This window comes from Notamacropus eugenii, chromosome 1 (assembly GCF_028372415.1).
Source record: "Notamacropus eugenii isolate mMacEug1 chromosome 1, mMacEug1.pri_v2, whole genome shotgun sequence".
Taxonomy (NCBI): domain Eukaryota; kingdom Metazoa; phylum Chordata; class Mammalia; order Diprotodontia; family Macropodidae; genus Notamacropus; species Notamacropus eugenii.
The window spans coordinates 650,291,773-650,435,951 of NC_092872.1; the positions used below are offsets into that span (position 1 = coordinate 650,291,773).

Sequence of the window (144,179 nt, forward strand, 5' to 3'; positions counted from 1 at the left end):
ACACTGGCTTCCTTCATTGTTATAATTGCCTTTCCATTTAACATGTACTTTTTTATACTCATATTTTATTTTCTTTTAAGAAAATTGCGCTTTCTGGTTTAAAGTTACTTTATAGGTTGGTTTATTACGTTTGTTCTTTGTCCTTTAATCACAACTTCTACTTTTGTATTTATTACCTTTTTTCTCCTTTCCCTTATTCCCTACTTACGCCACCCATATATGTTTGGGAATAATTTATAATTTTTCATTCATATCTTTTTTTTCTTCATGGAAAAAAAATATTACCACTTCCTGAAAATTTTTCTCATCAGTCATTCTCTGCTCACAGGGTCTTCTCACTATGGTAATCATTCAGTCTTAACTGTTGGCTGATCTTGGTTGGCAGTTGGAATAAAGCTAGAATTGAATGTGGATAGAAGAACTTCAAAAGGCCTGTCATTCAGTACATGAAACTAGCCATCTGGCATAGATTCCCCAGAAGAGTCCAGTTTAGGAGTTCATTAAATCTTCCTTCCAAGGAGACCAGGCACAGATGTTAACTTTCCAGGGAAGCCAGTTAAGTCCCATAGCACCACTTGGATTCTACCTCCAAAGAGATGTTTAGTCCATTTTGATTCATTTTCCAGATTTGTATAACTTTTATCTCATGAAGAAAGGCCTTTTATGCAATTTACATAGTTTCCCCTTTCCTAGTAACAAGTTACCCCAGAATCCTGTCAGACTCTGTACCACAAAGAAAATTTAAAAAGGAAATAATGGCCCACAAAGCTCTTACTGTACCAACTACACACAAAACATTATACTGGGGGAAATAAGAGATAGAAGAAAAGTGGAAGACAGTTGTCACCATTAAAAATTTGCAGTCTCATGGAGAGGTAAATATATATACAAAACAACTGATGGACTCATGTAAAGCCCATTAAATGAGTGGTCTCCTTGAATTTTTCAGCACTTGAAAGAGAATGGTGGCAAGTTCTACTCATAAGGTTATTCAAGAAATCCCTGAGGCATCAGCTATTAGAATTAACCACATACACAACCATTCCTATAAGACAAGGGCAGGGAGGGCAGAGGAAGACTAACCTCTTTAAAAATTATCTCAGCCTTGTGTCAATTTTTAAAATGAAATACAATCTATAGAAGTAAAAATGATAATATGCAGTTCAAATCAATATACATTTATTAAATGCTTCCTACATATAAGGCACTCAGCTAGAATGAGAAATATGAAGTATACCAAAAAAATTATAATATTTGGTAGAATGTAATAAAGATAAAGGAAATATCTAGATGAAATACATGACAAATTTGAGAGATAAAATGATCTTTTTCAACAAGGGCAGATATTCTTAATCTGGGGTCCATAGATACTCAAGTGGACTATAGATAAATTTCAGAGGGTCTGAGAACCTGGATGAAAAAAACATCTTTATTTCAATAGAAGTGGTTTCCTTTACCAGGATATTTTATTTTGTTCATTTAAAAACAGTGCAGAGAAGAGGTCTATAAGTTTCACCAGACAGTCAAAGAAGTCCATGACACCAAACCAAATCACAATTTCTACTTTTGTATTTATTACCTTTTTCTCCTTTCCCTAATTACCTACCTACCCTACCCATATGTATTTGGGAATAATGTATAATTTTTCATTCATATCTTTTTTTCTTCTTGGGAAAAAATATTACCACTTCCTGAAAATTAATCTCATCAGTCATTCTTTGCTCACTGGGTCCTCTCACTATGATAATCATTCAGTCTTAACTGCTGGCTGATCTTGGTCATAAAAAGAAAACCTGAACTCAGACCATGTGTTGGTGCCCAACGTGGGTCCTGTAGAAACAGAATTTCAATAGACATGTGGAGAAAGTGTGTTCCAAGTGTAAGCATTGGTGTTAGTGTTGGTGTTGTTTGGTCATTTCAGCCATATCCAACTCTTTGTGACCTCATTTGGGGCTTTCTCAACAGAGACTCTAGAGTGGTTTGCCACTTCCTTCTCCAGCTCATTTTACAGATAAGGAACTGAGGCAAACAGGGTTAAGTAACTTATCCAGGGTCACACAGCTAGTAACAGTCTGAGACCAGATTTGAATTCACGAAGATGAGTCTTCCTGATTCTAAGCCCAGTGCTCTTTCTATTGCACCACTGTAGCACCAATGCAATATTCACAGAGCCAACGGCAGCCATGAATATCCCAGCACAATTCTGAATCACAAAGTACAACAGATTCTCCACATGGAAGGCAGAACCAAAACATTTATTCAGACACCAGAGAGCCAAATCCATCATAGTAACAAAAATCTATACATAATAACAATGTAGAGGACAATGCCATCCCCAAACCTTCCCCCGTCTTGGGCCTTCACACAAATAAATAAATACTCAGGAGCCTACCTTTCTTCCTCCTCTCTCTCCCTCAGTTCTGACTGCTCTGACCAATTTCCTCTCAGCTCTTCTCTATCCTTCCTGCTCCATGTGTTGAGCAAACTCCTCCCACAACAGGCTCCAAGTGACTCAGGCTTATCCTGAATCACCTATGTACTTAGCATTATGTTAATGTTCGTTTCCTAGCTTCATCTGATTGGTTTGCAGCCAAAGATTTCATTGTGCAGAAAGGAACAAGAAGCAGAAGCAAAGCAACAAGATATAAGACAGCATGGTGAGCACAGAGCCAGCCCAACGTTACCACTCAGCCTTTACCTTTATTAAGATTTCAATGATTGGGCTCTATATTCTTTGGCAAACAAGTCAGATCTAGATGGAAATGGTGAATGCAGTGAGGGCAAGTGAGGAGTACAAAAAGCTTCCTAAAAGTGGCATTTTAGCTGAATCTTAAAGAAAGTCAGGAATTTTGTAAGGGAGAGGAGAGGAAATTTAACATTCTAAGCATGGAAGATAGCCAATGTAGAAGTAAAAGATGAAGAACAAGACTTATGTATGAATTACAGCAAGTAGGACAATATGGCTGGATAGAAGAGTGCCTGGAGGGGAATAATGTGCTTAAAAAAAAAACACTGGTAAGAAAGGATGGGCTAAATTGGGAAAAGATTTAACTAACAAATGGCAACATTATCATCTGATTGTTAAGAAAATAGGGAGCTTATTGAGTATGGGAATGATATGCTCAAACTTACCCTTTAGAAAGATCTCTTTGGTAAAGTGAAGAATGGATTGCAGCAGGAAAGACTTGAAACAGGAAATTCTATTGGAAGGTTAATGCAATATCCAGGTAAAAGATAAGGAGAGGGTGAATTGGGGTACTGGCTATGTGAATGGAAAGAAATATACACAAAAGATGTTGTAGAGAAAAAAATTCCAATTCCAACTGATTGGAAATATGGAGTAAGTAAGAGAGAAGAGTTGGGAATGACATCAAAATTGCCAACATGTATGAGTAGAAGGATGGTACAGTAACAGGTAAGTTTTTAATAGTGGTAGGTTTGAGAGAAAAGATAATGAGAGATTGTGGGGGGAGAGGAGGATATTTTGACCTTAAGATACCTACAGAACATCCATTTAGAGATGTCTAATAGACATATAGGATGGGAACTCAGAAAAGAGGGTAGTGCTACACAAATAGGTCTGAGCATTGCATCATCTGAATAAAGATGGTAATTAAACCAAAGGGAACTGATTAGCTCATATAATGAGAGAGTATAGAGAAAAAAGAGAGGAAAGCCTATGATAATCTTGGAACACCAACAGTTAGTGAGCATGACGTGGATAAAGATCCAGCAAAAGAGACTGAGAAGCTGACAAATGTAGGAGAAGCAAGAGAGAGAAGAATCATGAAAACCAAAAGATGAGAGAGAATCTAGGAGATGGTAGTCAACAGTGTCAAGTTCTGCAAAGAAGTTACAAAGAATGAGGACTGGGAGGGGAAAAAGACCATTTGACTTGTTAACTGAGAGAGCATTTTTAACTTTGGAGGTAGGCATTTCAATTGAATGACAAAACTGAAAGTCAAATTGCACAATTTTTTTTTTAAAGTGAGAGCAAAGGAAATAGAAAAAAACAAATGTAAATTGTGTTCTCAAGGAATTCATCTGAGGAGAACAGGGTTATAAGATGATAGTTGATGGCCATGGTAGAACCTAGTTAGAGTTTTTTCAAGGATGGGTAAATGGACAAGTTAATGCTAACCATTATTGATATTTCTGGTTTTATATTTGGTTAGTTTGATTAGGCATTTATACTCACTGCATGGAAGTTGTGTAATTAAGAAACATCAGAAGGAGACAAAGGGGAAAGCTTTCCTCAGATAGGCAAAGCCAAGATCCAATTGGATAATCCATATGTAACACCAGTCCTAGACTAAGGAGAAGAGGAATATTACCTGCAAGGGGACAGAGCTGAGGGGAGAGAGAAAACTAGCACCTCTAGGTTTAGAGGGAGCTTGTTATGAAGTATGTAGAACAGACTTGATTGATTGTGTTGGGTTCCTGCTCCTGCATAGAATCAGACATTGGTCTGAGTGTCTGGTTGCTGGAAGTATAAGCATAAGGGATAATCTGTGCACGTGTATGGAGACAGAAGACAGGATGGGATCAGAAAACAGTAGGTGGTCCATTTAGGTAGGAACATAGAGTGTGAGACTGGAAAAGAATCTAAAAATAGGTTGGAGTCATACTGGCCTTAAATGTCAGATTAAGAAGTTCCTATTTCTGTCTCACTCAATAATGACTAGAGAAATACAAATTAAAATAACTCACCTCACACCTATAAGATCAGCTAATGTGACAGAAAAGGAAAATGATAAATGTTGGAGGGAATGTGGGGGAAATGAGACACTAATGCACTGTTGGTGGAGTTGTGAATTAATCCAGCCATTCTGGAGAGCAATTTGGAACTATGCTCAAAGGACTATATATATAACTTTGCATACCCCTTGACCCAACAATATCACTACTAAGTTTGTATCCCAAAGAAATAAAAAAGAAAAGAAAGGAAAAGAATATATGTGTACAAAAATATTTATAGCAGCTCTTTTTGTAGTGGCAAAGAATTGGAAGTTTGAGGGGATGTCCATCAACTGGGGAATGGCTGAACAAGTTGTGGTATACATCAACTGATGCAAAGTGAAGAACCAGGAGAGCATTTACACAGCAATAGCTATACTATAGAATGATCAACTGTGAATGACTTAGATATTCTCAGCAATACAGTGATCTAAGACAATTCCAAAGGTCTTATGATGAAAAATGCTATTCACTTCCAGAGAAAAAACTGATGGAGTCTGAATGCAAATAGAAACATACCTTTTCTATTTTATTTTTCTTAGGGTTTGGGGGGGAGCTCTATGTTTTCTTTTTGCAACATGGCTAATGCGAAAAAATGTTTTGTATGACTGTACATGTATAATCTATATCAAATTCCTTGTATTCTCAAAACAGGACCAGGGGAAAGAGGGAAGGAGAGAATTTGAAACTCAACATTTTAAAGAAAAATGTTAAAAATTGTTTTTACATTGAACTGGAAAAAATAAAATTTTAAATTTAAAACAAAAAAAAGAAGGTCCTATCTCATCCTAGAAGCAATAGGACAGAGCTACTAAAGTGTTTTAGCTTTTCCTGAAGAAAGGTAATGACATTGATATCTATTCATCAGAAAGATTGCTTTGGTAACCATGTGAAAAATGCACAGGGGTTGGAGACAAAGGGACCAATTAGAAAGTTATTAAAATCGAACAGTTGAAAGACAGTGATGTGCTGAAGTAGGTTACAGTAGTTGCAGTATAAATAATCAAGAGGAAATGGATGTGACTGATTATTAGTACTATAGAATCAACAATGTCAAATGTTACATAAAGGTCATCACAGACACAGAGTTTTTGAAAAGGTCATAGAATTTAGCAATTAGTAGGTGTTTGGTGACAAAGAGAATGTCGTTCAAAACAAAGACAGCACAGGGCAGAACAGATCTGAGTTAGATGCCTGACTTTAAAAGATAATAATTCTGGTTATCAATATGGTGAAGATAAACCTCACACTGAATATTTTCATACTACGTGGAAATATGAAGTTAAAGTGTTTAACTTTTAACCCTTTCTACCCAGAGCTGTCTGAACTCTGAAACATTTTTATATATTCACCATTTTCTTATTGGGTTTGTTTGAGGGGGCAGGACACTTGTTTTATTATTTTTCCCTACTCCACTCCTTGCCCCAAACACACATCTTACCTAGTGTTGAGGAATGGGGTGCATTTTTTAAAATTATTTTAAATATGTGGTTGAAATTCAACAGAAAAGATTCTATATTGCAATTCTAAAAAAAAATTAACCATCGATAAAATTCTACTCTCCAAAATTTTCCCCCATCATCTTGTTTCTTCAAGACAGCATTTTCCTAAGGCAAAAGAAAACATTCTGAGATTCCCTTAACTTTCATATGCACTTTTTGAACATTTTAATTGAAAATTGAATTGTAGTTTTTAAAGTCATATTCTAGTATACCTTTGTTCTTTTCTGCCATTCGTTTATTATCAAGTAAACCCCTAAACTTGGCCAAATTTGGCAAATATATGCCAAAGGTCACAAAGGGAACCACAGAAAAGAGGATGAATGGACAAGGACAAAGCTATTCCAACTCTTGGAAATAACTCAAAATTTGCGCCTGACAATGAGAACATTGCAGAACCTTCATATAACAAGAACTCAATCAAAAGCATTTGCAGAGTTTCTACAATTACTATTCAACAGCACATTAAATACTGCTCTCTCCAGGAACAGTTTATGCAGATCCATTTTTCATAAAGATTATTTACTCTTTAAAAACTAATCTTTATAAAGTTTAGTCTGATTCACCTATAATTTGGTCATGTGAAACCAAACCAAATATAGGAAGCATGATTGTATAGAAAAAAAAAAAATACTGGACTGGAATTCAAACGAGAGTGTACCAAAGACCACCTGTACCAGCTCAGGACGGACAATTGTTAAGCTTTCAGTGTTAGCATTTATGCCTCAGATATCAGAAAATGGTACAAATTATTGTCTTGTTCATTGTCTAGACAAGAAGATGATGGAGAAAATGTTGATAATGCAGATTAAACTTTAAAATGAGTTATACATAGCTTTTTTCCCTTTAGAGTCAATTGTAAAACATTTACCAACACATCCCTAAAGGCAGGAGACAAATTCTGTTCTCAGCTCTAACACTAACTAGTTGTATGTGACCTTGGACAAATTGCTAAGCATCTCTCTGTGTGTCTGTCTCTGTCTTTCTCTGTCTGTCTCTGTGTATTTCTTCCTTTGTCTCTGTCTCTGTCTCTCTCTCTCTCCTCCTCCTCCTTTTGTTTTTTCATCTGTAAAATGAAGAGGTTAATTTATAAGATCTCTAAGGTCCCTTCCAGCTGTGACATTCAATATTGATAGTAACTTTAATGTGACAGAATTTCAAAAAATTACACAATCTCCTTTTTTCTTTATTTTTTCTTCCAATCTCCATTCTTTCCTTCCTTTTTTTCCCTAATCATACAAAATCTTTATCAGACATGTGGAGAGGAAAAAAGAATGTGAAATAATTTCTTATCTCTATTTGGGAAAACAGGAACCTAGTACCTTGCATGTGGCCCTTTAAAAAACATAATTTTCTTCAGATTAACTCTACCCTTTTCAGTCAGATTCAGGGTAATATGCCAATTTCAGAGAATTGTGTAGCGGTGGAAAGGGACAAAGCATACCTTCATTCCACATGGGCCCTGTTTTTTTGCCACATAAAAGTACTGTTTCACAAACTAGTGCCTTTTTTTGTAGAAATGAATGCTTTCCTTAGCAACTAAGTAGAAAAATAACTGAGAAAGCAAACAGACTCCACTGGAGAAACATGAAAGGAGCAAATGTGACTGTGAAAGTCAAGAAAGGGACAAAACTCTATAAAAAACAAAGCATCTTAAAGAAAAAACAAAAGGCCTTCTAACTTGCTTTTAAAAAAAACTAGCAAATACTTTAATATTCCTAACTCTGTGGGAAAGCCTCGGCTCTCATATTCCTTATGGGATTGACTGCTGGTTTCAAACATTTGAATTCAATTCAACCCTGTCATTGTACATATAAAGAAAATGAGGTCCAAAGAGGTTAAGTGACTTGGCCAAGGTCACCTAGGCAGTAAGTTAAGGATTTTAATTTAGGTGCTTTGGCTCCAGATTCAGCACTCTTTCCACTGAAATGCTCTGCTTGGCCCCAGAAAGCAGAAATAAGATCAGTTGGTAGATTTCAGCCCAATATTAGGGCTGACATTCAATCCAATATTCATCCAAAATTAGAAAGGGCTTCTTTAGGAGTTGATGAGTTCCCAATCACAGGAATTCTTCAAAGAGAAGCCAAATACAATATTTGATCATTTGGCAGAAATTAGACTTAAGCTCCTCTGTCCAAAGATTTTATGATGACAAAAAATTCTTTTATTGATAGATTGCTATTCAAAGGGTCTTTACATTATTCCTTGAATGGAAATCATCCCTAATAATCATCTTCAGTCTACTTAAATCTATGATGATGTGTCTTTTCTCATTCTCTCACTTATCTTCAATCTCTCTCTGCCTATTGATTCTTTCCCTATTGCCCACAAACATGCCCATGTCTCCCTCATTATTTGATTTGATCCTTTCATCCCCAATATCATCCCTTATTTCTTCTGCCTTTTATGGCTAAACTCCTAGAGAGGGCCATGTACAATAGGTGCCCCTACATCCCCTCCTTTCACTCTCTTTTTAACTATCTCCAATCTGGCTTTCTAATTCATCATTCAACTGAAAGTGTTTTCTCCAAAGTTACCAGTGATCTCTTAATTGTCAAATCCTAGTTCAGCCCACTATGGCCTGAATGAATGTCCCACAGGGCTCTGTCCTGGGCCCTCTTCTCATCTTCCTTTATACTATTTCGCTTGGTGACCTTATCAGCTCCCATAGATCCAATTATCATCTCCACACTGATGATTCTCAAATCTACTTATCCAACCCTAATCTGTCTGCTAACCTCCAGTCTTGCATCTCTAACTGCCTATTAGAAATCTTAAACTAGATGTCCTATAGGCATCTTAAACTCAACGTGTCCAAAACTGATCTCCTTGTCTTTCCTCAAAAAAAAATCCCTTCTTACCTTCCCTAGTACTGTTGAAGATACCTTCTTCCTCCCAATCCTCCAGGCTCACAACTTAGTTGTCATCCTTCACTCCTAACTTTCTCTCTCTCTCTCTCTCTCTCTCTCTCTCTCTCTCTCTCTCTCTCTCTCTCTCTCTCTCTCTCTCTCTCTCCCTCTCTCTCTCTCCCTCTCTCTCTCTCTCTCTCTCTCTGTCTCTCTGTCTCTGTCTCTGTCTCTCTCTCTCTGTCTCTCTCTGTCTCTCTCTGTCTCTCTCTCTCTGTCTCTCTCTCTCTCTCTCTCACACACACACACACACACACACACACACACACACACACACACACACACATATTCAATCGATTGACAAGGACTACCCATTTCATCTCTGCAACATTTCTCAAATGCCCTCTCTAGTTTCCTTTGCCCCTGCCATTACCCTGGTACAGACCCTCATCACCTCAGGCCTAAACTTCTGCAGTAGCCTGCTGATGGATCTGCCTACCTCAAGTCTCCTCCCACTCTGATCCATCCTCCATTCAGTCATCAAAGTGATTTTCCTAAAGTACAGGTCCAACCATGTCACCTCCCTCCACCCTCACTCAATGAACTCCACTTACTCCCTATTGCCTCCAGGCTCAAATACAAAACTACTTGGCATTCATATTAACCAGTGAGGAGAGAGTCCCATACCAATGGGCTATGGGTCCAGGGTTATACCAGGAAACCTTTCTCAACCCCACTTTATTCTAGTGCCTTCTCTCTAATGGTTATTTCCTACTTACTGTATATGTAGCTTTTCAAACATAGTTATCTCTCCAATTAGACTGATGGCTCCTCAAGAGCAGGGGCTCTTTTACCTTTCTTTGCATCCCCAGCACTTAGCACAGTGCCTGACATACAGTAAACATATAGTAAATCTTTACTGACTGACTGACTTTGGGCCAGTCACAGTTCTGATTCTTTGAAAAATGTGTTATTCTATGATATGCAATCATGGGAAGAATATTGGTGCTTTTTTCTTTTAATGGAGTTTTGTTTCAGAGAATAGCTGGTGATCTATACGAGTAGATTACAATATTACAGATTACACAATATCCCAAATGCAATCCAATTAAATTTCTTCCTCCTATTCAACTATGGGCTCATAGCAGTGCTTTACTTGAAAGCTAACAAAGAAGAAAGGGGCACATGAAAGGGATGACAAAGGGGTAGAGCAATCATTTTGTATGGGAACTCAGTTCTAGCTCTGCTCATGTCAGAAGGCTCCTTAAAGTTCTACTCTGTCAGATTGGAACCTGGAAGCGAATAGTGTGCATGCTTTAAAGGCAAGGCTCTCATGGGTCAGTTCCCCATTACACCAGTAAAATAAAGAATATTTACTGAAAACATAAAGGAAAGTAAATAACAAAGGATTAAATCAAGCAGTCTCCACTTAGATTCCTAATTTCCCAAACTACTGCCTCCCAAACCACCAGGACTGAAGCCTGCAAACAAACTCATGTCTGCTTTTTACATTGATTTATCACCCCATTGATGTAAACTGAAGGAAACATGTGAAACCACTCCCTAAGCACTGCCCCTCTGTATCTTCAACACAAGAGGAGAGAAAAATCTCATGTGACAAACAGGAAGATGCTAGAAAGTCAGATGATGCTTCCTTTTTTCAAAGGATTACTTGCTATTGCAATTAGTGGGGTATCATGGAGATTTTTGTTGACTCTGCTCAAAACAGCAGCATCATTCCTTGGATGGAAGCTTCTTGCTCATAACCTAGAGGGAAAATCTAATGTTTCATTTTGCAGCCCTAGCACCACTGCTGCTTCTACTGCTATAGAACTGGCCAGAGTTAGACACAGCTAAGGGGCATCCTCATAAGATCATAGACAAATCTGGAAGAGACCTTAGAAGTGATCTAGCCCAATTTCTTAAGTTTGCAGACATAGAAACAGTCCCAGAGAACTCAAATGACTTTCCCAGAATCATACAGCTCAGAAGTGTCAGAGGTGGGCTTTGAAGACAGTTCTTCCTGGATCTGAGTACCATACACTGGCTACTACTACTCGTGGCTCTCTAAGGCTTTGCATCCATTCTCCTTCTCCGGTTCTGACTTTTCTACATCACACTCTATTAATTCCCATCTCCCTTAGGCGATCTTTTCGAGTTTCCACTGGACATACTATTACTGCCTACCTTCAGTCAGAATTCATGCTATCTGGTTGACACTGTCTTCAAATGCAGGTGACATGCAACTTGGAACTTGTGTGCAAGTCAGAAATTTGATGGAAGGATCCATAGATGGCAGAAGTGATTTCTGCTCTCTCCTATTACACACATATTAATATCATACAAGATTCTTTGATACATGTCACCTCAAAAATTATTTTGTTCAGTAATTGCTTGATTCTCAATATTGAGCGAGGAAAAAAAGAGCTAAATGTATGCTTGCTAAGATTGTTTGCCACTGTCATGAAGGATGACTCTAATATTAAAGGGTCTCCTCTGTGAGATCCATAGCCTATCAAAAGATATCATTATCATATCCCACATATTAAAACCCAAAAGCATGAAGAATGTCTATCATTTAGACTACACATATAAATCATTGAGGGACCTGCTGACTTAACCTAGTGGTATGTATACCTCAGATAGACATTTATAGATTGATAACGAGCTGAGCCCGTAACTGAATAAGATGAAGAAATTTAATTGGATTGCATTTGGGATATTTAAGATTGAACTCACCTTCCCCTGAGTATCTCAGTAGGTACCAAAGGGAGAGTGCACCTCTGATTTTGGGAGTGTTTTTATAACTTCTGTCCTTGCTATACCTTCTCAGAAAATATCCCTTTGTAAAAGTTAATTGATATAAAAGTTAATTTATATTAGAGGAGCAAAGCAGATGAAGGCTCATGAGTGATAATGTCAGAAATACCAGCCCCCTTGGAGTTATCTCAAGAAATCCAAGGAAAGGAATAGTGAGTCACCCTTTAGAAATCCAACCTGCCTGTGCAAATTGGGGTTAAAAGAGTAAGGTTAGAGGGGACACTACACTATGGTATTATGTGCTAAATTGTGGTCTTTATTGGAAAGGTTCAGTGAAAATGGACATTTATGGGCATGAATGTGAGAAGAAAATAGACCCAAAACAGACTGCAGGAATCTAAATTAGCCTGCATAAGATACATTCCTTATTAGAGGAAAATCTTTAAGGCTGTAAATTTAAAAATATATATAAACAGCAAACAATAAGCAATGGGATTTTATATTCTCCATAATTTTCAATCAAGTTCTATAGCTATAGAAATGTGTTCTACCTTAAAAAATCATTTGTGCAAGCCTACCTGTTCCCACTTGTATTTTTATCAAGGCTACATTCCAATCATTCTCATAGAAATTTTATAATGATGAAAAGGTTGGCATACAAGTCAGTAGTTGTTGACGTCCAATTAATTACTTTTTGGGAGTCATAATGGCATTTGTAATTTTAAATATTTGGGTGTCATTCCTTCTTTTAGATGACTTGAAAATCAGTCTCACAATACTTTCAAAACTGCTTCACCTCTAACACACTACATATGTGTATGTATATGTATATATGTATACAGCATATAGAACATATAAATAGTATGTAGTGTACATACACATACACACTATATACATATACATACATATATGTGTGTATATATATCTACATATATAAGTGTATACATATATCTATATATAAGATAGATAGATAGACAGACAGATAGATAGATAGACAGACAGATAGATATACACATACACACACTCAGGAGGCAGACTAGGGCAGAGAAGAGTAACAAACTTGGAACTGTAGAACCCAAGTTAGAATTTGAGTACTGCTTTCTATTGCCTTTACAACTATGGGCAAGTCACTAACTCTCTCCAGACCTCATCTTCTTTATCTGGAAGGATGAGCTGGTTGAAGTAGATGAAACTAGAATAGAAATGACAATTTTACTTGATTTGTTCCAGTTATCTGTTCCACTTTCTTCTTCCTCAGGGTTACTTCCTCATATAGTACTGAAAAATTTGCTCTATTTTTGATCTGTTTCTGGCCCACCTTACAATTTCATCTATAAAATGTATGGTCAGAAAAGGGCAGATGCCAGTCATGTTATAAGGATGAAGAGACTGATAATGTCAGAGTAGACAGAAAATGAAAGAAGCAACACAATGTTTAGAAAAGAACATTCATAAGAAATACTAAAAACTCCCTTCTAGTCTTGAGTTTCTATTCTTTTAAGGTGCTTCTTCAGAATAAAATAAACAATGGATAACTTTAATGTCTAACAGATTCTTGCCTAAGCAAATACTATAAGCCAGTCACTTTGCCAGGTGCTCTGTTCAACCTCCACTGGGTGTAGGGGTTACAAAAGCAAAACTAAATAGTCTCTGACTACTGTATTGGGATGAAATAATATGTATACATATAAGTAAATGCTGAATATATACAAAGTGAATTCTGCAGGTATAGGGCATGGGTCTAATATTAAGGACAATTTGTAAATAACAGACCAAGAATTCCAGAGGGCACAATGGTAGGTAGGGAAGAGTGGGATAGGGACAGTAGAGAATTGGGGCTGATATGGGAGGGTATGAGGGAGCAGTGAACTTTGACTTAGAAAGCATTTAATAACTGGAAAGTGTAAGGATAGATCCATAGGACAGTAAATTGTTACCTCTTTCACAGTAGCAAAAGTAATATTGATTTAACCATCAGTCCCAATGAAAGAGTTAGAGAGGTAGACAGGGCTGGTAGAGTAGTTATCCAGTCCTTGGTCCTGCCTAATGGTGCAGGTTGAAATTGGTGTAATCCCAAGGCCATTTTTTAAAATTTAGAGTGGTGAAGCATGTTTGGAATACTCACCCTCAGATAGGTGAATTCATCTGTGCATCAGGACTTAAACTGATGTTGAGTAAATTTAGATTATTTCTCCATTGGGTAGAATGAGGAAACAGGAGGGCCTTTGTTCTTAGACTGGCATTCAATGTGGAATACGAGGAGAAGCAGAACATATGGTCTATCGCTGATGAAACTTGGGCCTAGAAAAGTTAAGAAAGGGATTTGCCCAACATTAAACAGTTAGTGGAAGATCCCCTAGGAATATAACACAGGTTTCCTAGTTCTCAGTCCAAGAGCCACTGTACTTGACTATCCTGCTTTTTTGTATGCTGGACTACTTATATAACTCCCTTTTGCCTTAACTCATTTACAATTCATCCTCCTTTATTTACCAAAGTTCCTAGTGCAGATTAAGTGAGATATTTGGAGGAATTGTAAGGGCAAGAAATGATATAGTTTCTATTCACAAGTTGTCTGTTCAAATAGAAGAAAAAGAAAACATTGCCCCCAAATATCTTAAATTAGAAGAAAAAATAAAAATTACTGAATTTCTGAATTAATAAGATAGCTGGTCCTTGAAACTGACCCATTTTATGGATAACTGGAAATTCTTTAGTCTACTCCATATGGTATAGTCTTGGCCTAAACAAGAGTACCCAGCAAAGTGACTGGCTTATAGTATTTGCTTAATAAATATGGAATTGAATTCATTCAGTAAGCATTAAGGGTTTACTATGTGCCAGGTCCTGGAGGTAAAAAGGCAAAAACAAAACAGTCCCTTCCTTCAAGGATTTTACATCATAGTATATTGTACAAGGAATACAGGGCTGGGGAAAAGGAAGGAATAAATAGCATATGTGATCTACACAGAGATAAAAAATATATCTTGATACATATAAATATATTATATAATGTGTTTGTAATAAATGTGTCTAAAGTTAAAATACAAAATATATCTAGAGTTAAAACTTAAGGGAAAGTATTAACAAACGGGACTTCCAGGAGAGGCCTTGAGTAGGATATAGCACATGAGCTAAGCCCTGAAGGAAGTTAAGGATTCTTTGAGGCTGAGGGGAGGGTGGAACATATTCCAGGTATGGATGATAGCCTATGCAGAGGCACAGAGGTGGGAGATGACATGCTATCTATGGAGAAACAGCAAGTAGAACAACTTAGTTAGAACTGATCAAGGGCATGAAGTGGAGTGGTACGTCTGGAAGACAGACTGGAGGCAGACTGTAAAGGAATTTCAATGCAAAACAGAGGAGTTTGTAATTTATGCCAGAGGGAATGACAAGTCACTGAGGGTTTTCAAGGATGGGAGTAATATGGTCAGTCCATTATTGCTTTAGGAATAGCAATTTGGTGGTCATATGGAAGATAGTTTGGATATGGGAGAGGCAAGGAGACCAAAAAGAGGCTATTGCAGGGGAATAGGTAACAAGGGCCTGAAAAAGAGTGGTGGCCAGGTAAGTGAAGACAAAAGGATAGATATAAAAAATAAAATGGAGATAGAAAAGATGAGACAAGACTTAGCACTTTATTAGATATAACTGGATATAAATAACAGGGATACAGAAGAGTTGGGGATGATTCAATAGAATACAAGCAAGGATTCTTTTGGTTTTTTTATAATTTGTAACCCTAGAACTTGAACCATATCTGGCACATAGTACATGATAACAAATACTTGTTGAGTGATTAAATGCTTGTTGGTGACTTAAAATTTTGAATCTAGATTCATGGAAGGAATGAGGAATATGGAATATGGGATTTAGGCTAACTTGTCTCTAAGGTTCCTTCTAGCTCTATCATTCTATTTTCTCCCCTATTCTTCCATTTTCTCATGAAGTGAATTCAAATGTTGTCAACAATTTTTTTAAATTAAATTAAAATTGAAAATTAAATTGAAGCAGTTCCTTCTGTCCCTAAAATCCTCCCAACTGAATTCAGCTATTTTGTATACTATGCCTTTAAAAATATATAATTATAGCTTAAGTATCTTTAAAAATTTACATTTAAAAACTCAAATATAAGCAATATTTATCCAAGTGAAATATTCTAAGGATAAACTTTCAACCTCTTACCTTACGTAAAATTTCCTTGTTTGTCCTTTTTAATCAGTAATAAAAGTCAAAGATATAATTTCTTATAATTTATCCTTTACCAGCATACTACAAATTCCAAATTGAAAGACTTTTTTTCAGTTTTTCTATGTTCTATAACGAAAGTAAAATCAGTCAAAACTACTTTATCAAAATAATTTATGCTCTAAAATTCCTCTAAGTGCAGAGACAAAAAATAATAATTTCCATTCCATTTTAGGGCTTAGTTTCAGTAATTCCACTGCTATATGACATAAATTACTCTTGTGAATATCATATCACGATGTTTAAAAGTTAGATTTAAACATGCATACAGAATCATATTGTTCTGTTTCTTCTTTGACACCCAACACTTAAGTATCTGCAAAACATCTTTAACATTTTTATGATTTGAGGGTGGGGATTCCATATCTGGGATTTCATTGGTATTAGGAAGTGATGAGGAAACTACCAGTGAAGTCTGGAAACTGTCCTCCAACTTAGTCTTAGTCTTCTGAGCCACTAAAAAGTGAAATCGCTTGTCCAATCCCCCAGCCAGCGTGTATCACAGGCAGAACTTGAGTCTTCCTGACTCTGTTTGATTCTAGCAATTACACATCTTCTTCATGTTCAATATCAAAATGTAGGTCCAAATACTCACAGAGTGAGTATTTTTGTTGCAACTGACCCCTCATAAAATGAAGGAAGAAAATAATTAGGAAGAGATTCAAGATATTTTGAGAGCCATATGCAACAAATTATAACAGTGTTGAGGAAAAGGGGCAAAAATAAAACTTAATGATACATTTCCAAACCACAAGGATATGTGAGAGGCAGCAAGGCAGACTGGGGTATAACCTGGATTTGGAGACAGGAAAATTAGAGTTTTGCTCCCATGCTTGACACATTGATGGGTGATATGCTCAAATCACTTAATATCTCTGAATCTCAGTTTCCTCATCTGTAAAGTGCAGATGATAATATTAATTGTAGTACCTACTTCACAGAATGGTTAGGACACTCAAGTAAAATGATATAAGTAACATGTTTTGCAAACTTAAAAGTGTTACCAGTGAATTATCCTTTGTTTTCATTAGTATTAGCCACTAATATCAGGAGTGTTCCCTCACTAATTAGCCATCCTGACTAGAAACCATTCCTTTTTTTTTCTTTGAGGGGTAGGCAAAGCAATTGGGGTTAAGTGACTTGCCCAAGGTCACAGGGCTAGTAAGTGTCAAGTACCTGAGGTGGAATTTGAACTCAGATCCTCCTGGCTCCAGGGCCAATGCTCTATTCACTGCACCACCTACTTACCCCTGTGAGTCTCTCTTTCCTGAATTTTACTGGGCTGTACTTAGTATGACAGACAACCTACACCAGGCCAGTTTTTGAAATTTTTTAACTGGCAGCCTTTGTGATTTACTACTTTGATCTTTGATCACTTCAATCGCTGTGAAATGATAAAGTGAAGCAGGATTTTTTTAAATTATATTCTCAAATTACTTTAAATTAAATTTTAGGGGTAGTTAGGTGGTGCAGTGGTTGGAGCAAGAGCTTGGAGTCAGGAAGTCCTGAGCTCCAGTATGGTCTCAGACACTTATTAGCTGTGTGACCCTGGCCATACTTAACCCCGTTTGCCTCAGTTTCCTCATCTGTAAAATGATCTGGGGAAGGAAAAGGCAAACCATTCCAGTATCTTTACCAAGAAAACCCCAAATGGGATCACAAAGAGTCAGACATAACTGAAAAGGACTAAATAACAACAAAAATTTTGGAAATTCCTGCTATTCTCAGTCCGTGTTTAATCTATGATCTCAACCATTTAAAATACATGAGTTTTTATTAAGTAGATACAAAGAACTGTGGCAGAAGGCAAAACACAACATGTGTGTGACCACAACTTTGCCCACAGTGGAAGCTTTTTGAGTTAGCATCATGTTGAAGGGCACTGGGTTTTCTTCTGGTTGTTTTTTTTTTTTTTTTGGATTGTGGTAAATTTGTTAGATAACTTCATGTCTCTAGTGCTTCTAGTCATTCCTGATTAATTTCTTTTTTGATCATTCAAGATAGCGTCTGTTCTATGACGAAATCAAGCCTCCACTGGAATTCTAGGCATTTCAGAGTATTTTTTATGCTCAAAATGAAAGATTGCAAGTTTTTTCATGCCCATTTTGCAGACAAGAAACATCAAGCATATTTTAAAAGATAGGCTTGGTGTTCACAGCAATGAAAGACTTCAGGCAAATGAATTTTATGTAAATAGTACTCTGCTAGAATTCCTTAATCCTGATCTGCAGTTCCCCCTCCACATTCCCCATCTGAGACATTTCCAAAGCACAGACCACCCTAGTCATAGTTAATGGTTAATGTTCAGAATTCTCAAAGAAATCAAACAACTATCTGTAGAACAGAAGCTCTCACGACTTCTTATACAACAGATAATTTTCTGCAAGTTCATTTAAAACCTGCAAAGTAATTTTTCCTCTTCATTTAATCCTGGATTCAATCTAGGTCTCCCCTAGGGATGAAAGATTAAATCCATAGCATCACAGAATCTTAAAGTTTGAAGAGACCTTTATATACTTGCTTCCTTTTTACTTCCTCTCTGTCAAGTTTATTTTTGGGGTTGTTTTCACCTTACAACCACTGCAGACTACTGTGAAGACTAGCCTAATGAACATCCTCCTTCAGGATTTAAGGAGATGAAACCCTATGACTTCTATAACTTACAAAGGAGTTAGTGAAGTTAAAGCTGAGTATGAACCTTTTAAAACTTTATCCCTTGGAATTTATACTCAGTGAGTTAAAAGAAAAGAATGTGTTAAAGAAGACTTAAGAATGTAAGACTGCCTTTGTAAAACAGTACACTAATAGCTAACGGGGGAACCTGTTTAGAAACTGCTCACTGGCTCCTTCCTTAAATCACATGAAAGGAAGCCAAAGTCAGATTCCTGAAGGAGTCATACTTGTCATCATCAAGTGATTGTGAAAGCAAGAATTAGTGCCTTAAAACTTTGAAGATGTAGCTGTGTAAGGTCACAAAAATAACTCCATTTGGAGGCTGCTCCAACCAGAAAATAACTTCAGCACTCAACCTGCCTCAGAATAGAAAGGTCTTTAAAAGTCCCAACAACCTCTCTCTGGTTAAAAAAAGTTCAAGGTATCCCCAATGGCTGATACTCTGAGAAGAGAGTATGAAAAACTGTCCATAGGGCCCAGCTCACAAGTGTATATACTTGCATATGTGCGCACACACACACACACACACACACACACACACACACACACACACACACACAATCACCTCTCAGCTTCCCATAATTTATAATACTGAAGACTTGACTATCTACACAGCTGCGTATCATGTCTTCCTAAGTTCCTCAAGTCCCTTGAGTGAAGAAAGTTTTCAGAGTTTTCTTTAGGGGATTAGAGTGAAGCACATGCTCTAATAGGCAGCTAGGTATTGTAATAGATAAAGTATTGGACTTGGGAATCAGGAAGTCCTGAGTTCAAATTTAACCTCAGGCACTAGCCCTATGACCCTGGGCAAGTCACTTGACTACTGTGTGCCTGTTTAGTCATCTGAAAAAAAAAAAATAGGGATGATAATAACCACTACCTTCCAGAGCTGTTGTGAAGAGAAAGTAATATTTACTAAGCACTTTGCAAACCATAAAGCATTGTGTAAATCAGCTCTCACTGATGACTCAGGTCCCCAAAACATATCTACTACACCAACTCAGGTTTCTAGAGGTAGCTCTTAAAGATTGGTGGAAGTGTTTTCTAATGCATAGCTTAGGAGCCCCCACCAGTGTGCTTCTTGTCATAATTGTCAATTGATTGTCAATTACTTAGCCAGACTTCATTAACTTTCGGAAAGAGCTATTTACTGAGGTAAATAAATAATATAGTAGATAGAGCACTGGGCTTGGAATCAGGGAAGACTCATCTTGAGTTCAAATGTAGCCTCAGACACTAGGTATGTGACCCTGGGCAAGTCATTTAACACCTTCTGCCTCAGTTTTCTCCATGTAAAATGAGCTGGAGAAGGAAATGGCAAACCACTGCAGTATCTTTGCCAAGAAAACTTCAATAGGGTCACAAAATGTCAGACACAACTGAAAAAAATGACTGAAAACAGTAAGAACAATTTGGTACAAAGCATCCTATACCTAAAAAAAAAAAAATTCTGTTGACAATCTTTCACAAATACAAAGTCCAAGGGAGGGTGGACTGATGGTTAGAGAACATATGTGGCAAAAGTGAAATGCATAGTTCCTGATATTTCTCTTGCTAGAGCCCCCAGTACCCCCTAGTTATCGTGTTGCTTCTCTCATCAGCTCAATGCTGCTGATCTAGGGACACTGCCAGAACACCCATTGATAGATGGGAAGTTATCTGGACCTCTGAAGTACACAAGATCCTCTCCTAACCAAGGTAGTGGGGAGAGGGAGAGGACTCTGCTCTTTCCCCCAAGTTGACATCTTTCCAGAGACTTAGCTGGAGTGCTTTCAAGTCTCCTAGAGACTCTGGTTCTAAACTAACTTCCAGGTTTCATACAGGTCCCCCAAGGCTTTACCTTTCCTTAGCCAATCTAAACATTCTGGTTTTTTTTCCTACTTACTCTAAAGACTATAATTGATTGGCTGATTGATTGAGACCTATTCTCACCTAATTAAGTATTGGGGTATATCTTTTTAACTAGTACTTTAAATGTGGCGGAATGATTTTATTGATTTACTTACTCAACCACTACCTTTTTAACAAAATCAAGATATAGAAAGGATCTCAGAAGTCGTGTAGTCCAATACCTTCATTTTGCATATTAGGAAAAACATCCAGAAAAGTTAAGTGACTTGCCCAGTGGCAGCAAGTAGAAGAGTAGAAATTCAAACTCTGGTCTTACGGTTCCAAGTTCGATGGAAACCACAATGGAAACCACAATGGAAAATTTATGTCTTCTGTGTAATTACTCATGATTTCGCAGCTGAAAACATAACAATACTTTACATTTACATAATTCTGTTACACTTTTCAAAGCACCAAGTTAAACACAGGGAAAATTTTTATCCTCATTTTACCTGTACGAAAATTGTAGCTCAGAGAGGCAAAGGAACAGGAACTGAAAGATACAGGACGTGGAACCCAGGATGCTAGATAGCCAACTGCTCTTTCTGCAATTCTATGCTTCTGCAGTCTCTTATAGTTTTCTAAAATTATTATTATAAAGCTAAAATGTCAAGGACTAAAAACCATTTCTAAAAAAAGGATATAAATCTCTGAGAGAGCTGTCAGACTCAGAAAGATAAAGGGATTTTTTAAGGTTTGCACAGCCTATTTAAGCAATGTAGAATGTAACAAATTAACAAACAAACAAAAAAGACATTTGCACCCATTCAGCCAATGACTTTTATCTTCCTGCTTATAAATGTTGTTTGCAAAATTTATAGAACTCCCCCTGAAGTATCATATTTGTGCATCCTATATGCTATTACAGTAGAGATGTTAATCTTTCAGTGTCTTCCAGTAAAGAAAAAAAGATTCCTAAGAAAAAATAGATTATCAATACCATGCTGAGCAATCACCAGGAAGGAAAGTTATAAGAAGGGCAAACAAATAGAAAAGAAACAAAAAGGCTTAGTGCTGAATGTAAGTGTGGACCTTTTTTAAGTTAAAATGAAATTCAGAATTAGTAAAGAGCCTAGATATATTAAAAATTTCAGTATTCGATTCAATTCAACAAACATTTAACTATGTGCCTTCAGGCATTATACCAAGTGAGAGGGATACAGAGGCAGAAACAAAAAAAACTCTGGTCTAAAAGAGCTTATGTTCTATTGAGGGAAATAACTATATAGAGAGAAAACAAAATGCATAATAAATAAATATGAATAATTCTTGGTCGAATGAAGCACTAACAATTATGTCGGTGTCGGAAAACATTCATGTACAAAGTGGCACTTCAAGTGACCTTGAAGGGAATTAGGGTCTGTTAGAGATAACAATGTGGAGGATGTACCTTCCAAGAACAGGAGACAGATGTACAAGCAAGGGCTAGATGGTAAAGTGAATAGAGCACCAGACCTGGAGTCAGGAAGACTCATCTTCCTGAGTTCAAATCTGACCTCAGAATCTTGTTAGCTGTGCGACCCTGGGCAAGTCATTTGGTCCTATTTGCCTAGTTTTCTCATGTGTAAAATGAGCTGGAGAAGGAAATGGCAAACCATTCCATTATCTCTGCCAAAAAAAAAAGCAAAAAAACTAAATGGGGTCAAGAAGAGTCAGACACAACTGAAAAATGACTGAAGAACAAACACAAACTAGAGGGAATGGAACAGCATTACTACCAAAAATAGGCATCTGAGAAAATATTGGTAATTACTTACCAAAATGCCTACTTTTCCATCTCTACAAAATGTTTTTGAGAATAACCTATTTAGACACCAAATGCATCCTTCATGAAAGATTAAGAAGAGAACACAAAGGCAAAATATATTCCACAACAGACCATGCTTTTAGAGTCATATAAATGACTGAAATGCATAGAGTGCATAAGATGCCACCGTGGCTAATGCTTTTTAACTACTTTTAAAAGCATTTAATTCAGTACAGCTAAATGTCACCTTAAAGAATATACATCCCAACAATGTGTCTTCCAAATATATGTCAAAATCACACAAGATTGTTTGAAAGAAGAAACAGAGAGAACTTTAGGCAATATCACTCTGATTATTAGCAAGCATCAAGGAATACTAATGATACTATATATAAATATATATTATATATGTGTGTAACATACTTATGGATATGCAATTATAACTATGTATTATAATATCAATTTATAAATATACCATATTGAAATTTATCATAATTACATTACACATAATTGAATTTTATAATTATGATAGAATTGTATATTATTAATTGAACTATATGTTCTATATTCTCTAATAATATAATATATAGTATGAGATAATGCATATAATGCTATTTAAATATACAAAAATTTTAATGTTCTAAGACATATAATTATCTGTATTATGTTATACTGTTATTATATTATTATATATTATGTAATAATATATAGTTATTTACATAATTATAAAATATAACATTTCAATAATATAATTTCAATAACTATAGAATTTCCATAATAATTTCAATAGCTATAGAATATATACTTCTATAATATATTGTTGCATATAAATACAATATCCAATATAATAATATTATGCATATAAACATATATGCTTATATACTAATGATAGTATATAAGAAATACACAAGCTCATGCTCACCAGAGATGTTTGCCTTTGCCATACAGAATGTCCAATACGGAATTTAAATGGAAATGGGATCCCCTATAAATGGTGAGGACCTATTTTCAAATGATATTTTGCTGATATTTCAAACTGTGGAATACTGCAGAATTTCCTACATCAGATACATGCCTCAATCGATCGGTAAATATTTATCAAGTACTTACTATGTGCCAGGCACTTTGCTAAGCACCAGTGATGCAAAAAAGAGGCAGAATATAGTCCCTGCCCACAAGGATCTAATCTCTAACTCAAAAGAGTTCAACCTAACTACCTACAAAGGAAAAACTAAGTGGATAAAGAATGTTTATTATCCAGATCATGATATATAATTAGATGGAAAAGCCTTAGAGCTGGTCCATCCAATCTATTCCAATCTAGCAAGCATTCTTTAAATGTCTTCTATGTTCAGGCAAAGGACTTGAAATTAAAGCCCCCTTTATTAGAGACGGGATAACAAATTATGTTATACAAAACTAATAGAGAATTATTGTGCCCTAAGAAATAATGAAATGTATGCTTCAGAAAAACCTGCAAAGACAAATATGAACTAATCTAGAGTGGAGTGAGTAGAACTAAAACAATTTATACAATAATAATAAAATTGTAAAGAAAACAACTATTAAAGGCTTGAGAACTTTGACCAAGGCAATGACCAATGATGATTCCAGAGGAGTGACTATGAAGCTACTCATCGCTTGAGAAAGAGGTAATGAGCTTAAGAAGTAGAATAAGACATAGCCAATGTAGTACTTTGTTTTGCATATTTCTGTGAATCGTTTTTTCTTTCAATGTGAAGGATGAGGGAAAGTAGAATAAGAAAAAAAGGAAAAGGAAGAAAAGAAAAAGAGAGATGAAGGAAGGAAGAAAAAGAAGAGAGGAGAGAAAGGAGAGGAGAACAAGGAAAAAGAAAGGAGAGAAAAAGAAAGGAAAGGAGAGGAGAGGCAAGAAGAGGAGAGGTGAGGAGTAGGCGAGGAGAGGCAAGGAGAGGCGAGGAGAGGCGAGGAGAGGAGAGGAAAGGAGAGAAGAGAAGAGAGGAGAGGAGAGGAGAGGAGAGGAGAGGAGAGGAGAGGAGAGGAGAGGAGAGGAGAGGGGAGGGGAGGGGAGGGGAGGGGAGGGGAGGGGAGGGGAGGGAAGGGAAGGGAAGGGAAGGGAAGGGAAGGGAAGGGAAGGGAAGGAAAGGAAAGGAAAGGAAAGGAAAGGAAAGGAAAGGAAAGGAAAGGAAAGGAAAGGAAAGGAAAGGAAAGGAAAGGAAAGGAAAGGAAAGGAAAGGAAAGGAAAGGAAAGGAAAGGAAAGGAAAGGAAAGGAAAGGGACATTGAAGCATCTTTTTTAACCAATAAACATTTATTAGTCACTTATTATGCACCAAATATGCATAATCAAACAAAACAAGTTCCTACCTTGGTCATATCCAAAAATATACGTCTCATTCTGTATTTGGTGTCTATCACCTCTCTGTCAGAAGGTGGGTAACCCACTTCATCACTGGTCATCTGGAATGAAGGTGCTCATTGCAGTTCTTTTTTTTGCAGGGGGAGTGGGGGGAGGCAATCGGGATTGACTTGCCCAGGATCGCACAACTACTAGGTGTTTGAGGCTGGATTTGTACCCATAAAGATGAGTCTTTTTAACTCCAGGCCCAGTACTCTACACACTGTGCCACCCAGCTACTACTTACTAGTGCTGTAAAATGAATGGGTTGTTTGTACAAAAATACTTATGACGCTGTTTTTTGTGGTGGCAAAGAATGGTACCTGAATATGTATGGAGCATGAATATGTTGGAATACTTATGAATATGATGAAACATCATTGTGGCCATAAGAAATGAAAAGGGGATAGTTTCACAGAAACTTGGGAGTATTTATAGAAAAAGATACAGAATGAAGTGAGCAGAGCCAGGAGAACAATTTATGCAACATCAAAAGTGTAAAGACAAACAACTTCGAGCTCTTTTTAAGAATTCTGTGCAAGGGCAGTTAGATAATACGAGATCTAGAGCACCGGGCCCTAGAATCAGTAGGACATGAGTCATCTTTTTTAAAGAAAAAAAACAAGCAGGGCATCTTTGATAGTTACAGGTTGAATTATATACTTAAAAAATACAGCAAGCTGTACATAATAGCGATCTGCAGTTTCATACATAATCCTCTTTTATGCATTTCTACAGATACAGAATTGCCCAGGTTGTAAAGTTGAAAATAAAAATAAATATTATTAAAAAGAAATTTTGCAGAGTTTTTAATGACCCTGAAAGTCCCATCTCTTTAAGATCCCTATCTTTTGCTGACTGTGTATTGCTGCAAATCACAGAATACCAGCATACAAAAAATTAAATTTATGAATTACCCAAAAGAGAGGCTCATGAAGGGCCAAAGTAGACTACAGTTGATCAGCAATTAATTTTGCAGTGGTGTGATGTTATCAAAGAGAGGTATAGTCTGAAAACGAAGTATGATGGGTCCTGAGGTAAGAGTGAAAGATAGTGAATAGTCAATGTACCCCATCAGTAGCCCCCGAAGGACCAAAGGAAGGCCCTCTGCACCTAGGGTAAACCCTTGTGGAAATTTATGAGAGATGGGCATGAATAAGTAGGAAAAGGATGAGAAGGCGTAGTATAGTGGGTTGCTATCTGAAGATATGCGTACAAACTATTAGTCTGACTTTAACATGAAAACTTTAAGAACAGATGTTATGATTTGACAGACCTGGGAAGACTTCCCCTTCCCCAAAGGGTACTTCTTGCTAATGCCTGAAATTCTACATTAGGGAAGGGAAGACTGCAAGAGAGAGGGTTGTTGTGTTCATCCTTCTTTTGGAAGAGGACGGTGACATCAAGATGAAAACGTGACTTGCAGTTGACTTTGATCTGAGTGAGGGAGGGCTGTGGAAGATCACCAGCCTCACTTTCTCCTCCTGAGCCACCTGGGTCCAGTGATCAGATATTCATCAGGATGACTGGAGAAGGCCCAGGGAGACCTTGACCTTTTAGGCTAAGGCCTTTTCAGGTACTCACTAGAGAGAGGGAGAGAGAAGGGGAGGCCAGAAAGGGAAAGGAGTAACTTGTTCTTTAAAAAAAAAAAATTTTAAGAATAATCCTAATCACTGTAAAAAATTCTGTGTCCAGTGTATAACATGTTTTTAACTGAAGGACCGGAGAAAAATGAAGTCTTATTTCAAACCAGGAGAAAACATAGCCAAATGTGCCCCAGTCCAGCCTACATTTTATAGTTCCCCGAAAGGCAAAGCCCAGAGGGAGGGAGGGAAAGAGGGAAGAAGTTGAAGGTGGACTAGAAAGGGGGGTTGGGGGGGAAGGAGCTGAGGCGCCAGGAGCAGGGTGTGGGGAGGCGGGGCGGGCGGGTCTGGAGGAGGAGGAGGAGGAGGAGGAGGAGGGCGCGCGGAGAACAGAGCCGCGGTCTCCCGGAGGGGCTGCCTCACTTGCACCGGCCCTGCGCCTCCCTCAGTTCCCTCCCCCTTTCCCTCCCTCTCTCCTCTTCCTCCTCCTCCTGCCTCTGCTGCTGCTGCCAGACCTCACCAGCTCAGACTCATCTAGCTTCGCTCTGCATCGCACACACCTTTACGGCCCCGGGCTGGAGGGGAAAGCGCACCCTTGCAGGTAGGAGCCCTCCGGAGCGATCTTAGAGCTTTTAGAATTTAGTTAGCAACCGGCCGTGTATGCACAAGTTCATAGGTGGGTCCTGGTGAGAAAATGGAACTTGCACTGAGGGAATGTGGCAGCGACTCTGCTGGCACACAGGTCTGCTGGCACAGGTCTGCGTATCTCTGCACCAGTTAAGACTTTAGGTATCAGGTGTGTACACGCTGAGTGTGTGTGTTTAGAGGTAGCTGATATTACAGAATAGGAGTGTCCATACATTGGAATTGCATTGCATTTGCATCAATGTGCGTTTTCTTCGTTCCATATATGTGTGTGTAAATCAGCACGTTTGCGTGGATGTAAATATGATTTTGTATATTTCAGATTGCTTGCGTGTGGTGTGCTTTGTAGGTATGTATGGGTCTCAGCGTGAGTGTGCTCTAAGCCAAATCTGTAGTCCTTCAAAAACTGAGTTAATTAAAAGTAGGAGCGCTTAATTCTGCGGCTCTGTCCCCCGGAGTTAGGTAGGCTCCTCCAAAGAAGCTGGAAAACACCTCCATGCCCGCCCAGACCACAGCCAGCCGCGCCCCCAACCTTCCCAACCCCCAACCCTGGCCACCCTACAACGTCTTTCTCTGTGCCCTCTGCCTGGAGACTATGCAAACTCCTGGGTCTTATGGGGGGTAGGGGGGAAAGACGATGAAAAAGGGAGCCAGGCACTCCAGGTTACTTATCTTCTTTGCGTGAGACTTGTAAGGCTATATACACACTGTTAGCTGAGAACCTCTGTGGAAGATCCAATGGGAAAATTTGTGCGGGGGAGGGGAGAGCTGCCAAGAGAGGACTACCGAGATGGGTGGGTAACTAGTAGGGTGAGAGAAGAACATGATTAAGAGATCTCTACAAAAATCTCGAACTAAGGAAATGTGGGGGTGCCCCCCACCACGGACTTTGCAGGGCTTTGCTCTGGTTCTTAGAAAGACAGTGAAAATCTTTAAGAAATCTGAAGTTGTGTTAAAAATATCCCCCCAAACACACACATATACGCACACCTCCTCTCTCCAAAAGACTAGTAAGGAATGTACATTACCTCCTTTGAAACCTATGATGGTTAATTCTCTTTCTAAGTGTGATATCCAATGAGATGGCCATCTTTATTACTTTGGGACTTTGTATATGTAGCTCTGTCTTCCAGGTGAAGAGGGGTTTCTGCTGCTTTTTTTTTTTTTTTTTTTTTTTTTTTTTGCTACTTTTGGTGCCTAGTTTGGCGAAGAGGAAGGGTGGGGTAGAGTCAGATGAGAAAGTGAATTCTTAGTACAGTGTGGTAGACAGCCTCCCCTGCCCTCTATCTTCCTTTAGAGGTTACATTGTATCTCATGTCTTGTCCTTTCAATCAACAGATATTAAAAATCCATTTGTCTTGTGTTTCCTTTGAGATTCAGGATGTTGAAAATACTCTTCCTGACCACTTTGACTCTTGCTCTTGTAAGGTCACAGGAGACAGAGGAGACCATCACATACACGGTAAGGTTTGATGGAATTTAAGATAACTTCAGTTTATAGAGAGTCTATGACAGGAGAGAAATTACCTACCTCTGGAAGCAGATGTGGGATTACTCCCACAGGTCTTTACCACAATGTGTGTAATGAATTAAACAATGCTCCAGCATCGGAGCAGATCGTTCAAAAGTTTATTTACATCATAAACTGAGATAAGAACAAAAACTTAATATGTTAGCCAAGGCAAGAAAAAAACTGATTTATACACTGATGAAAGATATTTATACATTCTAGACATATTCATTAAGCCAGAAAAAGCTTGAAAGGGTAAGTAGGAAGTCATTCACTAACCGATAAAGCCAAAAACTTAGTCACAGGTCGCTCTCAATTAAAATCTAAGTAGATGGAACATTACAGAAGTACCTTAGATCATGTATACATTTAACTGGAGTTTCTCATATGAAGGGAAACTAGTTTATTAAATGTCTTATAGGCTATGTGTGTTTAATAATGTCAGCAGCAAAGTCAAATGTTTTGATGCATTTAGAGTCTCCCATTAGTGAGAGACTTTACTTGTGTGTTAGTCAAAACCTAGTGCTGGGTAAAAAATTGTCTTAAAATATACTTTGTGCAAGTAGGTTATATGAAATTTTTATTAGAATACATAAAATTTCCAATAGTTCTTTGAGAAAATAATTGTATAGCTGTGACCAATGGTTAATAAAATATTGGAAATATCTTCTCACTCCTCCCATTGCCGGGAATTGATGTGGTAAGAACAGAGGAGGGTCGGGACTGCCTCACTTCCGGTAAGTTTTTCACCCTGCTTGTGTTTTCTGCTTTCTAATAATCAATGTTATGAGGAGAATAATAACATTTGCCCTGGCTTAAAATGATCAAAACAACATTGATCCCAATTTGCAAATATAGTAAGTTCTCACCAATTATTGTGGAAATTTTTTTAAATTTTCTTAAAAGTGAGTAAGCATTTTACTGATAATAAACATCATCTCACTTTTTCAATATCATGTAATCCTCAAAATGCTAATTTTTATCTGGCACCATGTCTTTGTGTCATTCAGGCTAATTATAATGAAACAATTTATTATGAATGATTTATTAATTTAATGATCAGGTGATGATTTCTTCCTCTCCTGGGACTAAGCCAGGTCAGAGAAATACTAAATTAGTGCATCTCCTTTTTTTAATCTCTAGGCTTTAATAATGTTCACTTATTAATTCAGTCCAAAGTCACTCTTTCAGAAAGCTAAAATTAAATTTGCTTCCCCTTTATCCAATTATTTAATAAAAGACTGCTGCTTTGATAAATTAGTTAACATAAACTAAAGAATGAATTAATCTTGTAAGTGAATATTTATCATTCACTTATACTGTCTTATACCTCACTTTACTAATCACCTAAAACTTTTTCAACTTTAGCAGTCATATCTGTGGATTCTCTAAAAGAACATAATAATTTCAAGTCCTTGATTTGAATCCACTATTCATGCATAACAGAAGACTTCCTTAGTGTACCAACACCTTTGTTGTACTAAGCCTATGCTTGTTCTGACAATAATGTTTATGGCTCACATGAATACTAGATTTAGTTTAGTATATGCTTAATAGCAGCTCTATATAAAACATAATAGTGTTAAGTACCTAAAATTAACTGGGAAAGCATTTTCAATTCTTATACCAATTATTTGTATAAATCAGCTTTCTCTCATCAAGAGGATACTTAACAAAAGGATTTCTCTCTATCTGAAAAACATTCCTGTGCTACCCATCCTCACTATGACCACATTTTATTAAGCAGTTACGTTAGCCACTACTGGAGAAGGGTGGGGTGGGAGGAACAACCTTCATGTCCCTTGTATAGATAATGTAATACAGTATATATGGTAAAGCAAGGCAGTAATCAATCTCAGGTTAGTTAAGAGAAGATTGAAGATTGGTTTTAATCTGGTTCTTGATTGGAGTGAATGAAAGAAATTGGCAGAGTGGAGAAATGAGTTAATTTTAGGGAATAGCATGGGCAACAGCATGAAAAATGGGAAGATACAAAATGTACAAGAAATAATGAAGAAATCAGAATAGCTCATGTAAAATATTAAAGATAGCAAAGAAAAGAGATTGAACAGGATGGGATGGTTTAGACTAGAAGGGAAGGATTAAATGGTAATTTGATATGGCAGTTCACAAGTTTCTGGGCAGAGAGGTGATTTGGTGAAGAGTGTCTAAGAATTATTATAGTTATATACTGGGAAATGTATAAAACATTATTGTTTTTGAGTCATTTCAGTCTTGTCTGATTCTTTGTGATGCCACTTGGGGTTTTCTTGGCAAAGATACTAGAGCAGTTTGCCATTTCTTTCTCCAGCTCATTTTACAGGGTTAAGTGACTTGCCTAGGGTCACACATTGGGTAAGTGTCTGAGCCTGGATTTGAACTCATGAAGATGAGTCTTCCTGATTCCAAGCCCAGTGCTCTATCCAAAATGCCACCTAGCACCCAATATAAAGGATAATAATTTTAAATTTTTCTCAGTGCTTTCTGTGTTATCTCATTTGATGGGAAATAGGAGATAGGATTACAAGCTAGGAATCTGTTCACCCAACCTGGGGGTCCAGGTATGAAGACTCATGACTGATGTGATGATTACAGAAATGGAATGTATTTGAATAGGAGACAATGATGTAAAGAAATCAGCAGAATTTGGTGAGTGCTGAGGATTTTAGAGTTCAAGGAAAAGTCAGAACAACTCTAAGATGTCAGGAGAAAAATGAAGTCACTGACAATGTGGGGAAGAAAGATAGGTTTGGAAGGTCAGATGATGTGGTTAGTTTTCACATTATTAAGCTAATGGTATTAGCAGGATATTCATCTGTAGAATGGACTACAGATATGTAAATGGAGGGGTGATGAAAAGTTGAGTTTGTAGATACAGATTATAGAAGTTATTTACTAAAAGTGATCATTAAAGGCATAAGAGCTTTCCAAGAATATAAATCTAGAGGCAAAAAAAAAATGAACTTTGGGAGAATTTCCACAGTGGAAGGAAGAAAAATCAGCAAAAGAGTCAAAAAATTAGGAGGAGATCAAAGTCATCAGTGTCATAATGGTCAAGCGAAGAAAACTCTAAGAAAGTGGTCAGTAGAGCAGAAACAACAGAGAAATCGAGGATTGGAATCAAAAAGAGATAGTTAAATTTGACTAATAAAAGGTGTGCCCAGTTTGCATGCTTACCTGACTTCTTCCCAGAGATATTACTCAAAACACCCATCTCGCATTAGGTCCATGACAGAGAACACATAGATTGTCACTACAACATAAGAACGATGGTTCAGAATGTTTTAAGGGAAAATATGCATTAATTAACTATCTTATGGACTTACCTTTTGATGTCTTATACACAGCAATGTACAGATGGATATGAATGGGATCCTATAAGGCAACAATGCAAAGGTAAATAAATTCTAAAAGCTTTTTATTTTAACTTAACTGTCCATTTTCCATTTTGTGAGCAATTTATTTCATTTCTGTACATTTACTAGTGTGAAAAAGTATGATGTTCATCTGAGAAGTGCCCTACTTACAAGAAACATCTTTTCCCACTAAGAATATTTCTCTCTTGTATTATTACTGACTACAGATATTGATGAATGTGAAATTGTCCCAGATGCCTGCAAAGGAGGAATGAAATGTGTAAACCACTTTGGTGGATACCTCTGCTTGCCTAGAACAGCTCAAATTATTGTCAATAATGAGCCGTCACAGCCTGAAAGAGCCCCAGAAGCACCTACAGGTCGAAATAATTTTGTCATTCGAAGGACCCCAGCTGACCCACAACGCATAACTTCCCATCCTCCTCATCAGATTCAGTGTGTGGCAGGGTATGAACCAAGTGAGCAGAATGTGTGTCAAGGTAAGTGTGAATTCCTTTTTAAACATTAAAGTGCTTATTTTATCATCACTTTATGATGAGACTAGATCACACAGACACTTGTTTTCTTAATGGGTATCAGTTTATCCATTTGGAATTTGAAATAGTGTCATTCAACAGAGTGTCACCCTTATGTTTTTAAGATGTTTAGTTGTTTGGTTTTTTTTTCAAACTAGTCACTAACTTCTTTCCTTTCTGGAATTCAGGAACTACATTCCATGCTGCCATTGAATGATCTCCTCTTAGCTACATTTATCACTGTATTTTAAAACTTTGATTTGACCACATTTCACTTGCATCCCTTGCACAACTGGCACTGTCTTCCTGCCTTTTTGTTTGTTTTTATAAAGAGTGCTCATCTCTGTCACTGAGACAACTGTGTGACTGTGGCAACAACAGTAAAGTTAAACTTACAAAGTTGATAAGAATCTGGTGTTTTGAAGAGAGGTGAGCTCTTCACTAAATAGCAAGACTGTGGTTGTTTTGTGTGTGTGTGTGTGTGTGTGTGTGTGTGTGTGTGTGTGTGTGTGTGTGTGTGTGTCCACTTTTCCCTCTCCCTTCCTAAGCACAGCCCATTTAATTGTTGCCACAAACCAACTGTTGTCTGAGCAGTGCCTTGGAGGTAGGCTGTAACAATAGACCTTATCCCTAATTGTATAGACATGAGAGGAAAATGACTAAAGTCAGGGCAAGCTGGAGAGTATATAACTATAAGGATCATATCATCCATAGCAAGCTAGCTCTCTATATGTGGATCTACCAGTGATTTAGTGACACTGTATAATTCATTTCCCTTGACTACCAACATAGGAAGAGGAGGACAGTCATTCCTAGTAAGGGAAAGTATTGCCACCCTTAAGAGAGAGAGCACTGCTTTTCGTTGTCCTAAATGTGAAAGGGAGAATACAGCCATCGAATTAAGTACTCTCAACCCTCTCCCCCTGGAGCCATCTAAGAGATTGTTTCTTATTCAATAGTATTGGGTCATTATGACTATTTATTTGATGTATCTATCCTACTCAAAAGATACTGCAATTTGGAATGCCCCATTCAGTGAAGGATCAACATCTGTGAAATCTATCATAGTCTGCCTTTTTTTATTCTAAAGCACTCCCACATCATGTACTGACTAGGAACAGGATTGTGTCACTTTTCAGAAGATTCTTCATATTAGCATCTGTTTTTTGTTACTTCCATGAGTCAGTATTTAAATATTGATGATGAATTTTTAAACATCTGCATGATGTCCAGTATATTTAATTCAAAATTTATGTCACATGGGATGGAAATTAATCTGATGAGCTGATAATGTCCATTGTAGTGAAGTCTGACAAAGTATGTTGAGTTTATTGCAAACGTATCAACTTTCTATTCTATTATTTAAATACATAAATTGGTAAGGTTGATGTTAGTTTTTTTAGTGTAGAATTTTAGTAAAATTTTAGTAACTTTTTTCAAAGAGTATAATTCACTTTTAAAAGTGCTGAATTACTTTCAGTGCCTTGAGTTTTAGGTATGTTTGTACCACTGTGTCCACCATGGTCAAAAAAAAAAAAAAAGAGAGAGATAATTTCCCAGTGCTGTATATAATCACTTATTTCAACTGGTACCATTGGTAAGTGATCTACAGGGTACATAAAGACTAGAATAAGGCCTGGAATTGAAAAAGAAAGGAAAAGGACAGATAGGTAGTGATAATTAAGCTTTCCTGGTATTAAAACTAACTCAGATGCTTATTCATTGGTTATATTGTAAGGTCACCATTTTTCATTATTGATGAGAATACATGAAAATCATATTTTCTTTTCATTGAAAAATTTAAGAGTACTAAAAATTTATTCTCAACTATGTAAGAATACCAAAAAAAAAAAATCCCACAGTACTTGGTTTGGGGGAAAACTTAGTTTGTAAGTTGGAATCATTAAGTACTTCACATATAGCATGAACCCAATAAATAACTGTTGATTAACTGAGTGCACATTAGCATTTCCAATCAAAAAGATTCTCTCTCTAATCCATCTTATTAAAAAAATGTGATGGGTCTGTATAACTTTCAAGCAAAGTTAAAAGTCTTTTGGATGACTTAAGGCCTAAATTGGATTTCTTCCCACTTTGTAGTTTTGCAAAGCTCCTATAAATGTGGATTTACTTAATTGTTGTTAAAAAGGGGGTTATTTCATATGATAACAACTGGCTAATCTGTCAAGGGAATCTGACTAATTTAAGAAGAGTCACATTTAGGCTTGTCTTATTATTTAATCAAACCTGCAGGCCAGCTTCTTCTAATTGCCTACAGATGTATGACATTCTCATTCCAGTCCAGCAGCACTAAATAATATTTTATAACCAATGTGAATGTGTGGAGACCTCTGTTTAAAACAATAGTGCACTCTGAGGACCTATATAACTGACATCATATTGGAGTTTGAAGAGCCTTCTGCTTTAATAAAGATGCCCACTCCCTTTTAAGTATTGCCTGGTTGTGCCTGGTAATGCAAACACATTTACCATGAGCTGCTGCCTTCAAATAAATGAATGAATGAATGCATAATGATGAGTCACAATGGTACTAAAAGTATCTCTCATTTCCCCATAGATTTTTCAACAGGTGGAGTTCATTGGTACATAATGTTTTAAAACTGAGAATATTTTATAACTTATTTACAGATAAGTTCACACTAGCTTCCTACTTAAATAAATTTTCCATTATATTTTAGTTACCAATTTTAAAACAAAATTTTCATTAATGTAAAATAAAGTCATTTGCATGCTTTTTGATAAACTATCTTAGAGATGCTTTTGATTTAGTCATCCATGTTTTTACTGACAGTTATCAGTTGAATGAAAAAGTCTTGTAAAATCTGAATATATAGTTAAATAAACACTATATATTTCTACTACATTTTATTTTACCAATTTTTTTAGTTCTCATAGTTTTAGGAAAACAAAAGAATTTTAATACATATTTTAATATGAATAATAATTCTCAGTGACTTCTTGGGCAAACTTTCACTACAAGAGTGTATGGTAACAATCTACAAGAAGATTTTTCCAGTGAAAGAACTATGTATGTATAAAGTAGATAAACATAACCACATTACCACAAATTAGGCTTTTTAAGATGTAAATGACCTTTTACCAAATTAATTTCATATCATCATAACAATAACTAGCATATGTGTGTATGTATATGTGTGTACATGTATATCACTTGAAGGTTTGTCAAGCACTTGCCAAATATCTCCTTTTATCCTCACAATACTAAGAGATAGGTACTATTATTATCCCTGTTTTACAAATGAGGAAACTGAGGCAAACAAGTTAAATGACTTGCCTAGGATCATATAACTTCTAAGTGTCTAAGACTGGATTTGAATTCAGGTCTTCCTGATTCCAAGTCCAGGACTCTATCCGAAGTCCCATCTAGCTGCTTTATACCACCAAATGCATCAAAAAATAAAGGAAAACTACAGTTATACTGGTTTTGCTCTGTATCTAAGTTCTTATTTAGTTCTCAACATTTTTATAATATAGCTCAAGGTATGATCTCAATTCACTCCTTCAGTTTAACTGAAAATATCAGTTAAGACTAGGAAAAGACTTCTGTTCTCAGTCTCTTTTTTCTGTTACTCATAACTTTTTCAAAAGATAAAGACTTGATTGTGAAAAATGAAACAAAATTATCAAACCACTGGCCAGTGGGAGAAAAATAGATTCTGACCACTAGTGGATGAGGGGGAAGGGGGGGAAGTGGGGGGAATAAATATGTACACAGATAGATGTTAGATAGATAGAGCTACACATGTTTATATATTTCTTTCATCTAATGATTTAATTAAAAGAAACAAATGTTAATTAAGCCAATCCCAAATTTTGTTCCTATATACAAGCAGCTTTTGAAAAGAAAGACTGCTATTCTTAGATTCAGGAAACTAGGGTTGAGCCCTGGCGCTGTCACCTGGGAGGGCAAGCTGGGGTGGGGTACTGCTGCCAAGGGCCTTGGGCAGCATGAGGCCACCTGGAGGGTGAGAAATAAATGAACCCTGAAAGGGAAAGATGGAGAGGGCCAAAGACAAACTTTTCCCTTAGCCATCGTTTTGCCTAAGATTGGACTTATTGAAATCTCTTCTCAGGACTTAAAATGTTAGTCATCAATTGTCCCCAGCAATTTGAAGCCCCTCTGATCACCTAATAGCCTAGGGTGCTCCCAGGCTTACCCTCTCCAAATGTGATGCCATGTGGCTAGAGACTAGGAGCCCACATTGCCTCATTTGGGCACCAGCCAGCCCTGGACCTGAATAACTGGTGCCATTTACTGAGTTCTGGATTTCCCTAAATCCCAGAGCCCTGGGAATGCATAGACCACAGTAGTTTCTTCCCAATCTTAAACCCCACCCACATCTTTCCCTGCTTTTCCATAAGTAACATGCCAATTTCTTGAATGTCTCAAAGAGTACTTACTAGAAAGCACTATAGTGGAGACAGGCAACGAGCATTTATGAAGCACTTACTGTATTCCAGGCACTGTGTTAAGCACAGCAAACAGAAAGAAAGACTATCCTGGCCTTCAAAGAGTCTACATTTTAATGGGAGAAGACAACATGTAAAAGACAGCTGAAAGCCAACCTGGGGAGTGGTAGAAAGCTTGGAGTATAGTAAGTGCTTACCCAAAGAGAGAAGGGACTTCCTTTTTTCTTTTCTTTTTTTTTTTGAGGGACCACAATGCTACTTGATAGGGTGATGGATTCACCCTAGGGCAATTTCCTCTCACCTGTATTTCCCTAGTCAGACCTTTCATGGAATTCCTTATCCAGACACCTGGAGAGGACCCTCCTTGTCCCATTTCCCCCTTCCTCTGAGGATCTCCACCCTGGTGTAGCAGCTGTCATCTTGACATCCCACCCCTTTTCTCTCTCCTAATTGGCCTCTTAAAGCAAATTCAACAAGTTGGATCTTCCTCTAGTTCATCTAGTTCATCCCCTAATATATAGCTGTTACCACTTCAACCTATGACATTCAGTCTAAGACTACATGGTCCTGGCCCAGACCTGGCCCCTCTGAATGTGGTTGTCCTTGCCTGTATCTCATGGCTCTCTCCTATAGACACAATCTCTTGCCAGCTAGTTCATAGGATCCTTATATCGTAGAATTAAACCCAGAAGGATCTCTAGAGGACATCTGATTCAACCTCATTTTCCATATAAGGAAACTGAAACACAGAGAGATTAGTTGACTTCTAAATTCCTATTCTTAGGTGCCCCCACCTCTCTCGCACACAATATATTGACTGTGGCAAATAACTGCATAACTTTTCTTGTTCTCAGCTAAAATATTTGCTCTTTCTCACACCTGGATGATGAGTCATTAATTGTACTTGGATCCTTCCCCATTTCACACTAAATATTTTTATAGCCTGCATATGAAAATTGAATAATTAAAGAGCTATAACAATTTTTCTTATTCCCCAAACCCCCAGACCTCCCTTAACTGAGTGGTTGATTTTACCACACTACGCATATAGATCTAATGATATTAGAACTGTCCTGGAGTTCTATCTAGAAATTCTCAAAACTTTTCCGTAGACTTCTCTTATTCCTGGGACAGCATGGCACTGAGACTTGTTAGCTATGTTACTAGCTAGACCTGAACAAGTCCTTAACCTCTCTCTGCCTCAGTTTCCCCAACTGTAAAAGAATGGGGGTGAACTTGATGGATGTTCTAAATTTGTATTCCTGTGATCCTGAAAACAGTTGTACTTCTTAGCAGCCTAATCCATGGGAAAATCCACACTAAATGAACTTATTGCATGGTCCAGTCTGACAAGCAGATCAGAAAGCAAAATGAACATCTACTCAAAGCTTCTACCTTTGTCAAGGAATTGCTAATTATTTAAATACCAGATGGATCAGTTATTCTTGTGGACTGTCTACCCAGGGCTTCAGTGAAAAAAAAGGAAAGCAACAGAAGTCTTAGGATAAATTCTGGGTCTTCTAATTCAGTGTTTATCAACATGTGGTCCATTATGATCCCAGAGAGATTTCTTTGGACTAGTCTAACATTCAGGCCAATGAACCAGTAAATCAATAGGCATTTGTTAAGCACCTACTGTGTGCTCTGGTTGGTACTAGTTATATAAAGATAAAAATGAAAACCACACAAAAATATGTGGTTTCTTATTCTTTTCAATTTTGTTTTCCTTTTAAAAGAACAAAAACAAGCATTTAGGCACCAAAAAATTCTTTTGTTGTTGAGTAATTTCATTCACATCCAACTCTTTGTGACCCCATTTCTTGGCAAGGATAATGAAGGGGTTTGCCATTTCCTTCTCTAGCTCATTTTACAGATGAAGAAACTGAGATAAACAGGATTAAAGTGACTTGTCTTGGGTTACATAACTAGTGTCTGAGGCTGGATTTGAATTCAGGAAGATGCGTCTTCCTGACCCCAGGACTGGCATTCTATCCACTGTGCCATCTAGCTGCTCCAAAGGGGATGGTGGAGTGGAGCTTATCTAGGGAAATAAATGTGTATGTGCAGGTGAATATAAGAGGAAAACTTGGAGGAGGTCAGTAGTGTCAAACTCTAACAGAAACAGTGACCACTAAATCATTCCATTTGGAATCCATACTGGCTTCATATTGATTCAGAAAACTACATACTGATGTTTTCTTCGTTTTGGATTATTTTTATTTATTTTATTAAATATTTCCCAGTTATATTTTAATCTGATTCTGGCACTGTTAGCAGGGTTATGTGGCTCTCTGCAAGAGTAGGTGATCCAAGGGCCTTTAGTCTCATCAAAGTAACATGGAGACTGGTAAGTTAAAGGGTACAATAGCAAATAATACTCTCCATGTTATGCTGCCCTAAGAAAAAGTTATACCTTTTTCTAGGGGAGTAGTTCTTTGGATTCTCCAGGGGAAAAGGCAAAGATTGTGAAACTCCTGGTCTTAGGAATAAGCAGCATTCCTTCTCTGCTAACACATCCTATTCATTTTCAAAATTAGCACTTCTAATAAGAGTACTCATAACAGTTCCATGTCTCTGCCAGTGTCAGTAAAGCACACAGTCATTCATTATTATCAGGGAATATAATGGTAAAAAATTGAGGTCTTTTTTTAATTAGCATCTGTGATCTGAAATAGCCTTTTGATACAATAGTAATGAGAAGTTTTTCATTAAGATATGTCACAAATGAAAATAAACTCAATTCAGCATTTACTATGTGCCTAGTATATGCCAGGCACTCGGGATAAAAAAGACAAAAATAAAAAATCCCCATTCTTCTGGGGCACTAGAGCATTAGGGTACATATATAAGTAAATACAAAATAATTTGAGGAAGAGGGGAACGTGACAACCAGAAGGATTTGTAAACATTTCACAGAAGAGATGATCCAAGGGAAACTGACCTTCAGACAACTAAAAATTTATGGATTTTTGCCCCATGTTCATTTTATTTATTGGTTTACAAAACTGAACTATAATAGTAATGACTGAAAATATAGTACTTTGAAGTTCAGAGTACTTTCTATACCTTATCTTATTTGACCCTCACAACCATCCTTTGAACTGATGGTGTAAGTATTATTAGGAGGAATCAGTGGCTTGGGGAACTTAAGTGACTTGCCCAAAGTCACACAGCTATTGTGGTGTAAGAAGAGAGATTTTTAACCCTGGTCTTATCAGTTCCAAACCCAGCCCTCTATCCACTGCTACACTCTCTCCAGTCATCACGTTATCTCTCTGCTCATATCAATTCTCCCTTTCAATTCTCCATTGAAATAAGTTGCCAGATTAAATGATAAAGTTCTTTGTTGCCACTGTTTACTTTCTCTAACTACACTTTTATTTCCCTATGAACCTGCAATCCAAAAAAAATCTTCTTAAACTTAAATACTTAGATTCTTTTCCAAAACCAGAGAAGGGTGTGTCAAAACATGACAAATTCAGGGGAGGGGGGGCTTAATTTATACTAGTCTTTTGCATCAATCTGAGAACTCATGTTAACTATCTCCCTAGAGTATGGAACAGGGAAAAATTCCAAGCAAAAGACACAAGATGGCTATTCTGAACAATTTTCTCTCTCTTCCCAAGTTAGTTCTTCATGTTTGGCTGAAAGTGTTATAAATTCATAGAACATCAGAAGTACTGTTTATGAATCTACATAGAAGATATTCTGCGGCCAAAATAGAAGTGATTTTTAGCATCTATCACTTCTCATTATATTTGCCACTATGCTCCTTCTGTAGGTCATATAATCAAAACTGATTAAGGTTCTTTTTTAAAAGTATAAACAGAGTATGAGAGTACAAATAGAAAGTACCGCCAAGTTTTCAAATATAAAAGAAAACCAAGCTTATGAAAAGCTTGCCTGTTAATAAATGAGTCGATCTGCAAACTAATATATTATGTCCAGACCCAGGGAGACTTAAATCAAAGCTTTGATTCAAAGCTTTCTTTAATTAATGGCTTTTAAGTCTTAAATTCATTAAAATGAACAAAAACCCTCTTCATTATTTAAAAGTAAAATCTGACAATATATTAACGCTATTTTTGTTTAAATGAACTACATTGTTGGGGGGAAGGGGTTTGAGTACTGAATTAAATTTGTCTATACTTGGGCCATGCCAGATAGACCCTTTCATGCATACTAGATATCTAGACAGTAGAACCTCCTTACATACATGTAAAACATCAGTTAGCTCTGCCATTTCAGACTGGTATACATGAAAATTTTGCTACATCCCCAAAATGCACATTCTGATTCATTTATAAAATCCCCAATTAGATGAAAATTGTATTCCCCCAAATTCACACACAGTCTTCAGTTGGATATTCATTGATTGATGGATTTTTACCATCTGCGACTAAGGTGCAGTTTAAAGGCTCAAAAAGCCTAGCCTCTGGCAAAAGGTCTATGATGTTAAGCAGATTATTCCTCAGTGATTAAATATTTTATGCCCTCTGGGATCATCTATTATCTTTTGATATTTCCTTTACAGACATAAAGAAAGCTAAAATATTGTTTTGAAAAGGAAAGAAGATCTTAGCCAGCCTGCTACTCTTATAAAGAAAAACTTGAACTGACATGTATGGTGCTTCTTAGTGGCTGAAAAAATCCCACTTTGACTTCTTTAATTTGCAACTTAAGTCACCTAACAATACAGAAAAGATTTTTTAAATTATAGTGTAACCAAGTAGTTTAGCATACCTGAGGTTATCCTTTCCAAATAGCTTTCTACATTGCCTTGCTGTTGATCCACAATAATGTTGTTGTGGTCTAGTTAGCTCAATTCATTTTTTGTAGGGAAAATACCAAACTTTTGGTATGCGTAATTACATAGTGTAGCAAAGAGCTTTGAAATCAGGAACTGTGTACCAAGGGGAAGGGGGAAACTCTGTGCTACAATTGAGTAAATTGTAGTATTAACACCCCAAAAATACTGAAACATATAATATGATGAGTGTTTAGTCTACTAAGGCACCTCAATGCTTTTTGGTTGTTAATTAAGTCCTTCTGTATTTAAAAATTTATTAAAACCTTATGTATTACAGATTCATTTTTAAGATAATGCTATCAAACATGGAATGTTAAGTTAAAGTCACAAATGTCAGTTCTGAAGTTTTGATGTCATATTTTAAAAGTATCTTCAGAATTCTTTTTATTTATAATTTTCTTTCACTTTAAAATTGTCGTATTTATTTAGTGGTGAATTACTATATAATTATACATAGAAGCAAGTTTGGGAATTATCGCCAAAAAGTTGGACACCAGTGATGTAAGGAGAGAGGAGAAATAGGAAAGACATGAAGAAAATAGCTCTCATTTCTGCATAATTCTTTAAAAAAAAAAAACCTACCATTCTCCTTCTAGCAACCCAACCTTAACTTCAGGAAAGTTTAAACAATTCTAGAAAAAGGAGATCAGAGGCAAAACTGCTATCATCAGTTGGTTTAGGAAATAGGAGGAAAAGAATATTGGCAGCATCTGCATATTCATTCTGTTCCTTTGGCTCTGAACAGTCAATTAGCACTCCTGTTTGGTACTTTGACCTGGCTACTGAGCACTGGCTTTGATTGCCAATAGTCTGACTTCAAAATATGAACTATAACCCAGATATTCTGAGAATTTATTAGAAGCATTTAATTAACTCCCTAAATCACGGGAATGAGGTTTTTGGATGAAGGCCACAAAATGGGCATCTAAAAAACTACCAAGTTGCTGTCATCCTTCTGTAATCCATGAGCTTTTTTTTCATGTATCAGTGTAACACTACCTACTAACAGTAGGGTTTTCTCTTTTTAGTTGTTTTTCTAGTCATGCTGATGAGTTGTGCAATGGAATTTTTTTCAACCATTCCTCCTTAAGATAAATGACACAAATTTATGAGGTGACCTCTGGGAGTTAGGAATTCAATTTGGGGTTTATTCATAGGAAATAGGTTTAGAGTTGAAAGAAACCTTGATTATATAGACCAACACAGTCATTTTACAGATGAGGAAACTGAGACCCAGGAAGGTCACAAAGGGAGTCTGTGGCAGAGCAAGGATTTGAACCAGGTTTTGTGATGCCAAATCCAGTCGTCTTTCCATTATATCATGCTGATTATTCTCTGGAAGGCAAGTAGCCTTGAGGGGAAGTGAAACTGAACCTTGGCCTCAATGCACCTTTCATCTTGTCAGTGTAGTATATTCAATTTCAAAGAACAGCAGAAACATCTAGTTTAACTATAGCTAACTGTTTACAGTTGAGTTGTCAAGCATTTGAAGAGTTTTAATTTGCTGTATCATCTGTTCAGTTTTGTTAAAAGATTTATTTTCTAATAATGGAAGATGATTCTTGTTAAAACCAGTTGGTACAATCTGTAGAATAAAGTCTCATCACGTAATGGTAGCAATGAGAAGCAGATTTTAGTAAAAACTGCAAACCTGAATAACCTCAGGAATGTGTACTGGTCTTTACTTATTATTACTTTCTTTAGGAGAAAACCTCAATATTTTGTTTTCAGAAATCAACAAGTGGCCCAGCCTATAAAGACTACCCTTGCACTTGCTGAATTATTGGCACAGTTTTCTTCTTTAAAACCAAAGAGCAAACTGGATTTTTCCCACATGTACTTGGTTTTGCACAGATGTACAAACATATAATTTATTCTACATCTAAAACTCATCTGCGTGTTTTTCCAGGCAGTAACTATAAATTGCATGCTGAAAAATAAATGTGCTCCAAAATTAGCAGAAGAAATCATGTCATTACAAAATATTTAACCACAATTGTAGCCTTGTAACATAACCTAAATAAATGATTGCAAACATTTAATAAAGCTAAGGGTGAGGAAATTATATGAAAGGGAGGCACAATGCACACATCCTGGTCTTATCATGGATGGCATATTGTTGTAGTTTCCGTATGGTTACAAATTTAAACTAAGAAGAGATCAATTTATCAGGCCATTTAAATCATATGCATAGCCATACAGACTCAGAAGCTTTTGAATAAAGGTCAAATTAAAGGATTGTGCCTTTCTTAAGTAAGTATGCATCTATTAAAAACTGTTGGATGCTAAATAATTGGTCATCAGGTTGACTTCAAGAATAAACAAGATCAACAGGATGGAATGAAATTCTAATTGTCATTTGCTAATTAATGCAATATTTCAAGGACACATGATTTTGTAGATATGTAGATTCCCTCCATGTGTGCAAATTATAACTCTTCTCTGCTTTGGTGTGTGATCTTTATGAGTTCATAGGATCATAGATTTAGAGCCAGATACCAACCTAGTCCAATCCCTTCATTGAGGAACCAGATCATAGGAAGGTTGAGTTACTTGCCCAAAGCCACTCACATGGCAAGAATTCAAGGCAGAATTTGAATCCAGCTCTTTCTCCAAGTCCAGTGCTCTGTCTACTACAGTATTCTGCCTGACAGGAGTAGGATTTAAGTGGAGGAACTTAATTCAATTAAAGACAAATACTGAATGAACTTCTATTGAAGATAGAAGGCTGTGTTAAGGCTTATGAAAAATATAAAGTATAGATAAAGCCCCTAACCTTGATCTAGTTGGGGAAATGGTATAAACACATAAAAAGTTAAACAATAATACTGCAGGTAAGTAACAGTTCCATTCAGCAAAGAATAAAATGGCATGTGCAAAATGTGATGCAAATTTACAAGCAGACAATAAAAATATAGTACTGATTCAGTATCTGAAACAGGTTCTACTCCTGTTAACTAAAGCATGAATTAGATGAGCCTTAAAGGAACTCTAGGTGTTCCAAGAGGAAAAAATCAGGAGAGAAGGCATTCTAGTAATGAGGAGGCAGCCTGTGGAAAGACACAGGTGGATTGGGATGGAATGTATGGAGTGAACATCAAATAGACTGGATGGGTGAGTGAGGATGAGTAATATGGAGTAAGCCTAGAAACACAGTCTGGAGCCAGATTGTGAAGGGTTTGAACTGTTCAATGTTTTGTTTAACATTTAGTATTTTATCATAAACTTTCTATTTTAGTCTATAATCCCTGGGAAGTCACTGAAGCTTCTCAAATAAAGGAATGACATGGTTGGATTTTCATTTAGGAATATCAGTTTGGAAGTTGTGTGGAGGATAAATTGAAGAGTGGAGACCAGAGGGAAGCAGACCAATTAGGCAGCTATTGTGATAGTTCAAATGAGAAGCCATGAGAAAATGGACTAGAGCAGTTATGATATGACTAGAAGGAAGTGGAAAGATGCAAGAAATACCAAGAAGTTAAAATTGATAAGGCTTAGAATCTGATTGGATGTGGGAGGGTAAGTCAGATGTCAAGAATGACTCCTAGGGTGCCAATATGAGTGACTGGAAGAATAACAGTGACCTTGATAAATTCAGGAAGATTCAGAGGAAAGATGAGTTTAGGAGGAAAGATAGAGTGATACTTTGGACATATGAGCTTGGGATACCTTTGGGACATCCAGGTGGACAATCCAGCAGATAGTTGGAGTTATAGGAATGAAAATTAAGAGAGACATTGGGACTAAATGTGTAAATTTGGGAGATACCTGCAAAGAAGGAATTGAATCCATTGATACTAATGAGATCATGGGCTGGGGGGAGGGGTGGTAAGTGTAAAGGAAAGAAGGCTCAGTACAGAGCCCTGAGATGCACATATGCAGAGAAGATGTGACATGAATGATAAACCCAGAAAAGAGATCAAGAAGGATCAGTCTGATAGGCAGAAAGAGAATCATATCAGAGCAGTATCACAAAAAAACAGGTGATAAGAGTATGTCCAGAAGAAGTAATGATAGTCACCATTATAAAATACTGTAGAGAAAGAGATAATGGATAATGTTACCAATTAATTCTGTTTGGAAGAACTATCTTGCTTCAACCCACACACTAAGTTCTCTCAAAAGACTATTCAGTAATCAGTCCCCCAACAAAATTCAACTTTCCAAGTCTTATTCAAATATACCTTTTATTATAATCATTATTGTTTGAGCATACAGGGGCTTTTCTATAGATTTTGTTGTATGAGGTGTATCTCCTCTGAATCCATGACTCCATTAAGATTGGTTTTTAGAGCAGCTAGTTCAAGACCTGGTATCAAAAGATCCCTGATCTCAGAATCTATCCAGAAAGAAAAAATTCATCATAAGCTTTTAGAAAATGTTTTAGAAACCCAGTTATATATTTAGGATTAATGTCTTACTTCTTTGCCTAGACTTAGCTCATTTACGGTTGTATTTATACATCACACACACAGAAACCATTTTATATAGACAGAGAACTAATATTGTCTGAAATTGTACTAACTAAAATGGTATGATAAAGGGGTGCATGGTAATCCACTTCACTTTTCTCTAAATTGTATTCTCTGCTAAATATGACATTAAAGCTCCAAAGTGATATGATTTTTCTATCAAAAAAGGGCACCTTGGACAGCTACCACATAGTTTTTCTCAGACAGTTCTAAGGATTCCTCTTAAATGTCAGAAAGGTCATCCAATGAAAAATAATCTTAAGATAGGTTTAGATAGAGGCAAAAATATATATGTTTCCTCTGAAGGCATAAATTTGCCTCATTGCAAATAATGAAGCATCATTATCCAAAGAATTGCCCAACTTCTGCCATCATATGCAAAGGTGCATTTCTTCCTGCCACAATTTTTTTTAATTAAGCAACTGAATTTATGGTAAAGCTCAATATAATAAAATAGAAAATAATAATTTTCTAAGAACGAATATAATCAGAACTCTTTTATTCTTGGGGCTTATAAAAGTTTTATCATCAGGAGACATTTTGGAACAGAACTCCATTCGTCATACAAGGGTAGAAAAACCTAGTCATTCATGATAAACTAATCGTGCTATTTAGCTGTATGCTGATTTCTATTTTCCTGCTTCAAGGTTCAGGTCAAGGAATAAACAGGAGGATTATTAATCACAAAATTCTATGGTATGAAGATGTCTTTGGCCATTTCCAAAATCTCACCAGAATTTTATTTTCCCTTGCTGTTTTTATGGTTTTCTAACAATGTCTAGATCACAAAGTCACTCAAATAATTCACCTACCTAAGCTCCAAAGCAGTCCTTGTTCCTATTTAATTTGTCTATCCACTATAATCTGCTTTTCATTTAGGATATTTGATCCTAGATTTAATAGGGAGCCACAGAAGGTTACTTAGAGGTACCATTGACATGGTCAGATATGTACTTTGGAAACATCACTTTGGCAGTTGTGTGGAGCATAAAGTAGAGAGAAGAGACACTTGAGCCAAGAGACTAAATAAGAGGTGGTTGAAAAAGTCTAGTGCAGAGGTGATAAGGGCCCAAACTATAGGGGTAGCTGTGTGAGTAAAGAGGAGGTATAAGATGTTTTGGAGAGATATAAAAGATGCTTCAGAAATAGAAATGACAAGATTAAGCGAATGACTAGACATGTTTGCATGAGGGAGAATGAGCAGTTGAAGATAACACTGAGATAGTGAAAATGGGTGACTAGAATGATGGTGGTGGGGAAGTTTGGAAGAAGAGTCAATTTGGGGAGAAAGATAATGAAACAAGAACACAGTAAGATGAAAATCACAATCAATCCATGCCTCCTTCTCCTGAGTGACTTTCTTTAAATCATTCAAACCAAAAAAGGGAGAGGATTCTTACTAACAGGTAACAAACTGCCCTGAGGTTCAGAGTTTGAGGGACCCCTCTTGCAACCACATGGTGATCTGGAAGGCACAGGAGAATTTGCTCAAAGGCGCTTATGGATCTGCTGCTATAGGTACCTAGACAGCTTTAAGGTATAACTGCCCATGAAGGTGCAATACCCAGTTCAGAAGCTGGAGCAGGTTGGGAGTTTGTACAGAGAGGGAGAAGAGGGAGGAGGGGATAATGTGTACAGAGAGGGAGAAGAGGGAGGAGGGGAGTAATGAGAGACAAGCATAGGTATGAATGAATTGGAGGCAAGCCCTAGGGTATCTATTTTGGAGATCATCTTTTTGAGATGTGACCATCTTTTACCCTCTGACAGGTTGATCACACATCCCTTGGGGTGCTACCATGATCCATACTTTGGAGATCACCTGATAAATTTCTGAGGCAGTTGTCTAAGACAATGAGTTACAATGGAGTCATTGATCTGCATGATTACAGTTTCTTTATGGGGAGTTCCTTGTGCTGACACAGACCTGGACCAAAATAGCAATATATCTGTGTACATATATACGGGTTTTAACTGAAGAAACAGTTTTACACAGGGTGACATTCAAAAGTATATTTTCCAGTTTGCTTTTTATTTTCAGTATTTTACAAAACAAATTAAAATGTGACTGTTACTATTAGAGGTAGTATTTTTACCTGCTTGGCAGTTGATATGATTTTTGGCTTTAACGTAAGGGGAAGGCAAGAGATGAGGCTACTAAATAGTTTTTTTTAGCTTCCTGATTATTGACATTTGCAAAAGCTATAAAACTTTAGAAGTTTATTCAATATACAGTACTGATACTAGCATACATTTATAATTTTTTATTTGGATGATATCTTTATCAGGAAAATATACAAAGGCATGTTAAAATGTGCCCACAGAAGAGTCCATGTGTATCTATGGCATGAGTGACTGCAGGATAAGAACTCAGAAGTTTTAATGTTCTGATGCTTTGTATTTGTAAAACAGGAAGTATGATGGATGATGAAAGAGATAGGGTACTGGACTTGGATCAAATTGCACTTTGAAGTCATACCTCGTAGTTGCATGACTAGAGGCAAGTCCCTTTTATTTCTGCAGAATTGAAGGGAAAGGGTTAGGACTCAGTGCCTTCTGGAGTCCCTCCCAGATCTTTGGTACTAGTTGTTTCCTGAAAGCCTGGACCACAGTGCTGAGGCTTTTAAAGAGTAGATATTTTTTATCTTATACTACATGTGGGAGGATCTAAAGGTTTTTCAATCAATTCACATCTTTAAAAATTTCTTCTGTACCCTACAATGAATTTATAACCCCTCAGAGATTAGGATAAGCTGTTTTGCTTATGATTATACGGTGCTAGACTTGGGTCAAGGTAACATCAAGATCCCAGAGTAGTTCTTTCTCCATTTCCCCCAAAGATGGATCTAATGCAGGGAAATAATTTCTTAGACTGTGCTTAAAAAGAAAACAGAAGAGCAGTGATTCAGAATTTCAAAGACAAGGCAAGCGCATTTTTAAACATCTACTGTCTTTTAAACTTTGTGATAATAAGCACTGGAGTACCAAAGAAGGCAAAAAGGCAATGCTAAAGGATAAGTAATCAAAAGGAACTTCTTCGTATTGATTTGCTAATCCTCATAATGTATTTGCTCAACAACATCTCCTGTCTACATCAGAGACATTAGTAGTCATTGTTAATATGGAATAATATGCTTCTCTATTTCCCCAGCTGGGATTCAGTCTTAGTCAAAAATTAACAAGGCCCAGGGTTTTCCTTAAGCTAATTGTCTTTCACAAAAGAATCACAACTAGAACCATAATTAATTAAGGTGCTAATTTTTGATACATGGTTATCAACATTTATCTCATTTTGTCTTGAGCCTGACCTTTCTAGTTACATCTGGATTTTTTTATTTTTTTTCCCCAAAAGAACTAAGTAGGAGTTAAAAGAAAAACTTGTAACCCCAGAAGGGCAGGAGCCTGGATGATTCAGATACACAGCCTGATGGGTGTGGTCAGAATAGGCAGTGTACTGTCCAAAAGAAGATTTGGGCTGCTTCTAATATCTTTCTGGGAGGTTTAATAAATCTAATCTATTTTCCCCATAAAAGTGAAATTCCTAAAAATGGTATTAACTTATTCCTAAATGACTTAATAATTGCAACTATCCTCTTTGAGTTCTCTGTTCTGATATTTAAAATTAAAAAAAAACTTTTATTTGGATCTACACATAAAGAATATCCATGAAACAAAAAGAAAATAGAAAAATTTGCATGCTAAATCAAGTTGTGCAGATTGGCATGTTCCCACCATTCACTGGCATAAAGGAAATTCCATAAACACCGTTTCTGCTTTATATTAATTATTTTTTTGCTCAGTTTGGGAATTTGTATTTTGGAAGAATTTAGAGTATAACAGCAAATTCATAATCTTCTCATTTCAACACAACCTTTCCAGTGCCCTGAGGAGTAAGTAGAGTAGGGTAGGATGCTGGGTAGCATAGGGGATTTCATGACTCCATGTCTACACACACACTGAGTGTGTGTGTAGACATGGAGTCATGAAGACTTAAGTTCAAATCTAGCCTCAGACACCTAAAAGCTATGTGGCCCTGAGCAAACCTCCCAATCTCTGTCTGCCTCAGTTTCCTCATCTATAAACTGGGGGATAATAATAGCACCTACCTCCCAGGGTTGTATTGAGGATAAAATAAGATGATATTTGTAAAGCACATTGCAAAGCTTAAAGTTCCAAGTAAATGCTAGCTATTATTATTGAGGAAAACAATGGTTTATTGTTAGGAGAAAAATGAAGAATGAAAAATGAGCATAGAGAAAGATGAAAATGTTTGATGAGAAGTTTGAGCTAAATCTTGGGATACAGACAAAAACGGAAGGTTATTTTATTGGCCCCATTTTGAATTAACTACAAGAGAAATGCTTGGCATCAATGAAAGAACAAGAAAAATGCTGAAGCATTTAAGAGGAGAAACGACCGAAGAGGATTCTGTAGGGAAGATGGAAAGAAACCAAATATTTATAAATGGCTTTAAAAACCACATAATACAGTACTGTATGAAGGACAGTCATTTTTCTCTTCTGCTCACTCTCTCATCTGGGTTTTTCCATGCTTGTTCAGTTTTTAGATGCCAATATTAAACATTATGCAGCTCTATTAAAGTGCATTTAGGTGATGAATGGGTGCCATGCAAGCCAGGTACATGCCAGCCCCTGGCTCCAACATAAGAGGATTCCCAGGAGGTGAGCCTGATCCAGGGCTATAACCAGGGATTTTGGGCAGTTCCAGAGTGGCAGGGTAAGCTCCAGGGGATCCAGGTTGGAAAGAGAAACTTGGTTTCCTCTGGTTTTCTTTGTGTTGTACTTTGATTGTATGGCATACCTACCTATCTATTTGTGAATCCATTTCCTTGACATAAGTAGTCCCTCTGAATTCCTCTCTCTCCTCATTACTAAATCCAGATTGATAGTTTAAAGATTGCCCTTTCTGCCATTTACTATGAAAGACAGATCCAAACCAGTTTGTTTTAGGTGTTTCACCTTAACCACATAGCTACAAAGCTGTGTGGATAATCAATCATCTTATGACTAAATCCATCTGGAACAAATTTGAAGAAGTGGTCATGTATGTTTCTTTCTTTAAAAAAAACTAAAATCAGAGTTGCTCTTTCCAACAGTTTAGAAGAAAAAAATTAATATACTATGTAAACAAGATTTATTCCCTGCCCCTCCTTTGCTACCCCACTTTCCATCATACAATTAGTATTGAGCTTAATCCACCTGAGGACAGCATAAGAATTTCTAGGGAAAAGGGATGCAATGAAGCCCCAATCTTTGCTCTTGACTGATTAAATGTGACTAGGATACTTTCTACACATTTAGCACCCAAACAGGTAGAGACCACTTTGGACACTATAAATTAGAATGACATTCAGTAAGAAAGAGCATGTTGTTATGGAGCCATTTTCCACAGCTCCATGCTCTGCCAATTCTAGAAAGAAATTTAGGTATCAGTGACCATGTTTGCTTGTTTTTTAATAGTCAACCTTTAATTTAAAGAATTACACAATTTTAGCATTAGAAGGAACCCTGAAAGTCATCCAACAAAGACCTAATTAGAAATCTGACAACATCCCCACAAATTGTCATCTAATCTCTGTTTGAGGAAGCAAGCCTGTTATGGGAATCTAACACTAATCTCCCAGGATATCCCATTCCACTTTCATTAAGTTCTAATTATTAAGACAAGCTCTTCTACATTCCCCAGCCTTGTGAAATAGGTGCTACAAGTATTTCCATCCACATAATAGATGAAAATAGTAAAGCTCGGACACATTTGCCCATGGTCATATGGTTGATAAGGAAAATTTGAATCCAAGCCTTCTTGACTTGAATTCCAATACTCTATCTCCTATACTTTAATAAGAGAGGAATGGGAAATAGTAATGAAAAAGTTCGCATATAGCCAGGTTAAGAGAGTCTTTGAATGCCAGGACAAGACTTTGGACATTATTCTCTAACCAATGGGAAAAAATTATGGTGGGTCAATACGATTCAGGAAGAGCTGGGTTCAGGTCCTATTTCTAGCACACTCTCACTTTGTCATCCTGAGAAAATCACAGGATCACAGATTTAGAGCTGGAAGGGACCTTACAGGTTGTCTTTCCAACCCCCTCATTATACAAATGAAGAAACTAATTTCTCCATGCCCCAGTCAATTTTCTTAAGCCTGTGTATGAGTTGCAAAGCAGTTGCAGATCTACATTGATGGAGAAAGTAAAGAGCCACAGAATACTTTTGAGCCCGAGTAACATAATGAAAACATATATTAAATACTTTTAGTGTGGGAGGCAAAGAAATTACACATATATAATTAAACTTTGCTAATTTAGCCTCGTTGTGGCTAGTCAGTCTGATAGTAAAAAGTAAAGACATTTCTCAAGAAATAGTTGTACTAATTTCAAATATACTCAAAATTTTATAGGTAGGAAAGTCAAGAAAACTTAGATCTCTATCATAGAGAACTTTATTAGAACTTTAATAAACAGTTGAAAATAATTTATAATGAGCCCATTCATATTTGGAATGTAAATACTATTGATAAAATGAATGCTACTTAGAAACAATACTTTCACTCTTAAGTAGAGTAAATGCTTTCCCCGTTAATAGCAGTAATTGTTCAGAAATCATATTTATTCCAGATAAAGACAAAGTCAAACATGAGCTCAAAAAACCATGAGGTACTTATCACAAATTCCAAATTAGCACAATCCTAGTTAATATTGTTTTAACGATAATTTTAATTCCATAAAGCAATCTACCGTCTAAATTAGCTCTTGAACAATCTTTTAATCCACTGTTTTCTGTCTCTCATCTATGCCTAGTAAATTGCAGAACATTTAATCATTTTAATAATTTTAAAATAATTTTAACAGTAATGTAGTTGAAATCATTGGGGACAAGTTCCCTGCCATAAATGGCTTAAAAATAGAAAGTTGATACCAATATTCTTTTAATATTCTTTTCACATTTTCCAAAGCAGTGACTGTGGGGGCAAAGAACTCAACCTGAAGTTAGAGTTACCACTCCACTTTTAACAAGGTGCTTTGAGGCTACAAGTAATAATAGTTGGAAGGCAATAAGAACTCACATTCATATGGAACTTGTAAATTTACAAAGTACTTTGGTCAAAACTACATTTCAGGGAGGTAGGGCAAGTATCCCCATTTGAAGGATGATAAAACTGAGGCCCAGAGAGGTTTTTCTGCCACCAACAGCTAATTAATCCAACCCTTCTGCTAGAAAAATATGGGAATGGGTGAGGAAGATAAATCCATTCACTCCTCTGTTTGTATGGGAAAAAAATTTTTCAGAGAAAAATTAGAAGAGAATGTGAGGTAGCAAAATCTAGAAAAGTTGAAGTTTGACTGCTGGGCTAATAAAAGAAGAGCTTAGAGGATTTGAGAATATATTGGCTAGCTTATAGTAAAACTCCAAAGGAATTTTAACTGTGGTTAGATGCAATTTTATTCAATATTGACGTTCCAGCCTTTCTTTGAAGACCTCCCCACAGCCAAAATTTGGCAAAGGTAAAACACCTGGTTTATCCATTTATTGGCCAATTTAAGTTTCCATCTTGCAGCACCTCATAAACGAGGAACATGCCTTTACTTGTACGTCTCAGAGGTGAAGGTCACCTTGAGATGATCTGTATTGACTGTACAGACTCCCCTTTTTATTTCCCATTAGATTAGAAAATCTTAAATCCTGACATGTGGAAGTGAATTTGCTTTGTGAAAAATAGCAAAAGAGAACAGAATACACATAGGACTTCAGAATCCATAAAAATCACTTCAAAGTAGAAATGAGCTTAGTTTGAGTGCCCAGAAGACTATATTTTGTTAATAAAATGCCTCTGATCCTGTTCAAATACAGCTTCCTCTAATGTGACTAGTTAACAAATTTGAATAAGCAAATCTGACAATCTTTCATTCTCTGCAAAATTTAGTATTTGGTCTATAAAATACATATTATTTTCTCATATGTTCTATTTCTGACAAATAGGCTAAAATGGTTAGGTTTTTTATATAATTAACTGGAATTGATTTTATATAAGTGCTACAAATGTAAATAAAGATGCATGTTATTTAAAAGAAAGTATGGTTCTGTTATTATGGACTTATAATGTCAAAACCTAATTTACTCAAGGGAGGCAAGTCTTTTATCAGAAATAAAAAAACTCACAAGGAACAATAACTTGCTGGGTATTCATCTTTCAGGGTCTATTGTATTTTGAAATGAGAATTTAAGTACTTTCTTAAGGGTACTACTAGGTCCTAATTAGTTCAAACCCCATGAAGTGCTCATATGTATTTGAACTCACTAGTCAAAGTTATAATTACGTAAAATATGGTAACTGGTTGTAGCCTAATGGAAATATGTAGTGCAAATTCAAATGGTGTAGCCACTAGGGGTAAAGGGAATTCATTAATTGCACTAATGTGTGTGTGTTTGTTCTTCGTGACCAAAGAAGACCATGCCATCAGAGAAATGATGACATGACTTGCCCTTGACTTTGTTTTGAGTGAGGGAGGGCTGTGCAGGTCACCAGCCTCACTTCTCCTCCAGAGACATCTGAATCTAGTGACCAGATAGATATCTGAATCCAGGATGACTGAAGATAACCCAGGATGAGGCAATTGGGATTAAATGACTTACCCAAGGTCACACAGCTAGTGAGTGTCAGTGTCTGAGGCGAGATTTGAACTCAGGTCCTCCTGACTCCTGCACTGGTGCCCTATCCACTGCACCACCTAGCTGCCCCTAATTGCACTAACAAGGACCTAGCTGTAGTTTGGAACTGAAATCAGATCATAACTAAGATCGAATCTAAATATTAATCTAATTTAGTGTACCACCCCACAAACCTATGAAAAAATAAAGTATTGTCTATGTAATGGTGTGCAAATCTGTAAGCATTTGATCCCAGCTGTCATTTCAAAGAAATAAGTGAAATTATTCTTCTCTTTAATATGCTTATGCTGGTCTTTATACATGCATGAAGTATGATTTTTCAAATGAAGATTTCATTTTTATTACTTCAGGAAAGCAGGGAAAGAATCATGGAATCAATTATAACCTAAAAGCAATGCTTTAACGAACTGGTGCTGCTCCCTTCCCCATTTGTCCATTTCTTTTTTCCTCCACAGAACTGCATACTCATCCTCTAGGTAACTCTAGGTTTGGGAGTTTATTTTTCTGGTAGTTTTAAACAAATTAACAAATGAACAGTCTTTAAAGTGAAGAAAGCAGTACAAAAACTGGAGAAACAAACAAAAAATCTTGGGGCAATTTATTAACAATACTTTCTCTTTTCTCCTCACCCCCACACAAACTCCTCCACCATCTCACAGATAAGAATATCATCTCATACTTGAGAAAATAGAGACCATTCACTGTGAACTTCTGCTTCTCCCCTTTCCTTAAATCTTACAGCCTCTAGACATTATTTCCATTCTCTGCCCCTTTGCTCCAATCTCTGATTCTTCTCTCCAAAGGTAACACTTCTCTTCCCATACATTTGATCCCCTCATCTGCTCTACCAAATTGTCCCCAATATCCTCCCTCTCTCTCTCTGTCTGTCTCTGTCTCTCTATCTCTGTCTCTCTGTCTGTCTCTGTCTCTCTCTGTGTCTCTCTGTCTCTCTGTGTCTCTCTGTCTCTCTCTATCTCTCTGTCTCTCTCTGTCTCTGTCTCTCTCTATTTCTATCTGTCTCTCTCTCTGCCTCTCTCTCTCTCTCTCTCTCTCTCTCTCTCTCTCTCTCTCTCTCTGTCTCTCTCTCTCTGTCTCTGTCTCTGTCACTCTCTCTCTCTCTGTCTCTCATATCCAACTTCTCCTGATTTCCCTAATACCTACCAACATACTCAGGTTTCTCTTGTTCTCAGAAAGAGAACCTCACTAGAACCTAGTATTTCATCGAATTGTCACCTTATACCTCTCCCCACCCTGTCACACCTCCTCCTCCCCCTCCCCCACCTCCAGCTCCCTTTTCTATGTTGTTTCCTCCCATTAGGATATAAGCTCTTTGAGGGCAAGAACTATCTGCAATGCTTTTATTTGTATCTGCCATGCTTAGAACACCGCCTGGTGCATAAATCATCACTTAATACAATTTCTGTCCATGAAATCCCTTATGAAATTTCGTGTTCTCAAGCTTGGTCCATCATTCTGGCCTACTTGTGAGTGAACAAGTTAGTAATCTGGAGTTTCATGTCACCTATAAATGTTAGAATCAGAGAATCAGAAAGTGACCTTATAGATAGTGCAGTGACCTTATTTTACAGGTGAAGTACATGAGGTTCAGATAGTTGAAATTTCACAAGTAGCAGAATTGTTACTTGCACCCAGGTTTTCTAATCAAAAGCTGAATTTTACTATGACATGCCAGTCATGCACATGTCCCCAGAGCAGTGGGGACTAACGAGGAAGAATGACAATCAGACTTAACCATAGGTGCATTAGTAAAGGATGTTTCAGGACTTCATTGCATCCCCTCCAACACAGGGATTTTTCACCCTTTTTGTGTCATGGACCCCTTCCATCCCTTGTGGAAACCCCTGAACCCCTCCTAGACTAAAGTTTTTAAATGAATAAAATAAAATACATGAACCAATTGTATTGAAAGATAGTTATCAGAATATTTTAAAGAGCAAGTTCATGGCCCACAGATTTTAAACCCCTGCTAATGTTTCAGAATGCAATCCATTCTTGGACTTGTGTGTGATTCTTGTTTGTGTCCTCATATCAGTCCTTCGAAGGAAATCCTCCTAATGTGCCTTTATGTTGTTATGACGGTACCAGCGCAGCACTGATTTATTCATCTCTTATCCCTTCTCTCCATATATTAACTGGTCTACTTTTTTCAGTTGATGTATTTCCTTTTAGGCCACCTTTGTTGTTAAGGTTCCCTAACCTTTCACCCATTGAATAGGTGTTGTTGCAAGATCTTTGGATCGCTCACAATTGTGACAATTTGGAGATTTAGATGTTCCATGATTTTTTGCCATTGTAGCCTTATTGAAGGAATTCTACTGTTTAGGAGGTAGATTTTTGTTTCAGGGAGAATCATGGGTCATTGAAAGCATTGTTTAATATTTGTAAAAGTGCCTAGTCCAGTACTTATCATAAAGTGGGTGTTACATAAATGCATATTCCTTTTCCTTTCCTATTAACTTTAAGTAGCATAGAATATACTCTCTCCTTTGAGGACTAATATACACTTAATTTGCCTTCTCCTATAGTGAAAGTATCCTTTTTTTGTCACTTGAGATTAAATTAGGCTTTTAAGTAGAATACTTTACTGTTTTCAAATATCATTTGTCACTTTCAACATTAGCACTCAGTCAAATACTTTTTGAGCATTCAAGTACATGCAGCAGGACTCTTTTATTCAGCCCTAAATCAAAGTCATATGAATGCTAAGATTAGGTTCTTCATTATGTACATGTGGAACTGATCAACAAGCAGTTTGGGGGAGCCTTCCAGGGTCTGCTCCTCAGGAGGCCATCAGTCCAATTTTTGTATTTCTTACATACCCTCAATGAATCTGACCCTGAGTTTTGATCTGTATAAAATCCTTTCCTGTTCAGCATACTTACCTACCAGTGATCATGGTCATGTGCAGGAAAGTGATGAGCTCTAGAAAATAATTCTTTCTCCATAAAGTGCTGCTCTTATTCAGGTAAACCATTTATTAGATTGATTGGACTAGATCAGAGATTTTAAAACTGGAGTCCACTTTTTATATATTTTAAAAACTATTTCAATATAATTGGTTTCCTCTGTAATTTTATATATTTTATTTTGTGCATTTTAAAATATCATCCTGAGGAGTCCAGGACTCAAAAATATTAAAACCCCTGAATTAGATATTCTTTTGGGACCCTCCTAGCACTGACATCCTTCTGTCTATAGCATGAGACTTAGAAGAATATATCCCTTTCTTTTTTTATAAGTAGTATTTTATTTTTTCCAATTACATGTAAAGACATTTTTGTAAGAGTTTGAGTTCCAAATTTTTCTTGTAAATTATGTTCATGTAGTTCCTAAGTTTGTTTTGGCAGGTAGACCCCCAAGTATTTTAGATTGTTTACAATTATCTTAATGTAATTTTTCTATCTTTTGCTGCTGGGCTTGTTAGTAACATGAAAATGTTGATGATTTATGTGGGTTTATTTTATATCCTGAGACTTTGCTAAAGTTGTTAATTATTTCAAATATTTTTTAGTTGATTCTCTAAGTATATCATCATATCATCTGCAAGAAGTGATAGTTTGATTCCTCACTGCTTAATCTAATTCCTTCGATTTCTTTTTCTTCTCTTATTGTTAAAGCTAAAATTTCTAGTATAACATTGAATAATAGTGATGACAACGGTCATCTTTGTTTTACTACTGATCTTAATAGGGCAGCTAGGTGGTGCTGCGGATAGAGCACCAGTGCAGGAGTCAGGAGGAACTGAGTTCAAATCTCACCTCAGATACTTGACACTCACTAGCTGTGTGACCTTGAGCAAGTCACTTAACCCCAACTGCTTCATCCTGCATCATCTCCAGTCATCCTGATGAATATCTGGTCACTGGATTCAGATGGCTCTGGAGGAGAAGTGAGGCTGGTGACCTGCACAGCCCTCACTCACTCAAAACACAGTCAAGCGTAAGTCACGTCATTATTTCTCTGATGGCACGGTCTTCTTTGGCAACGAAGGACAAACATACACTGATCTTAATGGAAAGCGAAGTCTTCTAGCTTATCCCTATTACAGATAATGCTTGCTGATGGGTTTAGATAGATATTAATTATTGTTTTAAGGAAAGCTCCATTTATTCCAATGCTCTCTAGTGCTTATAATAGGAATGGGTACTTTTTCTGAATCCATTGAGATAATCATGATTTCTGTTGGTTTGTTATTGAGATAGTCAATTATACCAATAGTTTTCTTAATATTGAGCCAGTCCAGCAATCCTGGTATAAGTCACACCTGGTCATAGTGTATTATTCTCATGATAAATTGCTACAATCTCTTTGCTAATATTTTATTTTAAATTTTAGCATCAATATTCATTATGGAAATTGGACTATAACTTTCTATCTCTGTTTTGGCTCTTCCTGGTTTAGGTACCAGTACCATGTTTGTGTCATAAAATAAATTTGGTAGGATCCCTTATTCACCTGTTTTTCCAAATAGCTTATATAAGTGTTGGAATTAATTGTTCTTTAAATTTTTGGTACAATTCACTTTTAAATCCATCTGGCACTGGAGATTTTTTTCTTTTTTCTAAAGTAGTTTATTTAAGTATTTTATTTCTTCTGTTAATATGGACAATTTATATTTTTGTAAATATTCATCCATTTCACTTAGATTGTCAGATTTATTGGCATACAGTTGGGCAACATAGCTCCTTAATTCCCTCTTCATTGGTGGTGAATTCACTCATTTCATTTTTGATGCTGGTAATTTGGTTTTCTTCTTTTTTTTAATCAAATTAACCAGAGGTTTATCTATTTTATTGGGGTTTTTTTTCATAAAACCACCTCTTATTTTATTTGTTAGTTCAACAGTTTACTATTTCAGAATTTCTAATTTGGTGTTTAATTGGGGATTTTTAATTTTTTCTTTTCTAGCTTTTTTAATTGCATACCCAATTCATTGATCCACTCTTTTTGTATTTTATTCATGTAAGCATTTAGTATAAATTTTCTCCTCAGTACTTCTTTAGCTGCATCCCATAAATTTTGTCTCATTATTGTCATTCTCTTTAATGAAATTATTGATAATTTCTATGATTTCTTGTTTAATCTACTCATTCTGCAGGATTAGATTATTTAGTTTCCAGTTAATTTTTGATTTATCTTTCCATGGCCCTTTATTACACATCATGATCTGAAAAGGATGTATTTAATATTTCTGCCTTTCTGCATTTCATTGTTAGGTTTTTGTACGCTAATACATGGTCCATTTTTGTGTAGGTGCCATGTACCACTAAGAAAAAGATATACTCCTTTCTATCCATGTTTGATTTTCTCCAGAGGGATGTCATATCTAATTTTTCTAAAATTCTATTCACTTCCTTAACTTCTTTTTTATTTTGTGATAAGATTTATCTAGTTCTGAGAAGGGGAGGTTGAGGTCTCCCACTAATGTAGTTTTGCTGTCTATTTCTTCCAGTAACTCACTTAATTTCTCTAAGAATGTGGATGCTGTACCTCTTGGTGCATATATCTTTAGTATTGATATTACTTCATTGTCTATTGTACTTTTAAGATGTAGTTTCCTTCCTTGTCTCTTTTACTTTAATCTCAAGCAGACAGGCATCTGTTCTGCTATTTTTGCTTTTGCTTTGTGTGGGATCAGGATTGCTACCACTGCTTTTTTCACTTCAGCTGATGCATAATATATTCTACTCCAGTTGTTTCCCTGTATGTGTCTCTGCTTAGAATAACCCTTTCTAATATTTACAATTCAAAACATTTTCAAAATAAGTTAACTTCTGAGTTGTGATAGAGAACATCTGCTGTTCTGTAAGGTGGTCAACTCATCATCACTTTTCCACTGCCAAATTTCTCCTACCTACCTGGATCAAAAAGAAGGTATAAAAGTGTAATCTTTTACCCTCGTCTCTTTATACCTTGACCTTTGAAGCACAAACGTTACAGCAGTATCTCCATGTTAGGAGTTATAATTTCACCATTTGCCATTTTTCTGAGGTCAGAGTTAACCACTTTTACTCTGGAATACTGATCTTGAGGAAAACTGTCCAACAGACTTATTAACACTGAGCCAGTGAGAGCTGAGGGGAACTCTTTGTGACTTGTGTATTCAACAGAGTAGCTCAATCAATGGATAGGTTTCTACTTGTGATAATTATTACTTGCTGGGAGTTGGGGATAGGAGGAAAGGAACTCAGTTTGGGAATTGCAATTTTTTTTAATGGCTGCCCTTTCATCAAAGAAAAATAAATATTTTTTAAAAATGACTTTTCATCCTCTGGTTCTCATTCAGCAAACAACTATGGTAATTAACACCAAAATAGTTGGTTTGGTTTTTTTTTTGTCATATTCAGTTTGTTAAAGAATTCACTGACATTTCCATCAGGAAATTTTTTTTACCAAATTATTTCTTAGTAAGATTTCTTTCCTTTATTATGTACAGGATATGTTCACCTTAATGAGAGTTGTATTTGAAGTGTACTTTTTTTAAAAAATTCCATCGTTTAATGATAAACATATCTTTTTTTTGCTATGAAAAATTGTAGTAAACATCAACAACAATTGATTCTATTTTATTTTAGCAATATGAAATTTCCTTTTCTCAAGTAGATGGGCATCTGTTCTGCAATTTATAGTCTCCTTCATCTGGGAAACTTAAAAGTTAAATGACTTGCCCAGAGTCACATTCAGGAAGGAAATATGCATTTATATCATACCTGCTATGTGGTATACAGGCACTGTGCTGAGCACTTTTACAAATATTACTTCATTTGATCCTCACAATGACCATGTGAGGTAGGTGCTATTATTATCCCCATTTTACAATTGAGGAAACTGAGGCAGGCAGCAGTTAAGAGACTTGCCTAGCTAGTAAGTATCTGAGGTCACATTTGAACTCAAATCTTCCTGACTCTCAGTCCAGTACTCTAGCTTCTGTACCACCAGCAGCTACTAGTAGCCAGAATATGACAAAGGTGAAGGTTAAATTCACTTCTTCCTACCTGCAAAACCAATTCTTTGTCCTCTGTACTGTACTGTCTCTCATTAATAGGGCCAAATGAATTTAGAGCTGTAAGGAACCTCAGTGCTCATCTACTCTAATTCTTCCATTTTATGGAAACTGGGGGGTAGAGAGGTTAAATATCACACAGCTATAGATTTATTAAGTTCAAAAAAAATTCTGGATTCCTTGTAGCTGGCTTTATATCCACTTTTTTTTTATATCCACTCTATTTTTTTTTAAATTATCAACACATCTTGTCTATAAAATTCTTATATTTCAATATGTTCTTCTTAGGGTAGAAAAAACTAACATCAGAAGTGGGAAAGTAGTTTTAAGAAAAGCAACAGAGTGTCTATTTACACTTATAATTCCATGCTATTAAGAGAACTACAGTGTTTTGCTACCCCTAGAAATAGTGAAAAGAATTTTCACAATTAAAGATCATTTATTGGGACCCCTTAAGCCAAGTCTGACAGCTTCACAATAAACAAAGTTAACCAAATCTGTGTGCCTGAAGCCAAAAGTCTTTATTAAAAGGTTTCCATAAATAAACCATTAAATTAGTAAGAGAAAGTAACTTAAAGTTAATTTTGAGATTGGAAATTTAAATTGATTACTTTTCTTTGGGGAAAAAAAAGAGAACAATGTTGTAGAATCAATGGGAGGACTTCATACTGTAATTATTTTAAGGGATATATACCAAATTCAGGGAAAGCAAAGTAAAGCAAACTTTTATATTACTTAATATTAAGAAATTCACTTTGAGACTTCCTTAATTTGGCTCTCTCTTTCTTAAACGTGTGACATCTCTTTATTTTGTGTTCTTTGTGTACGTTACCCATTGTTACCTTTCATAATTTTTTTCTGAATTTACCAAACATTAGTGACAATCCAGCAACACCACAGCTCCTCTGAGAGTTAAGTATTGTATCTTTTTTTCTCTTTCTCTTTTTTCTTTTTTTCTTTTCTTTTTTCTTTTGAATCCCCAGTGCTCTGAGAGATTACCTGGCAAACAGTAGGTCCCTGAAATGCTTGCTGATTGATAGTTGAACAGCTAATACTCAAAGAGAAAATTATTCCCAACACACTTGTACAAATGAATCAAAAATTAAGTAAGTCAACTATCCTGAGGAAAATAATGATTTATCTACTTCAGAAAGAAGGATCATTTCTAGACTACTTTTTGCCACTTTGATTAGGGAGCTCCTTATCTTTCATGTTTGCCTTGACTCCCCAAGTTAAATGTGGAGGGAATTCTAAAGGTAGGAACCTGAAATTTCATCTTTCTCTGAAATTTGGGAATTCAGGAAAGCTAACTTCCCATGGGAACTTCAGGTAAAGTGTTACAAGCATATTTAAAGAGCAAAAGAATGTATTTTTTTGGGTTCTTCCTGAGAAGCTTTTTGAAATGAAAATACTTGGCTTTCTTAAGCACATTCATTAAACAAATAATTTTCCTTTTTCCCATCTTGATTTTAGGTATTGTTTGTATAAACACTTAGACAGTTATTTCAATGCCGCTATTTCACAAGAAGCTAGCAAATTGATAAATGTTCATTTGCTTTCTTCCCCCTAACATGGTAAAGTACAAAGAGAGCCCAGAGCATTACTCATTCATATCTGATATCAACATAAAATTAAAATTGATCAGCAAAACAAGGAAAACCTTGCCTTTTAATGGTCCTAAACTCCCTTTAACATTAATGTTCTCTGGCTTCTAGTAATAAAAAATAATAGCTTTACAAAGCACTTTTCTCACAACAACCCTGTTGGTTAGATAGTGTACATATCATAATCTCTGTTTTGCATAGGAAAAACCTTAGGCACAAAGTGGTGACTTGACTTGTGTCAGAGATTGGCCAGTGCTCTTAACAGAACACTACAATGCTATGACTGAGAATAATGCAATATCATGAAAAATTAAAACAACCAAGAATTCAAAGGGTAAGACTCGCAGTCTTCCATTAGAATTGTAGCATGTTACTAGGAATGACTTGCATGTGAAAAGTAGCCTCAGAGACATCATATAGGAAAGTAGGTTAGACAGAATGGGGTCTAGGTGAACAGCCCCACGGCTAAAGTAGTACTTTATACTCTGGAAGACTAAGACCCCAATTCACAGTAATGATTGTGGACAAACAAAAGGGCCAATGTGGAAGAGAAAATAGAGTGCTAGGCTTAGTGTCAGGGAGACTTACATTGGAGCTCTGCTTCTCAATACTTTTTGTGTAACCCTAAGAAAATCCCTTAACCTCTGTGTACCTCAGGCACCTCCTTAGGACTTATCTACAAGGTTAGAGATGGCTGCAAACTGCCTACTACCTTGAATTCTCCATACTGACAAAATCAGAGAGATCACAGCTCTTTTGTGTATTTGGGTAAGAGCCTAAGGAAGAGACCTTAAATCTAAAAAGAAGCTGTGGTTCAAGTTGTGTTCTGAGAGAATAAACAGAATATTGTGCCAGGTGAAGCCAAAGTTCAAAGGGTAAATAAATCTAAGGGAGCAGGCAATATTAAAGGAGTTGATGGCGAGAATCCAAGCTAGAGAGTTCAATACAGAATACATCAGGGAAAATGTACTGCTAAGGGAATACTAGGTGCCGGTGAAATGATCATTTTTCTCATGCAACTTCTCTATTCAAGAAAGCATACATTTATTGCAATCAGTGTGGTAGATGGTAATTATATGCATGTGTGCGCGCACACACACACACACACACACACACACACACACCAACTCTACTGCATCAATGCCACCATGGACCTGGACAGCATAATAAAAGGACGGTCTTAAGTGGATTCTTTATGGAGGATTTATGGGAAAGCATAAACAAAAATCATATTGCCTGAGGAGGAAGGGAAAGGTTGCAATCTGTATTGGTAGAAGGAATACCCAGATGGATTAAATTGTGGATCCATCAAAACATACAACAGAAAAATATGATTATATTGAAAACTCTAAGAGAAATGATGATCATAATCCCAAAATGGATCCAAAGCAAGGAATCATTTCCTACTTGACTTTGTGGCATAAAGGTTTCAGGCACAAGATCATCATTGCTTACCTGTAACATCTTGGCCAATAAATGTGAAATGCCTTAAAACATATTGAGAGTTGTAGGTTCTCCTTCATTAAAAGTCATCAAAAATACACTAGACCAGAGGTTTCCAAACTTATTTGATCTACCATCCCCTCTTCAAAAAAAAATGAAGTGCCCCCCCAGAAATCTACTTTATTTAACCCTTTAATAGGGTTTTTTTAATTTGCATCATTTCAAAAGATAGAAATTTTTTTTAAAAAAGATGCATCTTAAATTTAATAATTTATTGTAAATTTGTGAGCTTTTCCCTGCATTGAAATTTTGATGATGCAATACTGTGTCATGTAACCATATAGTATCGTATTGTAAACAAGTCATTGCACACACATGATCCTGCCGATGCACACTGGACTTCCTGACCATATTTGATTCACTTGCCTGCCAACACTTGCTTATTAAGACCTGTTGGTGGACTTGACCACTGACTCGTTATAACTTGCATTTTGTGTGTTTATTTGGAAAATAATGTAGTTGCTACAACTTTAACTCTGTTATATAACAGATGAAGCATATATGAATGGTTTTTTAAAGTTTTCTTATCTTTTCTTCTTTCGTTATGCTTCCACCACCCTCTTATTTTTATCCAACACCCCCCATTTTCACCTAAGGCTACTACTGTTCCCCTGGATCATCCCAGTACCCCCCAGAGTTGCATCAGCTATTCTGAGAACCTCTGCGACTAGAAAATCAGCTGTCCAGATTAGGCTTAAGTGCCCATCTGACTAATAGACCCTAAGTAATCATTGAAGATCAAGTCTTTTTCAGCCTTGCTTTGTCTAATAAGTTAACTTAAACCATCAGAAACTTGAGTTGCACAATGAGAAATTGCGCAAGGTCAAGAGAAGGAAATTGAAATGAAGGGGCAAGCCAGAGCATTTCTGCAGAGGAACAACTTTAGGGAAAAGAAAAAATTCCCTCAGAGGAAAATGTCAGAGGGCAATTATCTATGACCTCCAAGCAGCTTGCATGTATGGAGGTAAACAAGCAATACCTGTTCATAGGAATAGATGCAAGACAGTGTGATGCTAATGTCCTTTAAGCAGTGAGCATCAGAGCAGGACCAAGACACAGAAGACAAAGAACCTATGGACCTTATCTCACTTTATTCCTTGCTCCTACTTATTCATGTGCATTGCCAAAGCAGAATTACAGAGGTAATTTAGAAATACTAATAACTCGTTACTGTTCCTTGCCATCTCAGAATCAGCACATTTAACAGATGTTTTCCCTGCTTTAACATTTCAAGAATCTGCTATTTCACCAGTATGAATACTTCCACTATGAAGCAGTTTGCAATCAATCAACACGCATTTTAATTAGATTCCAGGCACTGTGTTAAGTAGTAGGGATAAAGAGAAGGAAAAAAAGCAAAATTACTCTACAAGGAGCTGATATTTGAAAGTGTTTGAGAGTTGCTATGACCAAAAATATTAATCACTAATATTGCAACTACCCTAGCAAGAAACATCCGTGAATTTAGCCAGACTGGTTCTTGGACAGCAGACACAGAGTCCATCTGGTCCCATGGTCAAAGCCTTTCTTTTCATCTTGGTGTAGCTTCCCAGTATTGGCACTCTGCTGACTTAACCACATGGAAGGAACCAAGCAGGACATCAGTAGAGATTGTCACTGATAATCTTTCTACTGCTGACAATATCAGGAAAATACAAATAATGGTAGAAAGCTTAGAAAGCAACAACCACATATTTGAGTCTTATTTAGAAGATATTGGGAAGCCAACAGAAATTCACAGAAAAATTACCAAAGTCAATACTGTTTTCTGTAAGTAAATTGAGTAGCGTGTCTCTATTTAATAGTCTGACCAAAAGCTTCTGGAATCTGGTGCAGTGATGAAAATGGGAGTGATGAACTTGGTCTGACATTATTTAATTTTCACAAAAACAATGATGTTTGCTTCATTGAACATGCTTTTCCTCCATGTGGTTGCAAATTGTTTATTTGTCCCACTGTCTTTCAAGGCTTCACATTTAAACCTTTCATTTCTGGGGTCATCTTTTCCTCCCTTTTTAAAACTGAATCTCCCAAACTGAGTTAATATGGGAAGGAAACAGGGAGGCTCACCATGGATATAATAGATTATTTATAAAAATTCCAGGATATATCCCTGAAGTTACAAAGTGTTCTATTCCCTGTGAGTTGTATCATGAAGTATACTTTGGTAGCATGCAGGCAACCAAAGAATGATAATTAGGGCCTTTGTTTCTTTTCTCATTCTTGTAAAAGTCTCTGGCTAATTGGCTCACGTGTTTAATGAATGGTACTGATGAGTCATGGAATCAATTTCCACATGAGCCAGTTAACTTTTCTCTCTTCTACAGCCATAGACCACACCTCTAACCCCCATCTGACTATTTCACAGATGTGTGCCGCTAGTCACAGGGGAGACAAGTCAAGAGAGGGTTACTGGAAAAAGCAACTAAAAACACATGCAGTAGCATCATTTTTACATATGAATGACAGCATATTATTCCGTTATGAAATCCAGGACAGTTGACTTGGCAGTTTGTGCAGAGACTTAAGTCCCATTGTTTAAAACAGGAACACTGAAAGGACTTTGGAGTGCTATTTGTTGAATTTGGGAAAGATTTTTGTTTTTAATTTAGGACACAATGAATTATTTACCATCTCTTTTGCAGAACTGATAAGCAACTGGAACTATTAACCTTTTGTTGGACATCAGTAAAGATAGTTTTCTTCTGTTACTTAATATTGACGTTCACTTTCCCTCCCATGACTGTTTAGCATGGATAAATTTTAGCCGATTATTTCAAAAGGATGAAAAAGCTAACTTGGACTGGGCATAAGGCCCAGATTAATTTGATCCCAGTATTGTGAAGGAAGAAACAAGGAAAATAAAAAGTCTTTGACAGAAATCGTTGATAATTGGCTGAGGATTGGGGAGGGAACCCAGAAAACTTGGAACGTTATGAATGTTATTCTAATATGAAAGGAAGGATCAAGGGAGGAACCAAAAAACTACAAAGTAACAACCTTCATAAGGAAAAATAGGACAGATGAGAAGAACGATACATTTCTCTGGAATCCTCAAGGAGTGGGTTGTTCTAGATAGTAGAGTTTTCCAGAGAGTTGAAACTTGATACAGGTATCAAACATTATTTTATTTTCACCATTCTGTAAATGTATTTTTGAAATGCACCATATTCAACGAAGCCTTTTTTTAACCAAGCCTTCTTAAAGAGAGTATATTGAACATAGTTAAACCTTTCCTTGATGACTCATGGTCATCATTAAGAACATCAGTGATTATATGGCTCTAACAAAGTGCTGCTTTTTAGAACTTCTGGCTATGTAGGCTTGTTTGAACCCACAGCTAATGAGCCCAGATTGCCATATATTTTGCATTCTCGTGTCTTCTCTTTGTAGTTTTTCCTTTTGCTGTCAACTCTTATTTCTTGAACACATGCTTATAGCAACTTCTGTCTCTCTATCATTTTTGCTATTTCTAAGCCTTTGTGGGTTTTAAAATCAGATTACCACACTCATTAGAAATGTGTAAAAAAAATGAGTAAGTAGTCTCTGAGCAAGGGCCTAATAAGTTCTCTTTTGAGTAAAATACATCAGCTCCATTTGACCTCCATTTTTGCTTTTGTTATCTAGTGGTTTTCAGTTATATTCCAATTAAATGAACTATTACGATACAATGAGAGTGCGTGAATTCAAACTACTAAAAGTTTGTTGAATTTGAATTTTAGTAGAAAGCACTTTAGAAATATTCCCTTTGTAGTTTATCAGTGCCTAACACATTGGCTCTCAAACGCTTGTTGATTTGTTGATTTGATATCAAATTGTCATGAAGAAGGAATTATACATTTAAGTTTATTTAAAGCATTCAACTTTTTAAAAGAATGATGAGAATGAAGATGGCTTTAAAAAATATTAAGAAAAGTTTACAAATGTGCTGTACCCAAGATTATTTTCTATAGGGGAAAGAGAAGAGGTATGCATTTAATACCTACTACCAGCCAGGCACTATGCTCAGCACTTTATGGATATTATCTCGTTTGATCCTTACAGCAACCTTGGAAGGTGGGTGCTATTATTTTCATTTTTTACAGCTGAGGAAACTGAGGCAGAAGTGTTCAGTGACTTGCCTGGGATCACACAACTAGTAATTGTCTCAGGCTAGATTCTAACTTAAGTCTTCCTAATTGCAGACCCAGTCCTCTAGTCACTGACATCCAAACTGCCACCTTTATAAAAAGTCTATTTAACTATATTTAAGGTGCATGACTATGTAGAGGGACACTAAAGAACTGAGATAATGAAATGGCAGTTGTAAAAATGAGATTAAACTGAGAGTTTTAATTAGAAAATAAAAAGCTAAAATAGTTGGAATATTTGGAAACAAGCCAACACATCTGTGAAAACAAATCAGACAAATTCTAAACAGCATTAAGCAAGAAGTAAGACTTTTAAGCATAGGTAGATAATGAAGCCAGAACTATTGCAAGTGAGGACAGATTTATCAATGCAAGAAACCTCGACATTCCCTAAACTCATCTTCTGAGTTATATTAGGCAGCTCTGAGGCCTTCTTTTCATTCAATTATTCAACAATATTTACATAGCATCTGTGTGTAAGGCATAGGGACTGTGTGGTGATACCAGAAAAGCTCCATGGTACCTATAATCTCAATCCTCAAGAAACTTGCCATAAATTTCAGAAGATAAGAACTGTTGATATCCAATCATCTGGGATTTTGTCAGTCTGTATACTTCTTCCATTGGCACAGAACAAAGGCTTTATTTCTACTTGAATTTGACACCACTGCCCTAGAGGTCAAACTAATCCAACCCCCTTTCCCCAGGAGAGAACTGTGCCTTAACCATCCCAGACAGACTGGCATAGATCCAAATCTCAAAATATTCTAAGGAAGGAATAACTGTAAGTGTTGTGTCTGATATTCGCTAGACAGTTAGATAGTTGTTATTTATATCAAATATAAATCCTTCCTGCCATTTTCTCTCATATGTTCCCAGTGTGAAAGGGTCCCAGTTGGAAACCAAGTACAAACTGAAGTTTTTAAATGCATGCAAATCAAGACACACCTGGCATTTTCCCTGCCAGAATTTTTTTTAAATCTCCATTAAATAAAAATTGTAAAACATCAACATTGTTCCAGGTACTATAACCCCACTCAAGCATATGATCTTTGTCCTAAAGGAAAGTGGTGTTTGTGTGTGTGTATTTTTAATCTTTCTGTGATCATTATGAAAGGGGAACAGGGTAGACATTATGTCCACTTTCTAGATAGAGAGAGAAAGGGAAAAAATATTGGAATCCCTGCCAAAGACTACACAATGAAAAGCCAAGCCATAAAGAATTCATGTCCCCTGCTTCCCAGTACTACTTTTACCTTTATTCTATAACATCTCCAAAAAATGATCATGAATTATTCCTTCTTAATACAGATCCAGCACTGAGGATCTTCATAAATCAAAAAAGGCCCTGGGGAGAGCTTTACAGAAATGTTTTGAGTGAAGTTAATTCTTGCACTGGTGAGAACTCACTGAAATGCCCATGTGCAGTGCAAAGTTATCAAGTTGTGGAAAGAACATTGCAGAGATTAAAATGTTGCATAAGACAGAGAGCGAGCAGCATGAGTCAGGGGTTTGGGAAATATGAGTCACAGAATAAGGAGAAACTGCCAAACTCATGTTTTAGAAAATGAGAAACTAAGCAAAGACTGAATGGACATAAGTGAAATGGGGACACGCAATTGTCCCCATGAAGCTCTGAGAGAAACCAAAATATGTACTACCATGAAACAGTCAATGAGCATTTATTAAGCACCTACTATGTGCCAGGCATTGTGCTAAGCTCTGAGGATACAAAGACAGGCAAAGCCCTCAAAGAGTTCATTTTGTGGGGGGACAATATGCAAACAAACATTCAAACAAGCTACATACATATAGGATAAATAGGAAATAATCAAGAGAAAAGGCATTAGGGTCAGTGTTTCAAAGCATCTGAAAGGGGAAGCAAAGCATAGGTCAGACAGATTTATTTGAAGCAATGATGACTGAACTGAAGATTGTATTGCCAAAGTTAGCAGTAGGGACACCACTGTCTATATTAATCACTGGAGAAAGGAAAGAGGTGGCCACATTTCTGGAAAATGAGGGAATGTCAGGTATTGGAATAAGGAAATGTGGCTTGACTTGTGTTTTATAACATTTTACAAAGTTTCATTATTTTTAGTGTTTTGTAGCTCATTTTAATCTCTGTACTGTATTATTACATGTTGAAGCCATAGCCCTTGGCTTGGCCTTCTAAGTTTTCTACCACCTGGCCTCATTTCTTCTTTACATGGAGGGTTGGTTTCAGCCAGTTCAATCTAATTACCGTTCTCTACAGACAACCTATTTGTTCTTGATCCTCTGTTCTGTGTATACCATTCCCTCTGCCTAGGAATCTCCTTCCTACTTTTTATAACAAACCAAATCTTCCAAATCCAATCCAAATTTCAACTCCTCAAGAAACCTTCCATGATATCCACTTGTGGTTACACTTTTATTCTGTATCTCACAATTTATGGTTAATCCTATGATCATGAGATCCCATACTTAGAGCTGGCAGAAGTATTAGAGTCATTGAGTTCAGTTGAGGAAACTAAGAAAGCTTAAGTGACTTTCCCAAAAGCACACAGGTAGTAAGTGTCTGAGGCAGGATTTGATTTTGAGCATTCTTGACTCCAAGTCCAGTACTTTATGCACTATTTATTCCATGCTACCTCCAAGACAGTACCAACTCTGAGATTTATTTCATTGGTAACTCCAAGCTCAAGAATTCCTAAGATAGGCATTGTATCCTCTAAAGATGGAGGAACATTCTGCTTCTCAGAGAAAGAAGACAGCAATTCACATGGTCCAGTGCAGTGCCCTGATTGGAACACAAAACCAAATAAAAGCTCTTGATCTTTCTAAAAGAGCATCACAATAAGCTACCCCAAAAATTTCACCTTAACCAGATGTTGGAAGCCATGGTAACCATAGCTGAGCAGCATCTGGCAACAGTCAAGAAGACCACATCCTGCAGTGTCCAGCAAAGCAGTGTCTGGAAACAATCTAGAGTCCTATTGGACCCTAGAAACCAAAGTCAGTGAGAAGCTTTGTAAAGACATTAGAGCTCCTATAGCATTGGAGATAGGAGCTGTCCCTCCCCAGGTATATATTGTCCACACACATGCCTTTCTATTCCTTTATGTGTATCTGTTCTCTGTACACAGCCTGAGTGTATTTGTGGGAGAGGACACCCCAGGTCAATAAGAGAAGTGTTTTATTTGTTTTTCTTGCCCTACTTTTTCAGTAAATACATTTTCTTTGAACTCATTGTGTCCTCTGACTATTAAAGGTAAACTCACTGGTGAGGACTCATGAGCGCAGCTTTAAGAATATAGGCTAACAGAGTGCCTTGAATATGGGGTAACTATTCCTATCCTGTGAGTTAGGGGGTACACTCAATACAACAGATAAATATTTAAATAACCTGTGAGAATAAGGAAGGGTATTTGGAACTGGGGAAACAGCATGAGCCAAGGCAAGAATAAGTAGAAGAAAGAATTGGCAGAGTTAATGATTCATTGATGCCCCTTACACCTAGTACCCATGGTGCTCAATAAGTGTTTAGATGTGTTACAGAAACAATATTATTACATCACAGAGGTGTCACATGGCCCATGGGCTGCGTTCAGCCTACAACACTCCCTAGTGTGACCTGAGCTAGACCAAAACATAATTCCAATCTGATTTTAATGTGTTGGTGTATTAATTTTTAAAAAAAAAGAAATACATAAACATGTATGGTTTCTAAGTCAGTATGTAACCCCTCAGGAATCCTTACATACTGTACAGTTTAGTGACCCTCCTTTCTTTTTAAATGTGGCATTACTGCTGTATTCCATACATCTTTCAAATCCTGACAAGATTTTTTTAACACTTTAGCTTTGATGCATAAGGTATTTGGTTTTAATCTTTCTGAGTAATTAATTTGTTTGTTGAGAGCAAGATCTTGTTGCTTAAAGCTGCTTCCTAAACCCTGGAGTAACTTCTCCGACGTTGCTGCCTATAGAAAGTATAATACTGATTACAGAGGCTGACGAATGCCTGGATATCACTACCGGGGATGCGAAGACAAAATGAAACCTTGCCTGAAGGATCTCATATTCCTGATTTATTATAGGATTAGAGGGAGGAGGAGGAAGGAATGAGGCATATGCTTTATTGAATTCTAAGTAACTTCAGTTAACACTAGTAGTGTTTATCTAATATCAAATCCTTGCCTACTAAATGGACTTCCCTAGAGATGAGTGGACATGGTGCTCAAAAGGCAAAAGGTTTAGGCAGCACTGTTATTTCCTTATGAAAACTAATTAATTCAGAACTTATAAGAAAACTCAAATTCTCAATCAGTTTTATCAAAGAAGATTTTGGAATACAAAATAAAGAAAAATGTAGGAGAGTCTCAAACTATAAAAAATGTGAATGGGGTGGAGACATTATGAATAGAGAAGTCTTGGGAAAGTCTCAGTCATTTATGAGGTTTCCTTAGAAAATGGAGCAATACAAACAGAGATCCGTAACTGACAGCCAGCCCTTGCTAAATGGGGAATCTTGCCATATCTGAATCTAACATTTCAGTATCTCTAAGGGCAGTTATCACTGTAAGTCCTGGCAAAGTTTCTTGACCTAAAACAATAGGAATCCTGCAGTCATTTTGCATGAGAGAGTCATAAAGTACTGAAGAAATCCCTACAGGAATGTTTTCATCAGCTGCAAACGAGAATATAATAGAAGGCATAAAGATTTCCAAGGGGAGGTAGGCTCCACCTCTGGCACAATCCATAGAAAGAAAATAGCTGGTAATTACTGCTTCTCAAGAGACTGTTAAACAGCCAAGGAATCTTACAATATATTCAGAGGAATATGTCAGTACGTGTCCATAGGTGTCACATTGGTATATATCTGTCTGTCAAGTCTATTTATCTAGCAGCATAATTTTGGTTAAATTAAGAATCTGACAGGGCACTTGCATAAACCCAATGCAAGGTTAAAAGTTAATCTTTTGAGAGTTGATAGGAAACAGGTGGATGTCTACACTTGTCTATTAGCACCTGCCCCTCCCTCTTCCTCAGGGAAAGAACCTGTCATATCATTTCAATGTCCAGTCAGTTTGAACTGATGTCTGAAAATCCTACCCTCTGCCTGAACCCGAGCTCTTTTATTGTTCCTATTGGCAGAATAGGGCAACTCAGGAAGATATTTATGCTTTAGTAATCGACATAGACATGTAAAAGACAAGTCTGCAGCAAAGTCTGAACCATAATTAAACCTGCCAGATTTGAAGATGTGCTCTTCAAATATTTGCATACTTTCTACGTGTTCAGGAGAGGCAAGCATTGGAAGCTATTTTCTACTGAATCATGTGGTCAAAATCATTTTCATTTAGTACATTAAAAAATCCATCATGTTTTCCAAAGCACCACCCAGGGTCTGCCACTGTGATGTTCTAAAATCCCCAATGCTTGTATGAACAGCCAGTTCAACTAAGAAATTTGTCAACAAGAAATCATAAGTTTTGAGGAATTTGTTGATGTAGTTTACCATCTTCAGTTGCTGAAAGATTGCATAATCCCTTCATTTACAACTTTTACAATAATGTCATTCAAAGTTATGGTTCTATGATATAGAAAAGAAAACTGAAATTGTAAAAAATGCAAATTTTGTATATCTTAGGATACATATTACACTATATAGTACATATACATATATGTATACACACCCAGAAACACACGCAAAAATCACAATTTAAGCTCAAATTATAATTCTTTCAGGTAACTGCATCATGTGGTAGATTGAAGTTTAAAAAAAAACCTTCCATCCTGTTCTCTTATAACATGCCTAATATGAGATTTTCACACATGTATGCATATTAGAAAGGGAAGTGGGAGTGCATAATCTGACATTTTAAATTCTGTTAGAAAAACTAGGAAGCTTTGAGAAATTAAACATTTTAAGTGATAGTACTCTGTTGTACCTCACTAGGATATAGTCAAATGTGTTTCAATTCATTCTGAAACTTGCAGTGGTTTTGCTCTTTATATTCAAATATGAAATTTGCAAAAACAGCAATAGTATTTGTATGTCAGGAAACAGATAAACTGGGGAAAATATGAGATTAAAATTTGACTATTGATACAGTTCAGTAGAATTTGAGTTTGAGTTCATCATTGTGGGTGTTCCTTCCATTGGTTCATATGGTAGACCCTCCGAATATTCTTGTGCTGTTCATTATTTATCACTGCCTTTCTTTAAGTCCTTTAAGGAGGATCAACGCAACCCAATGTGTTATTTATCCAGTCCTCTAGTAACAATGTCTTCTGAATAAAATGGAAACAGAAAACTTCAAAACAAAGAGATAGAAATGGTAATATCTTTCACAACAGGCTAAAACTACTTCTCTATGTCTATTTGTTTTTGAAAGACATCGACGAATGCACGACAGGGACTCATAACTGTAGGGCAGACCAAGTCTGTATCAATTTAAGAGGATCTTTCAGCTGCCAGTGTCGCCCTGGTTATCAGAAGCGAGGAGATCAGTGTGTTGGTAAGTACTCTAGTGGGATAAAGTCTGCCAATTCTGGATGACATTTCATTTTTAAGTGTATGGATTCTTATGATAAACTATCTCTATATTCATAAAAGATGACAGCTAATCGTGGGGGGAGAGGACAGGGAAAGAGAAGAGCACAAGCCTTTATTAAGCACCTAACTATATGCCCAACACTGTATTAAGTACTTGAGAAATGTTACCTACTCTCCTGCCACCAACCCGGACCTGAATGCTAAGGAAAGTGCCTGGCCATTATTTGGACTCTAATCTTTGACTTTGTTGACTAAACCTTAGGGTTAGAAAAAGACAACCTGAAAAATCAGCAGGAACTCAAATTTTGCTCACCTCTTTCTTTGTCAAATAATAACAGTTTATTGAACAGAAATGACACATAAAAGTCACTATTGATGAAGGACAGATAGAAAAAAAAATCATGCTCACAGTCTTTTCAAGAATGTACAATTAAATATTGACAATAAAGTAAATAGAGACTGTAAGTTACTTGAGAGCAGGGACTGTGCTTTACCTTTCTTTGTATCTATAGCTCTTAGCAGTGTTTGCTGCATAATAAGTGTTTAATTAATGCTTATTGACTGACTTGACCAACATCCCTTAAAAATGCACAAAAACACATGGAATATCAACACACAATCATAAGTTAATAACAAATAACTGTGAAAGTTGGATATTCACGCTGGAGCCTTCTTATAAAACTGTTTACAATAGAATAAAATTCAGAAATTTTACAAGCTTGTGTCAAAGGTTCCAATTCAGATCATGCACATTCATTTTGAAGATTAATTACTTACAGAATCTCAGTATAAATCTCTTTTGCCATCAGTTAGCTCCACCACATAGTAGGATCAAAGACATTAAAACTCAATATGAATTATATATAACAGAATGCTAAACTAATTAGATGTTTTCCTGAAAAAATTAACCCTTCCCTCTATTTCTTTATTGCTCTATTGCTTTAGTTACATTTATATTGGAAAAAACCATCAAATATCTGCCAGGTCCAGAGCACCATGCTTAGAATCAGAGATAAATATAATGTTTAGAGAAGATATGATCCATGATGCTGAGTAATTTACAGTCTAGTAAGACCATGTGACACACAATCAAATATCTAAAATATAAAATAACAGCTGAGAAACATCGTGGTAGAGTGGAAAGTATCCTATTCTTGGAATCAGAAGACCTGGGTGGGAGTCCTGGTTCTTAAAAGTTATAACACCATGAGCAAGTCACTTAGCCCTCTGAGGCTTCACTTTACCCATCTTTAAAATAAGGAGGTTGGAATAGATGACCTCTAAAGTCCCTTGCATCTCTAAATCTAAGATTTTATGAGCATATAAGGTGTACAAGCAAAGGGCTAAGCGAGATATAGTTGAAAGGTCATTACTGAAAGGGTAATAAGGGAATGTGTCATGGAAGAGGTAGCACTTAAGTTAGAATTTTAAATGATGGATAGGATTCAAAGAAAGGGTTTCAGGTATAGGGAATAGTATTGGCAAGAGCAAAGAGCCTTGAAAATGTGTATGGAGAAAGGTAGTAGAGCAATTTGGCTGAAGCCTGTAACAGATGGAAAGGAATTATAAGAGTTAAATATAGAGTGGAACCAGATTGTAGGTGACCATGAATGCCAACTAGAAGAGCTTAATTTTCCTCAGTAGGCAATTGAGAGCCATTGTAGTATTTTGCCCAAGGAATGGCCTGACCAGACTTAGCCATAAGGACAATTGATCTGGCAGTGATGGAAATGGATTGACTTGAGGGCAGAGAGAATGGCAGTAGGAAGACCAGTTGGGAGGCTACATCAATCATCTAGGCAGGTGCTAATGAGCAGGTCATATGGCATTGGAGTGAAGAGGTATTGCAGACATTGATTCAATAGAGCTTAGAGTATTTATTAGCTATGAGAAGATGAGGGGTGGGAGAGAGGAAGAGAGAGTCAAAGACAATGCCAAGAGAGAGCTTGTAAATATTGATGCCCCTGATAAAAATTAATGAATGTAGAAGAAAAGGCAGGTTTGAGAGAAGGTTTATAAATTTAGATCTGATATCTAAGTTTGAGGTGCTAAAAGTATATTTAGAACCGAAACTTTGGAGCTCAGCAAACAGATCTTAGCTGAAGGTCCATATTTCAGTATCATCTACATAAAGGTGACAGGTGAAAGCATGGAAGTGGATGAGAGATTAGAGAAGCAAAGAAGGTTCAAGGATAAAACTTGAAGAATACTCATCCAAAGAGGTCAAGATAAGGAAGGGTAGACAACTAAAGAAACAAAGAAAGAAGAGTGATAGAGATAGGAGAACCAGAGAAGCCTGGTGTCTTCAAAGTCAAGGGAAGAGAAAGTATCTAGAAAGCATCTGAGGTTTGGCAGGTAAGAGGGAGGTAAAAAGAATCAGATACTACAGAAGCCAAAGAGGATGAAGACTTTTAGAAAGGTCACTGGACTTGGTTATTATTAGTGGTAACCTAAGAACTAATAATAACTAGTATTTGTGTAGTCCTTTAAGGTTTGCAAAATGTTTTATGTATTATCTCATTTGATCCCCACAAAAGCCTTTGAAGGTGGGTGTTATGATTATCCCCATTTTACCAATAAAGCCAAAAGAACTTAAGTGATTTCCTCGGGGCCACAAGCTGGTAAGAGTCTGAAGAAGGATTTTAACTCAGGTCTTCCTGAGTCCAAGTCCAATACTCTATTCATTATACCACTTCAGAAGAAAATTTTAGTGACTGAGTGGGAGTGAAAGTCATATTTTAAGATATTTTGGGGGAAGAGTACATGATGAAGCAGTAAAGATAACAATTTAAGCTACTTTACCAAGGATTTTAGCTATGGAAGAGGAGAGAAATGGGATGATAGCTGGATGGTGTATAAAAGTCAAAAGATTTTCTTTAGAGTTAGGAAGATCTGAATATGTTTGTTAGTAGATAGGACGGAAGTTAGTTTGAAGAGAGTGTGTGAGAGAGAACTTCCAGACCAAAGCCCTGCAAAGATGGTGAGATATAAAGGTATTACCATTAGCTAAGAGGAGAAATAACTCTTATGATCCAGGAGGGAGTGTGGGTAGTGCTACTTTTCTAAAGCGTGATTTTTGTCAGCCCCATTTTACAGGGTATTCAGTGATGGGGCTAAATTCAGGTTTCCGGGCTCTTGGACATGGATCTTTTCCAATGTATCACCCTGAAATTTGATTTCTGGTTTATCTTATTCATGTTTTAGATACTCTGGAGATATAACCCCCTAAATGACGCATGAGTATTTGAAAGTAATCGTTGTATTCTCTTTAAATTTTACACACACACACACACACACACACACACACACACACACGATATTGCTCATAACTGATTTGCATAAATAATACATCACTCTTCTTAGAAGCTTGTGATGAGTGAAGAAAAAGACATCTTCCCACCTTCCTAACATCATGGTGAAATTTAGACCAAGGAATATTCAAGGTAATGTTAACTATACCCCAAAGTACCAGGTATAGAAAAAAAATGTTTTTTAATTTCCACTTCTTCATGAGATTTATTTGTATTTACACTTGTAAACTGGAGGTATAAACACAAACTACTGGGGAATATGACTAAGGAATGATATTTTTGTTCTGTGATGTCATAGACATAGATGAATGCAGCATCCCTCCTTACTGCCAGCAGAGATGTGTGAACACACCAGGTTCCTTTTATTGCCAGTGCAGTGCTGGATTTCAGTTGGCAGCAAACAACTACACCTGTGTAGGTAAGCCTTCTCAGGAAGCGACAGCCCCCTTCGCTTATTGAGGTCTCCAAAAGAAGCATATCTCCCACCAGGGCATGGTTATTTCCACTTTGGTGTTTTTTAGTGAACTGGTTTTCATCAGGATCCTTTAAACAATCCCCAAACAGAAAAAGACAATAACCAATCTATTTTCCAAAACATATCAAGATGTGAATGGAAATTTTTTTTGCTCTTGGTTTTATTTCTTCTCTGTGTATGCATTAAAAAAACTACAGAGCAGTTGATGTACACACACCAATTAGTCAACAGCATGTAAAATAAGGGTTGGAGGTGCCAGAGGGACTGGGGGTTATTGCAAGTTCATGTACATAAACTTTCCACTGACAGCACCTCCAGTTCTCACAAGCTGCTTCTTTCTTTTCAGAATGCACTGTCACGGCATACAATTTTAAGATTGGCATGACATGGAAAGAATCTAGCACAGGAAAAATGCCTTTTCACAATATTTTCAGTGCCTCATAGCATTGCAAAACTCTGTATGGGTCTCAAAGGCCCATGTTATAATTGTAATGGAATTTAACAGAACCTATTTAAAAAGTAATAAATAGCACAGATAAATCTTCACCACAACATGCTGAGAGACCATATCAGTGTGTGTTTCTTATATCAATTATTTATAGACTTGGCATTTTGTACCTGAAAGAAGAAAGATGCTGGAATGTACAGTTTAATAGCAGCACTAAATTGTTTTTGGAAAGGTTCATCACACGTTAGAATAGCTGTCATTCCTCGAAAAATGATTCCAGTGTTTCTAAAAAGGAATGTAAAGCCCCGATCTGAAATTGTTCCAGCAGCTATGAAATCTAAATTGATGTTCTTCAATGAGCTTCTGCAGGGCAAAGGATTCAGCTAGGGAAATCAACCACTTGTCATCAGCTGGTACAAAGAAAGAAAATATGTTTCAAGATACAAAACCTGTCCTTTCAGATATCAATGAATGCGATGCCAGCAATCAGTGCGCTCAGCAATGCTACAATATCCTCGGTTCGTTCATCTGTCAGTGTAACCAGGGATATGAGTTAAGCAGTGACAGACTCAACTGTGAAGGTGAGTTACTTCTTAAATCATATCTAGTGTGAAGAGTGCAAGGATAGGGGTGACAGAGTGGGGAGGAGCCCTGAACTTTTTGTGAAATGAATTTTTGCTCAAAGAAATTCAACTTTGAATTCCAATTAATATAGTATAGCTATAAAAAGTAGGGCAGCTAGGTGGCTCAGTGAATAGAGTGCCAAGGCTGAGGTCAGGAAGACTCATTTTCCTGAGTTCAAATCTGGCCTCAGACACTTGCTAGCTGTGTGACCCTACACAAGTCACCTAACCCTGTTTGCCTCAGTTTCCTCATCTGTAGAATGAGCTGGAGGAAGAAATGGCAAACAATTCCAATATCTTTGCCAAGAAAATCCCAAATGGGATCATGAAGAATTAGACATGACTGAAAATGACTGAACAACCACAAATAGAAGTAGATTTGTAGTATGAGTTATCAGTGGGAAATGGAAGAAACCAAAATAAATATGATGACGAGTAGGCCATTTAGCTTTCATCATAGAAGAATGTGATGTAGGCAACTGAGTACTGGATAGGGATTCAAGATGCTTCTGTCCCTGCCACTTTCTGTTCAGTGATGTGACCATGATGAAATCACTTCAACTCTTGGACCTCAGTTCCTATAGGGTTCTGATCCCAGTTCTACTATTTACTACCCATGTCACAGTGCCATGGTCTTAGAAGTGAAAGTGACCTTAGAGGTCATTCAGTCCAGTCCCCTCATTTTTCAGATAAGGAAACTGAGATCCAGAGAAGTAAAGCAATTTGTCCCAGGACACACAGGAAATGAGTGGAAAGAGTCAAACTTGGATCTTAGTACTCCAGATCCAATACACTTTTCATTCTCTCTGTGACTTAACTGTTCAATGTCTCAGTTTACTCATTTGTAAAAGATGTAGGACTATGTGATTTCCTGTTTCCAAAGATAGAATCTTATATAATCCAGAATCATGGAGGTACTGAACTGAGATTTTTTTCTTTGTTATTTAGTTGATATGGGAAGAAAAAGTAGCTTTTTCCCTTGAAGAGCATGCATGTGCATAGTCCCACAAGTATAATTCAAAAGGCATGAGATTTTCCTGAGGGTGATATCATCCACATTTCATTTCCCTTTCCACCCAAAGGATCCTCCAAGTTTCACTTGGGGCCATGAGGATCATACCCCACCCTGCAAGCCCCACATCATGACTACTGTACTTTAGACTGAAAAAGAGTTGCTCCCTGGAACTTGCCATTGCCCCTTCTGAGCAAAGGAGAGGGACATCACCACAAAGAAATGCAAAGCACTCCTTGCCTCCAGGCCTGAGCATGCCATTTCCCAAAGCCTGCCAGGCCTTCCCACCCTGCCAGGGCTGGGACTTTTTTATTCAGCTTTCAGATCATTTTTGTGGCAAATTCACTCAATTTCTGAGAAGTTTAATTTTTTAAAGTATGCTTTAAGACTGCTTACTCAACAACAAGGGAAATAGTTATAAGTTATTAACTAGTTCATTCATTCTGGATTAGAAACTCTCCCAACACTCAAAAAAAGATTCCATACAATTCACTGTGCTCAGAAGAGCAGCTAATATTTTAAGCTTTTGCTGAAACTTGTCTTTGCTTCTACTATTATAATTCTATTTGTGTCTTAAAGATTTACGTGTTTCCTTCCATTATGTTGCTCATCTTGAAATATATATATATATATGTAAAATATGATGAAATTAGCACCCAATATAAGTCTCTAGACTTTGTCTTATTCCCCAGCTACAGTGTGTAAGCTACAAAGGACAGTGAGTGTGTCTAATCTCAACTTTGTTTATCCTCCCATGAGGAACACAGTGTCATGCATACATCAGGCACTTCATAAATATTAGAATTGTATTTTTATTATACATGTTTATTTTGAAAATAGAATCATATAATCTTAGAGCTCGCATGGACTTCAGAGGACATCTAAGAGTAGCTAGGTGGCAAAGTAGATAGTGTCCAGCCTAGAGTTCAAATCCAGCCTCAGAAATTCATTAGCTGTGTGACCCTAGGCAAATCACTTCATCTCTTTTTCCTCATTTGTAAAATGATGATGATAATAATAATAAAACCTGCATCCCAGAGTTGTGAGAATCCAATGAAACAATAACTGTAAAGTGCGTATATAATGCCTGGCACGTAGTGAAGTATATAAATGTTAACTTATTATTATCTAATCTAACATCCAAAGGATATATGTCTCTTTTGCATTTCCAACAAGTTGTCTCTGAATACATTCAAGTGACAGGGAACTCTCTCCTTACTTTCGCATTAGAATGCAAGCTCTTGAGAGGAGGAATTATTTCATTTTTTGTAATTATCCCCAGCACCTAGCATACTGCTTGGCACATAGTAGGTGCTTTGATTGATTGCAGTGCATTTGTTGAATGGAATTAGCTCTTGTTCTCCTCTGCAGACATTGATGAATGCAGAAGTTCAAGCTACCTTTGTCAATATCAATGTGTCAATGAACCGGGAAAGTTCTCTTGTGTGTGCCCTGAAGGATATCAGGTCATTGGGAGTAGAACCTGTCAAGGTGAGTTTCCTTATCTCAGTACTTTTTAAGTATTTGGCATTAGCTGGGAATTTCACATGGGAGAGAGTTTGAAGAAAAAAATTATTGAATTTTTTCCTGCTGACCTTCATTTCTCCATACTAGCTTATGTCACATTTCTAGCTCTTTCCTCCTTCATTCAGCAACAAAGGTATCAGATCAAAGCTCCCTGTCTAATTACACAATGATCTCAAACATTAACTTTTCTTGAGATTTTGGAACCAGGTTTTTTTTTTCCTAGCTCATTTCTTAGCTTTTCAGGGATAGAGCTTTTATGAAACACAAATCTTAGCATTACAGAACTTTGTTATGCTATGTAAAATCAATAACTTTCCAGTATACCAGGAAAAGAAACTTCTGCAGTGAGCTTGATTCTCTCAGTGCCCAATCTTCAAGTAAATTACTTAGGTTCTTTTGGAAGCTATATACGTTGTTTTAAGACTATCAAGGTTCTAAATTAGAAAGTCACTTAGGTTCTGAGAAAAGAGGACTTCTTTTGTCATAGAACTTGCTGCCTATTTGGACATATCTTGAGTTCTTTGGAGAAAAAAATCCTACTAATCTTTATGTGTTTTTATATATCCTTAAGAATAGGTGTATTTAAGATTTATGCCTAGAAGCAATAAGAAAACACCTCAACAGCATAACTTTGTAAGGATTCAGGAAAAAACCTTTTTGGCTCAGAATATGCCTCTCTCACCTACTCTGTAAAATGTGAGTTTCTATTAATGTGGAAGCTAAATTCCACTAATGTGGGAACAAGGTCATCTTCAATAAAGCTCAAAATGCATATCTTAAATGCACACTCAGGTATTAATAAATGATATCAGATCTTTTATTGAAAGCAGGGTCTGGATGAACTCAATTATCTTATATGTACCTACTTATTCGCACCTTGTCTCCATAATTGTAGTGGGTTCTTTGAGGTCTATATTTTTGCCTTAAGCTTAGAACAGTACTCATCACACAATAAGCACTTAATAAAGACTTGCTGGCCAAGAATATGCTAGAAGGTGAATATAATTCCCGTAAGGACAGAAACCATTTTTCATCTTCATCTCTCTATCCTCTTGATATGGTTAGAGAAAATGAAGTGGTACAGTGGGTAGAGAACCAGATCTAGAGTCAGGAAGATCTGAGTTCAATTCAGCCTCAGCTTTAATTCAGCCACTTACTAACTGTGTGATCCTAGATAGGTCACTTAATTTCTTTATGCCTCGGTTTCCTCAACTGTAAAATGAGGATAATAACAGCACCTATCTTCCAGGTTGTCGTGAGGATCAAATAGGTAAACATTTGGATCAGTACGAGATAATAAGTAAGGCACTCAGCATGTTACCTTCCATACAGCAGGAACTATATAAACACTAGCTATTATTATGACATAGCACAGTGCTTTTAGTATGTTAGGCTTTTAATAAATGTTTGTTGAATTGAATTGAATTTATCTTGGACTGTGCCTGAATAAACTTATTCACATTAAATATGAGGGCCTGAGATAAATTTTTTTATTCAGCATACTCCTGTTTACCTATAGCCCACCTCCTAAAGACAGCATAAAGATCCAGACCAGGATAATTTTTTTGTAAACTAAGCCTAGTTCTTTAAGTTATAAAGGAAAAAGCACCTTTTACCTTATATTCTATAAGCCTATCTGACTTGTGGTTCAGACTGAATTGAGCTCAATAGCTCGGTTCTTTATATCAGCATCCTCAGTATCAGAATTTTCATAAACCACCGAAATCATGTAGCACCACTAAGTACTTATAAGGCAAAAGCAATCTTTTAAAGATCATCAGATAGATAAAGGAGTTAAATCAAAATTCACATTACTGGAAGTCGTGAATGAAACTGCAACATAAAGGTCCTTTTAGCAGTTTCTAGCCTTTAATTAACAAACTGCTCTTGGCTTGGTGCAACTAAAGAACAAATGGCACCTTTATACTTCAAAAAAAAATAAACAAAAAAAAATTAAGAGGGAAAGCCTCCTGAAATTTATTCTGGTGGAATCTAAGATTTCTATTAATAGCCCCATTGAGTTTATAAGAAATCTCTCTTAATCATTGGATCTTAAAAATTGTGTGACTTTTTCTAGAGATTTAGGTTAATTATAAACAAGTCAGAGGCCCAGAACATTCATTCTTTACTTTTTTTTTTATAAAATAAAACATGGAAGACATTCATTTGGGTGCCATTCATTATGTTGCAGTGTAAATAGTGGTAACCAAGGCATAATCTTGGCTCAACCACTAACGTTGTGATCATGGAAAAATCATGTGACCCTTCTATATCTCCATTTCTTCTTCTGTTAGATGAGGTTAATACCTAGCCCTATTCTACTTCCCTAGATTGTTGCGAGGTTCAAAGTACACAGTGGACATAAAAGTGCTTTGATGAAAGGTAAAGTAATATGCAACTACATTACATTAAAGCAAAAATATCTGTTCCTAGGAGATTTTAAAAGGAAAACAGATATTAGTCTTTGAAATAGCCTAACCACTATCCTTTCAGGAATCATGGCAGTGGTGATGTAGGGATCTTGGCAGCAAGGTGTCATGGTAGATGGACCCCAGGACTTGGAACCCCGAAGACTTCAGGTCAAATTTCTGCCTGAGACACTTATTAGTTATGTCACCCTGGGCCACTAGCTTAACCTCCATTTGCCTTAGCTTCTCCCAGAATTGTTGTGAGGATCAAATGAAAGAATAATTGTAAAATACCTTGTAAAACTTGAAGCACTGTGTAAACAATAGTAATATTGATATAGCCGTTATATAAGTGCCCAACATGTGCCAGCCACTATGCGAAGTGCTTTACAAATATTGTCTCTTTTGATCTTCATAACAGCCCTGGGAGGTAGGTGCTATTATAATGCCCATTTTTTACAGGAAACTGAGGTTAAATGACTTGCCCAAGGCTACACAACTACTAAGACTCCGAAGCTAGATTTGAATTCATTTATTCCTGACTCCAAGCCTAGAACTCTATCTACTGCACCATCTTCCTGCCTTGTTATTATGAGTAAGATTCCAAAAGCTTCCCCCTCTCCAAAAAAATGAACCTGGAAAAAATCCTGAAAAGATGGTGGAATGAGTAAAAAGCCCCCAAATGCAAACTGAGAAGGGGCAAAAAGGGACTTAACATTACTAGGTCTGAAGCAATATTATATAGTAATAGTAATTAAACTTTTTGGCACTGGTTAAAAAAAAACCCCAGAAAAGCAGATCAGTGGAACAGACTAGATAAGCAAGAAGCTTAAGTAATCAAAAGTAGTTATATTGAGGAAGGAATCCTTTTTGACAAAAAGTACTGGGAGCATTGGAAAGCAATTTAGCAGAAATTTGGTTGAGAACAACATCATATACCATATTACCACAATAAGTTCAAAATGAATAGGTAAACTAAATATAAAAGATCACACCATTTAAAAAAATAGAAAAGAACGAAATCAGAAATCTTTCTCTGCTATGGCAGGAGAAGAATTCTCAAAAAACGAGGAATAGAAAAGATCATTAACATAAGATAGACACTTCTGATTACATGAAATTTTAAAACTTTTGTATTAATAAAATCAAGAAAGTTTCCAAAAGAATTACAAACCATAAATGATGATTTCAAAACTTGGTCCAAATCATTACTATCAAGATAGACGACAGTTAGAACAATTATGGTGTTTTACCTTATATAGCGGCAAATGGCAAAAATGACAAAAGTTAGGAATAGTCCGTTCTGGAAGGGTTATTGAAGAAAGGCATATTGATGCACTACTGGTAGAGCTGTGAAATGGTCCAGCAATTCTACATATCATTTTGAAAGGATTTGAGAAAAATTGCTATATTGTCCATAGGCATATGCCCCATAGGAAAATAAGTCAAAGACAGAAACGAAACTCTAATATATTCCAAAATATTCATAGCAGTTCTCCTTGTGGTAGTAAAAAAAAAAAAAAAAGCCTGGAAACTGTTTCTATGCCCATTGATCTGGAGATGACTGGAAAAAATTTTGGCATATGACTTATAAGAGAATATTCTTTTTTCAGTAAGAAACAATGAATAATTAAGAGAAATGTCGGAAGAGAACAGAACAAAGAGAACAATATATATAGGGACTACAACAATGTAAATCAAAATTTCACTAAAAGGAAGAATTTGAAATAACTAAAAACTAGGAAAATCTCAGAGAAGAAATAGCAAAGATAGGAGATTATTGTATTATTGTGTATGTTATCAGATATACTTATTATGTTTAATACTTTTGCTTAATTGCTTTTCTTTGTCATGAGAAAAATGGTGGGCAATTACTGTGATATTGATGCAAAAGGCTTCTATAAAACTCATTTTTAAAAATTAATAGCCGTTCTTTGTAAAAAGTTTCTCTTTGTAAAATAGTATTTGACACTTAAACTTCTTTATTTTTGAATGAAAATTATTCTGGCCCATTATCTCTAGATATAAATGAATGTGAGACAGCAAATGAATGCCGGGAAGAGGAAATGTGCTGGAATTACCATGGTGGATTCCGCTGTTATCCACGAAACCCTTGCCCAGATCCCTACATCCTAACATCAGAGAAGTAAGAAAAGTCAGATCTGTTTCAAAGACGGCACTGTTCAGAACTCAGAAAGCAAAAACTATTAGCAATTCTATGAATATATGTCCATTTTCAATGCTTTTTGTTTTGTCTTGCAGTCGTTGTATTTGCCCTGTATCAAACACGGTGTGCCGAGATCTTCCTCAGTCTATAGTCTATAAGTACATGAGCATCCGATCAGATAGGTCCGTGCCATCAGATATTTTCCAAATCCAGGCCACTACTATTTATGCCAACACTATTAACACTTTCAGGATTAAATCTGGAAATGAAAATGGAGAGTTCTACTTGCGAGTAAGTATTTTACATTGTCCCAACTATGGAAAGAGGTGGCAATATTATTTCTTGATAGGATGCAAGTGCACTGCACCAAGTCAGGCATCTCCAATCAGTCTTAAACAAAAGTAGAAAAATAATCCTTAAAAGTTTGAGGGTTTTTTTTAATTTCACAAATTTTTCATATGCAGCCAAACACACATACCATTTCTCTAAATGGATCAAGAAATGTTCTCCTTTCCAAATGAACTGTATCTGTCACTAGTACTATCACCATCCTCCTAGGCATCATAAACTAGAAACCTTAAAGTCATTTTCTCTTCTTCCCCTCCATCTGTCACTGAGCCCTTTCTTAGAATATCTCTCAAATCTACTCTTTCTTTACAACTGTCACCACTCGAGTTCAGGCACTTAACACATCACAACTGGATTACTGCAGTAGCCTCCTATTACACTTGGTCTCACTGTTTCCAGTCTCCCCCTGTGCCAGCCTGCATAATCTGACTGAGTTTATTTTTGGTCTGAAATCTGGCACCTTTTAAGATAGGATCAACACCCTTCATAGAGCAGTTATAAGTTGGTAGAAGCCATTTCATTCTAAAATAACCTTATTCATGAAGTTGAAATTTTCTCAAAAATCCCTTTAGGAATAGTTTATTCTTAATCAACTTTAAAAGTCAAGGTTTTATTTTAAGAAAAGGAAAAATAAACTGGGAAAACTATGTTTCTGGTAAGGTTTGCACATTTTTAAATGTTTACCTGTTTACACCATTCTGTGATGTATGTGTTTCTTTGCCAGTGAGCTAGATATGATTAATTTCTTATAACTGACTTCTAAAAAGAAAAAAATGGCTATCAAAATTTGACCTTACAACTCTTTGCTACACTCCCTTTGTTTACCTATAAGGAAGCATAGATTCATTCAATATTTACATAAAAATTATTAGGGTGATTTTTTTTCTTCCTCAGATAATGCTAGGTCAGTAATATTGGATCATATAAATAACCATGATGATACACAGCAGTTGGATAGAAACTTCTCAAAATCTTCCTTTTGAAAAATGAACTTTAGAGTTTAAAGTAAGCATAATTTAAGATCTGAAGAAAATAATCCTGGGATAAGTAACAAGCAGTTAAAAATGGAGCACATTTCAATCTGTCCTTTTCTATGAACATAAATAGGTACTGTTTGAAAGCTGAGTGTAGTTCATCTTAGGGTATTCCTTAAAAGTTAACTAAATCCCTAATTATTTGTTATCAGTATGGTACATTCAAATATAAATACCACAGCTTGCTTATTTACAAAACCAAATGCTTTCCCAAATGAAAATAATGAATCTTCCGTGCCACAAATGAGAAAAAGCACTGACAATTTGGGATTCTAAATTCTAATCATTTTTTTCTTATTTGATTCAACAAGAATTTTTAAAATGACTGTGGGAAAAGTATGATGTCCCATAATGCAAAAGAGTAGCTGAAGTAATTGCTGCAAAATTTCTCCCATGAATTTTCACTTGTGCAAAAGTTTAACCCATAACTATCAGAGATTCAAGACTTTCTCGTTTAGTCACTATTGTGTGCTCTTCCCCCTACCCCATACTGGTTGTGTTGCAGAAGAAGAAATATTAAATGTATTCTTGCCCTCAGAGAGCTTATAATTAGACAAAATTAACTAATCTAAAATAAGCATACAACAGTTCTGTACCAAGTCAGCTGGAGCTGATGATAGTATTATTGAAAAAAGAAAAAAAGAAAATTTTTTTTAAATTAGACAAAAAAAAAGCGTGAACTAGACAGTCAGAGAAAGCTTCCTGAAGGAGGTAAGAAATACACTGAGCTTGGATGTGCCCTCTTGAGTACAATGACTACAATTTGAGTTACTGCTATCAAACAGTGGCTGCAGAGGCCAACCAGCTAGCCTTTCCACAATTTTACATGATGTCAGTCAATTTTCATTTTTCTGTCAAATGAATTCTGATTAAAATTATCACAAATTTTAATCACTAAGGATTAAAATTTTTCTTTGTGGACAGGGACAATGTTTTTGTGTCCTTCATGATTTCTGGCACAGTACTTTGACCACAGTAGGTGCTCAATAAATAGTTACTGAAGGAACATGGTACCAAAAAAGCTATGGTTATAACTCCATTTCCTCTAAGTTTCAATACAAGTTTATATAAGAAGTCATTACAGATCATTTCCATCAACCTTCATCTTCTTGCTCTATCAAATGGTGTTAAACATACATTCATTTCTCTTACCCTTTGGAATACCTTGCAATAAACAGAGAGGGGTAAAAAGCTACAGGGTGACTCCTGGGATCTCCATGACACCCATCTAGTGCAAAGCTTCTTAATCTGGAGCCCTTGAACTAGTTTCTTTTTAATATTTTCATAACTGTGTTTCAGTATATATATACTGAATATAATTTCTTTCCTATATAATCCTTAGTTTATGTACTTAAAAACATTATTTAGAAAGGGATTATCCATTGGCTTCACCAGACTAACAATGACACAAAATAAAAAGGTTAAGAAACACCTAGTCTAATCCAACTTTTTTTACTTTGCAAGTGAGGAAACTGAGCCTCAAAGAGTTAATGTTGACTTTTTCAAAACACACAGGTAGTAAGTAAGAAGAAAAGTAAAGATTTTTAGATTGGGTCCTCTGACTTCAAAACTATTACTCCTTGAACTGTACCATGAGATCTCTTATTTTCAGTCCAAAGGGAATAATTTTCACTCATATGACCATTTAGCTAATGTCACTCAACAAAAATTTGTCACCTAACTTGTTTCTATCTCCTTCCAATTATCAGCCTTGCATTTGCATATCCGTTTCTTTAATGAGCTTTGTGGTCTTACTACTGTTTTACACCATGTCTCTGTCAGGAACATCTGAAAATAGTTTTTCTGACTTTTTAAAGAGGCCAGGCCCTCTTCCTGAAACACTGTAAAATTTCATTCAACCAAATCGCAGTAGTATTTAAACAGAGATATATTGTGGTTTCTCCATAAATGTCATTTGAACTACAGAAAGATTTGTAAGCTGTTCAACTCTACAAATTCATGAAATTATACAGAATAAAGGGATGTGATACTCTCCCTTCAATATAAAAGTGATTGTTGAGTATTTTTAATATGCTTATTAGGATAGGCATACTAGTAAATGACTAAAGATTAAACATTTAAAGTTATTGTATATATTTAGCATAGTTAGAGATATTAACCGAATTCCCACACTAGGGAAACATTAAAGCCTGAAAATTTGCCAATCTTAGAACCTACTTATAAACTTACTGACCCAATTAAAGACTCACATGCTGAAACAACCATTTGTGTATTTCATATCTGTAAATTTGTTATTTATCATTTTTTAAGACATATGAGATCCTAACATTTAGTCATAGGAAATTTTTAAGAGGTACACTATGGCATTGAACACTATCTGAAGAGTATGTTAAATACTTTTAAATGACTTATAACCACAAATCACTGATATTTCCCCATGGCAATAGTTCTCAGACTTTTTCACCATCTTCTCACACAATCCATGCTTCCTCTCCACCAAAAAGGAGTCAGTGTATTCCTATCCCATTGAGACTCTTCACATCTAACTCTTCATGAACCCATTTGGGGTTTTCTTGGCAAATGTATTGGAGTGGTTTGCTATTTCCTCCCCCAGCTCATTTTACAGATGTGGAAACTGAGGTAAATAGGGTTAAGTGGTTTGCCCAGGGTCACACAACTAGCATGTGATTTACAAAATGGTCTTTGTTGAAAATGAAGGATGAAAAACAACATTTCATTGAGATAATTGTAATACCACCTTGATTTACTCATTTTAAAAATGATTCACTTCTCATTTGAGTGGTCTTTAGCTAAAGTTGGGTTTAAGTAAAAGGAAGACTATAGCCATGGATGGAAGCCTAGAGGACAAGGTACTGTCAGGAAGGCAGAAGTTGGGTATCTATGAGAAGGTAATAACTGTTGGAGGTGAACAGAGAACAAGGTGAACTTAACAAAGAGTCAGGTTGCATTGGAAAAAGGTGGGGTGGTAAGAAGATGATGCCTTCCCTGCAGATTTTCCCATAGGTCTTAAAAGAGTTATAGTTCCTACTGAGAAAAGTAGCAGCCTGATAAGAACTTGTCTTCTTACTCTTTTTTTTTTCTAATTTCAGCAAACAAGTGCTATAAGTGCAATGCTCGTTCTAGTGAAGTCGCTATCTGGACCAAGAGAATATATTGTAGATCTCGAGATGTTGACAGTCAACAGCCTAGGAACCTTCCGGACCAGCTCATTGTTAAGACTAACAATAATAGTAGGGCCATACTCATTTTAGTCATTCATCAGAAACCACCATAGGCACTTAAATCAGCCAAAGAATATTGTTATCTTAAAGCACTTAATATTTTATTTATAGACATATCTAGTAAGCCTGCATCTGTAATCTGTACCCTCACCTATAATTCAAAAAAATTAGCACCGTGTTTATAAATGGGCATTGTCACATATTGTCAAGATTCAAAGTTTGCCTTTATTACCATATCTGAATTAGACATTAATCCACTAAACAGGTCTAGTTTAAGAGATCTATGCATATACTATCTTGTTAAATTTCAGGGTTGGTTTGTTGAGTTTTTTTCCTATCACAATAGGACAAAGCAAAAGATAATACTTATGATGGTTTTAAAAACAATTTTAATACAACTCTACTGACAATCACATAAAGGAAACAAAAATTTAATATTAAGTAACATACAAATGAAAATTTATCTAATAGGTTAAATGTATTTCTTTTTTTTAACTGCCTTGTAAGAAAGAGAAAAGGTCAATAAAAATCTATTTCTTTAGAAAATGAAGACCTATCTTATACTTGTCTTGTTTTTTACATCTGGCTTAGAGGTGGTTATTTATTACATGGCAGAGGAGAGATTGTTTTGAAGCTTTGATTACAATACAATGATGTTCATTTCCAAGGACCATCCTAATTTTCTTTTTTAAAAAAACATGGACTGTGGTTATTCATTCTTTCATTCAGTACATTCAGTAAACATTTATTAAGCACCTGCTATGTGCCAGGCATTGTAGATTTTACCCAATGGTGCATGAAACTTTTAATAGAAAATTATAGTCTTGAAAAGTATTTTCAGTGTTCTTTATATAAGAAAATCATGACTGTTTCTAGCCCTTTAGCACACCTGTTGTCACTGATCTGAAGAGAGTCTCCAAGAACAGGAGAGCTTCTTGTGACATCAGAGTGCCATGTGACATGAAACAAAATGAAAATAAAACATGATTTTTCAGAATTCTTTTGCTGAAGGGGTTTTTACCTTCCTGGATGGAATTTAAATTCCAAAAGTTGGCTGCCTTATAAACATAGCTTTTAATTAGTACATGACACATGCTCAAAAAGAAAAAAACAAAGCAGGGATGGTCTGATGTATAAGACTTGAGATTTTATTCCTTATGTCCAGATTAGGAAGGGGCTGGGAACTGACATTCAAGTGAACAATATCAAATTGCCTTTCCATTTATATCTGTGAAAAAGCTTTAGTGTCCTCTTCTTTGTCTCAAATGTAACAGTTTTTACTTTGATGTATAAATATATTTTTTATAAAAATAAATATAATTCTTATAGTCGATCATCTAGTCTCTGGCCTATGTAAGATTCTGACAGCCTATATGATTTTTCTTTCTGGAAAAAAAATCAGAAGATTATTCCAAATCTGTGCCCCTTCTGGGAGGTGGGCTAGACATTATGGTAGTTAAGATCAATTAATAGGATTTACTCAAGGAAGAGTACCCTGAGAGCTTCTGAGAGTGCTTCTGAGGAGCAAGGGTATGATTCAGATCTTGATACACAGAAAACAAAAAACAAAAAAAAAATCTTGTACTAGTCAATGCAAAGTTTATAGTTTTACCTGTGAACCAAATCCAAAGGTTTAGGCAAAAACTGGAAGGAGTTTATAACTCAGGTTTATTACTGCAGAGTTGAACAAGGAAATTCTCTGAGCAATAGGTGTTGGCAAAAGGCTGATTTATGTCCTATAACTTCTTCACCCAAGACACCATTCTTTATTGTGGTGGTATCACAGCCATGACTGCTGTTTATTGTGCTATGTCAACATCATTGCGAGCCCAGACGCTACCTTTCCCTCTAGAAAATGCAGCAAGTGAAAGATGAAATGACTAAGGAAACAAAGATTCAATCTTCTGAACATATCAATTTATTAAGCAATGCATGCTAATTGCCCAACAAATTGATACCAGGCTACTTTCTCAGCTTAAGGCTAGACCCCCTAATAGAGGGAGAGACAGATTTTTGTATATGAAAAATAATTTTAATTTATTAATATAATTGATTTATACATGATTATTAATATACATATAATAATATACATAAATACATAATTTACACATTATTCAATAATATAATTAACTTATACATTTAAAATAATTAATCAAATAAGGTCAGAAACAATACCACATTAAGTAACCTGATTTCTAATTAGATGAAAAATGAAGGACTTTCCAAATTGGGAGGGGAAGAATGAACAGGTGTAATTCCATGAATTCATAAAAAGAGATGTCCCACTTCCCTGCAACTGTCTGTAAACTGTAAACAAAAGAATGTGGAAACAATAACTAACTGTTCAGTACGGAGCCAGTTTTAGATAAGACACATGGATGGCTTGAGATAGACGATCGTGGGAAAACTCCTTGCATCACTCTTTGGAGTGGACTGAGTTTCTGGTCAGCATAACCTCAGTCCTTGGTTAAGGGTCTCTGAATAGCAGGAAGAAGCGGTCCAGTTTTCCAGTCATACAGAGCTAAATTCAAACAATGTAATAAGGTTTTCTCCTAATTCCCACAATTGAATAAATGTTTCTTACAAGACTGGATTTGGACTAGACCCATAATGGAATAGACAGGGAACTGAATTCACTACAGAACTGAGTCACATGATGGAGTGAAAAGCAGAATTCAAGTCTGTGACTTGACAGAATGGAGTTGAAAGACCTTTTCTAACCCTGAGATTTACACATTGTCCTCTCTTCCTCTTCTCGGGTCATAACCCTTCATAGGACATAGAATAGTATGGATGAAAAGGACTTTGGAAGCCACTTAATGCAGTGTGAAATTCAAATAGAAATAGGGACAACTAAACGATATATAAGAATCCTTACAAGCTGCATATTGACAGTTTTTAAATGTAATATTATCTATGTTTTATTGTATATTATTTGTTAAATATTTCCCAGTTACATTTTCATCTAGTTCAGGCCAAACTCACTGGTGTTGTGAGCCACATGCAGTCCAAAGACTGTGTGCTTGACAGCTCATCTACAATGCATTCATTTTATACATGAAGAAACTGAGAGGCAAAGAAGGGAAGCATTCATCTCTTCCCTCACTTAGTCTCATGTCTCCTCTATAATTCCCCGAAATTGGTCCATTCCCCTTCTTCCCATGCCCTTCCTCAGTGGTTTCTCTCATCCTCCTATGGCTGTAATATCCATGGTCCCTTCACCTCCATTCTTCATTCCCTTGTCTCACTTCATCTCACATGTCCTTTCCAGTTCACCAGATACTTGAGGGAGTGTATTGTGAGTCACGGTTCTCTTTGACTATATATTCTGATTGTTTCCAAGATAACTAAGGTTGGTTAGGATTTAGGGACCAAGGCAAGCCCACTACAATAAGGACTGAGATAATACAGGATTTGTCTGTATTCCGTATAAAATAGTCCTAATTAGTAAGACCAAATAGCTCACCACCAGTATTATGTGATTATGTTATGACCTTGCCTACAGGTTTCCAAGATCTATTGGAATATAAGTTTCAAAAGATAGTCAGATCTGATCTATTCCTGAGGCCTCCTCCCAGAGATGCTATGGTAGTTAGGCCCCGGTTTTTATACTGTTTTCTTTCCATACGAGTAAATTGTGCTGCAAATTGGCCTGGACAGTCCCTGACTTACTCAGGTAATTGTCAACCATAGGACTACGATGTGCAGGATGGGTAGAGAGAAAAATCAGTGATGAAAACCATAGTTTGTTGAAGAAAAAAAATAGACAAGGGTGGAGTGGGGTAAACATTTCAACTCATTATTATTATGTGAAAGGGAAGTACAGTGATTAAAATGATTAGTCTAAAGGCACATTAAACTTCATAGTTCATGTAAATAATGAGGATGCATGTTCTCTCAATATGATACCTTCATGTCTCAAAAGCAGCCTTTACTTTGAATAACTATTTCTTTTATGTTACATAGTTCTTTTCACTGCAGTTATCATGAGGGTCAAATATGCATGGGGCCAAGCCATGGAAGAGAAGAGCGTGGCCTGTGAGAAGATGATTCCTACTGTGATTATTGGATGCATCAGCCATAAAAGAATTACACACACACACATATAAAATCAACATGGCTAAATTGTATAAGGGTAAAAGATTACAATGTATATTGAAATAATTTAAATAGAATTCCAATTCATTTAGTCATAAGTTCAGTGTGATTCGCAGTCTACCTGATTCTTGATAATGTTTGAAAGTAGAGGAGTACTAGTCCTTATTGTACCCCCATCTCCATGACCGTGGCCAAGATTTTCTCTGGATCTTAATTTATCCCACCTATAAATAGAGATAATGATACTCTGATGATCCATTCCAGGAAAAAAAGTTATGATTTAAGAGAATATATATGAAAATATATTTTTGTATTAGCATTTCATCTCACATTATCATCTTGTGTTTGTATATATGTGTATATATACATACACACACATATACAAAGTACATAACATGATCTTTGAAATCTGCCACTGCACAGATTCTTTGACTGAGAAGCCAGGAATAGGGTAACAGTCTTTTGCAGAATCCCAACATATCTGTTACTTCCTTCACAATGTGTTCAATGAAAACTGTAGAAAAAGAAAAAAACCAATGATACCAACTTCTCTTCTACACTGCCTTTAGAGTGTAAAGGTTTCAGCAAACTGAAAATATGGAAGTATAAAGCTCATTCAATACCCCAAGACCACCTGAACATAGAATGATGAGATTATTTTCTTTGGAAACTTTACAAATCAAGTTTATTGTTGAATCTTGTTTCCATGACTTCAAGCATTTGCTTATGTTTTGAATAGCCATGCATGTCTCTAACTTTATAACTATCCTGTTAAAATATAGAACAGCTGCTGGACTGGTCATATGTTATACATATGGAGCCCACCAGGGACAAAGCCCACTGTTAACATGTAGAATTATTTTTAACACTCTCACATTTCTCTACCAAATCATCTTCTCAAAACTATGGCAAAGTTCCATACTTCCCAGCTGGGAGAACACTGTAGAACACAAACCTAGTCTATGATACATCTGGTACCAAAAATCATCTGGCCAGTAGAACCAGATATCAGGTTCACTGAACAAAACTGGGGCAAAAAAAAATGAACACTTTCTCCTATTTGGTCAATAAAGATGTCTAGGTAAGATGTTTGTTAGAAGAAGACAAACCCATTTGGTTTGGTTTGTGTTGGGTGTATGGTTTGCTTTTTTAAACTAGGTGAAAGGGGCCATTCTTTGCCTCATTTTTTACCTAGAATCAATCACTAAATGGGCATTGCCTCAGACAAACTGAGACCTGGTAAAGAACTTAGCTTAAAGAGGCCAAAGTCTCTCATTGTATCTGGGGCCATCTCTAGTGATTCTGATCTATGTCTTGCCCCTAGATGCAGATGACTCCAGAGAAGAAAGTGAGGCTGGTAACTTTACACAACCCTCCCTCACTTAAATCCAATTCACTTGCAAGTCATGACATCACCTTCCTGATGCCAAACAACAAACAAATGATCATCAGATTGGGTAACTCCCAGCATGGAAACTCCCTCCACCAATACTACTCATCTGTATCTTAGACTTTGGAGAGTTGTCTGAGAAATTAAGTAGGTTACTCATGTTATCACAACTCTTGTTTGTCAGAGTTAAGACTTGAGCTTATCTCTTTGTGCCCCAAGGTGGGCCCTCTATCTATTACACCACACTATGGTGGACAGAGGGCTGGGCAATGAGGATAACTATTCTTTCCCCCAGGTAAAAAGAGCAATCCATAAGAGTAAAGGACAGACTCTGATTTCCCATTTTATTTTGAAACCCAATTCTTTTGTTTGATTTTTCTTCTTTTTATCATCCTCCCCCAAGACTTTATCATCCTCTTCCCTTTCAAAGACAAGGATAAGCAGAAAGTTCCCACATTTCTGTGTATTTATATCCAATAAGACAAACCACCCTCATGGGGTGGCCTCGTGGGAGGCCCTTCCAGGTGACTCATCCCTACCTCAAAAAGGACAGTCAGTATTCTATTACTTAAAGAAGTAACTGAATACTGCTGAAAAGACAGTGTAGATAGACAGAAGGAAGCTTGTGGAAGGAGCTAAAAATTAAAAATACGTCATATTTCTATATCCCATTATGGCTTACAAAATGATTTCCTCGCATCAACCCAACTTCTGCTACTGCACAGAAACTTAATGCCATCTTCTACGTTTTATCTACGCAAAGATCCATTGGCCAGCTTCACTCAGGAGTAATAATAGTCTGCTGGTGCTTATAATTTATACTCTAAGTAAAAATGTCTTCCTGACCCTGAGTAAAATTTCCCACAGTTGGTCCTATCTAGCACATACATAGACATTCACCTAAATAATCCTGAGACTTCTTAGAGCATGACTGCCTTGCTTCCCTGAGGCCTTTGTGACTGTTGACAACTGGAGTATGATTCCCAAACAGAGTTGAGTTCTGTTATCTCCAGATATAAGAACTGAGATATCTCCAGATATGAAAACTCCATATGATTTCTCTAGACATGAGAATAGGGAGTATTTTAGGATAAATTTCATAGAAAAGGTCCACTTTGGTATTTGTTTTCAGGTACAATAATCAGCATAATTTTAGATCTTTGGTTCCTAACCATTCTGATTGTTAGGATCCCTTTTTAATATCAAAAAATTCTACAGACTCAAACAGGATAATAGTTATACTATTAACATCCATTGATTGAGAAACTATATAACAAAAAAATTACTAAGAATTTAGTCATGCTTTTCACTGAATTTATATTTATTAACTCCACTATCATCTTTGCACATTTTTAAAAAGTAAGGCATAAGTTGAGGTATATTTATTCAGCCTACAAAATGCCAATGCTTGATACATATACAATGGATTTTCAGACCTTCTAAAACAAAATCTCTGCTGGTGCTGAGGTCTGAGGCTCAGAAGCTGAAAACAACTTCTTTAGCTCATTTTGTGGTAGTTAAGACTGGGAAACAAACAGGATGCCTATCAATTACAGAATGGTTGAAGAAATTATGACATGTGAATGTAATGGAATACTATTATGTCGTAAGAAAAGATGTAAGGAGTGGGTTCATAAAAACCTGGGGAGATTTATGAACTGAGGCAAAGCAAGAAGAAGAGAATAATCTACACAATAAAAAAAAGCATTGTAAATACAAACAACTTTGAAAGACTTAAGAATTCTAAACCACGTAGTGACCAACCAGGATTCCATACGGCTTATCATGAACTATGCTACTCACCTCCTGATGGAAAGGATGCAGAATGAGATGTACATTTTTGGAAATGGGCAACATAGGAATTTATTTTTCTAGATTATGCTTATTTATTGCAAGAGTTTTCTTTTTACTTTCTTATTTTAAATGGGGGGGTAGTTAGGAGATATGGAAAATAAATATTTGTTTACTAAAAAAAGAAGAGTGCTCTAGCTAGAAGATATTTAGGTCTAAGTATCTAAGGGATTGTGTAAATATTTGAGTTTTAGAAACAGCTAGAGCAAAAAAAAAGAGAAAAGGAAAAGAAATCTTTAAAAGTTACATCCTAATATATGTCACATATGTCACATTTCCCTGTTCTGGAATGCCAGTTAGAATTGTCCCTCTAAAAAAATACCCAGCAGTGCTGCAAATATAAAAGTCTACACAGAAGATACGTGGCCTTAAGAATTCCACAAACACTGACTTGTTCAGTTATAGGCATGAAGTGCAAACAAATTGTCATAAAGCCTTGTCTAGAAAAAAGAAAGGTAAAATCTACCAGGTAAAATAATCAAATGAGATAGTTTGTTGTTTATCTTATTCCACTTGGAGAAGTATACACCAGCCTACTTAGAAAAAAATTTCTGTCAAACTCTCAGCAACAGCCTTCTTGAGAACTGAGCTGTCCACCAATAGAAAGATCACCAAACTGGGGCAGCCCATGACAACCAAGAGTCCGATTCTTACAGTTCTGTAGCTAGGCATGACATAACTTTGATTAATGGTTCTCAGGGAATTCTTTCCATTTTTGAAAGCATTTTAAGAAGGCTACATAAACACAGGCTGGGCTCTCACTGGGGGGAGTCCAACTTCTGCCTGCATCAAAGCTGTCAGGATTCAAGGGGACAAAAGGAGATGTGTTTTGAGGAGATTGGGTGTTTGTAAGTTTTCCCAGTTTGTAAGATGTATAGCATCTCAGCCTCGTAAAACAAACAAAGAAAATATCTGGTCCATTATTTAGCTGTAAATCAGAGCTTTTCTCATACACAGATTCAAAGAGTTTTAGACCTTCTACCTTAAACTGTGAGTCTCTCTGGGGAGACTTAAGTAGCTAGCTACTTTTGTGTGAGAAAATTTCCATACATTGTATGATAAAATTTCCATACTATTCCCCAGGCTGCAATAATAGTAACGTTCCTTATCATGGCTTATGTTCTCCAAGAAAATTCATTAAAATGCATTTCCATGACACTAAAAATTTACAACCATGGAAGCACAGAGTTTCCTGAGGCTCCAATCATGGCGGCTGCACCTCTTCTGAGCCCATGTCTCCTCTATTGTTGTGGCTCGTCCTTTCTAGAAGACCAATGACATCATGAGGGTGATTTCATGAACTGAATTTGAGTGAGGCAGAGCTCAGCAAAGTTATCAGCCTTCCTCTCTCCTCCAGAGTCATCAGAGTCCAACAGCAAGATAAAAGTCAAGACAACTGATGATGGCCCAATATGCAGGGGGTGACCTTGGCCTTTCTAAATTAAGGTCTTTCCAAGTCTGTTTCTCTAAGGTCTTACCCATTCAATGAATAAAGGCTAGGTAAAAACTGAGACAAAAGGTGGCCTAATTTACCATCCCGAAGCTATCAAGACCCTTAGAGTTTTTAGCCTTAAGAAAAAAAGAATTGCTATATGTGTGGGTATATGTATATGTATGTATATACATGTGTATGTATGTATGTATACATACATACACATGTATATACATATATATAATACTATTCTAAGTCTAAATCTAAACAATGATCCATAGAGGCTTGATCTAGGCCTATTATTGTTCATTCAGTGAAAGTCGGAATGATTTGGGTATAAAGGCTAGTCAAGTAGCTCTATTTAAAACGCAATAGGTTGTTTAGGTCTTTTTTCAGTTATACTTCAAGAAATCAAAAATGAAAACTACATAGGACAAAAGTAAATGGTCTCAGCTTTAAAAAAAAAAAGAATGGAGGAGGAGAAAGAGGAGGAGAAAAGAAATGATAACAGCATTTCCCAAGTTCTGTTCGAATTATATGGTTGGGTCCCCAGAGCGCAGCTACTACTGCTCTCAGATCATATGGGAAGGACAGTTAATCAAAAACCTCTTCCTGAGAACCTGGCTCATTTCTTCCCACAAGTACGCACAGCATCCATGGGAGGACTAGGCTTAAACTTAGACCAGAGTGGTAGTGTGACCCACATGTAAGAAATAGGCATGACAAGGTTTAACTAGTCTCACCTGTTCTGGAAGTCCTTCTCTCTGTGCAGAGACATCATGCAGAACCCTTGTTGTTATCATTGTTATCCTAGTGTCCCCCTGTAACCCCACAGCCAGAACATGGTCCTCCAGGGGCCTCCACCACAGCCTTGGCCTGTAGGTGACTGCAATTTTGAACGCAAGTAACCAACCAAGTTGCAGTTGGTCATTTTCTCCTGGAACCATCACAAGGATGAGCCCATGAAGAAAAACTATGAAAGTATGCCTCCCAAGGAAGGAAAGACCCTGAGGTGACAAAATCAGATGAAACAAAAGATTACATAAACCAGCTTTCACATGAAATACTCTGCTAAATCTTTAGGTATCTCCCTCTGTAGGATGTCATGTATGGAATGCCTCTCCCAGAAGCTGAAGGAGGGAATGACACTGTATCTGAGAGAAGTGAAAATTGTAGATCCCTGTGCAGGCCACTTGTGGGAATACATGCCAGCTGGCTTTACTGATTCTGGTTTTCTAACACTCAGTAAGACGCCAGACATTGAGTAGCTCTATGTCATTCACCTTGAGAGGCAATGATCCATAGCCATGAGGCCTGTAGCATTCCTGATGTGCTAGAAGCCTTGCAAGCTTACTCAAACTTACTGGGCATGGAGATTTCACATTTGGAGTTGGTGGAAGCCATCTGGATATATAAGCGTTAAGTTTATATTTGGGGGAAGTTTCATAACCATAATGGAGCTTTTCCCATCCCTTCTGAAAACAAACTGAAAATTCCCATAGAAGCCAAAATTCAAATCTTGAATCTAGCAAGAGTGAATGTTCCTGAAATCCCTTGTAACCCAATGCTTAAGTACCTGTATGTGAAGTGGGAGAGATTCACCAAGCCCCTTTCTAAAGATTTCCTTTGCATCAGTGTATGTACTTTTGTCATGTGGAATGGTAGAGGGTCTACAAACTCTTTGAAAGTATGTATATATCATTGGTAACAGATTAGCTTCTGCTCAAAACTTGGAACAATTAGAATTGGTTCAAGTTCCTTTCCTTAGAGGTCTCATCCAACATATAGTTGGATACAGTTGGTGATCAGGTTGCTTTTGAAATTTGCACACTTATTTTGGAGATATTCTCGAAGTAAATCTTGGTTACCTCATCATCACTGATGCTTAAAGGTTACATGAATTCAGAATATAGCCTTCTCTAACCAAAGATGTGATCTTTTCTATACTAAAGATGGCAGAAGTGGTATTCCCACAGTTTGAAACCCTCTAGTTGGGATATGTAGATGAGTATTTACTGCAGTGCAAAATGATGGGTGCTGATCTGGTGAAGAAAGGCCTACCTGATGTTGTGGAAAATCCTGGCATCCTCACAAATAATGGGAAGAAGGCTGTCAAAGAGTTTTTTCCTGTATCAAATACCTGCTCATTTATAATTGCCTTCATTTGCATAATCCAAATAATTAGATCACAAACCATACAAGATGGATGGGGCTTATTGACCTTACCTTGTATAAAAGCAAGCACTCTAACACATCCAGAGTGGCCTACTACACAGGTTCTTAAATCTGCCTTTTTAAAGGAAAGCAAATTTTGAGGGGTCAACAACCACTTTGATCAAGCACATATATCATTCACTCAGTTCAGGGGGAAAATCAGCACCCTGACCTTCAGAGAAAATATAGAAAAATAAAGCCCTGTTAACAGACAGGGCTTCCAGCTCCCTGACCAAAAGCAATACATGTATCACAGATCAACAGATGCAGCTTGCTAACCATACATACATAGTTACCAGAGAGAGAAGTACCAGCATCTGGGTTTTCAAAGCTGAAGGGCTCCTTAGGAGCTGCCCAGAGTCTCTTCTAGTCAAACAAACACTTCCAATGAGTAAGTCCCAAAGTAAAACCTCACCTCAGACTACTTATACATTTTTCAGAGCCAGAGGGCATCACAACCCTAGAGAACCAGTGCCTCATTAACAAAAGGTGTGGGCCTTCCTACAACTCTCCCTTAATCAAACTCCCCTTAATGGGCAGGCCCATTAATGGGTGGGGAAGAGCTTTAATCTCATTAGTATTACACCTGAGACATTATACAGTAAAACTTGAATTTTTCCATCAGTTCATTGAATTGTTGCCAGTCCTGGAGTTTACCTCTTTAGATCAGATGTTTCAAGAACTATTCAAAGACTGTGCACATGTTGATCTGAGTGCAGGTACAAGAACTGGCATTTCATCAGCCCTTTTGAGCAACAAGAATTCCAACAATGAAAATGACAGTCATCAAAACATCAGCCCCAATGTGCTCAACAATAATTCCCAGAAAGTCAATGACCAGAATGAGAAGAAGAAGACCTGCCAGGACAGACAGACTAAAGATCAGTAGACAGCAGATGAGACACTGAATGAAATATAAGAAGTAACTCACTAGGAAGAAAAAAAATGAAGGCCCAGTTCAGAGCCAAGCTGCTTTCCCATGGAGGTTGTGGGAAACCCATCAACCCACCAACCCAAAGAGGTTGATGAAAACAAGCAGTCTTTAGTATGCTACAAAAGCAACACTAATTACCATTCCTGATTCAGGCAGCAAAGGTGAGGAAGAGAGTATGAGAGTCCCTGGAACCTGTATTGCTTAGAATAATCCTCAGAATTACTTTGACCAAGAAGATAAAATCAGAGAACCAGTAGAATACAGGCAACTCTCAATGAGTGAAAAAAGCAAGAGTAATTTCAAAAGAGATACAACTCCTCCCATCAAATGGGCCATTTGAAATCATCCCATTCAAGGAAAACAGCTTTGAGAAAGGCTTCCATGTCATAAGCCAATAGATCAAATAAGATATGAAAGCACCCAGTGACATGCCCAAGAAGAAGAAAATGAAAGATGTTTATCCGAGTTGTGACAATAGTCCAGGTCCTGTGGGCAATTCCCCCTTACACAATGCCTCTTCTCAAAGCCCTGACTTTGTAAGGGTTGTGACTGGAAACTTTGGTGAGCCCAGCACCACAGTACTAGACCCATCCTAGCTATGTATCTGTTCTCCTTGTAAGGCTGAAGGTTCAAGGGTCATTAATAGAGAAAACTCAGTTTCCTCCAGGTATTCTTGCAATAAGTTTCAGGAACCATATAGCAGAACTAGCAGATGTTCTAATGATGAACAGCCTTTGACCAATAAAGCCTGTGTTGTAAAAGGTCCCAGTGGCATAGGATCAGAATTTTACTTTAGGATTCTCCCAACTGATAGGTCTCCAAGCCTAGTCAATGACAAGAAGACTAATGGAAATGTCTGAAGCCACAGGGGATAACAGGAGAGGAAGCTCCCAATCTGAGAGTTTTGAAATGGAGTATAATGAAGACTACCTTCAAAGCCCTCTAATGAGAACCAGGAGCAAACATTCCCATGCACCACTGGTATCTGAATCAGAGGTTGCCAAACCAAAGCCATGTTTTGCAATGAAGTGGAAAAGTACAACTGATATGCCCATGAGCACCAGCTAGCCTATATTATCAAAGATGATCGTGTGCAACTCTTGTCTTGAAATTCAAAAATCCTGTTGGAATCACAATGACCAACTGTAGAATCACAGATATAATACTGAAAGATTGTCCTAAGATGATGCTCATTCATATTACAAGATGTCAAGTCCTGAAGCACTTGAAAGTCAAGAATACACCAATTGCAAATCAATTTTACTGCTCAGTTCCAGAAACTGAGTATAAATCAGGTACTAGATCAAATTGTATGTGTGCCTCCAAAGAGAAATAGGGTGTTATACCTTTTTGCCCAATGCAGCAGGTCAGCACTCTGAGTTTGGAATAAAAGATGTTCAATGGCCTCATTCCTATCACATCTGTATCACTCACAAATTTAGTAACCCTCCAATATGCAGAACAAAGTTTACATTCAAAACTGAATGGAAACAATAGCAAACATCAATCGATAACTCTTTAAGTATGAGTTTTCCTGAAGCCACACAAAGTGACACCTGAAGAAATATACCAAGTTCCCTTGGGGAAGAGAGATTTATATTCTAGAAGGTGTTGTGAATGGAGCCTTTTATCCCGTGATTACAGACTTTCTATGGCTGAAGTCACTATGGACAGCAGAGCCTAATGGCTATTCAAAATACGACTTTGAGGATGATGAGAGAACCACCATTTATAATCCTCAGAGGAAAGGGCAGCTATCTGCCAACATCCAGCAACAACAGAGGAGGAAATCTCAAAAGTTGTTTCAGATGAAGAAAGGAGTTTTTCAGTGAATGGTCAACATTTTCAGTCATTATTGTGATATCAATGGAGAGCCAGTAGAAGATGACTACATATGACTGAGTGTGCCCCACCAGCCACTGGTCACTCCCACTTTCCAGCTACTTCTCTGGCAGAAAACAAAAGGATATGTTGGGCAAGCTTAGTTGTACTATAATGTCTCAGAGCCAAAACCTCAAAAGGGATTCTAGTTTGATTTTGTTTAGAGTACATAGTAAATATATAAGAACATTAACAGTATGTACAAAGATTTGTACATAATGGAAATATGCAAGGGGGAAGAAGTTTCTTGGACCTCAGATTTTATGTCATATGTTCATACAATTTAATATAAAAATCCATATTCATGAAGGCAGGTAATACAGAAGAGTTGACACAGTTGTTTGTGTTTTCTTGGCTCTTTTGGTTCCTAAGTGTCTCTTTATTTTCCAGGCCAAAAATTCAGTTGCCATATTCAGAAAAATCACTGCCATCTTCTTAAATCTGTGCCTTTTTCTTCCTGAGCGAGTCTGTTTGAGCAGTTTGTACGTGTCTTATGCATTAAAAGAAAAAAAATCTAAGTTCTGTACCATAGGAGAACACAATTGGAGAGGGTGGAATAAGATTTTCTGTATGAGACAGCATTATCTATTTATTTAAGAAATCTATTACAGTTTCTACATTTCTTAAAATCAAATAAATAAAAAAGGCTTATGGGCTAAAATTTCCTGAGTTTGAAAACCTGAGAAAAAAATTATGACACTGGTTGATTGTTTTCCCTTAAAAATTTGATGGATTTCCTTCATCATGGCAGGCAAAGTATCTTTCCAAGAGAAGAACCTAAATATGAAGCTGGCAAGGGGTAGGGGAGAGGATGTAGGAGGGGCAGGAAGGGATGACAATCTCAAGCTTACTTCATCATTTCTTCTCCTCACTTTCATTTGTGCCTTCTTCCCCACGCAGGGGTGTGCTGGAGTCAGTTCAAACCAGCTTGTGTGAGCCAATTGTTAAATGTTCAGTAGGACTATTTGCACTTCAGAAATCCTTGCTTTACTGCTCTGTTGATTCTCTAGATTTAAGAAAATGATAAAGAAAAATTATAATAATGAAGATTAAACTTAAAAGTAAGCTGTATAAACATTTTTTGAGAGCTAGTTGTTTAACATTTACCAACACACCCTTGCCTATACTGCCCTATTAGAACCTGTTCTCAAGAAGGGATATGATGTCAGGTATCTACACCTAGAGTATTTCAATACTTCAAGAAGCAATGATTTCGTTAATATAGCTATTCCCTTCACTGATATAGAACACAGTATTTCTCTGCCTTAGTGGCTTTTATGAAATTTGTTATAGTCAAAAATAATTGTTGGTAATGAAAGTTGCAGAGAACAAAAGAATGATTTGTCAATTATGAAGAGACATTTGATTTGACAGAGAAAAATAAAATCTTATATGCTATCCTCCAACTAGGGGTCAGTCATGTATGTGCCAGTCAATTGAAGTGTAGTTAGGTGATGCAGTAGAAAAAGCCTCAGGAACATCTGAGTTCAAATCTGGTCTCAGAGAGTTGTATAACCATGGGCAAATCGTTTCACCTCTGTTTGCCTCAGTTTCCTCTTTGGTTAAATGGGGATAATAATAGCACTTCTCAAAGTTGTGAAAATCAAATGAGATATTTGTAAAGCACTTTGCAAACCTAGGTAGAACCATATAAATGCTAGATATTATTAATCAACCAAACAATAAGCATTTATTATGTACCTAGTATATTCCAGGCACTGTACCAGACTCTGGAGACCCACAGACAAAAGTGAAACTGTCCCTGTCCTCAAGAAACTTACAGCCTACCTGGGGAAGACAACATGCACATATACAGGTTTGAAAAAATAAGATGCCAGGTAATTTTAGAGGTAGACTTATTACTAGCTGGGGGTTGGGTGTGGGAAAAGGGGGGAATCAGGAAAAGATTAGTGCAAAGATATTCCTTGAGTGATGAGTCTAAGAAGCAGTGAGGATGACTTATATTCCAGGAATAGGGAACAATCCGTGCAAACATATGAAAAGAAGAAATGAAGGGCATTGCATGAGGAATGAGAAGAAAGCCAGGACTATATTGTCTGGGAAGAAGAGCAAATTGGGCCATTAGGACCAGACTGTGAAGGGCTTTAAATACCAGAGAAATTTATACTTGATCCTAGGGGTGAATTAGAGCTATTAGAGATTTGTTTTGATTTTTTTTTATAAGGGAGTAACATGGTCTGACCCTCATTTTAAGAAATCACTTGGCTGCTGTGTGGAGGATGGATTGATATTGGGAGAGACTTGAAGCAGAGAGACCAATTAAGAGGCTATTTGAATAGTCCAAGTGACAGGTGATGAAGGCCTGAATGAGAAGGGGAGGAGGTGGACAATGTGAGTGGAGAGAGGATTAGACTGTTAAGTTTCAGATGAATGGTCCCTTCTGCATCAATGGAGAAAGTTTCCATACCAATAAAATTACACAAATAAAATTCCAGGCCAGGAAATAAAAAGATGCTAAATTATAATTAATTCAGACCTGTTGAAGAATAAGGCAAAATTTCATTACAACATATTCAAGATTTGGCATCATTCCCTTCTGTAAGATCAAGCCTAATTAACCCTGTGGAAAGCTATAGATAACAAGCTTAGTCCACTTAACTTCATCAATAATACAAACAGGAGAAACTGTATACAAATCATCAGGGATTTATTCCACTGTTCAATTTGTGCCAAGGCCTGAGCAAGAAACCCATTTAAAAGGGAACCTTGGAGCTTTGGCACATGTGGTCCATTCTGTTTTCTGCTTCTTAGCAGTGATTCCCAGCTTCTGCAGAACTGCAGCATCCTACTGTGCTTAGGTTTAATTTAATCTACTTCCTCCCCTTCCCAAAGGAACATTTTTTAAAATCTTAAATTGATAATAGGAAAGGTTTTTTTTGTTCAGAGACCATTTTGAGAATATTGTGATGCACCTTGAGAAAAGTAGAGACAAATCCAAAGTATCCCAAAACCAAGACTGCAAATTACCTTAAATTATAATGAGACAGAGTTCAATGCAATTCATTTCAGCAAACAATTAGTAATTATCTGCTGTCTGCAAAGCACTGTGTTAGACAGGACATGGTAACATCGTAAGTACTTTGGTGCAAAAAAAATGCTTTGTGAGATCCAAGGTAGAAAAATTAGTTACCAAATCGAGGAAACCAAGGAAGCCTTCATGGAAAAGGTAGCATTTGAATTGGACTGTCAAAAATGAATAGGAATTCAACAGTTGAAAAAGGATTTTAAAATTTCTGGCACAGGAAACAGCATGAGTTCAAGTATAGATAGGAAAGTGAAGGGTATAACAATACTTTTTGATGGTAACAAAGAACTAGAAACAAAGTGGGCATTCATTAGCTAGGGATGAACAAACTCAACAATAAAAATAGTGGAACACTACTGTACAGCTAGAAATAATAAATGTGAGAAATTTAAAGAAACATAGGAAGAATTTGTTTAACTGACACAGAATGAAGCAAGAACTGGGGAAGCAGTTTACACAGTGACTAAAAGGATATTGGGGCAGCTAGGTGGTACAGTGGACAGAGCACCAGTGCAGAAGGACCTGAGTTCAAATCTCACCTCAGACACTTAACATTCACTAGCTGTGTGAGTTTGGGCAAGTCACTTAACCCCAACTGCCTCATCCTGGGTCATCCTGATGAATATCTGGTCACTGGATTCAGATGGTTCTAGAGGAGAAGTGAGGCTGGTGACCTGCACAGCCCTCCATCACTCAAAACAAAGTCAAGTGCAAGTCATGTCATTATTTCTCTGATGGCATGATCTCCTTTGGCACCGAAGGATAAACACACACACACACACACACACACACACAAGGATATTAATGAAAAAAATTAAAATGAAGACAAACTATACATTACTATTGTTAAGTCTAGGTCCTTGAAAATAGAAAATATTTCTTTTTTCTTAGCAGAAAGATGGAGGACTATAGGACCATGATGTTCCATATGTTATCAGATGGGTTACTGCTTTGCTTAACTGTTTTTTCTTTATTACAAAGGAGAGTTTAGTTTGGAAAGAGAGGAGGAAGGGGCAGGAGAGACCCAGAAATGTCTCTGATATAAAGGTAAAAACCATAAATCTTATTTTTACAAAGGAAGAAAGGGATGAAGGAAGAAATCTATTTAGAAAATAGAGAGTAGTCCAGTTTGACTAGCATAAAAAGGTAAGCAATATGAAATCACTAGAAAGGTTGGAGGGCACCAGATAGTGGAGAACCTTTGACAACAGACAAAAGGATGAATGAAATAGGTGAATGAAAAGTATCTATTTACATTTACTGTATACCAAGCACTAGACGAAGTATTGAGGATTCAAATACAGAATCATTTACTTAGAGAAGTAAGAGTCCTTGCCTTCGAGATGTTTACATTCTAAGAGAAAGATAACATATAGAGGAATACAATGTCCAGGGAAAGATGTTTTAGTCTGATAAATCACAGAGATGATGAGTGAAGTAAACCAAGATATTCTTTCTTGAAGCCATGACGGTACTGATTTGATTGATTTGATAACCATTTCCAGAACAACAAGAGAAAAATGTAGGAGGAGAGGGATGAGGCAAGAGGAAGAAGATGCCAAGAGGCAGGACAGATGAAGAAGATAGAGTGGGCAGCTGGATTGTATGTAAAATATGGCCTAATAGGTCATTATCAGGACAGCTCCAGCCCAGGACAAGACCTCCAAAGCTGAATAGAGTAGTCCTCCAGGGCAAGCTCTCTGGAGGTCTGTGGGTTCAAAGTATGCAGTAGCAGGGATATGGAAAGAAGATGGCCAGGGTAGACAGCAAATTAGAATATAAAGTATCTCAAAAGGTATTTGAACTTTATCTCCAGGGCAATAGGGAGACTGTGAGTGGCATGTATAAAATAATAACTCACATTTATAGGGCACTTTTTAAGATGTGCAAAGTACTTTCCTCACATTAACCCTGTCATATAGATCCCATGACTATAATTATTCCAGTTTTCCTGATGAAGAAACTGAGTCTTATAAAAATTAAGTCACCTGTCATAGTCACATCACTAGTAAATGTCAGGGCTTGAATTCAAACCCAGGTCTCCTGACTACAAGTGCCATGTTCTTTCCATTAAACCTCATTACCTCTGCTTTAGTCTGACAGAGATATGAAGGATGGTTTGAAAAAAAGAGGGGGAAAACAATGTAGAGCCTTACTAAGAAGCTGCTGCAAGAGTGCAGGTGGGTGTTAATCGAGGTCCAATGAGAAACAGCAATTGAAATAGAGAGAAAGAGAGATCTTACAGAGACAGAACTGACAGGACTGGATGTGAAAGCTGAGGGAGAGAGAAGGCTCAAAGACAGTGATAAGAACCCACATTCATATTGTCTTTTAAAGTTTACAAAATATTATTGTCACAATAACCTTGCGAGGTAAGCAGCATCAACAGTATTGCTGCATTTCATCAGTAAGGAAATTGACGTTCAGAGAAGTTGTGATTTGCCTGAGCCCACAAACTAGTAAGTGTCAGAATAAGGACTTGAAAGCAGGTTTCTTGTTTCCTGGTCCAGTACTGTTTTCATGACACCACACTGCCTGTCAAAGATAATACCAAGGCTTCCAATTCTGGAGGTCAAAGTGAACAGTAAAGAAAAGCCATCAAGTCAGGAGGAGGAACAGGCTTGGCCTATGTAAAGACAATAAAGAAAGATACCCTGAGTTGTGAATGCCGCTACAGAACAAGAGAAAGTCCAGTATAGAACTTGAAATCTGAAATCCTTTCAGCCTACAAGCTGCCCACCCCAGCTCATGAGGATGCAGAAATAAAACCATCTGCTACAAAAGCATCAAAGAAACCTCTCTTTTTTTCTAAAGGGCCAAACCAAATCAAAGAAAATATTTCATCTTTAAGACACTGAATGATATTGATGCACATTTTTTATTCTACAGGACGTGCTCAGAAGAGGGTGGGACCAGTTTCGGTGTCAAATAAATCAATGGAAATGATAAATGAAAAGCAAGAGATGAAAAATGATGTAATGCAAAGCTATTTAATTCTGCCAGATGCTCCCGTAGCAAACAATGCTGAGCACAAAGCAAATTAAATCTATGACTCTTTATCTTTTCAATAGTTTCCGTAACAAGCTATTTGGTGTGGCAGCAAGATCAGTCCCTAGTTCTTGACAGTTTTATAGTTCCTGGTCAAAATTTCCAACCACATTTTGGTCAGGGCTGACTTTAGATTTTCACATAAGCGGTTTCCACTTGCACATACACAATTTCATCCTTTAGGGTGTGCCAATAAGCCAGGTTACATTAGGCCACACACTAAAGATAAACTGATCAAAATGAAATGGAAATCCTGGATTCCACCCTATGGAGAATAAAAGGATCCATAATGTTTCCATTATTGCTTCTTTCAATTACCACAGAAAAGTATGTCAATTACCAATACATCTTCTGATTTATAAGTTGAATATGCAGGAAGGAACACCGTGAGCATAAGGGCAGCTTGGGGTATTGGAAACACAGTTGGATTTGGAATCAAGAGAAACATAGCTTTGAATGTTCCCTCCTATGGGCAAGTCACTTAAGCATTTTTCAACTCATTTTACTCATCTCTAAAATAGTGATGATGTCTACCTCCCAGGATTATTTTAAGGATATAATATAATTCCTTATAATTACAGTAATCAAAAAGTGGAATGGGGTGCCTTGAGACATAGTGGGTTTCCCTTTACTACAAATATATTCAAATAAAGACTGTGTACTTGCTGAATTTCTTTATCTGTGAACACGTTCAATATCCCTAGTAGGACATTCTTCTGCTTCTCTTGAGGGCAGTAACTATCTCTTTGGGTTTTGTATCCCTAGCATCTAGCACAATATTGGCATGTAAGTATTTTTATAACGAATAATTGTTGGTTGATTGATTGTTCACTATTTGTAGGGTGCTCTGTAGTGGAAGCTTTTTGGTACACATTAAACTAGAAAGCTGCTTCTAACTCTGAAATGCTGTGATTATGTGAAGTACTATAGAAATGCCAGCTGTTACTCCTTCAGTTCCTGTATTTCAGATGCTCACTTTTCCTTCCTCCCTAAATCAGAGAAGGATAAGACAGAGTGATTGAGTATATATTATAAGTAAGGTATTGTAAATATTACCGTATCTTGTAATCTCTAATTTTAAGGTGAAGGACTTTGCTTTTCTGTTATAGAAACTTTGAGCATCCACCAAAAAGGAGGAAAATATTCAGAAAGGACAAAGATAAAGAATTGTCTCCACACTTGTGTGTGCAGTTATAACAAGTGTTTAAAATGTTCTGAATGACAAGAATATAACAAAAGGATTTGGGAAGAAACCTATATGACCCCTATGTCCCTATTAACCAACTTGCCATATGGACTTCTGAAAGGTTTTACCACTTAGAGATAAAAAGTTACATGTGTACATACAAGAAGGAAGAAAAAGGAAGTATTAAGAGTAACTTATGTCATGCCAGGCACTGCGCTAAGCACTTTACAATTATTATTTTATTTAATCCTCGCAATACCCTGGGAGGTACCACTGTTATTATCCCCATTTTATAGTTGAAGAAACTCAGAGACAGACAGAGGGCCAGCATCACACAATAATGTGTAAGGTCAAATTAGAACTCAGTCTCCTAGCTAAACACTATCTAACTAGATGTCCGTATTGTCTAGCAGTTTTGTCAGATAGTGAATTTTTTCCCCAGAAACTGGGATCTTTGGGTTTATCAAACACTTGGCTACTCCGTTTGTTCGCTCCTCTTTGTTGACCAGTGATCAACCTTTCTTTTTTTAAACTGGTACTAAAATGTTTTAATTATTAGTGCTTTGTAGTACAGTTTGAGATCTGATACTGACAGAACTCTCCTCACTTTTTTTCATTATTTCCCTTTTGTTCTTCCATATGAATTTTGTTATTATTTTTTCTAGCACTATCAAATATTCTTTTGGAACTTTGGTAAAATATTAAATAAACAAATTAATTTTGGTAGTGCTGTCATTTTTATTGTGTTGATTTAACCTAACCACAAGCAATTAATGTTTTTTATTTTGTTTTTAGGTCTTTATTTCTGTACAGAGTGCTTTATGGTTAGATTTACATAGGCCCTGGGTGAATATTGGAAGATACACTCTCCGGTATTTCATAGCTTGTGTGGTTATATTGAATGGACTATCTCTTTCTAGCTCTTTTGGCCAAATTACATATAGGAATGCTAATGAATTCTGAGGATTTCTGTTGTATCTTTTAACTTGGCTTAGTTTTTAGTTGACTCTTTAGGGTTCTCTAAGTGTGTCATCATATCATCTGCAGCCTTCTAAGTATATCATGCTGCCCATTGGCATAAAAAATTATTCCTATACAATGTAAATAGTATGTTTGACAATAATTTTTAAAACATTACACACAATTATCCCTGGAAAGGAAAAACTAGTGGATTACAATTTACACACGTTATAGGCTCAGTGAGTCCTATATTGGTATAAGGATATCTGAACTTTCCCACTTCTAGCAATGAAAAAGAGGGAAAAAAGAGAACTTTTTTCACATGAAAGTAGAGCAAAGTCCCTATTTCTCTGCTCAGCCAAAAAGAAAGTAGTAAAAGTAAAATGCTTTCTCCTTGTAGCCAAACAGAAAAAGAGAGAGCAAGAAAAGGCAAGAATAAACATTTCAGAAGCCCTGGTTCTAAACTGTCTACTATTTCCAGTTAAACTAGGTCATATGCTTCTAGTCATCTAAATCCAAGCTAACTTCTCAACTATTCCCTCAAAGGGAGTTGCAATACCTAGCACTACGTTGTTCTCAGCTCAGAATTTTCTGGGACCCTGCTTCCTTACTCCAGGCATTTTCTGCTCTACCACTGTATACTCACTAACTTCTTCCTCCTCAGTTTTCCACCTTGCTCTGAAAACCCAAATCAATATTTAAATCATCTGTAATAAATCAACATTGTCATTGTTTCTGGAGAAAACACACTCCACTCTCCATTCCTGTGGCTTCCCAAAATAAAATTCTTTTCTCTGGCCACCACTTTTTTATATGTTGCCTCTCCCTATAAGAATATAATCCTCTTGAGGGTAGGGACTGTCATTGCTTTTGTATTTGTATTTTGAACACTTAGCACATAATAAATGCTTAATAAATATTTTTAATCCATTCATTCATACATTGGAAGTTCTACCAGCTTCTAAGTAGAAAGTTTTAGAACAGGGGAGTATGATATTGTCAGCATAAGTAGCATTTATTCAGTTTCTATATGTGTGTACATATATGTATATGTTAAAGCTTAAAACAGCATGAAGACTTCTGGGACACCTTGTACAGGGTTTTTAAAGTTTGCAAAGCATTTTACAAATACTATCTCATTTTATCCTCACAACAATTCTGGGACAGAGGAGAAAAAAAAGAGAAAAAGCAATCTTCCTTAATCCAGGCTATATAACTTCTCAGGGATGGCATAACTAGATCAAGGACGTCAATCCTATGTTCATTATAGAAAGTCATCCTGTACATTCCATGACCTTTTCAAGAGTCATAGTTATATTGGAAAAAGCTAGATGGGAGATAGATGGGTTCTTTCATGACCTTATTTATATAACTATAGGATGCTAACTAGTAGCATCAGGGAAAGTGGGGAGTTGTCGGTGCCTCATAACATGCCTGAGGAAAACCTAAGCGGTAAATTGAAAAGGATCTTTTCCCACCAAATGTTTTATAGTCACTAAGTCATTTTGACTATTAGAAATATCAAATTAATTACAAAAGACTTATGAAGGAAGATGTTTTCTGCATCCAGAGAAAGAACTGATAAATAGAAGTCTGTATGGAATTATTTCACACACACACACACACACATTTTATACACACTGTGTCTAATGGTAGCCATATTAGGGAGAAGGGAAGAAAAAAGGAAAATAAGAAAGTTACATGATAATTATTATATACTTAAAACAAATAGTACACATAATAAATTTGCAATGTCATGGGCAATCATCTTTTTTTAATTCAACCACATTAGGGAAATGCTTGTATTATTTCATATATTAAAATTTTTTTAAGTATTCCAGGCATGGAGGTGAGATGTGGAATGTCATACTTGGGGAAAAGCAAGTAGGCTACTAGGAGAGATGGGGGAAGGGAAGGGAAAATGCCTTTTATTTGCCAGGCACTGTCCTAATCATTATTATTTATAAACATCACTTCATTTGACCCTCACAATAACCCTTTGAGGTAGTTGCTATTATTATCCTCATTTTAAAATTGAAGAAACTAGGCAAACAGAGGTTCGTGACTTGCCCAAAGTCATAGACCTAAGGTGTCTGTCATCTGATTTGAACTCAGGTCCTCCTTCCTCCAAGGCCAATATTCTATCCAGTGCTCTGCCAAGGTGCCTCCAGTTGCCCGGAATATAGATTGCATAAGAAGGAGTAATATCAAATAATGAAAGTCCAAGTAGAAGACTGTAAAGGGCTTTAAATGCTCTGCAGATAGGCTCTATTTTATCCTGAAGCCAAGAGGGAGCCCTTGAAGCTTGAAGCCACCTGAAAGAAGGTGATATGGTCAGACCTATGTTTAGGAATATCCATGGAGCAGCTGCTTGGAGGATACACTAGAGAGAGTGTGGAAGGAATGAGTCCAATTAATGGATTACTGAAATAATCCAGGTGAGAGTGCTCTAGAGCATCGACCTTGTAAATGGAGAAAAGGGCCCAGATATGAGAAGTACTCTGGCAGTAAATGGGCATAGAAAAGTGTCTGACTCATAGTAGGCATTTAATAAATACTTACTGAATGATCATTTAACACTTACACTCTAGCCCCATTCTTTCAGGAGTAGGCTGCCTCATTGCCCCTCAGTGAAGGGTGTAATGGGGTGTTCTTCCCTATTGCCACTGACTCAAACCCAACTACCTGTTTCCCCCATTTGTTAGGAGCCTGTGACTAGCACCCCAACTCCATTTTACCACTTAACATTGGTTGGTTGTTACAAAGGGATATTTACTTCAAAGACAGAGCAAAAACAAACATACAAACAATCCCTACAACACCTTGGAGGCGTAATCTCCCCAACACCATCTTGGTCTCTGGTGGAGATTACCCTCAAAACTTAACTCAGTTCTTTTCTAGTATTGATCCCACAAAGTTTACATGCAAAAGTGTCATTGTTGTCATCCTTTGGGCTGGGGTCCTGAAATTTACTCCCAAAGGTCATACCTTACTGTCTTTGAGCATCAGTATTGGGTTGACTGTAACATCAAATCTACATTTACTACTCCCAGATTCCTATAACTTTGTACTTCCAACATAGATTGGAAACTCCACTCCTTGCACCAGATGCAATAAGTGAGGAATCACCTTGCTCCACCAGATGCCTTTTTGAATGTCTCTAAAGCAAATCTTACAGTTTTCCTTTCATCACATTGAAATCACTTATACTGAAACCAATTACAGAAGGTCCACACATGTTTCAGTCTCTCTAAGGCACTTCACTTATACATCATCACAATTCTCTTAGAAGCAGTTCTCTATAATCTTCCAGATGATAGAGAAACATCATCTCAGGTGGTCTGGATCTGTGCCAGACCCTCATTACAATGATTTGGCAGTTGATCAGATACAGAGATGAGCAAGGGGATGAGTAAAAGTGAAGAATAAAAGATAACTCTGAAGTTGTAAACTTCTATGATTAGAAGGCTAGTGGTACCTTATCAGAAAGAAGAGGAGTTATGGGACAATGGGTTTAGGGAGAAAGATAATGAATTTGATATACTTATGAAACGCTCAGGCAGGGATGTCTACCTAGAGACTGGTGATTCAAATCTGGACCTCAAATTCCACTGCAACTAAAGGCTCAATAAATAGCATGCTGGGCCCTGAGTCTGAAGACAAGTTCAAATTCAACCTTAGACAATATCTGTGTGACCCTAGGCAAGTCACATAACCTTTCTGCCTCAGTTTCCTCATTATAAAATTGGGATAATAATAGCTACCTCCCAGGGTTGTTGTGAGGCTCAAATGAGATAATAATTGTAAAGTGATTTGTACAGTGCCTGGTACATAATTAGTATTATATTATTATTTTGAAATCTTCTCTACATACACACAGTGCCCTCTTACCTACTTGTCCTAGAGTTACGCTTTCCTTTCTCTACCATTTGTTCAGCACAATATCACATCCTGCCTTGAATTGCTGTCTTGGATTGTCATTTATCTTGTGTTTATGTTGTCTCTCATCTAGATTACCTATCAGACATTTCCACCTAGGTCTTACTATCAAACTCAAAGCTTTCAATATTGAACTCAACTTTCCCCCCCAAAAAAAACCTGCTCTTCTTCTATTTCTTGTTAACAATCCCACTATTCTCCTAGTTATCAAGGTTTCAAAATCATGGTGCTCCCTGACTACTCCACCTCCCATGGCCCCAACATCCAATTAGATGCCAAGCCCTAGACTGGTGAAAAGAAACTCAAGTTGATAGCTCTCTGTCTTTCCTTATCCACCAGTCTAATCAAACCAACAGCAATAAAATCATTCTATATTGAGCTACTTGATTCTCACTAAATCTGGAGGAAACTACCTTTTCTGAGTTGAGTTGACCTCATTCAGCCGGAAAACATGACGTAGTCAGCAACTGGTCAATTACATTTATCTTGTGGCTATTGTTTTTTTTTTCCTCAAATATAAGCATCTTTAAAAAGATTTGCATTGGTGTAATTGCCAATCTCATTTACCAACACACAACGCTCATATCAGATTTAATGAACCTATTTTGTTTTATGGGTGCTACAGAACACTTGGCAAAGGAAGAGATTGAATGGAAAACATGAACAAACTTGCTACATACTAGTTTCAAGGGAGGGGCTTACAATCCCCTTCCAATTCTAAATGTTTATGATTCAAAATCTAGCCAAACCAGAGGCACGCAACTTTAATAGGAGAGGGGAAATTCTTGATCTTAAATAGTCAAAGTAATTTCCAATTTTAAATGTCTATGATTCCAAACCTAGTCAAACCAGAGGGATAATAGGAGAGGGAAAATTCTTGCTTTTCTCTGATTTGTGTAGATCTTAAATAGACAGAGATTTCAGTGGAATATAAAAGATCCCAGAAGATCATCACTGCCTACTCAGCAGTATTTAAAGAGAAGTGTGTTCTTATCTGCCACACATGAGGGACCCCCAAAATCTCCCATGGTAGGAACCATTGTGCCTTTCTTTTCCAAGCAACAAAGAGCTAGAGCTCTCAAGAGGACCTGGTTTACCAAACATTGACAAATAATTTACTCAATACCTATTATAGCACAATACATATAACAGCTGCTTTAAATGTTTTAAATATGAGCAATATTAAGGAACATCATTATCATTGCTACCAAATAACTTAGTAACGTTCTTTATATGAAGGAGCTATGGTAATTAGAACAAAGCTTCATAAGGGTCAGGTCTCCTAGCAACTCCAATAGAGGCTGTACTGGGGTCAGCCTAGAATGAACTAAATTCAGTATTAACTGAGTTGCTACTAGGGCTTGGCTCCATCTCTCAAGCTGGAAACTTCTATACTGGAACCCTTCCTCCACTAGACTAATTTAGCACTTGACTAGATACCTCTGAACTGATTTGTTGTTTTTATGCATATAAAAGCAAACACCCCGATATACATAGGATGACCTGCTATCACAGGTTCTTTGTTCTGTTTTTCTAAAAGGAAAGCAACTTTTGAGGGGTCAACAATCACTTTAATCAAGCACAAATATATTATTCACTTAGTTTAGGGGGAAAAGTCAGCACCCTGATCTTCAGAGAAAATACAGAGAAATAAAGATCAACAGACAGGGCTTCCAGCTGCCTGACCATAAGCAACACATACATCATAGATCAACAGACAGATAACTGTCTGACCATATAGACATAGTTACCAGAGAGAGAAGTACCAGTATCTGGGTTTTCAAATCTAAGGGGCTCCTGGCCCAGAGTCTCCAACCAAACACTTCCAATGAGAAGCCCCAAAATAAAACCTTACCTCAGAGCATTTCTACATTGTTCAGAGCCAAAGGGCATCATAACCCTTGAGAACCAGGGCATTCGAAATAAACAAAAGGTATGGGCCTCCCCTAATCAAGGGTCCCTTAACAGGAAGGTCAATTAATGAGTGGAGAAGATCTTTAATCTCATTAGCATTTACAATGTGGAAGCTCGAAAAGTCAGTCAGTTAGCCAAGGAGCCAATTATTAAGCACTTACTTTATATCAGATGTTGTTCCAAGCACTGGAGGTACAAATAAAAGCAAAAAAAGGATAATCCCTGACCTCAAGGAACATACAATCTAACAGAGAGACAACTCATAAAAAGAAAACTGAACAGCATTTAAAGATTTTTATAATGTTCTTTTTCTTTTTTTTGCTTTTCTTTGTATGTTTAAATAGTCATTTTCTTTGGATTCAGGTCAGAATAAATCTTTCTTTTTAAGCATTGTAAAAGAATTGGTCTTTTTTATAGATTTACTCAATTTACAATTGATAAGAGTTCTATATCTTATTAATCCAATTTTTCTTTTACAATTTTACAAGTCCTTGCCATATTCTTAGAAAAATATATGTTATTGCCCTCTTTTATGTTTCAGTCTTTAAATATACATTAGCATGTTTTTCTAAAAACTTGCAAATTAAATAACAGAATAACACACCATTTTAAAGTGCAATCCATGTTTTTAAATGCTTTTTTAATGACAACATGATAGCTATTTTTTAAATTATAAATAAAAATGAAAGCCTCAGATCATAATATTAGAACTGGAAGGGACCTTAGAGATCATGAAATCCCACTCTTTTATGTTACAGATGAGGAAACCAAGGCACAGAAGTCAAATTAATTGTCCAGCATCACATAGGTATTATCTCTTAGGCAAGATTTGAACTCAAATATTCCTGACACCAATCTAGAGCTCTATTCACTAAGCCACCCAGATGCATGGTATTGTCAGAGGATCAGATAAACATAGCAGTCATGCTTGATTTGTGCTACAAAGACCTAAGTCATAGCATCTAAGGAAGTGGAATATCATAAAAACAGAAATTGCCTGTACAAGAGGTGTATTTTGTCCAACACTGCGATTATAAAAGAGTGTTTTTGCATTCCCAGTGTCTTATAAAAGAATAGGGCAGGGGAGGAGAGCTCTAACTAGTACTGGACAACCAAAGCTTTGCCTCCAGACACTGGCATGCAGGGAGCAGGCTTACTGCCCAAACTGATTACCTGCTACTCTCAGTTATTCACCTGGTCCCCATCTGCCATACCCTAGGTCCTGTTGCTGTGGCACCCCTTTCTAGTCTAATACAGTAGACATTTATCAAGTACTTAAAATGTCAATTTTTTTAAGCATTTAGCACAGTTGGCACATAATAGGCACTTCATAAATGCTTGTCCCCTTCCTTTTAAGTCAATATGTGCTATTTATTATGTACTAGGTGCTAGGGAAACAAAAAGAAAATGAAGGATAGTCTCCGTTTTACATCTTATAAAGGATATATAACATCTAAAGAGAGAAGTGTATCTATGATCATTTGAGAGGAAGGAAAGAACACTAATATCTAAGCAGACAGGATTTAAAGGAAGGTAGGAATAAAGGAAGGGCTGGCAGAGGTAGGAGAAAGTGCATTCCAAGCTCAGGAGACAATTACATGTGTGTGTGTGTGAACACCCTGTATGTAACCTAGCATTTCACAAAAAAGAAGGAAACAAGCATTTATTAAATCTATGATGCTAAATAATCTTTACCCTGGCATGTGGGTGCTACAATTATCTCCATTTTACAATTGAGGAAATTGAGGCAGAAAGAAGTTAAATAAGCTGCCCAGTATCACACAGGGAGTAAGTTTCTGAGGTTAGATTTAAATTCAAGTATTCCTGACTCCAGACCAAGAATTCCATCTACTATACCACTTAGATGCCAGGGAGTTTACCTTTGTATTCTAAATATTTAGCACAATGCCCTTACATATTAAGTTCAACCGGATTGAAAACAGGGACAGACAACTTGGGGCCATATAAATTGGTGGTAGGAGACAGGAGGTAAAAGTACCAAGACAAGAGTTGTTGACCATAGAGAAATGGGGTGGAATGGGGAACAAGGAAAGAGACAGATAGATGGATGGATGGATGGATGGATGGATGACAGACAGACAGACAGACAGACAGGTAGGTAGATAGACAGACAGACAGACAGATATAGATAGATAGATAGATAGATAGATAGATAGATAGATAGATAGATAGATAGATAGATAGATAGATAATAGATAGACAGAAAGATTGATTGATTGATTGATTGACTGATTTTTTTAAAAGGTAGCAAATTTTGGCTGCTAGGTGGAACAATGGATAGAGCTCTGGACCTGGAGTCAGGAAGACCTAAGTTCAAATATGACCTTATACACTTACTAGTTAGATCATCCTGTTCAAGTCACTTAGCCCTCAGTTTGCCTGTTTCCTCCTCTGTAAGATGGGATGCAGAATGAAATGGCAAACCGCTCTAGTATTTTTTCCAAAAAACCCCAAATGGGGTCAGGAAGAGTCAAACACTATGACAAAACCACTATAAAGAGGAGTTTGCTTTGCTTGACTTTGCATATTTGTCACAAGGAATCTTTTTTTCTTTTCCAACGGGGTGGGGAAATGGTGGAATCTAGAGAAAACAAATTTCTGTTCATTAAAAAATATATAATTTAATTCTTAAAATTTTAGAGCACAGTTACTAGACTATGATTTTTTAAACCCTCATAGCTCAGTCCCTGTATCCATGTACCTATTTTAGCACTTCAAGGATTTGGGTGGTTTAGTTTTCTCTAAGCCCTTCCCCTCCAACATGGCACTCCCCCAAGCTCCTAAGAATAGTTCAGTGAATGGCTGCACTACTAGACATTTTATCTGTTTACTTAAATATTCACTATCTATCTTTTGATCACCTTCCAAGTTTTGTTCCAATTCTTGTAATTCATTAGTGGAAATTACGTTTCAGTTTGACACATCCTATTTAATTTGGAGGCATGGTTACTTTCCATTGAATATAATAAAAGATTCCAGTGAACACAGATTGCAACTTGGAAAAATGCAAAGTTTTCAGGTGAACCTCTTCCTACAAGTACAGCCTGAAGAAAAGAAAAAAAAAATATTGCTGAAGTAGCTCTTACCAAAAAAGACCTAATTGTTAAATTAATGCAATTCAACAAGCACTGAGTTGCTTTATTTATAAGCAGGATAAAAGAAAGGGACTCTGTTCTCAATCCAACAGCTGGATTTTCTCTAATTTCCCAGAAAGGCAACCAAAAGTCATTTAAAGGAAAAGGAGTAAAATGAAGTTCATCAATCAACAAATATTTATGGATTGTTCAGAGTACGTATAAGATACTGTACTTAAACCACAGGCTCATGGATCTGGGGCAAGAAGGGCTCTCAGAGGCCAGGTAGTGCAACCTTGTCATTTTACAGAGAATTAAACTGTAGTCCCAGGGTGATGACTTGTCCAAGATCACAAAGGTTCAGAGGTGAGATTTGAACCTAAATTCTCCAAATCTAGCATACTGTGTAAGACACAAAGAAGTGAAAGTCATAGCCATGTCCTGAAAAAAAACCAGACAAGCAAACAAACAAAGATATATTACTGGTAGAGCTAAGATATAGACATTGTTGAATGCAGCTGATCGTGGGCTGACTGCTACTGCCCTTACTGACTAGGAGCTGACTGAAGTTGACCTTGTCCTCATTCCCAAACCCATGAATTACCTGAGGTTGACCAGATGTTACCAACCCCCAGACTCTGCTTGTTTTGTAGGAATTCAATTCTCCCCTCCCAAGATTCCCAAGTTTTCTCTATGGACTTTTGGTTGTTTTGGAAAACAACCTACTTTGAAAAATCTAGAATGCCCCAACACCCTACCACATGCATCTGGGTTGTACCAAGATTTGTACCCATTTCCCTCCACCCTGGTACTCTATAAGAATCTCTCCCCTGTCCTCCTCCTAGGGTACTCCAGGACTTTGGTGCTTTCAGCTGGACCCAATTACAATACCCCAAACACATTCCCTTTCTTTCAGGTTGACAACATGTAAAAAAAGATTACAAAATATTTATATTTATTATGTTAAAATACCGCATTACTGCAATATTAAAATATACCATTTACATACATACAACATAAAAATAGATTTTCATGTGACATATGAAATATGGTGTGTAATGAATAATTTTTTTATGTGATGTGTGAAATATAATGATTGACCTATAACTCAATTGACAAAAGAGGTTCAAAAAGCCAATGAGGAGAAGAATGCTTTCAAAAGCAGAATTAGCCAAATGGAAAAGGTGGTTCAAAAGCTCACTGAAGAAAATAATTCTTTAAAAATTAGAATGGAAAAGATGGAAGCTAATGACTTTATGAGAAACCAAGAAATCACAAAATAAAACCAAAAGAATGAAGGAGGAGGGGAATGATGTGAGCCAAGTGTTCAGAGCTAAACACATACTGAAACATCTGCGCTGAGGAATCTAGGATAACAAGCCAAGAGGGACTGAATTTCATGATGTGCGTGTTATCTAGCTATATGACTTTGGGCAAGTCATTTCAGTGCCCCCAGTTACCTCATTTCCAAGATCAAAGGGTTGGACTAGATAATCTCTAAATTCTCTTCCAATTCCATTTATCTTTAAGGTCCTCTTCCAGCTATGATTCTATGATCCACCACACCCAAGTGCATCTCTTCATAGAATCATGGCATCTCATGGCTGGAATGGCCCTGGAGAGGTCATCTAATCCTCCACCACCATCACCACCCTTGACACCCCACACCCACACCCACACATTCAAACAATTCCCTGTTTTCCTTCAGAGCCGCCAGAGCCATTTGTTCTATGAACTGAACAGTATTAAGCAAGCCTTGCAGGGGAGCTTCATTAAAGTTCTGTGATGACAGTTGAAAAGGAATGTTCATTTTCTCCCCAAAGGGCTGGAGAAGTAAGAAGAGATGGTAGGGAGATGGGGGTTGGGGGAGAGACAAGTTGATTAGTTGACGAGACAGAGAAAGGAGCAAGAAAGGGGAAAAAGAGGGGAATAAAGATGAAGGAGGAAAAGCCCAGGAAAGGAATCAAAAGGAACTTGGGACAGATAAAACCAAAGAACTGGAAAAATGAGATTTGGGTTTTAATTTGTTTTGACTTTTTTTTTTACAAAGGTAATGAAAGCTTACAATACAAAAGAACATTACAATATTCTGTACTCTGGAAATATGGGAATTTCTGAATCAAGAAGAGAAAGGTAAAGGACTGAAAAAAAAGGAAATAACAGTCAGGCTAAAATGTCTCAAGCCTTCCTTATATTTGTTTTTCAAGAGATTAAATTGAGTAGCTAACAGGAACACTCTGAAAAGCTTTAATTTTCCTTCCATGCTCACATGGCTTCATATTACTTCTATACAGTATTCTTGGCTTGTCAATTTGCACTTTCACAGATGAGGTTTGAGGAGAGATATATGAGTACATAGAGGCTCCTTATATTGGAAAGACTCCAATCTAATGTAGCCTTGGGCTTGCTTGACTGACATTTTGGGAACTCCTTTGTTCTCACTTCTGTTAGGGGCAATATGCTATAGGAACTTTGAGCAGTACTTTATTTATTAATGGGCCCTCTACACAAAGGTAGATTTCTCCCCCTACTTCCAGATCTTGGAAGGTGGGTTAACTCTTCCAAATGAATAGATATCCCAAATAGTAAATGAAGCACCAAGAGGTCAAGAAAATTTGTGACCAACATACTGAGTGAACCTACTGTGTGGTAAGTACAGGGGAAAGAGTAGTGGTTTGAAAATTAGAGGATGTGAGTCCCAATCTCATCTCCCATGATCTCTACCTCCGTGACCTCAGGTAAGTCTTACTTACCTTTACTTACCCCCTCTGTAGCCCAGGAAAGGGGGTGGCTAGACTAGATGTCCCCTAAGGTCCCCTTCCAGCCCTAGATACATGATCCTATGAATTGTTCCCTAGGCTGCATGCCTTGCTCCAATATCCATTTTAAAAGTGAAGCATTGATGGGGGACCTCTGCAACATCCAGTCCCAACTTGAGATGATGAGTCCAAGACCCAGAAAGAACTCCTTCCTCTAGTGGGGAAAAAAGTAGCATCAGCAGGGAATAACTTCAGAGTAAATAAAATGTTTTTTAACAGAAAAAAAGAAGTCAAGGAGGAGGCATAGTAACTCCCTCTCGGCCCAAAGCTGACTCCCTGGGAGGGGCTCCCGAGAGCAGCCTTTGAGTCTGTTGACTTGTTTTTTTAAGCTGCTAATGTAACTTGCAGTTACAGTGGTTTGTTTTGTTGTTGTAGCATGGTCTCCATAGATGTGCATTGAAATGGTGCCCAGCTGCACCGAAGCCAGTAACCATGCAATCGAGAAGTTGTGCAAGCACGGCAGATTAGAAGGATCCAAGGTATCCAGTGCCTGCCTTCCCGGGCCCCTCCTCCTACCTCTGAAGTTCTGCCTGTCCAGCCCCTGGCACAGAGTCCTGCTGCAGGTCTCGGGAGCAAAGATTCTTAGACAGCTGGCTAGGTAAAGAAATAAGACAATAAAACCAGAGATCCACTTACAGGAGTGTGTGCTGGGGAGAGAACTATCTATAGTAAACTGGACTGGACAAACTTGTGAAGGTGAAATGGCACTTCAGGGCCTTTCTTCTCCCCTTTCTGTGCTCTTTTGCCTCCCTCAGCAGGAGCCAACTGTACTGATGTGCTCCCCCACCCAACTTCTCAATCAAACAGGCTTCCACTAAAGGAACAGGAAGAAATTCATTCACAGCAAGAGATACCATGACTGATGAGACAAGGTATTCCAACTCATCTTTCCTGAGGGCAAAGCCACTTTTTTGGCATAAGCCAAAGGAATAAAAACTTGTGGAACCAAAGGCTTCTGACCAACCTTAATTTGTCATTCCCAGTAGTAACATGTTTTGGTGTCCAGATTTTTTAAATGAGACCCAAAGATTCTAGATGAATTTTAACCTCCATTGAGATTCAGCGTTCAATAAGGGGTAGATAAAACTATAAAAACTAGAGTCCAATCTCTTGGTTCTCAAACAAAATCTCCTCAACTGCTATGTATCCATTTAGAGCCAATTCTAGAAGATAGTCAATAACATTTATTAAGTACCTACTATGTGCCAGGCATTATGCTAAGTGCTGTGAATACAAAGAAAGACAAAAGACTGTACCTGCTCTCAAGGAGCTCACAGCCTAAGGACTGGATATTCAGCCTTGACTAGGTTACCGAAGGGTTATGTGAGAGCCTCTCATGTGGAAGAGGGAACAGACAATCTATTGGATCTTAGAAATCAGAATGAGAAGCATTCTGCATTGCAGAGAAGCAGATTTTAAGCTCAGTATAAGGGAAACTATCCTGACACTTTAAATTGTCCAAAAGTGAAATGGATAGCCACAGAAGGGTTCCCCATCACTGGACAACCCCATGTCTGGATTTTTCAGTGGTTTGGGAGGGGGGGTCTAGATTATTTATTTATGAGGCTTCCAATTTCATTTTGCAAATGAAACTGCTTTATTCAAAGTTATAAATGATCTCTTAATTGCAAAATCTAATGGTTTCTTCTTAGTTTTCATCCTTCTTGACCTCTTTGTAGCATTTGACACTGTTGATCACTTTCTCCTCCTGGATATTCTCTTTGGGTTTTCATGACTGTATTCTTTCTTGGTTCTCCTCATACCTGTCTGAATGCTCCTCAGTTTCTTTTGCCAGTTTTTCATGTGTCATACCCTACCACTGTGGATGCTCCCCTAGGCTTTGTTAAGGTCCTTTCCACTTTTCACTTTATTCTATCTTCCTGCCATTGCAATCATTCTACATTCTACTCCTTCTTATAGATTACATATTTCCACCTGTTTGCTTTTCCCTCACACAACACTCTACCTTCTGTCTCCATGTCTTTGTACTGGATGTTCCCTTTATCTGTAATTCTCTCCCTCCAAAACTTAAACTGTAAGAAGCCACGGATTCCTTTAAGACTCAGCTCAAGCCTGACTTCCTCCCAGAGGCCTTTCCCTACCCCTTAGTGCCCATCCCTCTTAAGGTTACTTTCCATCTTCTCTGTTTTTGTTTTATATGTTTTCATTTCTATACAATGTCTCCCTATTGGAATGTAAGTTTCTTGGGAGCAGTGCTGTTCTTGTCTTTTTTTTTTTTTTTTTGTATTCTCAGTGCTTAGCACAGTGCCTGACACAAAATGAGTACTTAATAAATATTAAATAAACCAAACCTCTGACCCCATTTAAAATAACTAACAAGATAGTCTAGTCAGGTGTCTTTATCAGGTAAGAACAACATTATCAAATCAATCAGTCAATCAAAGGAATTAAACTAATGTATGCTCTGTTATATGTGGCTTTTTCTGTTGTTTTGTTTAAGATGAAACAGCAAACCAGTGTAGCACACAGTATTATTTGCATATCTGGCAGCTTAGAAAAGAGAATAGTTCTCGTCAATGACTGCAAAGGAATCCCTTGGGAGGGAAAAAGGAGAATGGTGAGGCAAGAATAAGATTAGGATGATCTTGTGAACTTTGGAGCGTCAGAGGATTTGGACTTCTCATTGACATCTTGGTCCCATTACAGAAATAGTTGTGCATGTACCAGAGACAAGCACACCCTAAAGAAAGATAGCTTTGAACACTAGAAAGAGCCCAGTTGAAAGTTATACCATACCTAAGGAGAACATCTTTAGGACTCCACAAAGATTTCCAGAATCTGTTGAGTTATCCCCTGGGTGTCTGAGCAGCTTTTTTATAGACCATACTGGCTTGCTTCCTGGCATGAGGAAGGGCCTAGAAAAAAATGTCCTGAAAATTGTCTTCTTCACCCAACCCTGACCTGCTTACCACAGCAGACAGGAATACCACCCTGAAGTCAAAATGAAAAAACAAAAAGTACCAGAATTCTTGCAAAGATGACTCCATTCAGTACATGGACAGTACATGGAATGTGCACGTGCCCATGGACAACAAGAAATCCAATAGCCCTGAGAGACGAACAGCTCTTATTGCAAGAGAAAACTCAGCAGATACCACACACAAATAGAAGCCCTCTGTGAAACAAGGCTGACAAACGAAAGCCAGTTTACTGACATGTGGACTAGATACATGTTTTTCTGGAGTGGCTACTATGATGAGGAAGACCATGAAGTTGGTATAGGTTTCACAATCAGATCAAATCTAGTCAGCAAGTTTGCATGCTTCCCAAAAGGAGTGAACAGTAGGCTCATGACAAAGCAACTGCCACCTGCAGGAAAGTGTCATGCCACCATCGTGGGTGTATATGCTCCCATTATTATGAATCATGATGAGGTAAGATGAAAATTCTGTGAAGACCCTCATCATTAAAGGGGACAAACTTGTACTTCTGGGTGACAACACCAGAGTACACATAGACTATCAGACATGGCAGGAAGTCTTTGGGAGGAATGGAATCAGAAATAGCAACAGCAACAGTCACTTACTACTAAAGATGTATGTGTCTCATGACCTCATCACCAACCCTGTCTCCCACTTACCTAAACACAACAAAATGTTGTGTTTGAACCCTCACAGCAAGCACTGGCATTTAATGGACTACATCATGGTAAGGAGAAGAGATAGGCAAGATGTAAGAGTGATGAGGATGATGTGTGGCACAGAGTGCTGGACTGACCATAGACTTATCCTCTCCTAGATAAACATTCAAATTCAACCAAAGCAGTAGCCCCAAGGCAAAACAACTATCAGGAAACTCAGTGTTAACAGACTGAAACCCTTCTCTATGCTTTCAACAGTTCCCAGCTGACCTGGAAGGAAAGCTGAGCCAACACACACTCAGCAACAATGGAGCAGAAAAGGGATGGTCAGGTTTCAGAGACTTGTAAAGTACTGCATTTGCTCATCTGGGCTAGAAGACTTGCAAACAGCGGGATTGGTTTGATAAAAATGAAGGGGAAATTCAGAAGCTACTAGATGAGAACTCCATAGGGTTTACCAGTAGGACAGTTTATTGGTGTCTAAGAACACAGCATTTACCTCCATCAAAAGAAAAGTGTAAGTGAAGCTTAGAGAGATACAGGATTCTGAGCTCAGTAAGAAGGCAGATGAGAGTCGATTTTAGGCTGATAGAAACAAAATCCAAAGTGCTTCTATAATGCCATGAAGGCTGTTTATGGACCAAAGACATATGATTCATCTCAACTACTTAGTGCTGATGGAACCACATTAATTAGTGATATAAGGACATGAGCCTGGAGAGATGGACAGAGCACTTCCATAGTGTTCTCAACAGACTGTCATCAACCAATGCTGAGGCCATCAACCATATGCCTCAGGTTGTAGCCATTCCTTCTCTAGCCAAACTTCCAATTGAAAAAGAGGTTTTGAATTCCACTAGGCTCCTCTCCTGTAGCAAAGCACCTGTTGCTGATCCTATTCCAGCTGAGTTTTATAAGGTGGGGGAGGGGGGCCATTTCTCATACAAAAGCTAACTAAAATTTTCTGGGTTATATGGCAAGAGGAAGTTATCCCCTAGGAGTTCAAGGACACCTCCATTGTACATATCTATAAAGGCAAAGGAAATAGATTGTCCTATGACAATCACATGAGGGTCTCTTTTAGTCATTGCTGGCAAGATTCTTGCCAGAGTCCTCCTTAACAAGCTGATCCTTCACCTAGAAAAATGGTCATCTACCTGAGAGCTAATGTGGCTTCAGAAAAGGCCAAGGAATGATCAATATGGTATTTGCTGCCCAAGAAATGCCAGAAGCAGGACAGAGGTCTATACACAATGTTTATCAACCTGACCAAGGCCTTTGATGATGTCAGTCCTGAGAGCTTGTGGAAGATCATGGTGAAATTTGGCTACCTAGAAGAGTTTGTGAATATTGTATTCTAGTTTCGTGATGGTATGCTTGCCTGAGTTCTGGATAAAGGACAATGTTCTCATACTTTCCCAGTCACAAATGGAGTGAAGCGGAGCTGTGTGTTTGCTTCTATGCCTTTTAGCATGATTTTTTTTGCAATGTTGTCAAATGCCTTCAACAAGGATGACAACAGCATCAAGGTCAACTACCACACTGATGATAAACTAACTTGAAAAGGCTACAAGAAAAGACTAAAGTGGAGAGAGTGTTGGTGTATGATTTTTTTGTTCACAGATGATTGTGTGCTCAGTACAGCCTGTGAGGCTGAGATGCAAAAAAAGTATGGATGAATTCTCTGCTGCTTGTCCTAATTTTGGTCTGACAAACACCAAGAAAACAGAGGTTCTCCACCAGACAGCATCGTGACATTGTGGAACCTTTGGTTACAGCAAATGGAGAAATTTTGAATTTACTTACCTTGAAAGTATATATTCCAGGGATGTCCACATAGGTGGTGAGATTGATGCACAAATTGCCAAAGCTAGCTCAGTATTTAGGAGGCTCAGAAAGAAACCGTGGGGTCAGATTCTTAAAATCTGATCCACTTATATTGGCATCACAAATAGCACAAATCCTTAAAATCCCACCTGCTTGTATTGGCAACACAATAAACCTTGTCTCTGACAGAAAGAAGGCTTGAGTGGTTAAACCTTTGCCCTTTGCCCTGTTATTTTAGAGTTCTTAGCACCCTTTGACCACATCATATGGTTTCCTGACTGGGAAACTCCTAATCTCAAGCTTTTCTCCAGCCAAGTCCAGAAGGTATGTAAGCTTCCCCTCTCTCTCTATCCCTTTCTCACTCTGCAGTTGGGGTCACTCCCCAAGCACCTAGGAAAGCTTGGAGATGCTTTTTGGGCCTGACACTCTCAAGTTCCATTTAGGCTAGATGATTATGAGGTCGTCTTGACCCAGGCACAGCTTCCACAACATAGAGGAAAGAGCCCTATCCTGAAGCATGTGCCCAATTTTCTCAATTCTCTCAGATGTCAGGGACTGGAAAAACTGCCAGTGCTTTTTGGTTTCCTGATGCTTACTCTACACCACAGAACTCTTCTTCATGGAGGGACTCCCCATCCCCACTCCTGTGCCTGCACTTCTCTTCTAGCCTAATGGCCTCCAGATCCTCACAGGCAGATTCAGAGGGATTTCCCAGAGATTTGTCCCTAGTTCAGAACTGGAAAAACTTGGTCTCCAAGACCTTGGAAAGAAAAATTTTATGCCTGGTCTCAATATAATCTAGAGGACCAAGAAAAATTGCAAAAGTTCAAAAAAAAAAGTGTGAAAGAAAAGAGGTCTTACACTGCCTACCAAACTGAAGATCTACAGAGCTGTTGTGCTGACTTCGCCATTGCATGCCAATGAAACCAGGACAGTTTACCCACTGCCACGCCAAAAAATTAAATCACTTCCATCTGAATTGTCTTAGGGAGATTCTAACGATCATCTGACAAGATAACATACTTGACGCTGAGGTCCTCTCTGAACTGCCAAACATTCGAGCTATACTGCAGAAAGCACAACTCCAATGGGCTGGCCACATAGCCCAAATGCATACTAACCTAAAAGACTATTTTACAGAGAGCTCACACAAGGAAAGTGGTCACATGATGGTCAGAAGAAGAGATACAAAGACACTCTCAAGGTCCCTCTGAAGAACTTTAATATCAATTGTAAGATATGGGAGACTCTGGCACAAGGTACCCAGCATGGTGTACCTGTATCAAAGAAGGCACTGTACTCTTTGAGCAAAGGCAGGACAAAAATCAAGGCAGGAAGAATTTAGAACCAGGGATTTTTGTTATAGGAAGCATCAGTTACAGCTAGTCCTCATGACTTAAGGAAATTATAATAGTTTCCTGTAGGTCCCATGATGAAAACAAAAAGTTACTAGTTAAAATCTAAATCCAGCTATTTTATTATCTATGCCTGCATAAGTAAAACCATAACTTGGACTTGGCAACTGATGTTTTGTCCCATGATGGGAAGTTGCCCAAGGATGTCTGAAACTTTCTCCTTCCTCATCTCTGGCTCTGAGTTTCCTTGGCTTCCTTTAAGGTGCCACTAAAGCCCCACATTCTACAAAAATCTTTCCCAGTCTTCTTTAATCTTAGTGCCTTGTCTCTGAGGTCATCTCCAATTTATTCTATATATGCCCCTTCTGTAGGTAGCTGTTTCCATGTTGTCTCCTCCCTTTGAGAAATGACACTGTCATTTGCCTTTCTTCATATTCCCACTACTTGGAACTGTGCTGACACCATAGTAAACACTTAATGTTACCTGACTGACCACCTGACAGTTCAATGAGCCTTCTTTTGGGACCTTAGCTAAGTAAGTTCTCTCTGGGGTCTCACTTTCCCCCTCTATAAAATCAAAGAGCTAGACTAGAACAGGAGCTCTGAAGCTTTTTCTGTGCCATTGACCCCTTTGGAAACCTTCTCAGAATAATGTTTTTAAATGCATAAAATAAAATGCATAGGATTAAAAAAGAAAACGAATCATATTGAAATAGAGTTACCCAACTACTTTTTTGAAAATAAGGTCCTATGGTTCAGATTAAGAATGCTTGTACTAAAGTTCTTTCCAGTCAACATGACACCTTGAAGGTTTTGTGTTTTTTGAAGGGAGGGGTTGACTTCCAGCCTTCTTTCAGTCCTCTCTCCAAAGATATTTACCTGTTCATTCTACCCCATTCCCACTCCAGTAATCAGGCTTTTTTCAATGCCAAATGAGAAGAAGCAACTAATCATTCCTGATAATCAGTTAGTGATGGGACTGAGATTGTGAGAGGGCAACCCCTCTAGCAATGATCTTAAAGCATCCTGAAGTCTCTGCCTCTGTTCCCCTCAAGTTACAGAGCCCTCTACAGTTTACTTCAGTTTGTGGTGTTTTTCCCTAGGACCAAAAAAAAAAACCCTAGTTTTGGCTGCGGGGATAAATACCTCTAACCCCTAAAGAGCCTCTTACTCCAAAAAAAGATGAGTACACAAAACCTTCATGTATTGGGTGAGTAGAAAATTCAAAGGATTTCCAAACAGTTAAGAGAATCTGAGGTTTTATTCTGTCCTCAAAAAAAATCACTCCCATAATTTCATTATGGCTAGTTTTGCTTATTTTACATGTATTTATTCAAAGATTTCTAAATCTATGCTGTTCACGGAAACAGCTTCCCCAACTCAGGTATAATAATAATATTAATTAAAATACATGTAATTAGAAACATCCAACAGAGAACCTAAAAAAAACATGTGCTTTGTCACTAGCAATCACATATGATAAAGGTGCCTAATTAGAATTTGTAATTGACTCATCTAGATTCTCAATAGTTTCTTGAACTTTCACTGAATAAAATTCATTACTGAATTAGGCATCCCATGGCTATTGGAGCTATTAATTCCCCTCTCTTCATTTTCTTGATTTGTCACAGTCCCTACCTGCCTCTTGTTTACTTTGCAAAGAGAAATTAATAGAATTCTCACTTTGTTCATTTTGCAATGAGAAATTCATAGAATCCTCAAATTTGGCATAAGATATTGGTGCATGAAACTACATAACCACAGGCCTCCGGAAAGGCTAGAGTCATAAAATTGAGATCCCTGAACTGAAAAGTTTCCTTGCATTAGTAAATGTCCTGACTCTATCTGAGGAAATTCCTTCTCCTTTAGACTCTAAACAACTCCAAGTCTACTGAGAGATATCCTCCTTAATACAGAATGCACCATCTAAGCGTGAGGAGAAGATATTAGCTGGAAGGAACAAGTATTAGAGATTCAGACAGTATAGTCACTTCTAATCTGGAGGAAAATGTATTTGCTAAATAACCATATTAAATTGTGACTGATTCCTTCCTCCTCTACTTCTAAAAATTCCCTAAATTCTTTATTTGTTTACATAGCTAATTATGCTTGAAAAATCCAATCTAGCATGGGCCTGTTTAAGAGGTAAGATCTTGTATTTGCAGGCATGTTGTGTCAAAGACTGGTATCCAGTGAAGATTGCCTACTATGAAAAAATGAATTCATTATAAGTTCCTTTCTTTTTTTTAAGGGCTCTCAGGTAAGATTAAAGTTGAGCATGACCACCATCCCCCCAATAATCTACCTCAAAAACAATGTCATAAACTCATAGCACCAACAGGAACTTTAAAGATCATTCCATCCCATCCTCTCATTTCACAGCTTAGGGCACTAAGACCCAGAAAGGATGAATGACCTACCTAAGGTTACATAACTAACCAGAAACTAGATCTTCTAACTCTCCTAACAGTCAAACTGAGATTTCAGAGAAAAGCATGATCACATAACATTTAAATAGTGGTGGGAATTTTATTATTTACTCTTTCTTTAGATTCCAATGTATTCTCTTTTTTTCTTAAAAAATAAATAGTGCCAATATCTTAATATAAAATGGCTATTATCTAAGATGATAATTGCTTTTTATCATATGTATGGCCCATATTATGGCTCTGGAAACTTGTACCAATTATATACAGTGGGTTTTTAAAAATACAAAATTTTGTGATTTTTATCATGTTGTCTAGGTATCTTGATGTCTTGCTACTGCATTCTAAAGCAGGAGACCAGAGAATGGGAGAATAGCAGACTGGTACCAAAGAGGAAGAATAATTACTCTTAACCTACATTCCAACTTTTCATCCTGAATCCAATTCCTACCTAATTAGTTCAAGAGCAAGCAACTCTAACCAAGATTAGGTATTGCTTTCCTGTTTCTGAGAGCTGGGCTTTCACCAAATGCAGCTCTCCTGTTACCCTTTGAATTTTAAATAAGGCATTTTGGAGTATGGTGCTTATTTTTTCTTTAATATATGCATCCCTTGGGATTACACTGAGACTTTCAGTGGCTCTCTGCCTGCAGCAGAATGTCTATAAGATCCTGCTTTGCCCCACAGTTGGCTTTTACTGCAAAGTCCTACTTATAAAAGAAAGTTACGAGTCAGTTTCTCAGAAACACAGGGTCCCTAGTTCTTCCACAATGAGTCCTGAATCTATTTCTGGTCCTCTAATGTATTTTTGTTCAACGTTTTTGTTTTAATATAATATTTAATAGAATTTGTTTTACCTGATGATATTGGGGAATAAAGTTACACCTTAAAGAATTTACTAGATAAATTATGATTTACATACCCTCCAAATATTTAAACTTTTAACAATATTTTAAAGTGCTAAATTATTCAAATTATGTATTCAACCTGAAGACAGATGTAAGTTATTAAAACTTAGAACTGCACTAAGATATTTGGGCAACTTTACATAAAAGGTCACACTATTTAAAATATTAGAAGAGAATAAGATCAGGTACTTTTCACAGCTTTGGCTAAGTAGAGAATTCATGACAAAATGTGGAAGGAATCAAAAGGGATAAAACATAACTTTGTATAACATTTTAAAACTTTTGCATGAATAAAATCATTAAACACAAAGGTTTTGGGGTTCATCCTTCATTTTCAAAGAGGACTATGACATCAGAGAAATAATGATATGACTTGCACTTGACTTTGTTTTGAGTGAGGAAGGATTGTGCAAGGTTATCAGCCTCACTTTCTCCTCCTTAGCCGTCTGGATCCAATGATCAGATATTCATCAGGATGAATATTCATCAGGAGATGGCCCAGGATGCAATGGGAGACCTTGGCCTTTTAGGCTAAGGCCTTTTCAGGTACTCACTTAAAGACAGGTAATACCCATTCAGTGAATAGGACTCTTTATTTTTTTTTTTTGTTTGGTTTTTTTTTTATTCCTCTTTCTTTTTTTTTTTATTTTTATTTTTTTTTATTTTTATTATTATTAAATTTATTTATTTAACTTTTAACATTCATTTTCACAAAATTTTGGGTTACAAATTTTCTCCCCTTTTATCCCCTCCCCCCCCAAACACCAAGCATTCTAATTGCCCCTATGACCAATCTGCTCTCTCTTCTATCATCCCTCTCTGCCCTTGTCTCCATCTTCTCTTTTGTCCTGTAGGGGCAGATAGCTTTCTATACCCCTTTACCTGTTTTTCTTATTTCCTAGTGGCAAGAACATTACTCGACAGTTGATCCTAACACTTTGAGTTCCAACTTCTCTTCCTCCCTCCCTCCCCACCCCTTCCCTTTGGAAGGCAAGCAATTCAATATAGGCCATATCTGTGTAGTTTTGCAAATGACTTCCATAATAGTTGTGTTGTATAGGACTAACTATATTTCCCTCCATCCTATCCTGTCCCCCATTACTTCTATTCTCTTTTGATCCTATCCCTCCCCATGAGTGTCGACCTCGAATTGCACTCTCCTCCTCATGCCCTCCCTTCTATCATCCTCCCCACCCTTCTTGTCCCCTTATCCCCCACTTTCCTGTATTGTGAGATAGGTTTTCCTACCAAAATGAGTGTGCACTTTATTCTTTTCTTTAGTGGAATGTAATGAGAGTAGACTTCATGTTTTTCTCTCACCTCCCCTCTTTATCCCTCCACTAATGAGTCTTTTGATTGCCTCTTTTATGAGAGATAATTTGCCCCATTCAATTTCTCCCTTTCTCCTCCCAATATATTTCTCTCTCACTGCTTGATTTCATTTTGTTTTAAAGATATGATCCCATCCTATTCAATTCACTCTGTGCACTCTGTCTCTGTGTATGTGAGCGTGTGTGCATGTGTAATCCCACCCAGTACCCAGATACTGAAATGTTTCAAGAGTTACAAATATTGTCTTTCCATGTAGGAATGTAAACAGTTCAGCTTTAGTAAGTCCCTTATGACTTCACTTTGCTGTTCACCTTTTCATGGTTCTCTTCATTCTTGTGTTTGAAAGTCAAATTTTCTTTTCAGCTCTGGTCTTTTCATCAAGAATACTTGAAAATCCTCTATTTCATTGAAAGACCATTTTTTCCCCTGAAGTATTATAGTCAGTTTTGCTGGGTAGGTGATTCTTGGTTTTAGTCCTAGTTCCTTTGACTTCTGGAATATACTGTTCCATGCCCTTCGATCCCTTAATGTAGAGGCTGCTAGATCTTGTGTTATCCTGATTGTATTTCCACAATACTTGAATTGTTTCTTTCTAGCTGCCTGCAGTATTTTCTCCTTGACCTGGGAACTCTGGAATTTGGCCACAATGTTCCTAGGAGTTTCTCTTTTTGGATCTCTTTCAGGCGGTGTTCTGTGGATTCCTTGAATATTTATTTTGCCCTCTGGTTCTAGAATCTCAGGGCAGTTTTCCTTGATAATTTCATGAAAGATGATGTCTAGGCTCTTCTTTTGATCATGGCTTTCAGGTAGTCCCATAATTTTTAAATTGTCTCTCCTGGATCTATTTTCCAGGTCTGTTGTTTTTCCAATGAGATATTTCACATTATCTTCCATTTTTCCATTCTTCTCTCTTTGTTCTGTGATTTCTTGGTTTTGCATAAAGTCATTAGCCTCCATCTGTGCCATTCTAATTTTGAAAGAACTATTTTCTTCAGTGAGCTTTTGAATCTCCTTTTCCATTTGGCTAATTCTGCTTTTGAAAGCATTCTTCTCCTCATTGGCTTTTTGAACCTCTTTTGCCAATTGAGTTAGGCTAGTTTTCAAGGTGTTAATTTCTTCAACATTTTTTTGGGTCTCCCTTAGCAGGGAGCTGATCTGCTGTTCATGCTTTGACTTCATGTCTCTCATTTCTCTTCCCAGCTTTTCCTCCACCTCTCTAACTTGATTTTCAAAATTCTTTTTGAGCTCTTCCATGGCCTGAGCCCATTGGGTGGGCTGGGCCACAGAAGCCTTGATTTCTGTGTCTTTGCCTGATGGTAAGCATTGTTCTTCCTCATCAGAAAGGAAGGGAGGAAATGCCTGTTCGCCAAGAAAGTAACCTTCTATAGTCTTATTTCTTTTCCCTTTTCTGGGCATTTTCCCAGCCAGAGACTTGACCTCTGAATATTTTCCTCACACCCACCTCACCTCCTGATCCTCCCAGCCCGTGTTTGTGGTCTGAGATTCAAATGCTGCTTCCAGCCTCAGGGCTTTTGGCGGGGGCAGGGCTGCTATTCAGTATGAGATTATGTTCTGGTGCTGAGGTCGGGGCAGGGCCACCTCTCAGGCTCAGTTCCCTCAGGGGGTTTATGCGCAGACCTTCCGCAGTGGATTCAGGCTCCTGCCCGCTTGGGGAGCCCCTGTCTGCAGCCGCCTCTCAGCTTCTACCTCCCGGGGGGGGGGGCCTGAATTATGGGGGCACCCCACTCCCCTCTCGACCTGCCAAAGAGACTCTCTCACCCACCCCTGTCACCTGTGGGTGGAGGGACTTGTGCGGCCGCTGGAGATCCCGTCCCTGAAGCCTGCTCGGATCTGTTTCTCTCGGTGCCGCAGCCGTGGCCGCAGCAGGTCTGGGCTGGGCTTTGTGTCTGCAGCGCGACGGACCTTTTGCGAGAGGTTTGCAGATCCCTCTGTGGGTGGAGGGACCCGCGTGGCCGCTGGAGATCCTGTCTGTGAAGCCTGCTCGGATCTTTTCCTCTCGGTGCCGCGGCCGCGGCAGGGCTGCACTCAGCTCCCAGTCCCGGCGCCCAGTCCGCAGCGCGAAGGACCCCCCCGCGAGAGGTTTGCAGGTCTCTCCGGAACAGAAATCTCCCTCGCTCCAATGTTCCGTGGCCTCTGGGTGCGGAATTCGCCATGAGTTACTTCCCTGTAGCCATTCTATGGGTTGTGGGTTCAGAGCTATGTGTATGTGCGTCTTTCTACCGAATAGGACTCTTTAAAAAGTAGTTGGGGGATGGCCCTTTTAATAGAAAAGAACAAAATAACTAGATAAATCATGCTGGGAGGGGCAGAAGCCTCAGGGTTGTTGTTTCAAAGAGAAACTGTTACTATTGACATTCACTTTAAGCCAGGAGGGTCCAAAAACAGTCAGTGAGTAGAGGTTGGGCGAGGACCTATTGTTGTTCAATCCATGGGCTTCAGAGTGAATAAATACAAAATTAGAATTAAATTCAAAATTAGAAGAGGAAAAAGTAAAATAGGGAAAATAGTTGCATTAAATGTCATTGACAAAAGTCTCATATGCAAAGTATACATGGTATTGACATCTAGGTGATGCAATGGATAGAGTACTGGGCTTGAAATCTAGAAGACTCATCTTCATGAGTTCAAGTCTGACCTCAGACACTTACTACCTGTGTGACCCTGGGCAGGTCACTTAACCCTGTTTTCCTCAGTTTCCTCATTTGTAAAATGAGCTGAAGAAGGAAATGGCAAACCACTTCAGTATCTTCACCAAGAAAGCCCTAAATGGGATCATTAAGACTTGGGCACAACTGAAACGACTCAACTACAAAGTAAAAGTGGGTCATTTTTCACTGAATAGCTGTTTAAAGACTATAAATAAGCAGTTCTTAAAAGAACTGCAAACTATTCATGATCAAATGAAGACATGTTCTAAATCACTAAAAGTCAGAAAAAGGCAAATTACAAGAACTCTGAGGTTTCACCTCATTCCAAGCAAACTGGCAAAGATGAAAGCAGGTGAAATTAGTCAATGCCACAGGAGATGAGAAAAGGCAGGCATATTAAGACTCACGTTTTTCCTGATCATAATGAAGCATTCATTCTGGAGGAAATGAACAAGAAATGAATGTGCTGTAAAGACAAAAGGCATTGATAAAGCATTTTTAAAAATAAAGTGCAAGAATTCAATTATTTTTTTTTACTCAGAATTTCATTCTTGAGAGTCTTCTGTACCTCCTGGACTGATTTCTTACATAGAATTTTAGTCCATAGTACCTGCTCTAAAGCACTGAGGTCAAGCTCAAATGAAAATGAGAGTCACTAATCTGTATATAAGTATCCCTGTTGCATATTAACTTAGTTGTAATGTTATCTATGTTTTATTGCGGTTTTATTTATTTTGTTAAATATTTCCCAATTATATTTTAATCTGTTCAGAGACACTCAGGAGTATTGCTCTCTGTGTATTTAATACCTCTGCTCTAAATCCTTTTAAATCTTCCCAAAATCTAGGGATCATGTCATCATGTGCAAAACAGAATTCACTATCTCTTCCTCAAAACACACTCCTGTTCCTGTTTCTGTTTCTTCCTAGAATCCTTCTGGGCACCTAGGTACCTAACCTTGAGCTTATCCTCAATTCCTCACTCATATTCACCCCCTCATATCCAGTTGGTGACCACATCTTTTAGTTTCTATCTCCACAAGATTTCTTTCTCTATTCACACGAACTTACCATCCTCGTTCAGGTACTCATCACCTCTCACCTTGACTAGTAAAATAATGTGTTAACTCACCAGTTAACAGGGTCATCACCCTGCCTCAAGTCTCTCTTCATTATAGTTTACCCTTCACAGAAAGGTCAAGTGATTTCCTAAAGCACAGGTCTAACCAACCATGTGACTCTTACTCAAGAAACCCTAGGGACTCCCTTTTACATCTGGAGTCAAATATAATCTCTTCTGTTTGGTGATTAAAACCCTTTACAACCTGGACTCATCCTACCTTTCCAGTCTTATGCATTACTCTCCTTCATGCTCACTACAATCCAGTCAAACCAACCATCTTGCTGTTTCTCACACATGGCACTCCATCTCACATCTCCATGACTTTGCAGTGGGCTTCTCCCCTACCTGAACTGTACTCTCTCCTAATTTTTCCTCTTAGAAATCCTTTAAGGTTCAGCTCCAGCACTACCTTCAATATGAACCTTCTACTGATCCCAGTAGTTAATGCCTCCCCACCCAAATCATCTTCCATTTTTTTTTACATACTTTTCTGTGTTCATGTTAGGTTGTTCCACTTTGATCTTAGTATCCCTAGCACAGAGCACAGTGCCTGACACAGAGTAGATGTCTAATAAATGTTTTTGATGGATTGATTTCAGATCATACCCAATTTTCCTTTCCTTCTACATTTCATAATTTCTAAGATAATCATGTCCCGAAAACTTTCATCATTTCCACTTTGGCAACCAATTCTTTGTTTTGGGTAAGAAGTAAATCCAGGATTAGTTTTTTAGTCATTATCTTGATTCACATTGAGTTTGTTGTTGTTCAGTCATTTTAGTCATGTCTGACTCATTGTGACCCCATTTGGAGTTTTCTTGGCAAAGATACTGGAGTGGTTTGCCATTTCCTTCTTCAGTTCATTTTACAGATGAGGAAACTGAGGCAAACAGGAAACTGGTTTTATATTTTACAGATGAGGACACTGGGCTACACAACTAATAAGCATCTGAGGTCCAGTTTGAACTCATGAAGATGAGTCTTCTTGATCCACCTAGCTACCCCCATAGTGATTCTATGGTCTATTAAAATTCCCAAACCTTTTTTGGATATGGATGTGGATAGTTACCTACAACACCCCCCCCCCAAAAGCCTACTTGTGAAATTGATCTTGTGAACTCAGGTGAAGAGTACCATATTTGTCTCTATTAAATTTCATCTTACTAGATTTGGCCCAGTATTCTAGATTGTGAAGATCTTTTTGTATCCTGACTTTGTCATGCAGTGTGTTAGCTACCCCTCCCAGCTCCATATCATCTGCAAAGTTGATAAACATGAGATGATGCTTTTCTACAATTCTTCAAAAACGCAGGATCAAGCACAAATACTTAGAGGATTTCATTAGACACCTGCCTCTAATCTGACACTGACCTATAAATAACCAATCTAACAACAGTATTCCTCTTTTCTAAACTGCTATAGTTCTTTTCTATAATAGACAATTTAGCATTTAATTACGTATTTTCATTTGTGTTGGACAGCTATGTGAAACAATGGATAGAGTGCTAGGCTTGGAGTCAGGAAGACCTAAGTTCAAATCTGACCTGAGATAATTAATAGTTGTGTGACCCTGGGCAAGTCACTTAAATGATTTGCCTCTGTTTCCTCAACTGTAAAATGGGAATAATTATAGCACCTACCTCCCTGTGTTATTGTGAGGATCTTACTATACCATAGTGCCTGACACATAGTAGGTGCTTAATAAATACTTGTTTCCCTCCTTCCTTAGCCTTGTTTCCCAACTATGTCAAAATTATCTTGAGGAGTAGAAACTAAGCTTTCTGTTCCACTTGTATCCTACATATCACCTAATGCTAGGCATAATAATCTGTGTTGAAAAAAAAAAAAGATACTTAGTAATGCCAATGACCAGGAAATCATACTGATCTTTAGGCTCAGTGACTTCTATGATGGGGATAGAAAGATGGAATATGACAGTTGTTCTCTAGGAACCAGGAAAAGGAAAACATTTTTCACTCACAGGAACATGTAAAAACTAAAGCACTTGTACAATAACAAAATGTTAATTTAGCCACGAATTATTTCCAAGTAATTTGGGAGAGTAAACCAATAATTATGAGAGAGTCATTTGGTATATAATTCTACTTTTCCCTTTGTTACCTTTAAGCAATTAACAGCACTGAGAACTGACTTTCTGAACCATTACATAGTCAAAGACCACAAGGAAGGAAGTTAAGAGGGGAAAGACAGGACAAATAAATAGGCCTGAGTATGTAATGGTGGATTTGGAAAAACTATGAATCTGAGTAAATTTGGAGTTGAATGACTTGACTATTGAGGTGGCAGAGTTAGCAAGGATGTTATGTGTAAATAATTTTTGTTTTCTTTTCTAACCTCAATTTCTCTGCTCTTCTTGTTTTGTTTCTTGTAGCTGCAGTTGCCATGAGGACAGTAAAGTTGTGACCTGCAAGTCATGCTAAATATTTATATTTGAAATGGAGGTTTCACTTAGATCATTCAGGTTTATTGGCCACATGCTCTGGGAGTGGGAAATCTACACTCATCACACATAGGCTCACTAATGAATAAAAAAAAAACCACTTGACTCTTTGTAGCCAAACCACAGAATCCATTGGCTTTGTAAATCAGAATTTTCCCCCTCTCCTGCCCAGCCCCTTCCCCACAACAAAGAAGGTGAAGAATTCAATACAAGAGCATCTGATTAAACTTGGAGTTGGAGGTTACAGATCAACTGGGCTGCTGTGAGATTATGGAGGTGTTAGAACAGAAAAGGGATCCAAGGCAAGTCTTACCTTAAAGCTCTTCAAAGTCACTCCTTAAATTAGCATTGGATGTAGCAGTTGTTGGAGGTCAATATCTGGTATTAAAGGGACTATTCAGAAGAATTAGATAGCCAGTCCAGACTGAAAGTAATAAACCCTTTGCCTCTGCCTCACTCTCCATTTCTTTTGGGCAAC

The 144,179-nt window shown here is 37.2% G+C and overlaps 1 protein-coding gene and 2 pseudogenes across 4 annotated transcripts; all 3 read left to right on the top strand.

Annotated features, from left to right (window-relative positions):
- Window positions 1-26,726: 26,726 nt before the first annotated feature.
- On the top strand, window positions 26,727-93,526 carry EFEMP1 (EGF containing fibulin extracellular matrix protein 1). 4 transcript variants are annotated; one of them, XM_072635514.1, is made up of 12 exons: window positions 26,829-26,963; window positions 28,382-28,469; window positions 29,228-29,254; window positions 31,865-31,913; window positions 32,101-32,373; window positions 75,477-75,599; window positions 79,247-79,366; window positions 80,333-80,452; window positions 82,878-82,997; window positions 87,464-87,587; window positions 87,704-87,899; window positions 92,062-93,526. In XM_072635514.1, the coding sequence occupies exons 2-12, from the start codon at window positions 28,389-28,391 to the stop codon at window positions 92,221-92,223; spliced, it is 1,395 nt and encodes a 464-aa protein (XP_072491615.1). In that variant the 5' UTR covers window positions 26,829-26,963; window positions 28,382-28,388; the 3' UTR covers window positions 92,224-93,526. The 4 variants fall into 4 exon arrangements, with proteins under 4 accessions (XP_072491617.1, XP_072491615.1, XP_072491616.1 ...); XM_072635515.1 differs by having other exon boundaries at window positions 26,844-26,963; window positions 28,388-28,469; XM_072635516.1 differs by lacking the exon at window positions 29,228-29,254 and having other exon boundaries at window positions 26,727-26,963.
- An 8,392-nt stretch (window positions 93,527-101,918) lies between these two features.
- LOC140519451 (F-box only protein 38 pseudogene) lies at window positions 101,919-103,248 on the top strand (annotated as a pseudogene).
- A 909-nt stretch (window positions 103,249-104,157) lies between these two features.
- LOC140519453 (F-box only protein 38 pseudogene) lies at window positions 104,158-106,010 on the top strand (annotated as a pseudogene).
- The last annotated feature ends 38,169 nt before the right edge of the window (window positions 106,011-144,179 follow it).

Bases quoted from the DNA above. Each gene is read 5' to 3' on its own strand.
- EFEMP1 (XM_072635514.1), top strand. From the start codon at position 28,389: ATGTTGAAAATACTCTTCCTGACCACTTTGACTCTTGCTCTTGTAAGG. The intron at 32,374-75,476 runs GTAAGTGTGAAT...TGTTTTTGAAAG, and splicing joins TGAGCAGAATGTGTGTCAAG to ACATCGACGAATGCACGACA. The intron at 80,453-82,877 runs GTGAGTTACTTC...TCTCCTCTGCAG, and splicing joins TGACAGACTCAACTGTGAAG to ACATTGATGAATGCAGAAGT.